This window comes from Folsomia candida, unplaced genomic scaffold (assembly GCF_002217175.1).
Source record: "Folsomia candida strain VU population unplaced genomic scaffold, ASM221717v1 Fcan01_Sc020, whole genome shotgun sequence".
Taxonomy (NCBI): domain Eukaryota; kingdom Metazoa; phylum Arthropoda; class Collembola; order Entomobryomorpha; family Isotomidae; genus Folsomia; species Folsomia candida.
The window spans coordinates 3,087,910-3,191,611 of NW_019091212.1; the positions used below are offsets into that span (position 1 = coordinate 3,087,910).

The 103,702-nt window shown below is 41.5% G+C and overlaps 7 protein-coding genes across 10 annotated transcripts; 6 read left to right on the forward strand and 1 right to left on the reverse strand.

The window, feature by feature from the left end:
* Nucleotides 1–373: 373 nt before the first annotated feature.
* Nucleotides 374–6,746, forward strand: LOC110858119 (fibroblast growth factor receptor 4). 2 transcript variants are annotated; one of them, XM_022106789.2, is made up of 14 exons: nt 374–1,148; nt 1,557–1,725; nt 1,789–2,135; nt 2,215–2,403; nt 2,792–2,952; nt 3,992–4,136; nt 4,238–4,382; nt 4,470–4,563; nt 4,644–4,860; nt 4,942–5,291; nt 5,371–5,564; nt 5,646–5,786; nt 5,859–5,964; nt 6,029–6,170. In XM_022106789.2, exons 1-14 carry the CDS (start codon nt 1,031–1,033, stop codon nt 6,149–6,151), a joined length of 2,499 nt encoding a protein of 832 aa, XP_021962481.1. In that variant the 5' UTR covers nt 374–1,030; the 3' UTR covers nt 6,152–6,170. The 2 variants fall into 2 exon arrangements, with proteins under 2 accessions (XP_021962481.1, XP_021962480.1); XM_022106788.2 differs by lacking the exon at nt 2,792–2,952 and adding an exon at nt 3,357–3,520 and having other exon boundaries at nt 375–1,148; nt 6,029–6,746.
* Nucleotides 6,747–6,991: 245 nt separating this feature from the next.
* Nucleotides 6,992–10,679, forward strand: LOC110858146 (cellular tumor antigen p53). Of its 2 annotated transcripts, none has more exons than XM_022106821.2 (9): nt 6,992–7,289; nt 7,372–7,990; nt 8,060–8,288; nt 8,404–8,537; nt 8,625–8,746; nt 8,845–8,901; nt 9,020–9,320; nt 9,405–9,505; nt 9,594–10,679. In XM_022106821.2, the coding sequence occupies exons 1-9, from the start codon at nt 7,270–7,272 to the stop codon at nt 9,679–9,681; spliced, it is 1,671 nt and encodes a 556-aa protein (XP_021962513.1). In that variant the 5' UTR covers nt 6,992–7,269; the 3' UTR covers nt 9,682–10,679. The 2 variants fall into 2 exon arrangements, with proteins under 2 accessions (XP_021962513.1, XP_035714253.1); XM_035858360.1 differs by having other exon boundaries at nt 6,993–7,279.
* Nucleotides 10,680–10,856: 177 nt separating this feature from the next.
* LOC110858236 (protein arginine N-methyltransferase 5) lies at nt 10,857–14,042 on the forward strand. Its single transcript, XM_022106917.2, has 10 exons — nt 10,857–11,127; nt 11,223–11,347; nt 11,431–11,648; nt 11,737–11,804; nt 11,887–12,023; nt 12,108–12,295; nt 12,372–12,559; nt 12,650–13,176; nt 13,254–13,435; nt 13,589–14,042. The coding sequence occupies exons 1-10, from the start codon at nt 11,024–11,026 to the stop codon at nt 13,742–13,744; spliced, it is 1,893 nt and encodes a 630-aa protein (XP_021962609.1). The 5' UTR covers nt 10,857–11,023; the 3' UTR covers nt 13,745–14,042.
* Nucleotides 14,043–22,807: 8,765 nt separating this feature from the next.
* LOC110858237 (flocculation protein FLO11) lies at nt 22,808–29,943 on the forward strand. The gene is made up of 2 exons (XM_022106918.2): nt 22,808–23,889; nt 24,828–29,943. Exons 1-2 carry the CDS (start codon nt 23,875–23,877, stop codon nt 29,241–29,243), a joined length of 4,431 nt encoding a protein of 1,476 aa, XP_021962610.1. The 5' UTR covers nt 22,808–23,874; the 3' UTR covers nt 29,244–29,943.
* Nucleotides 29,944–41,667: 11,724 nt separating this feature from the next.
* On the forward strand, nt 41,668–95,358 carry LOC110858008 (nucleolysin TIA-1). 2 transcript variants are annotated; one of them, XM_022106634.2, is made up of 11 exons: nt 41,668–41,876; nt 67,138–67,198; nt 74,439–74,526; nt 85,108–85,120; nt 85,212–85,242; nt 86,488–86,519; nt 86,832–86,934; nt 92,269–92,452; nt 92,630–92,762; nt 92,837–93,021; nt 93,096–95,358. In XM_022106634.2, exons 1-11 carry the CDS (start codon nt 41,787–41,789, stop codon nt 93,280–93,282), a joined length of 1,107 nt encoding a protein of 368 aa, XP_021962326.1. In that variant the 5' UTR covers nt 41,668–41,786; the 3' UTR covers nt 93,283–95,358. The 2 variants fall into 2 exon arrangements, with proteins under 2 accessions (XP_021962326.1, XP_021962325.1); XM_022106633.2 differs by lacking the exons at nt 41,668–41,876; nt 67,138–67,198 and adding an exon at nt 70,817–71,591.
* Nucleotides 95,359–96,011: 653 nt separating this feature from the next.
* On the forward strand, nt 96,012–97,813 carry LOC110858096 (pyridoxal phosphate homeostasis protein). The gene is made up of 6 exons (XM_022106760.2): nt 96,012–96,417; nt 96,671–96,820; nt 96,912–97,125; nt 97,238–97,374; nt 97,447–97,545; nt 97,623–97,813. The coding sequence occupies exons 1-6, from the start codon at nt 96,301–96,303 to the stop codon at nt 97,698–97,700; spliced, it is 795 nt and encodes a 264-aa protein (XP_021962452.1). The 5' UTR covers nt 96,012–96,300; the 3' UTR covers nt 97,701–97,813.
* LOC110858095 (transmembrane 6 superfamily member 1) lies at nt 97,799–100,403 on the reverse strand. The gene is made up of 7 exons (XM_022106759.2): nt 100,176–100,403; nt 99,930–100,029; nt 99,581–99,782; nt 99,351–99,506; nt 99,010–99,265; nt 98,477–98,695; nt 97,799–98,252 (listed from the first exon to the last, which is right to left on the reverse strand). The coding sequence occupies exons 1-7, from the start codon at nt 100,293–100,295 to the stop codon at nt 98,070–98,072; spliced, it is 1,236 nt and encodes a 411-aa protein (XP_021962451.1). The 5' UTR covers nt 100,296–100,403; the 3' UTR covers nt 97,799–98,069.
* Nucleotides 100,404–103,702: the final 3,299 nt, after the last annotated feature.

The window sequence follows — 103,702 nt, forward strand, 5'->3', positions numbered from 1 at the left end:
CCGAACAGATCTTCTTCTTCGTCGTACAGATTATTATTATGCAGTTTGTAGTAGTAGCACGACTCTCATCCACATCTGGATCCCCAAGCTAGAAAGAAAGACGGGTATTGAGATGAGATTAAGAAACGGAAGGGAGGTCGGAAGGAAATGGATACCCCGCATTCACATACAACAGGGCAAAACAACTCTGTAATAATTAAACCATTTCTTGTCGCAGTCTATCAACTTGCTTATAGTCGCGTACATTAGTATTAACAAGTGTATTTTTAGAGGCCTTCTCTCTCTCTCTCTAACTTGTCTGCATATACATACAAATACAATCCCCACTCATTTATGGGGCGCATATAGCAAGTAATAGGAATATCCTCCAAAATCACAAACTTCCTTCAAGTATCAAGCTTGATATCCAATCCACCACGCAAAAGACCAAACCCAATCAATGGCAATTTGTTGGAAAGAAGTAAAAAGAGCAGGTTCTTCTGCTCATATGGTAAACTAAGAATATAATCAAGTGCTTATCCTCTTCATTCATTCATTCTAAGAAAAATCTCCGTTTTCTTGGGGCGGACAAAATAAAGAGCGTCAGATCATCCACCGCTATCGAAGAGTGAACATGCCATATCTCCAGTGAAATAAAATCTCAGCCTCTCTCTTCCACGAGACCCAAGGAATAGAAAATGTGACGAAGGAAAGGCACCAACCAAGCTGCTGGTGGTGGATGCTCTTCTTCTTCTTGTCGGTGCGTGGGTTAGTTGACTCCTTGGACTCTAAAAAGTAGCTGCTTGACTTTATTTAGTTGCTTGCTGCCAGCAGGCGATTCAGAGTTCTTCACTTTTGTCCGTTTCAATTCGCCTCGACTAAATATTTTAAACTGACTATTTCGAATCGTGTTTACAAGTTTTTTTGTTTCGAACAACTTTATTTTGTGATTTTCGGTTAGTTTCCAGTTAGTTTCAAAAAGTTGGTCAAAAAGTTTACTACTTGCGTGAGAAAAATTTATTTTAGTGTTCGTGGAGGGAAACCAAGAACCATGGCGAAAGTGTTGTTAAACTTGCTGATATTCTTGTTGGCGGCGAGCGGCCTTGTCGCATCAGCGAAGGATAAAGGCGATAAAAAGGATAAAGCTCTGAAGCCGATAATCCCTATCCGTAAGTTTAACTAATTATTTATTGAATACAATTTTTACTTTGGTTTTTGTGGGAAATTAAGTAAGAGTGAAAACATGGATGAAATTTGAGAGAAAAAGATGTCAAATTAATAAAGTACAATTGAGTAGTATGTGAGATTTTTGACGATAGTTCAGTCATGAGATGATTTGAAATAAGAATTATTAAAGTAGTAATTTTCAAAATACTGTGATGCCCGGTCACACATTTTTTGTATTTTCCATACTTTAGGATTTGTAAAAAGTCTCAAAATTATGGAAAATGAGAAAAGAATGAGACGTAAATCATTCACATGAGTGCTACAAGCTCACCTGAGTAGTGAGAAAGGTGATTGAGTGAAGCACCTTTACTAGTTTTATCTCACCTTTCCTCTCGCTTCCACTTTTGTAGATCTTTCTGAAGGGCAGAATGCGACCACGGTGCTTAAGGGGAGTACAATTCAAATCGTTTGCATCGGTCCCCATGAACCATTTGAGACGACGAGAACAGAATGGTGGAAGGATGACAAAGAAATAGAAGATGCTCACCAATGGTCAGGCTTCGAAATTTCTAGACTCGGGTAAGTCCATTAATTGACCACCTTTTGTGTACCAGTAGTAATACGGTAATAATTTCTGTCTAGGTTGACCATTAACAAAATCCAACCAAGCAGTTCCGGGGTATATAAATGTATTCTGAAGGATGAACACTCGCCTGATGTCAATAATATCCACCGCAATATCAACATAACCGTGGTGAGAAAGAAGGACGGAGAGAAGAAGAAACAATTAGTCTCAGAACATGACAGGGAGTACGACGACGATGCAGAATATTCTGAAGAAATGCTTATTGATTGCGACCGTATCAGAGCTAAACCTGGATTTTCTGAGGATGCTCCTTATCTTTGTTTCGAACGTCATGGGGACCGGCTCAATCAATTCCATATACTTCCAGCCGGAAGTGGATTAACACTTAAGTGTGACCCGAAAGGTGGTGATAAGTTCATTATTAGTTTTTAATTCCTTTTTAATACTGATTTTAATTGTCCCGTTCTTATCTTTTTTAAAAGGAAACCCCCCACCGAAACTTCGTTGGTATAAAGACGACGAGCCATTCTCAGCGGCTGGCTACCACTACAAGATAAGCAACAATACGTTAACAATGAAGGAGGCTACAGAGTCCGATTCGGCCGTGTATTCTTGTGAAGCTTATAATTCGCATTCAAGAATCAGAATCAACAAAGAAGTCAAAGTTCAACGTAAGAGTATTTAAAATTGAATGCATGTATTGCTTCGCATGGAATGTAGTGTGTCTTGGAGTTCTTTTCACTCAATTTCGCATTAGATTAATAGTTTTTTGAGCACTTTTACGCATGACTTTTGCTTTTGTGATACCGGATCTAATCACTCTTAATTTAAATCAGATAATTCATTCTGTTTTCAAATATCATTATCGTATCTACAACTTTTAAGTCTCTGGTGATTTGTATTAGTTAATTGTCAAAGTACCTGGTCATTGGTCAAGGTTATGTCTATGTTGGTGATGGGAAGTATTATTTTGTAGAGAATTTTAAACGATCTTCTACCCTCTCTCGTGTTAGTTAAACTATTAAATTATAGAAGCTTCTTATGATTTTCCCCATGCAGACAGGCCATCCACAAAAATTTTAATAAATCGACTGGCAAATATCACCGTGCTAGCAGGGCAACCTGTCGAGATCGAATGTGACATTTTAAACTACGACGAATTAATTGGTGTCAATATACAATTCAAAAGAAAATTCGGAGACCAAATGACGCCCATAAAGGTTTGTTCAACATTCTATTTATTTTTATGATTTGTTAACTTTGATGGAAGATGACAGAAATATAAGTTGAAATAACATCGCGCATTGAGTACAACTGAAAGGTGATAATTAACGTGATAACTACAAGACTATTTAAGCAAGTATATAATTATAAATATTAAGTAAGGTTAATGGGCTAGTGATACATATGTGAAAACATACAAAACTTGAATACTTTTTAGCATCCGTTTTTTTATGAACTTTATAAATTGTATGATTTTTTCTTTCCCTTTGCTTGCTAAACACAATCTGGCATGGTGTGTGGTGTGATATCAAATATTAACTCTTTTTATCATTTAATTTGTTTGATTATAAATTTTTAAGAAATGAATATTTAATTGAATTTGACAATGATCTATATATAGAGGTTAACCATGCCAAACCGATATTTACTGAAGCACCTAAAAATCTAACTGTGATGCAAATGGGTAATGCGTTCCTAAAAGTGGAAATATTGAGTGACGCTGAATATTTCGTAATGTGGATGAAGCATTCTCCCGAAAATCCCGAAATATTTGAAACCGTCGAGGTACATTTTCATTTTACGCTGCTGGTCTAGCTTAATTTGATGCATTTTCAAATTATAATTCAAGGAGCTATGCTGTATAAAATTTAAAACTTACTACGATTTGCGTGTGTGACTTGCTTTCACTAATTTTCTAGACCACAATAAACTTTTATAAAGGTATCGACTAGCGTTTCTGATACTGATTTTATAAAATTCTACTTTGACCCAAATTTGAGCTGAATCAGTAGTACTATAAAAATAATATAACATGGAACAATTTGTTCAATACTTTAATATTACTTTAATACATCTATTATTAACGAACCAATCTATAAACTATACATGCTAAATATATTTATAACGAGCGTCCCACAAAACTAATAACATCTTCAATCCATAATATTATTATTAACATTGTGTGTTTGGAGTGTTGCTGTAATATTTTTCACTAAATTGATCCTAATTTGACTAAATATCTTGAAATTATTACAGTCAAGAACCGACGATGACTATTACCAAGATTCGCATATTCTTTATTTGGAGAATGTGACTCTAGCTGACGCTGGTTGGTATACCTGCTTAGCTACTAATAGCATCGGTCGGGCAAACATGTCTGTCTATCTTGACGTAGTGACAGGTAAAACGTTGTTTATATTTGATAAGTAAATAACTGCATAGTTCCAAATGATGAGATGACAATTATTCTTAATATATTCTTTTAATGTCGATTTTATATAGAAGTGAAAACCGACGCTGCTGTTTCCAGCAATGAGATTGCCCAAATGTCTGAAATTGTAGCGATTGGAATTCCATTGGCCGCTGGTATTTTACTTCTCTCGATATTCGCAGTTTGGTTCTTCACTAATAGATATCAGTTAAAAAAGTAAGTCGCTGTACGACATGATTTAATTTAAAAAAATCAATTATGATAATTCCTAATAATATTATGTTAAACCTTCCCTCTGCCCAGACTAAGAATGAAGATTAAGGAAGGTAATAAAGGTTGGACTAAGGTAGTCGTCGTGGATAGAGTTCCGGCTCGTGATAGTGAAGACGGTGCAATAGTAAGTGCAATTGATATTTAAAAAATTAAAGGAGTAAGTAATGCAAAATGTAATAATTCTACGAATACTGTACATTTCAGCTAATTCCAGAAGTAAACATAAAAAGTGTTCCGACAAACCGAGCCAACGCTCAAGAATATGAACTTCCAAAAGATGAAAGGTGGGAATTTCTTAGAAGTCGCTTAATAATTGGAAAGTATTTGGGTGAAGGTGCCTTCGGAGAAGTTTGTCAGGCAACTGCCCATGGGATAATTGACCGAGGAGTAACTACCACCGTTGCCATTAAAACACTTAAAAGTACAGTTTGTTTATTTAAATAGTCGCATTATAAATATATCTATTAGTTTTTACAGCAGTTGAGAATTATGTATTGTTTAGATACACACTCTGATGCTGATATGATTGACTTGATATCGGAAATGGAGACCATGAAGGAGCTCGGAAAACACCCAAATATAATCAACCTACTCGGATGTTGTACTGAAGGAGGACAACTACTCGTCATTATGGAGTTTGCTGAACATGGCAGTCTGTTAGAATTCCTTCGGACTAATCGGAACAATTACACTTTTAATAAAATGAATAACAATCCCGACACGGTACTTCAAGTTTATGAAAATGACCAAACAGCAGCCATACCGTCCGGACAAACCGCCTTATCATTTAAAGACCTGATGTCGTATGCGTATCAAGTAGCACGAGGAATGGATTATTTGTCTCAAAGAAAAGTAATGCATACATATTTTTGAATATTTGTGATTACAAATTCGTTACTACTTACTGAATTGTAATGTGTTGTTGCTCTAGTACGTGCACAGGGATTTGGCTGCAAGAAACGTTCTTATTGCTGCTAACCACGTGGCTAAAATATGCGATTTTGGAATGACCAGAAGTACATTTGCAAATGATTATTACCGAAAGAAATCGGATGGACGTGTCCCCATCAAGTGGATGGCGCCGGAAACACTAATCCACCGTGTTTATACTTCCCAGTCTGACGTGTAAGTATTTAAATTTAAGATATTGACTGAGCTTAATAACTTTACTATGCCACACCAACCAATTGATTGATAAATTTTTAGATGGTCTTACGGAATCCTTCTTTGGGAAATTGTCACTCTTGGGGGTTCACCATACCCAACTATTCCTAAGATGAACTACTTGTTAGAATTTATACAAAGTGGTCAACGGATGTCGCAACCGCCTAATTGTCCCACAGAATTGTTAGTAATTATCATTCTACAATTGTTAGTAATAGTGACGTGTACAAGAAATTTAAATAATTCTGCCTATAGATACATCTTGATGAGAGACTGCTGGATGGACAACCCAACTGGTCGCCCTATCTTTAGTCATTTAGTCGAAGACATTGGACGCATTCTGTACATTGCTTGTGAAACGGTGAGTATACATTAATATAATTATTTAATAGAAGTATTGTAAATAACGCTAATTTGCATTTCAGGAATATCTTGAACTAGAGGTTCCAGGACCTCCTGAAGAAATCGTGACGCCTCCCAGCAGCCCAGAAAACTCTCGACCTGAGATCATGTTTGATCCTGAATTTATAAAGTCATTTACGGCCTAAATGAGTCTCCGTTTCTGTCTTGAAACTTGTGCTTTTTCTGCTATACTAGAAAAAGAGATAAGTTAACATGCCCACCTTGTTCTTGTTTTTATTTCGTATAGTATTACTAGATACCATTAAGTGTTTTCTATTATATTATGATTATTATATTATTGTTATACAATAAATTACTACTATGCTCCTGAAAATTAGTCAAGCAAGGTGGCAGCTATAGTTGTATTACAGTATATAAGAAATCAGACATCACGTTTTTGTTATTATTGTCATTATTGTCATTTGTTATAAGTAGAAATAGTTTTCAGATTCAAATTGTTTATTAGTCAGAGAAAGGCAGCTAGCTACTTAACTTTTATTTACACAGAGGTATTTTTTTTTGCTTTCCGTTCAGATCTATTATTACTAAAAATGCAACTATATCATGATTTACACACGTGGTTAGACTTATATAATAATTTTATTGTGAAAAACTTGCAGAAACTATTTACTTGTATTGATTAATACCAGATGTATGTACGCATTTAGTTAGATCGGTCAAATATTCACTTGTTCATTGTTGACAAATAGTATTAATAAAGGTCACGTCGGTTAATCATTATTGGGCAATAAGACAACATTTTTTAAACACAGTAATCAAAATATGTGGGAGCATTTCAGATTTCAGAAATTCTCAAATCCGAAAATTTCATAAAACTAACAAGTTTCATGGTAAAAATGTCGGTTAAAAAACGTTTGCTCACAGCAAACTCAACCAACACCGCCACAGGGAAACAAAGAGATTGTAGTGAGCACTCGTATAGTTCGTGTGGTGGTGGTGGTGGTAAACCCGGCTGAAAAGCAATCAGTAATGTGGAGTGCAGTGCAGCAGTGGAGTGATTGATAGCAGCAACCTCCAACCAAACCACCTGAGTTTAATATTAATATTTTAGTTTTTGCCAATTTTTTGCAACAATTAATGGCCATATCGTGTCTACCATTTTAAATGACTTGTGTCCGTTGTTCTCTATTTGGCTGACTGAGAGAGTGAAGGTGACGAGTGTGATTGTTAAGTTAGTTGGCGACGCTGCACATTGGACGTGGAGAGAGGAGTCGAAAATTACTTCCTTAAATTGTAGGCAACAATGCGTCGAAGTAAGACGGTGTAAGTTTTGTCTGATTTACGTATGAGCTTTCGCGACACGATATTAACGATATTAACAATGTTTGTATTATTGTTTTATTAGTGTAGATACGGGGAATCAGGCCTATCAACATCATATTTTTCACCATAATCACCACGCTGTCGGAGGGGACAGTCAGGTGAAAGAAGAGTTGGTTCTGGGATTCGACTACAGCCAAAATAACATGGCATTTGACGATTTCACATTAAGTCAGCCAAAAGGAGCCGAGATGAACGGAAATATGGAGTTTGAAGGAAGCCAAAGTTTACGAATCAATACGGCTGATCTTTTCGATGGTGGGTTTCGTTCATTAATACAGGAGGAGGGAGTGGAAATTGCTCGGAATCCAAATTCAACTTCATTGGTGGAACTAGATCCAAACAAGTTGAATTTGTCGGAAGCGGATGGCGATCCTACCTTACCGGTTGCTACTGCTTCGGTTAGCCAAGATAACATCTTGCAACAACTCTTACACGGCGAGGGAGGAGAATATCCTGCATCGTATCGGCTCTCACAACAAGATAGTTTCGGACTTTCATCAGCGATTGAAGGAATGGCAGGAGCAATTCCCGATCATGAAATTGCGTCTACTGCTGCAGCAACAACTGAAACAGGGCCTGAAGGTCCAATGGGAAATGAAAACATTTGCTTTGAACAGTATGGGGGTCCATTCGGATTTGGGGTACGCAATTCTGGAGATTAGAACCATTAGCTTTGGAGATTTTAAATTTGTTTAATTGATTCCGTGCAGATCGTTCCTAATCACGCTGGCAAAAAGGTTAAATGCATCTATAGTGACACTTACAACAAGTTCTATTGTGACCTTGGTACTTTCGAGTTCGTCATTAAGCTGGACTTTAATTCAATTACGAACCTTGAGAAGTACTGTATTCGTTTCTCATTGATCTACACGGATCCTGAATATCAAAACAAACCCGTATTGAAATGTATCAATTGCGCTGAGACGCAAAAGAAACTTAGTAAGTCAAAGTCTGATAAATGAATTTTCTGCTTACTTCTCCACAACTAAAAATATTATTATGCCTATGTTAAATCAAAAGAGGTTGTTAGAAAATTAATTAATTGGTTTATTAGTCAGTGAACAAGATCAACTCAACAAATCGCTGCATCACATTGTTCGTGGTAACTCTGATGACAAAAATGTTACGTATTTCACGAGTGAGCGGACTGGATTCTGTTACGGCATGATTGGCTTGCGCCATCCTGAGGTATATTATTTATTCATCGAGCTGTTCTCTTATCTTTTGGCTAACGAACTTAAACGAACGAAATTAAAATTTGTATTAACTTGATAGCCCGGTGTCACCTCAATTATACAAAAGTTGGCATTCACATGTCGATCTTCATGCCGATCCAGCGAAGATTTTGGCATTAATCGTCGACCCACCGCGTTGGTTTTTACACTCTTTGACCACCGGTAACTTTTCTCATGAGTTTAATAAAACAAACTAAAACTTAAAACTATGAATGAAAATAAAGTGGAATTGGTTAACTAATCTAAACATGTCTTAATAGTCGAGTAGTTCGTGGAAGATCGATGATTAATCTGAGAATTTGTTCAGCTCCTTTTCGGTGAGTTTATAGTTTTTATGAATTTATAGTATTCGTCCTCAAAAGGTAGAGAAATATTAATCACGTAAATATAATGCGTAATTTGTGTTATTAAATTAGTTTATTAATTTGTAATTAGGGATTACAAAAATGAGTGTTGTGGTCCATCGGCTACAATTCCGCACACGAAAAAACGCAAACATGTTCCAGAAAATGCAACTCTCCAACCAAAGATGAAAATGAGCGCACCCAGCACATCAACCCGACAAGATAAATGCGCTCCCTCCACTTCTTCTAATCGACATGTAGGAGGGCAACTACCAGGTTTCAGCATGGAAAAAGTGGTCAAGTCGACGGGGATGAATAATACACATGACTCATCATCCCAGGAATCACTGTACGAGTTGGACGATGAAGATTTGAGTGGGTCTCAGCGAAGGGTAAGTCGAAATATTTAATAATTCTTAACAATAATTTGACATTGCATTGACATTATTATTATTTCCTTGTGCCTTGTTTGACAGACAATTAAGATGCGAAAGCTGGCTCGAGATTGTAGGAATGTTCTTTCCTGGCTGCATTGCGATGACCCAATTCAGCGAGCTGCGGCTGTTCAGGTTTTCGAGTACGCAGAATTATGTTTTATTTACTTTACTACGACACTATGTTGCTTGTTGACACTTCTATTTAATTATGAATCTATCTTTCCCCAGATCCTTAAAGTTTACTGAGAGAATCGTCAACACCAGCCACAAAACAATCAAGAAGGTCATGGAAAAGAAAATGGAGAAAGGCGAGTAGATATATACGAATATATGTATTTTTCTGGTTCTATTTCTCGTGGACAATCTGCCAATTTAAATATATTGCATTGCATGACAAAGATAAACTACTTAAGTATAAAAGTATTGATGACGATACAGGGACCTGTTAAATTTATTTTTAGTGGCTGATGACTACTGCATTATAACCATTCCCACATTATTTTTGAATCTGTAGAATTAGAAACTTTTTACGAATTTTGACAGATTATGTAATAGACTTGGTTATTATATTATTGTTATAAACCACTATGACTGGTATTATCCTTAATCCTTGAATGATTGAATACATAACTTGTAAATCAAATAGAGTACAAGTAACAAGTAATAAGAGAGAGAGACGAAACATACGCTTTTAAGCTCAATTCAATATTGTTGCATAGTACAACCACACTAATTAACTGCATTTAGTAGTTTTAATACTTTATATTATTGTAATGTCTGGTAACCAAAATAGACTAGATATGTTATACGGGTTGGTATTATTAATGAAGATTTCCTTTGAGAAAAATAACCTACTGAAGAATTCGAAACTGATATCCCATATGTATGGAAACCAATAACTCAATAATCCTTCCTCAAGCTCGTCACTAGTGTGTATTTAGCAATTAGTTTTAGTAAAGTAGAATGACAAAAGAAATAGTTTTTCATAATAATTAACTTCTTAAAAAAGCGAATATTGTAGCTTGAAATGGCATAATTAAATGATGTATTGTATCTACTTATTGTTTTCCTTTCTTTACATGTTCATGAACTAGTTATAATTTTATTGATTAACATTACTTGATGTAAGCTGCTATTAGTCGTATGCGAGACGTGGTGGTGTAAATTTAGATAGATGAACCGCTGATGTATTATCTAAACATTAAATTTGAAAAGTGTGGTAATTTTTCCGCACTAACAAAACTAAAACTAGTATGTTATCATTCGGTGAAATTTACAATATATATTATAATAAACAACGTGCTACAAAAAATACATTTTCAAGTTTATTTTCATTTTATTTATTAAATTCGAATCAAACATTGAAGCTACGACGACATGAAAAAATTTGGTATAATAAAATGAAGTTGAGGAACTTGAGATTTTTTTAAAAGAAAGCTGACATGCCGGTAGCAAGCACACTTCAGCATTTGATAGAGCGGCCAGGAGAGGTCATCATTCACCGTACAAGTGAGCATTCAAGAAGCCGCTCTCCCTCCACTCCAGTCCACCTCACTCTGCACTCTGCCACAAAGTTTCTCTATTTTTTGGAAACTTTTTATTGTTTGTTAAATTTCCACTCTTTTCCAATTAACACTTTTTACTCAAATATTTTAAGTATGGCTGAAGGTGGACAAGGTAAAGATACCGTGCCTGGCGTTGGCCTGATGATCGAACGATCAAATGATGTTGAACAGTCATTCAAATCTGCCGTAGCTGAAGGGTACAGAGTCCATTTTTAATTCTACTTTAATCGGCGAATGCAATATTTTGTCTTATCGGGCTAATTATAAACAATTTAAAATGGTTAACTTTCAGATATAGCCTGATATGCATCGAGTCAATCCTTAAGCCAGAATATTGTCGAATAACGTTAGAGACTTGGGATCAGGAAGACACGGTCGCGCCTATCTCGTGGTTTGATGCATGTCTTCCTACCAAAGGTATTCATCCATTTTTTCGATATCAGAAAAGAATCGAAGGACCTTGACTTATGTCTAACTTGTGTAATCTCCTCCTAATCTAGTCTGGGTGTCCAACGTTTATGCGTTGTTGTCCCTTGTTAATGGCATGTTAGAAGGTGATAACGAAGTGATGGCGTCAAGGGCAAGAAAGCTTCTCCGACGGGAATTGGACTTCGCTCGATATGCGTCAATAGGCTGTGTATTCATAGAGTTGGATGGAAGTCAAGGTTTTACACATATGGCTAGTCTCGTCCAAGGATATCTCACCTCACCAGCAAAGGCAAGTGAAGATGCATGATAAACTAATAACTATAAATGATCGAAAATATTCGTATGTCTTTATTGTCTTTTGTCGTTGTAATCTGCAGGTGGCAATAAAAGTGCCTCTGTTATTTGAAAGCCAGCCTCTCCTACCTGATGACCACGCTTGGAGCATGTATGAAAATTATCAAAAATGTTCCTTTTGGATATACCTTCGCGATCCTGTTTTTCTAAGTTGTCCTTTATGATATTATTAGGTGGAATCAATTCAGGAACATGTGCGGGCATAATCACCGACTGTCTGTTGGTCTTGAACTGACCGAAACCTTACCTTGTCGAGAAAAAATGCTGCGCTGGATCGGGGAGAATGTAAAGTACATTTTTGTTCCCACAGGTATATTTGTACTAATTTACTCATTGAAAGAACTTTACTTTTTACTGTTTTGCTCATAAGGTACTTACATCGTTTTTTTTACAGCGCTTTGCATAAAGAATTCAGATGGAGTTGTAGATTTGGTATCAAAAGAACATTGCAGTTGGGTGCAATCATTTCTTCAACTGGGTGCAAAGGTTTTCTTTTGCGAAAACGACCAACCAGGCGGCAATCGACCTGCCATTGCCATCCACGAGTATCCAAAGCTCGTCGAATCATTGAAGAAATCTGCGGTAAGTGTTTGTTTATGAGGAAACCTACTATGTTTGCATTTATTCTTATTTATTGCGTATCATTATTGAAATTTAGGTCCCAGTATACGATGCTTATTTTGGATGTCAAAGGTCATTATTCCCGATGTTGCCTCCCAAATCCGAAGGGTTTCTATTGCCAAGGAGTAGACAAACTACCTCCGAAAAGTACAAGCTTTATACTGCAGCAATCCGTGAAGCTCTAATGACTTTAGTTTCGGAGGAGGAAAAAGACACGAAAGTGGTGTATGTATAAAATTCATTATATTATTATTTTCGTTGTAGTCTTGAGTTGGACCTGTGGTTTATTATTAGTTTTTGTAATTTCTTTCACAGAACTCTGGTTATCACAAGGGTCTGTCACGTCCCAATGACGGTGTGTTGTTTAGAGGCGGCAAAGCAAGCTCAACGGCGGATTAAGATTTTTGCTGTCGAAGAAGACGCAAACGTTACTGCTGCGCTTATCCACTACAACAACCAGTACTGGAATAAACTACTCAACGTATTGAACATAAACATGCGAGACTGGAATAGTGAAAATAAGGTTGATATTATTATTTGCGAAGTGCTCATTTCACCGTCGGGTAACGAACGGCTCCCAGAATTCTTCGACGAAATTCAACAATTTCTGAAGCCCGGGGGAGTAATGATTCCCCAAAAATTCCATACTTTCATTGTCCCAGTTTCATCCTCAACCATGCATAAAGAAGTTGGAAAACTAAGGGACCGACATATCGGAGAAAACCATTTGCAAAATGATCACGTTCGCTACTACTTTGAACACCCTTATAGTGTTTTCACTAAAAAGAAATATGATATTTGCAAACCAAAGTTGGCGTTTTCCTTCGACTATCCCAAATCAGGTTTATCTTGACAAACTAGCATTTATTATTAATTTGTAGAAATATATATATAATGATTAGTTTTTGTTGATTTCTAGAAGCTCGAATTCCAAATGAGCGTTACAGCGCAATAACCTTTGCGCCTGAAGAAAACTGCATGATAAATGGCTGTCTTTTTTACTCAGCCTTCAGTCTCTATGAAAACGTTTTCTTAACCTCTCTTCCTGAATTAAACACCAAGCGAAAATTAACATGGCTACCCATGTTTTTTCCGTTCGCGGTAAGCACTTATTGTACTAGTTGAACTGCTTAAGACATGCATATAATTTTGGCTACGCGACAATCATTTCTAACTGTGTCGTTCATTTTTGGGCATATTAATAAGTTGATCGACCACGCCACAAAATTCATGTATACTTATTAATTATTCCAGGAACCAATTACTTTGTCAAAAGGTCAAAGCGCAACGGTGAACTTTTGGCGATACAGAGACAAAGATAGTGTATGGCACGAATGGGGAATGTCTTCTCCATCGTCTCTTCCTGTCAGCAACCCAATGGGACGATCTTACAAAATCAAATTGACTTAACGTATGTAGTATATTTATTGTGTAACTAATTATATAACATATTATTTCAATACTGTACAAAATTATTTTAAATATTGTAAGTTAGATAAATTAGCAAGTTGTAAATTATTATGCAATTGTCTACATATAAAATCCATACTTCTCGATTTTAAAATAACTAAGGCACTTTTACCGTAGAGATGTATCCATTGTTAAATTTTTAAATTATTAAGTTTATTAATTGTGTCAGACAAGAGTCGGTACTGACAGATGCTTGTTTAATAAATTTAACGCTGGCTAAACAGCTATGGAAAATATACATGACTAGCATTTTTAAACTAATTCTTGGCTTAGAAACATTTGGAAAAGGTTTCATTGGAGAAAATTTTCCTTTGTGAATTTTTTTATTCATCAGTAAAGTAATGTGAGTGAATGACAAAGATTTTTTTGTAAATTAATTAAACTGATGAAATGCAGTCGAGATAGTTTTCCATCATCCAATTATCATAAATCTGCGAGCTGGGCGAGTAATTGTCTGTCAATTTTTCTAAACAATCGTATCATGCACTGTTGTATATTTTCCCTTTCCTTACTCAAGTTATAAGTATTACAATAATGGTGTGAGATGACAAACCACGAAAATTGTGTCCATAATTTACCATTATTGACACTTGCTCGATAAGCTTTCCCTCGTATTTCATGTCTTTCTTATTGCAATTCCTCCTACACCATAACAACACACTTCCGTTTCATCCTGCCTTCAAGTTAGTTAACGCATTGAGAATAAGGAGATTTCATTCCATTCATGAGCATAAATCAAAGGTTTGTCTGATTAAGTAAATAAATTAAGTCGTTGTTGTGCTGCATGGGAGAATGGTTTCAAAAGTGAAATGTAGACCATTTGCATACCAGGTAATGACCAAATTACAAACCAATGTCCGAATGAGAAAGGAGAACGAAGAATGGCAAAACTGACCAGATCGTCGTCGTCTCACAAGTGTCTCAGTCTCACCCCACCTCAAATACCATGCAGATATTTCACGTGTCTCAGTTAGTTGAGACGCTGCTGCTGCTGCAGGCTAAAAATCCTATTCTTCTATTTCACTCTTAATTCTAACAAGCAAAGCAAGCATTCTTTTGCTCAAGTGAATAGAAAATCCTTTGTAATTGTAAATTCATCTGCATGCTCCACAATCAGCAACAGCAAACGCCACGCTAAGGATACGTCTCTTAATCCAATCCAAAATCCAACACTCACTTAATATGCATGCCCTGTTCCCTTATGCTCGCTTTTATTTTATTTTATTATTTTCTTCCCAACTATATCTCGGTGGATTGGTGGATGTAGCACAATGTCAGTAGTGGAGGAGATTACTTTCAGTTTTATAATAACATCAAAACACCCAGAGTTTTTTGCACTCCTTTTTTATTTAATTTCTTATCTTATCTTGAGATTACTTATACTCCGTTCTGTATCTCTGCCTCGAGAGATTCATTCGCCCAATCCAATCCACCACGACTCCCAACAACCAATTATAAAACTTTATAATCTGAAAATGAAATCCCGTGTCCAAAAAGAGCGAGCACATGAATGCACATGAGAGATGCACATAATGAAAAGGAATGAATGCAAGCAAAGAGCCAACCGTTTTGTCTTTGCAGTTCTTTCCGCATCGCTATTTGCTCCACTTTTATTCTAGTTTGCATTTTATTTGCTACTTTATTCTGTATCGGGCTTCGATTCAATGGAAACGTCTGATAATTTCTCATCCTACTGCGCCAACCAATAATCATATCGAGAAATCAATCAAGTCTCATGTATATTTTTTTACATCTTGTGGGTGCGCAGGTTGTTTGCACTTTTCTTTTCACGATAAGGCGAGCAAGATAACCGTGATTGTGGGATCAATCTAATCGTAAATGGTCTGATTGAGCACGGGTGGTCGGCCAGTTTAGAAAAAATGGCGAGACACAATCGCAAGGTTTATGAAGTGGTAGTAGTAAAAATTCTTGAAAGAGAGATCATCAGCGACTATAACCCAACTAAACTATTGGGTCGGCAGTTGTCGGACCCTTTGGTCTGTTTTGTTAATGCACGTCAATTGTTGTTGTGACCAGGGCAGTTATGCGCCCCAGGACTTTGAGATCTAATGTAGTACATACAAAGTAGATTGATAAACTAAAACTCTTTCATAGAATAAAATGTAGTAATTACATCGAAGGTGAAAGTCCACTCCGAATAATGAAAAGAATAGACTCGTCAGAATTACAGAATTCATCAAAGTCGGAGCAACACAATGCTGCAAAATGTGGACGCTAACTTTTCACGCCTTATTCGACAAGGGTCTTCAGCATGCATGCAAAATCAGTTGCTTCTTGTTCTGCTCTTTTTAATAAAACTATTTCAAATCCGAGATAAATAATTTTTCAGAGTCACTCTGTACACCTGTCCCGGATGGAATGGAACAAATGCAAGGATGGTTATAATTAATCGATTAGTTGAGGCTGACGCATTGTTACTCGTTTCTTTCTTCCCGTTATTATTTAGGTAACAAAAATTATTTCATCTCCAAATGGACGCAACTGTGTAAAGGCGACTCGAGGAAAAAGACATTTGTAAAATTAACAAAACCACGAACAATTAAATGTAGCTTAGTCAGCTCATAATTGAGAGATGCCAACTGTGATTAAGAGTGAGAGAGAGAGAGAGGACAAAAAATGCATGGCATTGTTGGTCCATTTCCTTTCCTTAATCAGCTTTGAGGATCATCCCCTATTGTACGCGATACGAGATGATGATTATTGTGTGTGATGTTCATTTACAACTTATTCTCACAGAGAGAAACATTGATCCTGTCAAGATAACTATTGGTCACTTAGTTTTTTTTTCTTTTAAATAATTTTCCTCAAGCTCTGCTGAACCATCCATATCATATTTATTTACGTGTAACAATGGATTAGATTCGAGGTTGGGTCGGCTGAATGAAAATGAAACCAAGAGTTGCCTCCGAATGAATTTCATCATCATGGTAAAGTGATCTTGGTCATTTTATAATTGTGATAAAATCCTCCTTCCGGATGGATTGCTTAACGATTTAGAAAGTATGAAACCAACCTTTTCAGGAGATAATCGAAACGCATTATTATCAACTGTGCGAAACAAGACATTGGATATTATTGAGTCACTGCTTAGGATTAGATATGTACGAACAAGGCGAGATTTGGCAAACATTTTCAGCAGATTTGTTCTGGTCGTCGCTACATGAGCTGTGTCCGTCGGTGCGTGCCACACCCAAAGGATACACACGGTTCAGTCAGAGAGAGAGAGATTTCTCATTATTGCTACTTGTTACTCATGCACTTTTCTTTTTACATGTTTGGGTTAAGGTAGAATAATTTTGTGCTAAAAGCCCGGCTATGATTTACATGTCACGTTTTTCTCTCTACAAACGGAATAATCGACCTCATTCAGTCATTTATTTTTGCAAATGGTGAAGACGACGATGATGCAGGTCCACTTGAGAAAACGGAACTGACACAGTGAGACCAACAATAACGTGTGGTGTGTTTGTGTATGTGTGTGTTGTATGTGTGCGACTATTCGGAAAACACTTTATTCATCATCATCATCCTTCATTATCATGCTAACACACGAGATTGCCATGCACGGAGGAAATTACTACAACATTTATCATCCCGAGAATCTCACTCTCCTCAGTTTTAAAGCGACTACCTCTAATTTCATGATTATTAATAAACCAATTTACAATTCCACGCTGCGAGACATTTGTTGCAGAATTATTTAAGATAGGCATCAATCATGCGTCTATTTTGGGTTGATGAGAGATTGCTTGACCAAGAGGTGTGGTGGTGGTCAGCTATTCTTTCTTCGTATGTATGGTCACCACAACTGCACTTTTCAATGAGGCAGGATGACTACCAAGTTCATCCCATCGTCCTTTTATTCTCTGTGTGAACATTACTTATTTACTATTGGAACGACAAACAGTTCTTCTTTTGAACATGGTCAACCTTACTCGGTCGTTACTGCTGCCATTGATCCTAATAATTCAACAGCTAAACTCTCACTCCACTTTTGCACACCGATATTCAATCACTTCACGTCGGACAAGTACCACCACTTGAAAAGAGATGACCCATTCATTGTTGCCTAAATATACGGGCAGAGGTATTTCATCATGTTACGAGTCACGATAAATATTTGGAGGGTGCACACCATCGCCATCATCGCCATACATTTGATGCTCTTTATTGTCAGGCAGAGCAACCCTTCGTCCTCCTCTGAAACGTTCCAACGACTCGAGACGAGATAAACGATACATCGCCGACTACCATAAAAAATCAAACTCATCAATCTCACTGTATCTTTTTGGGAGATTTTTAGAGGATATGGAGTAGTTGGTAGCATTATCAAATCAGGAGACGAGGAAAGCGAACAAGAAGAACAAGGATTCATTTTCATGAGCTATGAACATTATACGACTTTAGTGAAGAATTTGGAGTGAGCGAGGAGTGAAGATGACGATGACGGGTCGGCTGCTCAAGATAATTTGAAATGCTTGATGGCTCAGCAGGCACAAAAGTAAAATTTCTTTTGGACGGACCTTCGCGTTTCATATCGTGAAGAAAAGTCGTCTCCTCCTGCTGGCTGGCTGGCACACCTTCACCGCAAAAACTTTGCTGACATTTTTGGCGAGAAAATTCACCAAATTAATGAAAACTAGTGACCGGAAAACTTGCAAAATCCTCTCAAGTCAACCCAATGTAATTAATTAACATAAAAATGCCACAATAATTGCACGTCTATGTCTATTCATTCTCTAGGCTTAAATGTGTAATTAAAATTTCATTCCGTCATTATTTAGACTCGTTTTAAATAATAAAGTGATCATTATTCCCCACATACTTTCAAAACAATACAATAATATAAGAGATCAAATTAAGAAGATGACGAGTCACTTAGTTAACGGGCAAGCACGTAGTGCTTTATCCGACAAATTGAATGCATCCTCTTAATAAAACGTCCTTATTCCTAAGAACCCTGAAGCACCTCCACCATCATCACAGTTGACAAATTACGACGCCAATAAATAAATGTTGTCGTCATATTTGCTTTCAATAACGACCATCTTTAAAGCTAGTTACTGCGTTTAAATGCCATGTGATTGCTGAGCATTATGAGTTGATGGCCAATTTTACGCCAGATTCCGGACAGTTTCTCTTTGTCTCTGTAATTTAATTGGCCAAAGAGGCGAGGAATAGAAGAGGTATGTCATATCATCGTCCCCATCATGACCATCGTCAAAAACCACCAAGGAAGGAATACGTAAACTAAATATATGCATTACTTCCACCAAATTTTCAAGTGCCACGACCACCAGCACATACAAACTAGCTGCACACCACACGGTCTAGTCTGGGGATAAAAAGCTCAAGAATTTTGCATGAAATTTAGTGACCTTAATAAGAAATGAAGCACGCGAGAATGAAAATAACAGAACACAATAACACCACTTTATGTGCATAGTGACCATAATCGTAAAACAAAATAATACCTTTGTGGTCGCAGTGCTCGCAAAAATTAGTGAAAATTGTTTATTTGTATTACACTAAACACTTTTTAGTGGTGGTTGGTCCTCGTGGTGCATGGTGGTAGAGAGGACCACTCTTTTCAGGTAAAATTCGAGACTGGAAGAGTTTTAGGCAGTGTCAGAGACGTGATAATTTACTAGCCAATAAAGTCTTATTATGGAAATATGTTCCCAAGTCGAGTGTCTCTTTAGTATGGCATTTCGCCATTCATTCTCTTTTAAGCCGGTTGTGGAATTAAGTCCTAAAATAAAATACGCACCAACAATTTTCCACGCTAAATTTGTAATGATGATGATGATGGAGGATGATTTTAACCCCTTTTCTCCAAACTTGTATAGATGTAGGATAGCCGACATATTCAAGCGGTATATATGCCCACATTGCGTAATGTACACGTACACGCATAATTGAAAATCGTTCATATAACACCACCCATCACCGCCGAGCACTTATTTAAAGTTTCAACACCCCGAATACGTATAATGCGGCTAGATAGTCGACTCGCCAGTTTAATAAAAATCAGTCCACCAAAACTAAAGGTACCTAAAAAGGATTACCGCAGTACTTACAAGCGTCCTCATGCAGATATTCATATGCATAAAATCGTAGGTAGTAAATCTCACGGGACGAAGACGACAATGAATTATTGCAGTTCCTTCAACTGCTGCATGCCTTCCTTGTAATATAATAAAGGCGGATTATGATTGTAAGTGTCAATCATGAATCAAGTTTATAATTTGGAAAATAATGTGTACCCCGAGATTATAGGAGAATAGGCTGGCATCAAACATAGAGCGGTCACATACAAGTCGCAGGAGCAGGATTCAATAAAAGATTCGATAAAAGATTCAATTACCGAGAAGGCATTTTATCAGGGTGTTCAAACTCATTTAAAATACGCATCAACATTTTTATTGCTACCTCGTTCGATGCACTGACGATAAGAAAGGGACGACATGCACGAGCATAAATGAGTAACAATGCCAGTTGGAGGAGGCCGGAGGACTTGATTTTGCAAATTGGTATAAATTACATTGTCGACGAGTAGTAGAGCTAAAATATTCTTAGTATTTTTTTGCGATTAGGAATTAAAATTTTGTGTCGACTGCTTAACACATTTTCGACATATTGTGTTTACTTACTGAAATAGAAATCTTTAAAAAAAATTAGATCCCCTTACATGCCGTTTTGGCTGTAATTTTGCAAATGTTGTGCAAAATTTTCTACTCGTAATCTCCGTTTATTTATATTTACATATAACGCTTACCACTGTGTCCTGCAAAATAATAATTAATGACAATGTACATCCTTTCTCTTCACCTGATACAAACTTCTAACTGTTTATGCAAATACGTTATTTGTCTTCGACGAGATTGATTAGCCCCACATTTTCAGTCACACAGCGATCCATGTCCGGTTTCTACGCCACAAAATAAAAACATCCGTCTCTAAAGTGTATGATCTACAATAAAGTGACAAACTTTATTCATTAAGATGGATGATTAGATCAGTCATCAGAACACAAAGTTTTTTGCATCAACTTTCACGGTCGATGGAGACAGTGGGAAATTGCAGGCTGCAGGGAATAAATTGGTTTACAAAAAGGTGACCAAGCGAAAGGGAAGAGTCATGTAAACCACTTATATCACATGATCCAGAAGATCTTCCCAGCCTACGGATGCATAAAAGTAGCTTCCCACTTTGCAAATGCATACACTGCGAAACTCTAAATACCTGCAGTAAACACCAATCAATTCAGAATCTCGAAAGATGAAATATGACCGCAATCTGTACTCAAGAAGAGAAGAGAAGAAGGGATGAATAAGTTCTGTGCATGTGCATCCCACGCTTGAGTACGCGTTGAGGAGTTGGTCTCTGTGTAACAAAGTTGTTGCATCGCATTGTATCCAATCTTTCGGTATTATGACTGCCCTGAAATTCGATGTACTTATACTTTTACCTACGTTCATGTGCATGTTTGTATGTATGTACAACACCAACCACAAGGACTGTGTATTGGGTTGGAAAAATTAAATTGTGCTGTGCGCTCTGCTCTCGTATGTAGAAAGAAAAATGAATGAAGAACAACAATGCTCAGACACCGAATTACTTATTTATGCTTTTTTCCTTGCGTCGTGGTAAAGTAAGTTTTAAGCTCGGCTCACATTTTATGAGATCATTTCTTGATTTTGTTAACTTATCCTCGAGATTTTCCTTTTTTTCCTGTGCCAACATGGTCGGTTTTTTCAGTCTCATTCTCACTCTCTCAGCCGACATAATAATAATCATCATCTGATGTGATAAAGGCACGATATTGATTCTGCATTTGCAGACGTACATAAATATTTACTCGTCCTTTTATTTGTTTTTCTACTATTGTTGCAAGGTGATGATGTTGCACGGTTTTTGACTTTCATTGTAAGCCGCAGAACAAAAATGGAAAGTTACATCGATACATAGGCAACGCCTCGAATGTGTAATTTATGATGCATCAATTTTTGCAATGGACACATTATTATGGACATTTTGATTCTTTCTGTCTCTTTTTAATGAAATAGATTCAATTAGCAAATCTCAGTTTTTTCTTTCGCTTGGCATAATTAACAAGTTCACATTCAACAGAAGTCATCCATGGCCTCAGACAATCGAGAGTGGAAAAATCACTTGTGAATGTGTACCTGCTCCTTACCACCAATTAAGCACTGCTGCTCAAGTGTATCGCCCAACAATGTACGCCCCCACTTCCCAGAAGAACATGGTGACGGTACTCCACATACCTGAACATAGAATCCGAAACGATTATAAAAATCCGCACTATATTGTTTGGCCAATCAAGGTTAATTAGTTTGCCGTGGTGCAGTTGTACATATAGTTTTACGGCAGAAATGGTTGTGCCACGCTCTGATGAAGGTTAGAGTTTTATTTGGCTTTCCTTTTAACGCAGTGCGAGTAAATCATTGCACATTAGAGGCGCGTGCTAATTCCATCACTGCGTCTTCACATGTATTTCTTCCTTCGTGGTTCTTCATTTCGTCTTGATCTCCACTTTGACTCACTTGTACTTTTGCCAAATTTCAATTTTTACTGTTCTAAATTTCAACTGATAAGGACACAACCTACAATTTCCCTTGATATTAATGCCCTGTGTCGATGATGCGCTGACATGAATTGTTTATTTACCCTGCACATCAAGTGGTAAGTAAACAACAACAAATACAAACCCAAGTGGTAAAGTGGATGTAAGTACAATTAAAAACTTATTTATATACTCACATGTGCAAACAGGCAGGTACATTCATTACATTATTTCGCTAATTGACCACAAGTCTTAAGCCTAGTAATAAATAAGTATTGATGAGAAACAGATTAAAATCATGCCCCACATATCTCTCTGCAAGGACCATTTACTACAAATTTCTGAAATGAGAAATGGAATCAGAGACAGCGAGGAGAGCATCTTCATCATCATCATCAACACAAAGGGATGACGAGAAAATTCATACATTTTGCTGCACTATGCACTATACCTACACGTCTCTTATTCTCATTTCTTTCCGCAGTGGAATTTAGCAACAATGAGTCGCCCAACAACAACAACTAACTACTTATGCGAACGACGACGGGGTTGACATTATAAATGCTGGTTACGACTGCGGGGGGAATAATGTGTTAATAGCGACGGAATGTAGACGAGGACGGAAGAAGGATTTAATAAAAATTCTGGCTTTTCGTCACCACCACTGGCACGACCATCACTGCACCTGTGTTGTTGCCTGGCGTTGGGGGCGGTGGTGGCTAAGCACTGAATTCGAGAGGACAATTTTAAACGTTGAGTGCTAAGCGATTCGAATCTCGGTTGCTTCTTGATATGGGATGATGCTCTGCTTTACGAAGACTCCTAACACACGGACGTACGGCGTCGGTGGTGATGATGATGATGATCCATTCATTTTTTTCGTAACGTGCTCCACTTTCTGCCAAACATGACGCTTACGTAGGATGAAAAATAAAGGCATCTGCATTTTCATATCGAGAGGGAATAAGGATGGAAATTACTCTGTTTCAACCTCCCAACGTATTGTGATCACGGTCTAGAGGACAATTTAATGTTTGATGTACAAAACTGCATCATTCACATTGAAATTAGTGTGAATCGAGTGGTTGGCTTGAGTAGTGCGGTGGTTGAGAATTTTAAACACATTTCGCTTTTACTTTATTCCTTCGAAAAACCATCGCCACCATAATAATTGGCATCATTCCTTAGTCAGTAGTGGAGTGGGTGTGTGCGTGCGAGATCATTTTTCCGACGCCTCAAAATTGTTTTCTTCGTTGTTATCAATTGTTACTGATGGTATTTTAAACTGTGACCTTGTGTGACAATCAGTGGTGCAAGTGCAATTAGAAAAAAACCGATACCGATAAAGGAGTGAACTAATCAGGAAGGCATAAAAGTACAAAAAAGTGACAGATGAAGCTAAATAGTGGCCAGTAATTCACTAAAATAAGCACATTTCTAAGAAGTGAGGAACACCACAACAATGAAGTTGTCACTGGTAAGTTGCAAAAGTGGGATCAGTTTCTAGCATTTTTTGTTGCCCCGGATATTCGACATCTGAGACGATCAGATGACGCCTTAAGTAGAGCAATATTCCGTAAATATTCGCAAATTCGAGTGACTTGACTATTTAAAAGGCCTCGTTTTACATAGCTAGTTGACTTTTAGTCTACATAATAAGTAATTCTAGCCCAATTTGAGAAATACAAACCTCATGTCAAATGTTGGTGGGTGGGATGCCTCAATCGTCAATTTTTCAATTTATAAAGCCGTGTAAATTCATAAATGCTTACATGCCGACTCCACGTTCTCAATAATACAATTTCCATACGCAACAAAAGCTAGGAACCAGCAGGCATTTTTATTATCCGAGTTAAACTAAATATGCAAACGAAGTTCGGTTTGACAAAATAATAACTTACTTTTTTCAATTGAGAACCACTTTTGTCACCATCATCACCGTTGAATAAATACCCAGCTGCGAGTAATTCCTTGTTATTCTTTTTTGCATTTTTTTCCAATGTTTAATCGAATACTTAAGTATTTAGTAGAAAAAAATCAGGTTCGTCATAACATGCACTTTGTGGTGAACGAACCACAAGCTTCACTTCAAATTGGGCTGAAATGAAACCGGATTAAAAAAATATTGAGATCAAGTTTCGATTTCGTATGAAAATAGATGCATGAAAACAAAGAAATTCATGTACCTAAAAATATCTCAAAATTTATAAACTGAAAATCACTGAAAATCTAAGCTAAAAAGATTAGCATTTCTTTAAGCATTTCTCAACGTATTTATTTATGCATTTATTTAAAGCATGGATTATCTTTTAGGAATTTTTTGACATTTTGAATTTAGAGGATTTATTTAACAAATTGGAATTGCGAACAACTTAATATTCATCAAATAAAGCTGGGCCTATTTCGAATTTCTAGGTGATAGTGACCTTAGTCCTCGTTTACTTGGAGAGCTGTTTCGGCGCATACTGGAACAATAACCCCAACAATAATAATGGTCCTCGACGTCCCTCCCAACACATGGGGCGCGACAGACCCCGACCTGGCCCAGGAGGTCAGAGGCATCACCGGCACATTCAACCCCACCACCACGGATACCCCAGACTCCCAAATCGAATGCATAACAGACCTCCCCCACCCGGTCATCGCCGAGTATCGCGACCTCCTCCACCCCAATTTCGACACAATTTCCCACACAATGAGCAGTCGCCCCATCATAATCAGAACAACAACCAGGGGGCCATGCTCATCCAGCCGATGATGCATAATAACCCGATTCCTCACCAACATCACCACCACCACCACCCGCAAAGACAAGACTTGGGCGTGCCGCCACCGTTTTTCCAACAAGACGAAATAATTCAAGAGCAGTCGAAACACTTTCCCGTGACAGCGATGGCAAACCCGAACAATTTGCATGCTCCGAATTTCCAGTCAGTCAAAGACTCCCAGCCCCACGGTTACTTGTCCTCCACGTATAAAGGATGGAAGCCAATCGTGAAGCCGTACCAGAATTCGTACATCATGACGCCTGGCAGTACAAATCTTGTGACCCAGCAGAGTTCCACGTATGGGATGTTGCCTCAAAACAACGGGAAAAATATTATGTATTCTAGTCATCCCACTCAGACCTTAAACTTAGACACACTTTTCCGAGAACAAACTGAGCACATGAAGCCACACTATCACAGTTTGAAGCAGGCGTTCTCAGAAAATCAGGGCGTGAGGGTCCCTCCTCCTACTGTCCCGATGATTAAAGCTGTCGAGATTCCGATCTGGAATAAGCGATTGCCACCCCCACCATCACAGTCGCCAGTTGGAGCAAATCGCCAACAACCTCCTCAACAAGACGAGGGGATAAAGAAACCCTTCAACAGACCTAAAATTCCTCAAAAGGTGCAACAACAGAGTGACAATGGTAACAATGGACCTTCTTCATCTGAGGATGCTCCGAAATTTCCCAAGTTCAAGCTGAGACAAAGACCTCAACGCCCCTCGGCTGGAGGACAGGTGAACAAGGATGCAACTCAAGAGTCACAAAACGACCAAGGCATCTCCGTCCTGCCTCCATTCCCCGGAAAGCATGCTACGTCATCACCTTCCGGTGACAGCACACAGCAAGATCAACCCTTAAATCTCAAGACAAAACTGATCAATCGAGGTCGTGTGCGAGTTCGTCCAAAACCGAAGCCGGAATCTACTACCCAATCTGACGAGGAGTCGTCTTCGCCACCATCGAAACTTGGGGGACAGAGATTTGGAAATCATAACCACAACCATCAGAATTCTATAAGTAATTCAGAACCGTCAACCACTGAGAATTCACCGCCTCGACGAAACCCTCAATTTTTTGGGCGACCCCAACAACAACAGCCGACAAGTCAGACTGAGAGTAGCGGAGAAGAGGATGGTGGATCGCCCGTGCACAATTTTAATCGGCCCCAACGTCCAACTTCAGAGAGATCACCACCGTCATCATCACCGCCACCAAACCGTGGTCATCACCGGAATCATCAACATCACACAGAAGAGCAGAGGATTCGACGACCCATTGAACGCACTCCAGTGTCAAACAGCTTTTCGGACGGTCCATCTGAATCAGGAGAGACGGAACCTGAAGGCCAGCAGCAGCAGCAGCTTTTACGTGGTCGGAGAAAGCAGCGACCCGACACCAAAAATAAGATTGACGATCACACCACGGACCAACCAGGAGTAGCAGGATTGCCACCTTCTTCTTATCCCTCGGAGAACCCGCCTCAGAGATTTTCCGGAGACGACGACTCGTATTTCCCACCGGGATTCCATACCGACCCTTCCAAAAATACTGGACAGCATCCGGTGTCTTTTATGACCATGCCTGGTGGGAAACCACAAGTTATACATCATACTTACCCTCCAAGTCACCATTCCTCACACCCACAATACCCAATTAACGTCATGAGGTCTCCTGCCCCACCCGACTTTCACCGCGGTGGAGAAAGTCACCCAGGGTCGGGCAGCAGCCCACATGGAAATTATGTCTCAAATAATCGTCCTCACTTTGGAGCAATAAATGTCCAAAACGGACCTGGACACCAGCAGCCACCCAACAATAATGGGCCGAATAAACCACTCAGATTCCCACCACCGCACCATCAACACAATTCGGGACCAGTTTTCACTTCCTCCAACTCGAATCATGAGCCATCCTACTTTCCTGCTTTCGGACCCAACAGCCAGCATTCTCCCCAACATAATAATTTCGAGGGTCGCTTCCCACCGTCCTCACCCCCACCACACGTCCACCGACATGGACCACCACCACCCTCAATGTCACACCCACCTCCACTCTCCCAAGCTGCCCAACACTCTCCTCCACCCATGAGACTCCCGCCGCCCACGTCGACATCGACCATGAGATACCCACGTTACCACTCGAGCAGTAGTGCACCACCTTCCTCCGTCGGCTTCCCTCCGTCATCCCCATCGTCACCATCTTCCGGTTCATCGTCCTACACCAGTGTCGAAATGAGAGACTCGAGCGAAGACCCACTCTCCTCCACGACACCCGGAGCACCATTCCGACACAACAACCCAGAGCGGTCAAATGCCAATCCCTTCGCATTCCCAGAGTATGCCCCCGCCTATGCTGGGAGCTCTGTCGAATATGACAAAATCCCGATGCAGTTCATGGACCAATTGCGCCCCATTTTGAGAGACGACCATCCTTCTTCTCACACCAACCAACAGACGATTCAGAGTCACAAGTCGCCCGATATCCATCCGCCGGAATCATTCTTTGACGAATTCTTCCAACCGTTCGACCAATCCTTTAATCCAAACCCGGAACAAGAGTTGGACTCCAAACCGACCGTGCAGATCGAGACGCATGTCGTGCAACCGCAATTCATCAACAATTTCAATGCCTACGAAGGATACAATGCGGAGCAGTCGAGTCCTCAACCACACTTTGCCCGTCCAATCTCAAGCAATAATAAGCACAACTCTGCCATCTCGTCCTACCTGCCGCCCTTCATCCCCACGTCAGAGTCCTCCCTTGTGTCAAATGATAACGACTTTATCCAGCCATTGGACTCATCTCCCGTGTGGAGCAAGCTTCACAACAACGACAACAATGACTTGGTCTCCTCTTCCACTGAACAGCAACAAATCGTGGTAACCCCGGCTGCTCCCACGCTCAAAAAGCACCACCACGAATCCAAGCCGACTCACAAACAGCAATATCAACAGTACCATGTCAGCACTACGGCAAAAACGAGTAATGCCAAGATCAGCAAGGATGCCTACAATGCGGAGACAATTCCACCCGTTACCACGTACAAACCCTCCCGATTTGAAAAGCATGACGACGACGATGACGAAGAGGATAGTGGATTTGGCCTCAAAAAGTACCTTACGGCCATCACCACCACCACCACTGCTCGAGACCAAGGGGACCACGTGGACTCAAACACACCGAAAAGTGTACGCTTTCCGATCAGAGATGCCCAACCATCTCCGTCAACGACGGAATCCTCTCCAGAAACTTCAACGGCATATAAATCCAGACGACACTTTCGCCGGCGACGACCCGATGCTGCCGTCCGACGAAGATTTTTCTCCTCTCGTGTCAAATCTGCCGGGGATGAGCAAGACCAACAAGAACAAGACCATCAGCAGAGCAGCAGTCCAAAGTCAATCTCCTCTCTTTTCGGGGGACGATCAACCACCAAGGCCACCTCGACCACCCCGACCACCACCACCGTGGACCAGAAACATATCAACGGTCCACCATCAGATCAACATCACGACGATAACGCAGGGTACGAACCTACTCGCGGTTCCCCCCTGAAACAGAGACGGATCTTACAACGGAGAAAAAGCTTGGCAAGCTCGACACCCACGGCGGAAAAGGGTTCTTCTCATGACACGACGACACCTTCCAAAACACCAGCAGCAGCACGACCCACCTCCTCCTCGGCAGAATCTGAAACGGTGACTTATGGAGAAAGCCAGTGGTTCCGTATTAAACCAACGGATTCCTCTGAACTGGAAGCCGCCGCTGCTGCTGCATTCAACTCGAATAAAGCGGATGGAGGATCGAAATCATCGTCTAGCACTCGTGGTCTAAAGACTGGAAATAAGGAAGTTGTTGGCGGAGGTGGTCGTGGCACCTCTGGCATCGCGATCCCACAATTCCTCCCATTGGAACAACCCTCGTCCGAGATAAGTAGCAGCACGGAGACGGCAGCATCAGGTGTGAAGACTTCGTACAGCTCGAAACACTCGGTCTCATACGTGGAGGGGGCTAAATACCCAGTGCACAAAAAGGCCACGTCGTCCTCATCCTCATGAGTTATTGCACGTTGCTAATTGAGACAAAAAACGAGTACAGCCCAACAAGTACCAACCAGCTTTCGAGGGTTTATAATTTGTTGTTGTGATTACGGAATGCAATTACTTACTTTCACCGCTTTCACCTCTCTTTTCTAAGTAGTTAGACTTGTAAGAGTATTTATTTTTGTTGTTTTGTTGTTGCTGCTACACAATCTGTGTTGTTGTTGGAATGTCGTAATTTATTTATTTTTATACACCAGCCAAGAAGCCGTCCCTGTTTATTCACGCTGTTTGCTATAATTAATTAGGAAGTTAATTAAGAAGACCACGACCAACTACTGCTACGCCACGAGATACACTTACTTAATAAATATGTACGTACCAATGTTGACGCTGACAAGTAGAGGGGTCCACCAACTAATCACTGGTAATGATGATGATGAGGGGTACATACTTAGCTTAAGTCTGATAAGTACTACAAAGAAACTGGGGCTGCGTTATCAGTATCATTACCAAAAAAGTGATGATGGGTATGATGACGCCTTAAAAATGGACCTTAACTGATCATGATGAGGGGTGTTGTTTACTGGATCCTTTTGAGATAAGGATACACACATAAGTAATTGGTATATACATGTAATTGCTTACACAGATACTGACATATGTATATGACGTAAAATTAATAAAAAGGGTCGTTGTTACTGCTATAAAATTTCGACGTATAAATGTGATTGTTCATTTAATTTTGTTGGAAACTTGCCAGAAGTTTTACGAGCGGTAAAAATGTGGTGTCAAATGCATTCAGTTTTGTGGTCATGTTGGCCTGACCACATCATTATCTTCTCCACTCCAATAAGAAGTCGAGACTTGAAATGTGGTCCTGGCTCTACGTACGTCACGCAGTGGGCAATCCTGCCTGCTGACGAGCTGACAGACCCAGCCAGAGCAATTCAAAAGTATGGGACCCTGGCGAGTAAGAGATGCTGGCGACATGGACATGGCTGCAGTGGAGGTGTTGAAGGTAAAATTATGCAAGCGACTGTACCGGGAAACGAAGGAGGGAAGATGCAATATCCGGCAATGACAGTTTTGTGGCCTCTGTGTGATAAAGCTGGCTGGGAGAGGAAGGGATGCAGCCGAGGAGATAAAACCAGGCGGCACAACTTTTCTTATTAAACACCAATATTGAAAATGACTGAGGAGCCGGAGTGAAAGCACTTTTCCTCGTAATGGCCCCATGTATATGTATTTCTCGCCAGACGCTTACCCACCACGGTGCCAATGCTGCTTGCTTACTTTATCGCGTGGAGAAAGAGCTCGTGGTGGTGAAATGAAGTTCCGTCGTCCCCAGATCCCTATATCTGGCCCTCTCGCTGAATGTAGGTGCAGCTGGCAATGCATCCCTTTCTTCTTCCCACTTTCTCAGAGCCAAGAAGTAAGTACAACTACAGAATTGGTGGGTGCATATGAGTGGCTCTTGTGAAATATGACTTTATGCATCCCAATGTTTTTCCAAGAAGAGAGGAAGACGGGTGGAAGAAGAAGAAGACACTCTCATTCCCATCCTGCCTGATCGTCGTCGTCGTGGTGGTGGTGGTGGGAGGAGGATGGGAGCACATTTCGTTTGCATGATGATGTATATCCCACCATTTCCGCACTCCCAGCTTTAGCTTTTTGTATATTGCCTCTCTCTCTCTCCCTTCCAGTTACTTACTTCCGCACTCACTCAGCAGCAGCCCTTTGTTCCCTCTGCGCCCAGAAACCAGCTTAACCGTGGCCGTCGTCCTGGTGGCTCAATGACCATGCATCCAGCCAGCTTTATTATAAGAGCTGCATACGGCTTCTTCTCCTTCTGGGGCCGGATTTGTGGTGTTGAAGCCAAGAAAAAATGTTTGATTCGGCTCACCAGCCAGGGGGGTTGTTGCATACGACGTACGAGTGGAGGAGTGAGTGGCCGTCTAAACGTTTAACTGTGGAGAGAGAGAGAGAGAGGTTGATGCATGGCTTTGGCTCAAAGAGGGAGAAAAGAGACATGTAATAATAATACGCATACATTTAGTGCGGAGAAAGTGAGTTGGTGGTGGATTGAGTGAAAAGAGATATGCAGAGCGCGAGAGGGAAGACGAAGGCAGAGGCCGAGGAAGGAGTTATGTTCTGATGCAGCTGAATCAAGATGCGTGGTGGTGGTGGAAGAGGAGGAGGAGAGGGTGCCCTTTAAGTAGATTGAGTAATGTGTAATGTGTGCTTTTGTATTCAAGAGGAATACAAAAGAAAGTTACATTCTCGGAAATGGAGAAACTCAGCTTGATCGGGGGACGAGGAGGGCAAGACGAGAAAAGAAGGAAGAAAAGAGACCAAGGGGAAAGAAGAACATGGTGTTAGCAAATGGGCAAATTTATTCACAGGTCTCGCATTTGTAGTTTGCAAACTCAGTTGTCAAGATCTCGTCTCCTATGCACTTTCAGGATTTTTGTCTTTTTATTGCTCCAAATGGATATCTTTACTGCTCTATACCCTCGACGTGTCAGCATATGAGAGTCGACTGGTTCAACATATTTCACAGATTTGAGACAACCTTGCTCTCTCTCTCTCTCTGCCCCCTCTCAGTCATCCAACCATCTCTCCCACATGCATACGAGCTCTGGAGAGAACTGGTTGGAGTTTGCAGGCTGCACTGATTGTGAAATATTTATAGTTCTCCATCACGATAAAAGAGACATTGCTGGACAGCTCGCTCCCTTCCCGTCCTAATGCCCGCTACGAGCCATGCCGTCTTCCTGCTCCTGTCGTAAAAAAACTCTGCCTCCCATTGACTTCGACACGTCCAACAATGGTTAGATGCCTACCTCACCAGCTTCTCGTCTCACTCCTTCCTTTCCCTCCTCCTCCTCCTTGGATCACCCAATTCAAATCAAATTTATCCCGAGTGTGACGTTGGAAATACAAAACTTTGGCAGTCTCAAAAACTGGGAATCATTTCCGAGAAAGGAATTGAGAGCGGATGGCCAATAATGGCGCTAGAATTCTGTCCTGTGGTCCCATATTTTTCTTAGAGAGAGAGAACGAGTGTGAATTCGCCAATCTGAGATGGCATTTAGTTAATCAAGTTGTTGATCTTTGAGACAGATGTGGTCGGAATATTGTAACGCAGGAGGTGGAGGAGGAGGAGGAGGAAGAAGACAAACCTTGGTCCTTGATAGTGCGGTCACTTACGACTCCCATTATGCCCAAATGTCATCCTTCTCCTGCCCCATGTTGCAGTTGTTCCGAGCCTCATCAAAACTTTATGACCACGGCTCACCACCATATGCTGTCCACTTTCACCAACATTACTATCCTACTTGCTACATGTGTGCATGTGGTGGTAAAACTTGTGTTGTCCACCAAACCAGAAAAGCAATGATATTATGTGCCATATCAGAAGAGGAAGAAGAAGAAAGCCCTCTGTTTTATGGACTTGGTTTTATAAGCGAGACCCTCGAACTCTATCCCACACATTATTCTCTCTCCGCCTCCTCCTGCTGACTTTACAAGTTTATCACGTTATTCCAATTTATCTTTCTCTTCGGAAGGCTGCGTACTACAAAATGCGACCACTTTGTGAATATTATTATTATTATCCGGCTTATGAGGGTGCATGTTCACCAACATGCACTATCAAATATTGATGATGACAGTGATACGGGTTCAAAAAGTGGCAATCTTTTCGCGTGGGAGCAGCGTCCCAATGTTTGTTTGTATCTACATGTTCCCGTACATATGGATGAACTTCTCCGGAAGTAATGATATGAATTTGGGTTAAATTCTCACTGAGCCGTTGTTCTTCCACTCTACTAATTAATAGAGATTGGTGGTGGCAGCCTTTTATTCGGGCACATTTTCCGGGTTGTTTTTAACTTGACGGATCGTGTGCTTTATAAGGCAAGCAAGGTGGTGGGTGAGCCGTGTACATACAAAATGGTGAAGAAAAGGATAAATTGTTTCGTTTTATTATTATTGTATGAAAGGCGATGAAAGTTGTTCCGTCGCTTTTACTTTTACTCCTCGAACAGCTTTGCATTCCATTAAGTTGAATAAAACAGCTTTGAACTTTGTTTTTAAACTGTTGGGCATTGATTAATTCGCCGGGTGAGCTGACAGGGAGCAAGAGGGTCCGTTGTTGAGTAGCTCAGAGAAATTGTTGTCATTCTTCCGGAGAAAGCTTTATTGATTTCTCCGCCACGAAAAGTTTTTTGAGGTGGGATTTGGCATATTAGCTTAGCAAAATACGTTCATGCCCCGTTTAGCAAACAACACGTAGGTCATTTGTTAAAACTTGGGGTATTGTTAAGTTGACGTGCTATAAATCACAGTTCTCCTCTCTCACACATTGCCATGCTGATGATAAGGAGAGAACAAGAGCCATCACATTGGTCGTGGAAGAAGTGGTGCAATCCCTGCTGCTGCTATTGTATTACTGTCTCCCAACCACCAACTCCACGCCAGTCACTCGGTTTTTATTTCAATTTAGCACTCCTGCCCCCAAACAATGCCGCTTTGTCTCTCTCTCTCTCTCTTTCTCTGCTGCCTCCAAATTTGTACGCCTAATTTACACCAACTTGTTTCTCGGCTCTTCTCCCCACAGATGATGAGGAGAAAGCATGCCATGCAGATTTATTTATCCATTTTTTTTCACCCGACTGTCTCAAAACTTTGGGAATATGGAGTGAAATGCCTGCGATGAAGAAGAAGAAATCGCCTTGTTTCCTCTTCATGGCTTTGTGGTTTTTATGCACCCAAAAACAAGAGCTCATTTCCAGCAGTTTTGGTTGGTTGTCTGATATCTCCAGATTAATTGCTGCATTAGTGAAAGCTTCGAGTACGACTCCCGCCCCCACTTATTTGTCGTGTGCAGGGGAGAACTCTGGCCTATGCCGATCCTAAAATCTGTTTTCCTATCGTCTTCATCCCATTGTTTTAGTCGCTCTCTCGCTCTCGTTGAGGATGGTAATTGATTTATCGGCTGTATTAAGTTGGACCCGGAATGAGGAAATGCGTCTACTGCGAGTACACAAGATTGTTGTAGTCGTGGTGGTGGTGGTGGTGGTGTAGGGATGATTCGGTGATTCTGGTTTTTCTAGGTGAAAGCTGCTGCTGTGTGGCAATGCCGGTTGAATAAAATAAAATAAAATGTGGCTAATGGGGGTGTAAAGGAAGGAAAATGTGTTTGGGCTTCCAACCTGCCTCTGCCATTTGTTGGTCTTTAAAGAAGAGTCAGAGATTAGGTGGTGGATGAGGCTCTTTTCATTCGACCCACACCACCAAAAGGCTACCATGCCGTACATGATGATCGAAAACAAACGATGGTCGGAAATAGGCGAATGGCTCAGTGTAATGGCTCTTTGTCGGGCTTGCTCTCCCTGTTCGATGGATTTATGAAGACATCTTGAAGAATGGGGAATAAAAAGCAAGGCGCCCCTGCCCCTTCTCCTCTCGTGGTTCGGTTTGTGTCTCTGGACCTCCAAATTACCTGACTCCTTCTTCTTCTTCTTATGTGGTCATCCAACTCGCTGGTCTGGGGACTGAAGTTGCGAGATAGCGGAAACCTCATTGTTTTCATTCTTCGGAACAGCAATACATAAAAGTGGTCGTGGTCGTGGTTGTGGTGGTGGGAGCTGCAGTATCAGTTCTTCAAAGACTTGATCGGACCACGTCACTCCTCCTGGGCAGCAAGCAGGTATAGACCGCAATGGTTGAACGTCTGTCTCCTAAAGTGCTCCATTTTCCATAAATTATGCCGACATGCTGCTCTCCCAGAACTGGCAGAGTTTACAGTGTGACTGCAACTATGTGTGTGCAGTAGTGGACTTTCCCTTCCTCCTTTTTCTACGGCCAGCATGGTTAGTACTTGCAGTCGTAGTGCTGCTGCTGGTGGTGGTAGTAGCGGTTGATCAGAAAGATTTGTAAGCTCACGGGATTGATGGCATTAGAGGGAAATTGGGAGCCACGAACCACGAAACTTTCAGTGATGTACGGCGGGTGATACACAGTAATTGCCAATAATTTTATTCTGTCAGTGTTTTCCTTGCCAGCGGTAATCCACCGTGGTTTTAGTCATTAGTGCTCCCATCCAAAGAGAGAGTTGGATGATGATGATAATTCAACAGTGCAACTGTCACTTTCATGTCCATCTCACATGAATAATTTTTGCTTACCCAAATCTAACATAACGCTGACTGACATGACAGACAACGCCCTGCCTCCCAGTTTTGGGAATGAACTCGTAACCTGCTCCTCCACCACCAGTCATCTTCATAACTGTTTGCCACGCACACATACTTTCACTCTGTCCCCGCCGCAAAAACCTGTCCTGTCCTTGTATACAAATACATTTAGTAGTTTTTCGGATATTATTATTATTATGACGATGATGTGGCTGTCTCTCTGGGCTGCGCTGCAGTATGCAAAGAGAGTTTACCTCCCTCTGACATTATCCCATCCGGCCGAGAGACGGGTAGCAGGAGATGTCTGTGCGGGCATTATTTAATCGTCGTGGTGGGATATCGTTCTGGGCGGCGGGGAAATGAGGCTATGCAACCGGTTTCTATAGTCGTCGTAGTGCGCCTCGAAATAAGCAAGATGACAGCGGAGAAAACGGAGAAAAGTCGAGCTTTCCCTCATCCACGTTCCTTTCCCTTAACTTCCCACCACTCGCAGTTTGAAATGCACACCCCGAAAAAATATTGACTTATTCCAAACCGTGCAAACAGTCATCGTCGTCGTTGTCGTCTAACTAAAACCAACCTGATTTCGTTTGCTTTTGAGCCTCTGTTACGGAAAGCGTATCAACTTTTATTCAACAAGCATTTGTTGCTACTTGCCCGTAGTACAAGACGACGCACTGCATACATCTCTGGTTCAGGGTGAAATTGCTCATCGAAGCGAACCAAGATTTGTTGCAGTCTAACACGCGACACAAATCTTTCTTGTTGAAGATGAATAGAACCAACATCCCATTTTACTCCCACTGCTCATCTCCCCACCACCAACACACTCGAAATCTCCAACCAAGAAAACCCAGCACTAGATATCTCTCTCTTTCTCTTCAAGATTCATTGTTTCTAAAAATTGTCACCTTTCCGGTCCCACTCAGACGGCATGATTTATCGACTCCTCTCCATCTTCTGGCCGTGCTCGTGCTGCTCCAGGTTGATTGTTGGTGGCGGTGGGGCAGGGAAAGCGACGGCGGAAAGAGAGCAGTTCTGACTTCCTTCTTAATAGATTTCATAGGCCCCTAGGGACACCCTCTCATTATCTGGACAAACTTGCACGTAATCTATCCTTCGACCCTACCACCACTTATTGTCCTCCTCTTCCCAGCACTAAAGTCAGGCCTTCGCCTTTCTCCGATATCATGGCAAACAAACAATGAAATGCGGGCGGTGGAGAGAGAGAGAGAGTGAGATTACCATCAGGCGCCGGGTCTACTACTCTTGTACTTCCACCCACTGGTTGACAATAGGGAACAAGTAGTTGGTTTCGTCGTCGTCGTCCGACTTTACTCCTTGCTGAGAGTGGAGCACTGTACACATTTACGATTTGCCATCATGCCTCACTAAATTTCCTAGTTTCACTCAGGAACGAGTGTGTACCTTCTTATGGATGTGTGTATGTGCCTTCTTACGTATGTGCATGCATGTGCACGTACGTAGGAATATAGCGGGATCAGGATCACGCAGTCAAGAATAACGAGAAAGAAGGAGCTTTTAATTTGATTTCGTACACACACGCGCAACTTGAGAGTGCTCCGTGTTGTATCCATCTTAATTAAAAAGTGTCCGCAACAATTTTATCCTTTTGGGGACGTTGCTGCCTCAATTTGTCACGCTTTTCTTTCAAGGAGGACGATCTGTGTGTGCGGGGGAGGGGATCATGTTAGAATGTTAGCTCACGGATCTTCTCTCTCTCTCTCCCATCTTCTTCATCTCGTTGCCTGGAGAGTAAATTTTTTTTATTTGAGGAGAGCAAAGAATCGGTCGGGGAATGAAGATCATGTCGCGGAATACAAAGCAAGCACTTGGCGTATTTCAGGTTAATGCCGACTTGAGGGAGACGAGAGAGATACATTTTGTTGGTTTGGTTTACTTGTTAGTTAAGCAGCATAGGATTGTATTTGGCACCCATCTCACTCACCTTCCACTGCTACTTGTACATACTTTCTTTGTCTTCGTCTCCTCCAGTCCGCCCAAGGCCCTCTTAACTTAAAGTATATGACGATGGTGGTGGTGGTTGGTTGGGGAACTGCTTTCTCCCATTTCTCGTGACACAAGAGGCAAGGGAAAAAATGAAGTTTTAAATCTTTTCTCATCCCTCCTCACATGAGAAGAAGGAGGAAAAAGTCTTGTTTCATTTTTCACCAAACAGCCAGAAGGAAGAAGCAAGCACTTCCTCCTCCTCGAGAAACAAGAAACGTGGTGGTCTGGAAGAAGAGGGAGAGGCGGCCGTATCAGTGTTACATTCTCATAAAAATAATGATGATTTTATAAGTCGTGCAAGTGAATTGTCTTGTTCGTTCTGGGCCAAGCTCGTATTTCATTCCGTTTCGTGTATCGTGCGTATCATGCATGGTCGTGTTGTCGTTGCACAGATTTCATTGAATTTCCGGAACAGTTGCGTTTCCTTGGGCTCCATGCTTCTCTTTGGACACACAACTATTATCTACCTGTGTTGATGAAGGAAGGCTGCGAAGGCGTAAATTACTTTGGACATGAGACCACAAAATGAGAGAAAATGTCTTGAATAAATGCTAATCTACTTATTTTTCCTTCATGTAATCAACTAACTAATTAATTATCCGGTGCAGAGCGTGGTCGTAGGTTGTCTTTGTCATTCAAAGGTAGAAGTGAAAATATGTGCAACATTTTCTGGCCATATTATGCACCTATCTTTTTGTACATAAATAATTAGCTGGTACGTAAATTAAATAGTGACAGACTTCCGTGTTTAGTAATCTTTTACTCAAATTATTAGGCTACTTGGGCGACTGAGCAGCTAAGTAAATTTGATTTTTTATGCATCAGAAAAGCTCCGTCATCTTTTAATATTCAATCATGTACGCTGAGAAGCAGACGATAATCTTGATCATCATGCTCAATTAGACTGCCAGTCACACTTTTATTAATAAATGGTGTAAAGTTATGGAGAAAAGTCAGGGTTCAGAAATTTAAGGGGATTACAGAAACTTCTTTACTCGTAGGAAATGATGGTTAACAATTCCCCCCCAATTTTTTGAGGCGTGATTGACTCGCTCTCTGAATGAAGAGAAGTCGTGAAAGCGACGGGTGCCGAATTACTAAGTTGATTAATTAAGATCTAAACCAACAAATCTATTTATACATTTCTATAGTTCCATCCAGCACGTCAACATCCATTGAGCATTCCTATGCAAAAAGTAAAGGTCAGAGTTCAAATCTCGAGATGATATCAAGGTCTTCTGAATACACACATACGGGTTTCGAAACAGCACCACCAACAGAGTCAAGCAGAGAAAGTTCTAGGCAACTAAATTCCTCCGAATGCATGTACAACCCGAAATGTTTAAAGACATGAGTGTCGCAAAGTTGTGGAAAGAAATAAAGAGAGAAAATGAAATGAGAAACGGGAGGATTTTCAGCTCCTGCCTTGCAGTTGATTTTGTATCAATCCCACCTCGTCCTGAGGCGGTGGTGGTGCTCTGCTTCTCAGGTCTCACTTAGAAAATGGAGACCAACCAACCAACTTATGTATTTATCACTTAAAAGACGACCATGGTGTGGTCACTGGTCTCCAAAAAGTTGAGCCATTTCTCTCCACCACCACTTTCTCCCCTTTCTCCGTCTCTTTTCTACCACCTCCACCACCACCACTGCCAAACTGTCTCTAAGCCACACCACGCCAACGTGCACGATCTCTCTCACCACCTTAAGCAGCACCTCCTATCAGCCCCACTCACGAGGGATGAGCAAATAACCAATTGTCGTCGACTTGACCAGAGAGGTTGGTTGGTTAGACGCTAGCTTTTTTGGAATTGGACAAGTGTCATAAATCAAGTGGATGGACTTTCCGGCTCAATATAGCTCTTGCTTTTGTTGTATGAATAGAATGAGCAACCTCCTCCCTTGAGGTGATGGCAGTGGTGGTGGTGGTAGCGAATTTTGGAGATTTTCTCACATGAATAACCCATTTCTTCCGACTAACTCTCTCAGACAAAACAGGTTTAGCTGGCTGGCTGGATGGATGGATGGACGGAGGGCAGGGCAGTTCCTGTGAAAATGGATACATTAGCAGCAGTTTTCATCCAAGTGTGAAAAACCAGCTCATCCTGCGCCCGTACTTTCTCTTCCTCCTCTGACCATCATCATCTACTTCTTGCCCTTTATTTATTCCCAACAATGCCGCCATTCCCTGCCGCACCACCACCAAAAGCACGAAATGACGATCGGACTGGATGCTGCCAAAAAGTTAGGCTAGCGAAAAATCATTTCCATTTTAAACCAACTTTTTTCCAGAATAATTTCAAACTACTCTTTTCACAACTTGATGAGTTCATCAGGACAGAAATATGCACGGACTGCAGCAGTTCGACCTCCTTGTCCAGGGAAATTACAAGGAAATGAAACAATGGATCGATTCAAGCTCATTACCAAGTTTGCATTTATGAAATTGAGGAGAGAGCCGGAGCAGCAGGCAGTGGAGAGGTGGAAGACGGGAGAGTGCAGGCTCGCACCCCCATAATCTCTTGTAATGATGTCGTCAAAAGGGCATAAAAGTTTTAAGAACGTCGCTTTATGATTGACCTCGCATCTCGTTGTCTATCATTTCATTGTCATAAAAACATTTTATTTCCCTGTACCCATCACGATCCGCTCTGTGTCTCACTTCCATTTAGCGAGTGAGGGGACGAGGTTTACGCTTATTAATTAAGAAGCCGTATCTATCCCTCCTGCTCGTCAAGGAAGGAGCCATTTGTCGGGATTGCTTTGTTTGAAGTGAAATTGGTGGCGGTGGTGGCGGAGTGTGTGCGAGGGAAGAAAAGTTAATTTGCCTCCTGCCCTCATAATGAGGTGAACTGTTGAGGGGAATGAGTTTATTTGGTGGGCAGGCCAAGAGAGAGAGAGAGAGAAAGCACCGGCCATGCACATATGCCTCGTACATGTGTACACATTATGCGAATATGTGGCCAGCCGGGATCGGAATGAAGTCAAGGAAATGAATTTCATTTCCATTAACTAATAAAATACCGGCGGATTGGTGGGCACATGTTGGGGAGCGAAGGAGCAGGACTCAACGGGAGCTAATTTATACCCAGATGTTGTTATATTTGAATTTGCGATTGAGAGGAAGAAAGGCGAGAGTGGAGCTGGTGGATGGAAAGTCGACGCCTCACACAGCAGGACTTGGATAACTCGGTTTGGTGAAGTTGGGATTGGGAGAAGACGTGTCTCTGCTACTTTTACTCGTGCTTCTGCCTCTATTGCTGCTGCTGCTTCGTTTTGCTTCCCATGAATACAGGCTCACTCGGCAGTTAACTCAGCGGAGAAATGGGCTGGGGAGCATGTGCTGTTTATATTATAGCTGAGCGGTCTCTGTCTCCAGTTCTGCTGTCCTGCTAACGTGATCTCCTCTCTTCTCACTCTGGAGAAAGTTACTCTCAAGGTGAAAGTTGATGTGATTTTCCCGTAGCTAATTATTTTTCTAAAACGCTCTCTCTCTTTCTCTCTCTCTCTCTCTCTTCCAAACTCATACATATTTTATACTTCACAAAGTATTTTTACACCACTTTGTGCATTACGAAAAAATTAAGAACAAGAATAACTGTTAGCGAGGTAAAACTATTTCTACAAAATCAGAACCTACATATGTAATAGATTTATAACCGAGGACTAGTGCACCCCATATTGGACACCGATTCAGTATTATTACCCAATTTTGTGATCATCCAACCCACAACCGCCGCCATCAGTGAGTGAGTGAACAAGAGATAAATTTATTATGAGAATTTAGCAAAATTCAAACATTTTGAGACTATCAAACCCTCAATTAATTGGCAGTGACGATCGGAATCCAAGCTGTGAATCATACTCTGAAAACGCACAACAAACATTGCCATTCCTTTGATCTTGCCTAATTTGCAATCACAACAAGTCTTGATCGCCCAATTATTTACGACTCCCACTCTTTGTCCCAGTCTTTAATTTGAACGGAATTCCAGTCAGTCATTGAAGAACAAGTCGTGAAATTCTACACGTCAGTCGTCACCAACAGTTCACAATAATAATATCAACCAAGAAGAAAGGACGAGTGAGTGAGTGAGTGAAAATCATCGGGGGACAAGATTTTATCGCGTTTGTTGTTGCTCCTTTTTAAATTGGTGTCCTTCTCGTGGCCGTTGTCGTGCGACATGAGAAATACTAATAATTCTTTCCCTCAGTGAGGAGACAACTGGTTGTGATGTGTTATTAGAGAACAACAACGGCAAGAAAACGACTAACAACTACCTGCTGAAAAATAAGGAGGAGAAGGAGAAGAAGAAGAAAAAGCAAAATGCTTTTCATCCCATTCACTGTGCCTAGTCTCATGCCATCACTTCCTAATTTAGCCACGAACCATACCAACGGCATGGTGTGCTTTAAGGTGAGCGAGATTTCTGAATCCACTCTTTTCCTACCTGTCTACATACTGAACCCTCTCACCGACAAAATAGCAACAACTGGGAAACAAAAATGACACGTGCATGTTGAAAAGCAGGAAAACACGTTAATTTTTAATTGATGTTGTCGTCCTCGTTGGCCTACATGCTAGATTCTTTCGCAAAAGAAAACAGCAACTCGCAGGTGTGAACACGTGTGAATTAATCAGGGAACAAGTTTTCCACGTGTGATCCATATTTTCATATTAGTCTGAGCAGGATACTGAATTTGCTAATCGATGCATCATGCATACTTTCACCCCGGACTTTCACTCCTGTTCTACGCTAACAACTCTCATGTGTGTGAGCTTTGTTTACGGTTCCCATTCCCGGTTCGGCACGGTGTAAACATTGGCGGTGGTGGTGTATGTGTGTGTGTGTACGTATATGCATGGCATGGCATCATCAACCATCCAGTGAGATCGGACGAGTTTGAGTCTAGCTGAATAAGTGATGAGGAGCAGATTGGGTTGCATTTCGAGAAGAGGAGAAAGCTCCCAAATAAATGTGCGTGTAAATGAGATGACGATACTGCTGCTGTTGATCTAATATAAAGTGGGGCATGGACGAGAGGCTGCATGAGCGTCATTTATGATGAGAAATATATCGAGCGAGCGAAAGTCCAGGTGGAAATATTAATGCATTTTGTGGGGTAGCTCTGCTCCTGCGAATCATTTGGTGGTTGGGCGTCAGCGAATTTCATATTTACTTTGTTTCCTCTCATTTACTAATGAAAATCCAAGAACAATAATTCAGCGGGTCCATTAGCGGGGAAATGTTTTTTTTATGGAGCACGAAACATGGCCTGTGGCAAGTGGTTGCTTACTTTCTGGTGGTGAAAGGATTCTCGGCAGGCTCGCTGCTGGTTTTTCATCTGAAAATGTTAGAGGCTATTATTTCATCTCTCTCTCTCTCTCCCCTTCACCACTTTACGGCTGCACCAGGGTTAAAATGACTCAAAGTGTGGTGGTGTACGAGCCCAATGCTGTGTGCATGTATGTCCTACTCCTTTTTGGCATGCCGAGATCAGCAGCTGCAGGAGGAGGAGGAGGAGGGGACTGATGGAAAGCAAAAGCATCATCTCATATGTGTTGTCTCGAGCCCTGTAATTTTATCAACGCGTCCTACCGAGAGGAAAATCCATTGCCTTTGTCGTTACAGTCGTTAAATAAACGACTTGGTTGAGAAAACATAAAAATCACACTTGATATTTATCATGCCTCTGGCCCCGATGCAGCTGCTTCTCTCGCCCACCCAGCAACAACATCGCACTCACTCACTCACTTTCCCTTCTCCGTTATGATATGAATCCATGGATGTGTGAATGCAGTTGGGCTGGCTGGGTGGCATGTAGTCGTGGCAGTTTACGACATTCGTGGCTTGGTGGATGGAATGCAGTCAAAAATTGAACAAAGACCAAGATTATGAATTAAGAAAGATCAAGTGGATGTGGGGCCATCCTCCTTGAAATAAATAATGGCGAGGTAATGGCAATAAGTAGGAGCGATTATGTCATAATTCTTGTGGAAGTGTATCAAAAGGGAAAGTGGCTCCTCCGCCCGCCGTTTGATAGTTATTAATGATGTGCCGAGAAGAGATCCATCATCAGCGCTTTCTCCACTTCTGGCTTTCTTCTTTCCTCACCTATTTATTCATTCCAGCTGCTTTGTGGCTCCTCCGGTGCGAGTGAGGAAATTAGGGAGATGTTGATCTCTCTCTCTCTCTCTCTGCACGTCTCCCTTGGATGAGGCAGTCATGATCCCAGATATCTGTTCCTCTTCCCAAGAGGAAGGCCGGAAGCAGGGTCCAGATTGCATTATGTTGTCCGTATCGTCAGCCAAACTGATGGCAGAAGACGAGGAAGGAAAAGTGGTTAAAGGGCGCCGACGGAAGTGGAGGAGACTTGTGAAAGGTCAGCAGGCGAAGACCAAGAAGCAGATGGAGAGAGGAAACCGCGAGAAATGGATCAGAGTAGGAAGGAATTCTTCTTGTATATTTTTGGCTTAGAAAGGAGGGAATGATTGGCTGCGAAGTGGTGGTGCCACGGACTGGATGGGAGAGAGAGAAAGGGACGGCAGAATTTCATTTCATTTCGTTTTTCGTTCACTTCATCCATTCATTTGTTCCTCGTCGTCCCCGTCGTCTTTGTGCGGCCATCCATCCATCCGTTGCTGGATCTCTTCTTCTTTTTCTGACTCGAAGCACCGCACCCTCCACGCTGAAACAACATCTCGGAGCGAGATAGATCCAAGACATTCTCTCACAAAACAATGAAACAGATGCAATTTTACGCCTCAGTCAGATCCCGAATAAGCGAGAATTGATTAGATGGATTACTCAAAGGGCTTTCTTCTTCTCCCAAACGGGTGGTTCGTTTCTCTCACGCCGACATCCAGCAGCTATAGGCCTAGCACCCTCGAAAAAGTGCATGCGATGGTATGCAAAGCGAACAGGTTGGGACCATAACTCTCTCATTCCACCTGTCTCTTGAAAATTGAAACATTGCGTCGTCTGTAAGAGAAACCTTGATTGGACTGCACTTTCTCCTCCAGAGCTGCATTTTCCAGCTTCACTTTCACTTTTACTCCCTTTCGGAGATAAGTCTGTGACAGGAAAGAAGTTTTTCGTGGTGGTGATGTAATGCATCCCTGTCTGTCTCGCAGTGTTTGAGGTGAGGTGATGGAGCAGGGGAAATAAAGAATAAGAAGTCGGAAAAAATGTACGTAGGACTGGATTCCACCGCCACAGGTTGGGGAGTTCAATCAAACGAGGCAAATTTTCCCTCCTCCTGCCTGGCTGCCGTGTATGTATCTGTTTCCGCGTGTATGGCTGAGAGAAAGTCGTTAATAGAGAGACAGCTCTAGCACTTCCTTCCTCTGTGATCTTGAAACTTGAGCCACATGCATTTCTTTTCGACAAAGCAAAAAAAATGTTTCATTTTCCCAGCGTCTCGACATTGGTTGGTTCGTTGGTTTCTTTTCCTTCATGCGGCTGCTGATGAGTTGAAGACCATGGAGAAGAAGAATAAGACGACGTCGCCGTCTATATTGAGCTGGTTAGAGTCGCATCACGTCTCCTCTTCTGTCATCGTAACTTCAGCCTCACAGTTTTTACTCTACGCTTAACTGCTTCCAATCAACTATGCAAATAAGATCCTTATCTTAGTCATCCGCACATATTGGAGAGAGAGAGAATGGAATCATCGGTATTCATTCACCAGCCGACGAGGACAAACCAACCGGTTGCACTGCCACTGCTCATTGATTCCTTTCTCTATGCAGTCGGAGGGCTGGATGGATGTAGTCAGCACTTGCACGGTTTCTCCAATTCCAATCAAGTCATAATGGGAGGAGTGTGTTGGGTGAAAATGAAATTTGTGGAGGCAGAAAACAGAGTTTATCCTGATGTGCATCAAGCAAGTCGAAATTATCAAATCTCAACTCTTATTATTCTCTCGTCCCCTCGTTCGTTCGCTCTCGTTCTCTGGGAGACAGAAGACCTGCACTGCCAGTCAGGCTTGATTATTGTCTTGATAATAATAGGACAGGAATATGAATAATTTAGAGGTTCGATCCTTCTACTGACTCGCTCTCTCTTTCTCTCTAGGATTTAACTTAACGGGATTGAAATCTCTGTGAAACCACTTGATAGTAAAATGTGCATTAGTAATATTTAGCACTAGTCCGCCCTCCACCACTGATCAAACACTTATTACACTCGGACTGGCTCAACATCTCTTCTCTGCTTCCCCAGAAGCCCCAAGTCGTCGTACAATTCGTTAATTGTTACGCGTGACTGATTTCTTATTCATCAACCAACAAGGTGCCTAAACAAACCGAAACGTCATCAATTGAGAACCAACTTGTGCAGCAATCAGGTTCAAGGAGAATAATGGCAAGGCAACAATTTACTCCGACAGTAGAATTACTCTCACTCGCCTCGGAGCAAGTTCAGGAGTTCCTACATTAAAGACCGAACGGTTCACATCACCTCATTGTCCCGGGATTAATGGGACTGCATGCATTCGTAGGAGGGCTTATTTATGCTGGTGAGGAATTATTGCTTCCTTATTGTGACGGGTGAAATAAAACCTTACTTTCACTCTCGTCAATGGTGTCGCATGGTTGTAGGCTCTCTCCCTCTCTTGACACCTATCATCATATTGATCAATTTCGCATAAGCCTGTAAAGAGAAAGGAGGGGAGGCTTTTGAAGGATTGGAGCCAGCAGCACCACCACCACGACTACTACTTGAACCCAATCGCCCTTCTCAGTGTCGGATTACAAGTGACAATAATGGTTCTGTGCTTGATAAAGGGGTTTGAAGTGTGGAGAAGAAAACACACCTGTGGCTATATCGCCTCTCTCCTCTCTCAAACTCTCTTTGGTTGATGGTGGTGAGCAGAAACTACTCACATAAAGTATCCACCGCCAAAGTCAGAGAGAAAGGAAGGCTGCTGACGACGACGACGACGATGCTTCAAGTGGCACTCGTGAATCTGAATGAGCTTTGATCACAGCTTCTGCCTGAGCATATAATGGGCCGTGGTTGGTTAGTGTGACAAATAAGGACGGGAAAATGACGTTTCAAATTTATATCTGGGCCTGCTAGATAGCCGGAACGAAAGCCATTCACCAGCACCACCAGGCTGTGTTTACAAGGTGCGGGAACACGTATTCTCGCCACTTCATTATAAATCTTGTGTGGAAATCCACAAGCTCGACGAGGGAGCAAAGATAATTTATCGGTGTGTCTCCTCGAACGGGAAACCATGTACGTACAGATCTCTCTCTCTCTCTCTCTGGTGGAGCATAGATGAGCAATGGTGAGGTTGTGCTGGTGGCGGTGTGCATGCATTGGAATGGAGAGACTGAGTGAGTGAGAGGATCGAATGAGATGGGTAAATATTTATTTTTGCGAGTTGAGAGGGAAAAAAGTGGAGAAAGTCGGCGGATGGTGATGTGATGATACTCGTCTGCTGCGGATGGATGGAGGGATTGGGTCGGTCGGTGGCAGTCAATACTTGATATTGCTCACTGTTGACGTTGCGTTTCTCTTCTCTTCTCCCGTAGTATTGGCTAAGAGGGAGTTAAGTTCACAAAAAGCATCTCACGACGTTGTTGGCCATTAAGCTCCCTTCTCTGGTGTGGTGTTGGATGATGGTTTAGTCCGCTGCCGGCTCACACACTTTCTCCTCTGTCTTCCTACATTATTGTGGGTGGTGGTGTATCTCCATCATCATCATGGCATCCTCATAAATTCAGGAGGCCAACCACATGTGAAGAAGGATGGTGATAAACAAGCCAAAAACCAAACATCATATTTTCCCGACTTGCTTACTCATCATCATCATCATCAAAGGCATGTCACCTGCTGCTGCTGCTTATGCTGTTATGGCTGACAATGTGAAAGTGCAAGCTTCAAAATGGAGCTCCCCTCTCGAATATAACACGAAAAATAATCACATGGAGGAAGTGAACCCGGACCAGGTTTTTGATTCCGCTTTTCCCAACCCACCCGACGTACAAAAGGAGAAAGATGAGAGTTTAACGGAGCAAGAAATCTTGATTTTATTTAGCCAAGGAGCATTTTCATCTTTGTAAGAGTCCAGTTGAGATTCCATCCCCGTGTTGCATGTCCATCCGACAGAATTGTTGTTTCCTAAAAGCCCGACCTGACTATCAAAGTGGAGAGAGAGAGCTAGAGAAAGAATGAGATGATGGGATTACTCGAGGTTCCTTCAACCACAGGCAGGCAGAAGCAGCAGCAAAGTACACACGTGTCTCGGGAGAAGAAATATACTGTTGTTATGTATGTTCTCTCTCGTATGACTGGAATTCTGAGGTGGTGGGCTTTCAGCGAACAGGATGACGGATGATGTTCATTTAATAATTTTGTATGTGGTGGTGGTGGGGAAAGGGATGTTGTTTGCTAGAGACTGAGGAGGAAAATGAAGGAAGCAGAGTGTCAGGAATAAAAATTTGATGCTTCTGTCATGAGTTTTAAAGAGAGATGTGTGTCAAAAGGGGTTTGTGAAATCTCGATCGTGCTCCTGGCACATATATGTACACATAGCAGCGCTTCTGTAAAGTGCTTCTCGCTTAGTTAGGTTAGCTCAGAGAATAAGAAGAGAGGGAGACGACGTAAGAAGGAAAGAGTTCCTTCGGCAAAAGCAGCCTCAAAATCAGATCAGAGCTCGCACAGAGAGAGAGAGAACCACTCAAAACTACAGACGTCCAAACCAACAAAGCCTTCTTAGAAAAATGGAGAAAGCTGCTGCTGCATTTAATGAAATGGGCCGTTTTTGACGGGCACTTCCTGATCTGCCCTCCCTTGTTCGGCTTTTTTTCACTACACTGAGCCCCAACAATGTTTCCAGACTAATTCGCCATTGGATTTGTACGTGGCTCCGAAACCAAGTACGAAATAGGAGGAGGATGACTCTTTCTCTGCTTGGTGGTGGTGGTAGTGGTCCTGCCGCTGCTGGTGGTGGTGGTGGTAGTGGTCCTGCCGCTGCTGGTGGTGGTGGTGGGTGTAGGGAATTATCAACAAATCCGAAATGGGTGTATCGTTGCCAAGAGATTGCTTCGGCCAAGAAGACGAAGACGACGAAGGCTGCTTGTTTATGACGGGGAATCATGTTTGGCAATTGCAACAGCTCCAAACTTCAAGCAGTTAGCGCCAGTCGAACCCATTCTTTTTGATCGATACAATTTTTTGTGGCCCTTGTTGGCTCTCCCTTCACTTCACTTGTCTCCTTCTCTCTCTCTCTCCTCTATCAGACCGGGACCCGTCATCTATTTATGTACTGCAACCTTTGGAACGCTGATGCAAATGTGACATCAGCATTTCAAAGGTCAAGGGATTCAAAATACATAGATGTAGTTTTCATAAGTATCTCGCCTCTCATGTGTGTCCAAACCATATTGTGTGCAGGAGGAGATCATGAAGGGGAAGAGAGGATAGGAATGAGGAGCACAGAATGATGCCTACGTCATCATGATCATCATGATCATGAGGGCGTAGTTTGTGCATATGTAGCGTAAGTAAAGGTAGTGATCAAGTAGGCGTGGCTTATGTGATCACGTATATATAGAGTAAGCAGAGAGAAGAAGAAAAAAGTGTAGTTTTAGATTCAGGATCAGCAGGTTAGTTTTAGTGATCATCAAGATCAAGTTCAAGGTTTTAGATTTTCGAAAACTTAATAATAAGTTCCCGTATAGATAATTAGTTAAAATATAAATTATAGCATTAGCTCTCCCACGTATTTATAATACGAGCATTTCTGTAAAATCAATATTTTTCAGTCGGTATTGATGTAAATAAATTTATTAATAATTGTTATAAAAAGTTATTTTCTACTACAAATTTATTGCACAACGTCACAAAGAAAAGGGGCATCCGCGAAAGTGGATGTGAATCAGGACACGCAATCCCACAATAGAATAGGGAGCGTTACAGTACTTTCTCCTCTCAGAAGAAGTAGCACTAGATGTATTTAACTCGTAACATAGTCTCGACACGGGAGGGATTCTTGAGTTTCGACTCTGGTGACGGAAAGATTCGAATGACTCACAAGGAGAAGATTAACGTTTCCAAGAATTTTGACAAATAGATTAAAACTCTACTGTTGTCGACGACGACGACGGCGACGGCGAAGACGACGACGATGACGACTTTGATTCGGTTTTTGTAGCGTAGCGATATTTTGACACATTTTACTTTTAGCACTTTTCTTCTTCACCGGGAGACACGAGGACGGCAATCTTTTCAATTTCTCGTCCTATCCCTTCTCCCTTTCTCTCTATCATCATCAACTACAATGTCTCCCCTTCGGCCTGGATTTGAGAAGAAATTAACAGACCCACCAGCAAAATCAATGCTGCTTCCTACCGAAATCTCTGTTCGTTTCGCTTCACTACGTCCTCCTCACAGCTCAGTGGACAAGACAAATGCGTTGCTACTGTTGACTTTGACTTTCTCGTATTGGGGACGACAGGAGCAGTAGTATTTAGCTTCTTGGTTGTTGTCGTCGTCGATGCAGTTCTTGCAACAGCAGGGGGCCTACAACAAATTATGGTTGCCGTTGTCCCCCGCAAATTCACGAGGTTGCTGCCAAACTCGGGACCATTTTCGGATTCAGATATTTTAAATGGTTTCTTAGAAATTGACTTGGCCAAAGCGTTTGTGAGTGAATGAGACGTGTGCGGTGATTGGTTAGTTGGTGGGGTGGCTGGCTGGCTGGGTGGGTGGATCGGGATTGGAATGCATTTGGTCCGTGAGATTGAGACGGATTTGCCACAAGACTGTTGATGAATGATGAAAAGCAACATGATTCACCACCGGCGAGACCAACTAGGAGTGCGGAACAGTAGTGGAACAAGCGGCTTGCCTGCCTTAACTCCAACCTTGTTTTAATCTCGTTTACTTTGCATGATCAAACAGTTGTTGGTTGGTTGAGGGGACGACGTCGACGATGACGTTGGGTTTACATTCGTAGAGTTGCCACTTTGACAGCCAAGCCGTAGTGGGAAGTCTAACGGCTCAGTTCTTGAACTTTTATCTCACTCGGTGTGTTTATTCAGCTGGTGCTTTCACCAACCAAACTGCATAACTTTCTTTAGATTAATTTGATTAATTCTCTTCATCAGTGGAATGCTCGCCCCAAATCAAACCGCTTCCGGCGGCCTTAAGGAGGTTCAAGACTGCAATCGCAGTGGTGCATTGTGGTGCCCACACAATAGAACTGCATAGAGCGACATTGACACTTGACTGTATTTCATTTAAGGCACAATGCACACCAAATTATGCAATTTCGTCGCTATAACTATGTCTCCCTCCGGGCATGGCAAACATGTTTCTCAATCTCAATCGTCACGGCGTAGCGTGGCGTGAGCCGACGAGACCCATTAAATTTTATTAATTAACTGACAAGAACAACAACAAAAGCAGACGGCGAGAATGAGATTGTGTCACCAATTTCGCCTTCTTCTTGTCCCCTCCCATGTTGATCATGAATTTTAGTTCCAACTTCTGTACATACTTCATCAACTCGATTTCGCCAGATGTATAATATCCAATATTTTGTGCAACAGCATGCATACACGTGCTATCATGTTGTTCAAAGATTTTTTCTGCGGACGGAGGCAGGCTGCGTGTTTCGATAATAGAAAAGAGTGAAAGTCGTGGTGCACATCTCGTGCTCAAATGTGGAGCAGTAGTTGGAACCACCACAAAAACTGGTCCAACTCCTCGTACCACTTTTAGTTCTGGACTTGGTGGTGGTACCCTTGAGGAAGGAAAGAAAAGAAGCAAGTGAGCGGCGCGTAGAAGGTCCGCGGAGAAAGCAAAGCCGTCTAGTGTTATGTTTCAGAATTTTCACAGAGTTTTGGCCGTTTTAGTGCTGAGCTTTCCTACGACTCGCACGCTCCGTTCGTCTCAGGTATTGTTTCACCCACGGTTTCTGTCCTCTCGTCTCGTTCAGAAATTTCCTGGTGGAATGTAAAAGACTCACTGCTGCTGAGTTGGCTTACTTCTTTTACCCCGTGCGGCGGAGGAGTTGACGTGGCCATCTAATAACATTAGTCTCTCTCTCGTACCCCTCTCTTTCTCTCACCAATTCCTACATTTTATTTGCATTCCATTACAACAACTCTGGCAAACGCAGCGTCGGAGAGAGAGTCACTCTCCGTGAACAGACCAGCACCATATCATGAGACTATTAGTGGAGAGAGGAAGAGGGGAAAGCGAGTGGCTTTCTCTCCACCTCCGCCTACTTACTTATTGCATCTACTTTCACAAATAAACCTGGTCCACCAACCAAACGACTGTCTCTTCATTCGAAATTATGTCTCTCTCTGTGTCGTCCCCAGCAGGAAAAAAAACAATGCTGCCATCACTCCACATAAAAATAAAAGGCAGCCTCCCTCTCTCTCTCTCTCTTCGTCCACCAGGCTAAGTGAAATTTGCTATTTTATGTATGTATGCGGAATAATTCAATCCCGAGGCCCATTTTCCCTTTAAACGGCTTCATTCCTCCAGACATAATTGGCATTGTCATATCACGTGACCTACGACAGAGTCAATTACGTTGGCAATTCCTCGCTGTGGTTGTCAACCAGTGAATTGCTTGCATTCAGAGCATTGTGCCCTGAATACGTAATGGGGCAAAGCGGAAGCATTATGTAGTAGTCGAGCCGTGTGTGTGTGGGGTGGACAACCACCACCATTTGTTGTTGGTTGGGTAGAATGTGCACCCATCCGTCCCTTTGCTGACCTCTCGTCCATTTTCTCTTGTCAAGCGATTGACGCTTATTTTCCCCATTGTCAACATTGATTCATCTTTTTCTCCTCCTTTTTTGCTCTGTGGAGAAGATGAATATCAATTGTGTCGTGTCCGACTAGACTTTTTTTCCATCGAATTGAAAAAAAGGAGAGTCTTACGCAACTTGACAAGAAGACGGACCCGTCATTTCATGTTTTGTTCTCTCTTCTTTTTTGTATAATAAAAAGGGAATAAAATAAATCCCATTTTTTCATCCCATGTCAAATTCTGGGTACAAATTATCCTCATATTTATTGGAGGATGACAATTCCACTGTAATTCCATTGTTGGATGGGGAAAGGTCGGTTAGTTATTCTATTATGGATGGACGTTTAAAAAGAAGGGTTCATTCATCGCCCCACAGCCGCATATCAGCATATCCATCCTGCCTGATCTACATGCATAGTTCGCAGACAGTTCAAATTTTTTAGTTGAAATTAACATAATGGGAAAACTTTCTCAATGTTTGTCTTCTACTTTTCCGGAGGAGGGAACGCTATTTAATGCTCCAGGGAAGGTGCGGCCTGTCTCCGTGTCTCTCTGACGGCATTTTTTTCCAACCCTCCCTGATTTCCCAGAATCCAATCCACCGTTCAGTGTGCCATCCACTTGTTAGTTGATAATTAAAGGAATATTCTTTCTCACCCACCAACTGTTTTGCATATCAAGCACAACCACTAAACTTTAGCCGGGTTTGGGAGCTATACGCAATAATGAATGAGTACGGGGCGGCTGGCATGGGTGCAAGTCATGAATATCTTGAATTTGCATCTTCCAACAATCGTTTACCAAGAGATGCGTGGGCCAGCATAACCATTCACTTTGATTGCGACGGCTATTAAGTTCCTGTTCTTCAACCTCATCTCACTTATCTTGAGTTTTGGTTGGAGCAAGAAAATCACAATGTCGCGTCCATTTCGTGTTGCAAATGAAAAAGCAAACTTTTCACGACTCTCCTGGTTAAATTTTCTGTGATGATTCTTTATGTAAAATACATGTACATACGTATGTACGTAGTGGGGGATGCATGTTATGGGTATCATGCATGCAGATAATGCTATTAGCTGCCGATGTTTGTGCGCAGTTAGACAGACGGCATCACAAGTATGGCGTAGACGCATATGTAATACTGCTGCTGCTGTGGATAATATGTATCTTTCTCCGCAATGTTGAATGGGACGCGATACGTGTAATGTAAAAGTCGTCAAAAATCCATGACTGCAACAATGTGGGGTTTCTGCAGTGGTTGGGCTTGCCTTATCGGGTCGTGTCGTTCTTGCAGTGGCCATTCATGGCTTTATTATACACCGTCTAACACTGCCTTCGACGGCCTACCAAGTTATTGCCCGGATACATACGTACATGCTCCTCTTATCATCACAGTTTCATTCCTCTGCACCCTGACGATTTTCCATATAAGCTTTTAAATTTGAATTTTAGTAGACAAAACAGCCTGTAGCTATCATTCTTAAATATCATCTTCTCTCTCTCTCTCTGGCTGAATAGGGTGATTTAACGACTCATCTCCTCCTCGGCACATGTGAACGTTCGAAGAGATGAATTTTTCAAAGGGTTTGATGTACCAAGTGGGCTGGAAATAAAACAACATTAGAGCGAAGAAGAAGTAGCAGGAGAAGAAGAAGGAGACGAAGAGTTGAACAAAAATAATAATGCGAGATAGATAGCCAAGGAGGACACGGAAGTTGGAAGATATTCCGTATATTTTTTAAGAGCGGCTACAGTATTTTTTCCTTCTTCCCTTCGTCTGCTTCTTCTCTTTTGGGTTTAATATTTTCATGTGCACCAAGAAGTACCACCGATTGTACTGCTTTCAATTCAACTATTTTACATCTCTGTGAGAATAAGAAATGTTGTTTTTGTTCGAGAAATATCATGCTGATGATCCACTCGGGTGGCTGGTTGAGCTTTGATAATAATAGAGATGAGATCTCCCCGAGTGACGCAAACTGTTTCAACACGAGAGAACATGGTGACCTCGGGGCAACTGCTCAATTTCAAAGAATAAATTTAAGGGCTTGGTCCTCTAGTTTCCTTCTTTGTGGGGATCGGGTCATCCCAGTGTCCACTTTCGACTACCACGAATTGACATCATCATTGCTTCATTGCCTCCGTACCTGCTGCCTGGTTGGATGGGTGGCTTATTGAAAAAATATTTCTTTTTTTCTCCTATCCGTAGACTTGGTTTTCACGGGTGAGTGGATATCAAAGATCTTCTCGCTCCCCTCAAAAAAATTCTCAACAAAGTCGAAAGGACCGACGAGGAGTAGTAGGAGCGTCTCATGGATAAACCAATATCTTGCTCCAAATCAATTTATGACCCCCAGCCAGCTTCCCGACTCACCCGATCTGCTTGCTTTTTTTACCGTTTTAAAGTAATTTCCCCATCGCATAGGGGCAGGTGATTAAATCACAAATTGCAAACTGGATCTAGTTCGTCGCTCTCTTCCTGTTCTTACAACTAGTGGCTTTCATCTCTGGAGAGAAAGAAGAATACATGGCAGCAGAGCCTTCTGTTGCTTCCTCGTCGGGTTATGGCGCTCCAGTTGGTTTGAATTTCCAATTTACAAAAGAGGAGAGAGAGAGAGAAATGGAGAAAGTGGATGGAGAAAGTTGAGCCGAGTTGGAAATGTGTTTCTTTGTATGCTCCACTCCAGCTTTATATTCTTCCTCTCTTCTTCTTCTCCTTCTCTAAGATGAGGCCGAGGCCGTTAGTAGTTTCAACTCGAGTTATTTAGTGCGCCTTGTCATCCTGCTCTTTGACTTGATATTGTTTAATAACATTTCTCCAACATTGTCTCACTCACACTCGGAGAATAAAATTATTTCATGGCCTCGTCCCGTCACATGTCTCAAAAAGAATTCCCTCCCTCTGCGACCCTTTCCTTCTTCGATCCTCCACTTCGTTTACTGCTCTCCGACTCCAACTTCCTCATCATCATCGGGATCGTCATCCCCACTTGGAGAACAACAAACAGGACAACTTTGCATTACAGAGGACGCCCACCACCACATCGACTAGATTTTCATCTCTCCACACCCTTATCTGTGCATGTCGGAGTGTGTAGGAGGCCAAAGTTTCACACCCGAAAACAAACAACAAAGTTACAACAGTCTCATGAATTGTGTGTATGTGTAGCAACAAAATGACGCTAAAGTTGCAGGGGAGAAAACAATCCGACTTATTATTGCGTCACCGTCGTCACCACCACCTGCACTCTCACTCGAGGTTAGTTTATTAGGTGTAGATCATTGAACACTGCTTATTCTCGGAAATGAGGAGAAAACATGTATGTGTAGTAGTTAGTTTGTAAGTTAGTTTGGTGGCGGTGGTGGTGGTGGTGGAGGTCGAAACAACGGGAAGAAGAACAAAACAGAGAGAAAGTTTACTTTATTCGCTGGTAATGCAACATTATGCTGGTGGGAATGGCTGAGTGACTGAGTGGTGGATGGAGACGGACGAAGTTGGAAATTTGTGTTAACAAGAACTTAATTAAGTCAAGTGTCGGGTTTCGGTGGGCTCTGGTTCTCTCTCTCTCTCTCTCAGTCCCATTCACTTGATTGCAACTACAAATATACAGCACCAGCAGCAGCAGGTCGTTGCAGTTAAATTAGGCTACGACTTTTTTTGAGAAAAGGAAATAGACGTTAAATGCAAATGGTCTCGTCATTTCTCTAAATAGGGCTCAGCTCGAGAGAAAAATTGGCCCATTCGGCGAGGAAAGAATGCGACTGATTATTACAAAATTAAGCAAATGAACACAAACAGCCTAGACCAAAATTGAGCCGGACGTTTCCATTCTCAGAGTCTCATCACTTGAGTGGGATTGCTAAATGAAGTAAACTACCAGCAGCTCTGGGCATCCTTTTAGCTCAGACTTTCACCCGCATCATCAAGGAAAGTTTCCTCCGTTGTCGTCGTTGAGGGAGATAATCCGCCGAGATTTTACTCAGGGAACGAGTTATACAACAGCAACATCATCAATACATAAACACAATCCAGGAATTATTTCAAGTTTGTCAATCTCCTGCATGGTGGCGGTGCAGGAGAGGAGGAAAGGTTGCCCACTTTTCGGCCGACAATGTACATATGAAGGCATTTTACTCCTTGAGCGCAAAACTGAGCCAACATTTCCTCATTTTCTGGCATTGTCTAACCTTAATCTGGAAAGTCTGAATGTCACGTCGGCGAGTGAGTCGTAATGAGAGAGGCGGCGGAGGAGGCGCGTAGGGGAGAGGACGCGTTTCTAATTTTGTACATCTCGTGTGATCTTTTTCACGAGTAATTAGAGGCGGCCGTGTCGTTGGGATTCTTTGTTTATCAAAATATCATCACGCCGGCTGACTGAGTGTGGCCCCACAACGCCGTTATTTCCTTTGAAAATGAGATGATGATTTTATCAGAGAACTGCCATCTTTTCTTCACAAGTTGTAAGGAGCAGAATTCATTTTCTTCTAACCGTCTCATTACAGTTCTAATCTGCTCGGGATTCCGGTTGCCAATGAAATGAAGTCATCTTTCCTTTTATATGGAAGTACACGCCTTTGCTGCTGCTGCTTCTGCTACTGCTGCTTTTGCTCAAAGGATAAGCCCTTCATTAGCAAGTTTCTTGCCCGTTAATGCACTCCATCCGGGCTTTAAACTCTATCAAAGGAGAGAACGGAGAGATGAGTGCATTTAGTCCAAGCCAAAACTCCTCGGAAATAATGTGACTGTTCTTTTATCGGAATAATATACATTTCCCGCATCACAAACCGGTTGCCAACTAGGCATAACTTAACTCATTATTGTGCTTCTCAGTGGTCCGATCCATTTCTTCATTCATTCTTGTTGCTGCTCCCCAATTTCAATCTCATCTTGTGCAATTTGCACCAAACTATCGTCATATCTCACCCTCACAACTTGGCAGTTTTCTAATTTGTTTCGGGACGCTTAATTGGGTTCTGCCCCTCCGCATTTGGATATCCAAATATGTGGCCTTCCGAGACGGCACGAGATAACGAGAGTGGAAACTGTTTCGTAATTATATTTGTTCTCACCTGCTTTTTCCAATCAGAAAAATGAAATTTTATTCTCGCACTCCACGAAATGTAATGACATCGTTAATTCTGATTACTCGTGGTCGTCGTCGTGTGTGTGCACATACATGTTTCTCTTGTATAACCATACATTTTATATGCGCCAGACGGTTATCTAACCTCGCGTGGCCTGGTCACGTAACAATGCATACGTACATAAATGAACAAGCAAATATGTATGCATGATCCAGATTCTGGTTTCAGCCTTCCAGCAGAGTGCGCTCTTTGACCAAACATTTGGGAAAGCAAAATCAGAGCCATTTTCAACAAGTTGGTCCTCCTATTTATTTGGTGAATTTTTGCATCTCTTCTATTTTAAAATGTAACGAGGCAAAGTTAAAAGCTTTGCTCTTTTGATCTATGCAGCAGAAGCGGGAGCAGCAGTGGACTTTTGAATGTCATCACGAGAGAAGCATTTTAAGCTTTCCCTTTGCATTCCCTTGAGACTTTTGGGACAGGGAACCGTTTGAAATCTCCTTAAGATCCAAAAGTAGGCGAAAAAAGAAGTATTCATGAGTCAATTTGCTATTACTTCTATTTGTTCTCTGATACATGATGAGAGCCAAAAAGTAAATAATCTATGCACGCGGAGAGAAAAAGTTCCCCCTGGACGAAAAGTATGTGAAGTGCCCCCAATTTGATCTACTCGTCGTCGTCATCGTCCTTGTCGAATACAACTTTGACTTCTGGTTCGTCTCTCTCTCTGCATTTACGAGCCTAACTGATGTACGAGTAGGGCGGGTGAACAAGCGGTCATTAAAAATTTACATCCTCTGGTCTTCCCATCCTTCTCCCTTGCTGAGAGAGAGAAAGTTTGTATCATCGTCAAAGTTGTTCTTCGACTTGAACGTTGAAAATGGGTCCATCCACGGGCACAGAGCCAAACTTTCTCTCCCCCACATCCGCCATCCTCTTCATCTGCTATTTAAAGTGGTGATACGACTGACTCTCCGTTGCTCAGATGCGATGAAATTGGGAGAAGACGGAGAAGGTGAGCCAGTAAGTGAACGAACGAGCCATTCATTTTCTCTCCAAACCATCCATACGGGCATCATCCACTCTCAATTACTATTCATACCTTACTCATCCATCCATCTATCCATTCAACCAGACCTTCGCAATTCCGCCGCACCACTTTCTGTTTATTCAATCCTCCGTCTCTCTTCCGTCTGCAGGAAGTAGCGTATGCAATCTGACCTTGAAGACGAAGGGGTAATATCGCTTCTCATATTTTTTTTTGCGTAACATTCTCTCCGCATGTATCGTCTCTTCTTTGGAGTCGTGAGCGGCTTGACAATAATTCCAAGAATATATTTCTTGTCAGAGATTGTGCTGCGAGGATGTGTGAGTGTAGTTCTTTGATTACTGTGGGGCCGAGGGGGCCTGGTGGGACTGGTCGCGAGGAAGCTGTCGCATCTATATCACTCCGTCTGACAAGAACGACAACAACGGGAGAAGAAGGAGAGGAGCCAAACAAAGCTTTTTCATCCCAGGTTTACTATCTCTCTCGCCTTATGAACTCGTCTCATCCTTCCGAAACACCTGATGATCATGAGCTGCGTACGTATATCCCTTCCTTCGAGGTAAAGGTGACAATCTCTGCCTTCAAAATTTATCTCTTTAAACCATTTCGCTCCACTCAACTTTCTCTCCCACACAAAAATCTCGCCCACTGGGCCACCCTCAAAACAAGAACGCCAAGATTTCTTTACACGTGTTGGTTCGGGTGACGATCATCGCTGCACTTATTTTTAGAGAATCTCAGAACATGATCTTCCACTTTTTTTTACAAGAGTGAACAACGTATCCGATGTCTCATTAATAAATCGTGTCTCTCTCGGCAGAACAAAGGGTACAAAAATGGGTAAAAGAGCATGTCAGTTCATGTATGCTCCTCCTCCCAGCCTTCGCTTGGTGTTTGTCCTATCACTGCATAAAAATTAATGGGGTCTTGTTCCGGAATGAAGAAGTCGTTTATTTTAACGATTGAATGCTTCATATAATCTGTCTTCAATCGTTGCAAATGTAAATAAATTATCTATTCTGTGTCGAGATTATGTTAAATTTATTCCTACATTACTTCTGCTCCTACACACTGACAGCAGAAGCAGCAGCAGAGAAAGCAGATCGAGTAACGCTGCAGGAAGAAGATGACAGTAAAAATTTCTCAGAGTTTGGTTTCCAAACTAAATCTCGGCTCGTTCTCCCTCCGTTGCCTTATTTTTCGCTTTGTTTCAGTTAACGACGTGAGGGAAATCTTAAGTGGGGTTTCAAATCATCAGTCAACTGTTTTATTTTATATTGGGCAATTAAATAGGAATGAGTCTCATTTTTTGTGATTTACGTACGTGATCTGTTTAAATACTGTGATTTGGCTGGAATTAAAGACACTATAGTGACTGGCTGACCATCTATTTAGCATACGCAATATGTAGCTACATTGATACTGGGTAAACAATAAGATTCAAATTTCTTCAATTACGGCGACCACGTTGAGGCCCAAGTTTCATAAACCTTCCACACAATTAAATGTTTACAATGCGTTTCAGGAAGTTTTCAAGCAAAGAAAGTATTTTGACAGGTGCGTTGGTTGCGAAACTAAGCAAATAGCAAAAACCAAAGAAAGCAGGTGCGTGAGTGAGTTAGCGAGTGTGAATGTGGGAGAGAAAGAGAGAGGAAAGAAATAAATAAGCGGGCTTAAGAACATCCATTCGAGAAGAAAGCAAGCGAGCACTTATGTACAAAGCTGAGAATAGCCTCGAGTGTATGAAAATGTGCTTCCTTCCATACATACGAGTAGTTAAGGTAATAAATACCACCCATTATTATGATGGTGGTTTCGTCCAACCAAATAGAAAGAAAGGAGGAGGTTCGTGGAAATGTTGTCACAATTCCAGTCAAGCATGTCGCTCTCTTTTCCAACTACTTTTCCCTCTCTCTCTTTCTCTCCAGTAAAAAGTGTACCGTTTTCTAGTTAAATTTGATGAAACGTATAGGAGACAACGAGAACGAACGGGAGCTTTCGAATTTGAAAAAGAAGGTTTTTTTACCACCGCGAAACGACTTTTCCATCCACCTGCATTGCCTCAGGTTGTAAATTCCCACCGCATTATGTTCTTTTTTATTTTTTAGTAATATTATTAGCATTTCTTTGTCCCATGGAAGCATAAAATGATGAAACGGAATAAAAATAAGGTACTCATACACCACACCACGCTCCCTAATGTGCATGCATACGAGACATGTCGATGAGAAAGTGAGACGAGATGGGTTTTATATTTCTTATGTCAATTTGCATCCCGAGTGTTGAAAAGTCATGGATCGGGTGACATTTTCCTTCCTCGATTCATGTTTATATTGGGGATAGAGTTTCATATCAAGCCCCATGAATATCTGATGCGAAAGTGGTGGTGGTGGTGGTGACGATGGTGTTAAGGATACAATGCATATCTCTGCACAAAAAGGTAGTCAGGTTGAATGGAGAGATAATAATTTATCACCAGATGCCTGTGATTGGAGCATGAATCGTACGTACCACTTATTTCTGCCATTGTTCATAATTATTTGTGCAGATTAGTGCAGATTTGATAGACACAGCAGGAGAAGAAAGGGAAAGTTGTGAGGAGTGAAAGTTGGTTGGTTGGTTGGTGCGAGTAATCGGGCAAAGAGTAGCCCGAGTAGTCGAAGAAAGAGAAAGTATGGCACGGTTGACAAGGAGGCGCAATAGGGCAAAGGATTTGTTGACGGGTGGAGAGAAAGAGAGAGAGAGAACTGGCGAAGAAAGTGAGTGAATTGGATCGTATTTCAAAACAGATCAGAATTTATTGTTTTATCAAGTAGATTTGAGAGTATTCGAGGGACGGTAAAAAGACCAAGTGTGTTCTCTCCCCAAAATCAGGCAGAGCCAAATCAGTCGGAACTGTATTGATGGAAATCACTCTGGCTGATTTCTGACTGGAGAAAGTGACACGACTCCTCTTGTCGGACTGACTCTCTTCTCTCGATATCCAACTTTTACTCTCTCGCAATGCGAAACTAAGCGCCTTGATTGAATGATGGCCCAGCACAAAGGGAAAGGCGTGTGCCGTGGTGGTGGTGGATAGTCGTGGGTGAGTTTTTTTCTACTGCTTCGCCATGATGCAGTTGTGTGTGTGTGTGTGGGCCCACAAGTTGGAGTTATACGTATACATTTAGTGAAAAACGGATGGATAAAGTGGAGAAGAGTTCGACAGAGAAGAAAATATTCGCATCAAATTCTATTACTTGCTTGGCTGCTTCGGTACACAACTCGAGAGAGAGACTCATTTTCTGTCATATATCTATTTAACTGTCAACCCTCCCTATTCCCATCCGTACCGTACTCGTCTATTCAAATAAGTGCGCCCACCTCCTTATTTTTCCCCATTTATTATCACAACCTGGGCGCTGCTTCTTCACAGAAAAGTAGACACGTACGTATCCGAGGTCAAAGAGGGGCGACATTACCCAGAAGCCTTACAAACTGCTCATTCAATAATAATAACAATAGGGATGATGAAATTCTTGCTCGCAACCAGTTATTTTCGTGTTGTAATCCATCCATCCATCCATCCATCCATCCACCGGTGGAGTTGTTGTAGTCGCTGGTCGTGTACGTAGGCCGCGACTGCTCGAGGGGGTGAGGGTACAAGGCAGCTGGAGAAATTGCGCTTGTTTCTGAAATACTAAATTCCAGACGGGGGAATCATGGGATGGCCGCAGGTGAAATTTCCGAGAAGAATGTCAGACATTTAATTACTGACATCAAAAACAACATTCCACTGCTAAATAATATCCACTGGACCTGCAATCACTCCAAAACTAAAAAGTTGTACAAAACATAAGTAGCACATCGCTACTAGTGGCATATGCTACAGCTCTGATTTCCCCAACCTGTTCATAGCTAATACACACACACACACACGAGTAATAATAACGTACTAAGTCGAGACTCGTAATAATAACTTTCTCCCCTGTACTCGAGAATAGTGAGCAACATTCAAAGCTACGTATGAAGAGAAAAGCTACGGGGAGGAGGAGATCCATAAATGGCTCTGAATGGAAAGTAACTTGAAAATAGGAGAAAGCGTCGGATGCGTTGTTTTACGTCCAGCACACCACAGCCTCCTCACTCACCAAAGAGAGAGAGAGAGAGAGAGTGGCCTTTTGCTTTCTTAATGAAGGGTGAGAGAGAGAGAGGGAAAGAGAGAGAGAGATGATGTGAGCACTAAGGCTCAGATTTCTTTGACGCTGGCGAGATGAGTCTCATTTCTTGTTGCACACAAAGAAACATATTCGAATCTCCAACCATTTCATTTCTCTCACATTCCAAGTTTTCATTCCATTCAAGGAATTTAGTTCAAGCCCTCAGTTTATTTTTTACAAGTATTTTCCTTTGTTGAGCAGAGAGAGAGAGAGAGAAGGCTCGTTTGAGAAACCTTACATTATTATCCCAAAAGTTATATGTTAAAACACGTTTGTAGTTGAGCGTGTGGATGTATACATATGTATCAAAGGAGGAAAAGTTAATGGTATCTCCATGTCTGTGTGTCTGACTAGGGCTGCCTCTTTTTCAAACTAATATTTAATTTCTTTGGGAGGAAATTGAGAAAACTCGAAGCTTTTCTAACAACTTTCACCTTGGGGAAAAGTGTACAAAAGTCCAATTTGTGAATTGCCCGTTTCTAAGCCACCTCCAATTTTAAGAATTATATAACAACCAGAAGCCAAGTTCTTCCTTCCAGCACAATGAGAATAGAATCAAGTACAATATACTCGACATCAACATACACGCAATTTGCATAACAAGGTTTGCTTGGATTTGATCTCAAAATAAAATTCGTTTTATCTACCCTGATTTCGTTCGCTGCGAGTGCCATTTGTTCATAAAACTATATTACAGTTTCCTTATCTCGAGATCACATTGCAAGCGCCAATGCACAATAAATCTCTGACATTGTAACCAAAAACAAGCAGGAAGTACACGTGTAAATGCAAAATACAGACTGACAAATTTTGAAGATAGGCATAATAAAAAATTTTATTCTAAGGCATTTCTTGTATCATGAAGGTGCGTTACAAAAATGGTTTTAATTTCGAATCAGCCACGAAATTTGTGGGAAATGGAAGCAACAAGCTGCCTAACAGCAAGATTCCATGTTTAGTAAGGGAATAAATTAAATTTGAAAGTTTAAAGTTTTGAAATTTGGTTAAAAATTCAAAATGTTTTGTAATTTCGTTGCTCAGAGTAAAAAATTTGTTCAGTTTGAAATGAAAATATTTCCTAGAACGTTTTTCCGTACGTAACCAGGAAATAAAAAATCCATATGATACCTTAACTTAAGTGCGGTTGTAAATATGTACTTGGTCAGCTGGGGTCGAAGAGCTGTCTGACCATACGCCCTTGCAAGAATGTGCTAGATTGTCCTTCACAAATTCATAGAACTTTCTGAAATGAGATACACGAATAAAAGTGACCTCGACGACTGAGTCGACGAGGGTAATCCCGAGACTGTTGAATATTTAGCATAAAATGCGATTATTTTTCAAAATTAAATAATTTGGTAAACCGGTCTCCAGATGCACACAAATTAGGCAATTTTTGAGGTAAGTATCATACATCAAAATTGTTGGAAGCCGAAAAAAGCAATATATCATTTCATTCAAATGTAGGAACAGATGCTACTCTACAATTTTTTTGTTCTACGTAATTTAAGTAAATTTAATTGATTTTCGACAGGTTGTTTACAATGAAAGAATCCAAATCATAAACTTATCACCACAAAAAAAAACATGTTTCGTTCATTCATATTGTATTCTTCGCCGTTTCGTCTTCGGCTTGTGATTTTAGACCTGGATTCACGGCCCGAATATCCACGGTGCACCACCATCATCCCGTCCATGGATGTCATTGGGACTCTTATTTAAGATTATTTTGATCCCTTGATGCTCACCGTGGTGGGTTAGTGGTGATGATGTGGTTTCACTCAGGAGTGTTTGTTTTATGGCCTGTTTTTTTATATAACTGGTCGTAACAACAAGTCCTACTTTTTCTCTGAGAAAAGACAGTATTTTTTTTCTGGGGTACTGTTATTTGCAAATGTTTTCTGGTTTTTGGTCTAGAAAAGGAAATTGTTTAGAAAATGAGTGGACTTGTTAATCGGAAGTAGCGACGGGAAGGTAGCCGTAGTGGCCATGTCTTGAGGGAATAGTCTGACTTGGAAAGAACATGCAAGTGGAGTTTGTACATAGTTGGTTGGTTTTGGTGCTAAAAGGAGCAGAGGGGAGACCTCATTTGATATTGATAGTCTGTTTAAAAGAGGAAATGAGATCGGTTTTCAGCAAGTATTCCTCCCAGCCGTGGAGAGCACGAGAGAGAGAGGAGAGACTTGTCTCAGGAGAGATGCGAATTTTGATGGCTGCTCAACTTTCTTTTAATGTTGCAAGCCTTCAAACCTTCAAGCCTTCCACTCGTTAAATACAACTTTGTTTGAAATTGAAAGCCACGTTATGGGCACGTAATGCTGTGGAATGGTCTCTGTATGTCTCTCTCTCGGAAAGCCGTGTTGTTCTTGTCGGTCCTCCTGCTGCCGAAATTCAATTTTTTGGTTACGGGAATTATTTCCTCCACTGGTCTCGAAAGGGTTGGGCTCGAGAGACTTTTAATTTTACATTAGGCTATCATGTCATGGGCTTGTTTAGCCTGATGATCATGCGGGTTGTAGGATTGTAGTCCGTCGTAATTTCATCGAGATGATGGGCACGAGGAGGAGAAAGCCAAGTACAACCCAGTAAACGAGTTGGTTGGCTGCTAAGCTCGGGGAGCATGAGATGAACATGCATTGTTGGTGAACGACCAGACCATCCACTTGTTTGGTCTCTCTCACGCAAAGTCATGCCAAAAAGCGAGATTCCTCTCCTCTCTTAATGCCAACTTATGTTGTTGTTTGTGTCCCCTATTCTTGTCGCCTCCTGTGTGGCGGAAAAATTCGTTGGACACTGTCTCGTGTGTTTTTTCGTGTCGTTTCTTTCCTCAAAGAAGCAGCAGCCGTGGCTACATGGGAATAAGAGGAGAGCGCATATAGGCCCAGTCTCGATGAGTCTCTTTGATGGATCCTCTGTCATCTTACTGAGATGTTGATAGCTCAAGAAGAAGTTGGGACTGCGTGCTTTCTTCTTCTTCTTCTTCTCTCCCTCAAAAATTCTTTCGAGTTGCCACAACTAACTACTGTCCATGGTGGAAATAAAACTGCTCTGCTGCGGGTCTGCCGTCCAGCAGCAGCAGCAGCCCGGATGACCCACTCAATATAGCTTGTTTTATTTCTGGGAATTAATGGAATGCTTTTCCGCCGAGCCACTTTCACTCTTTGTTTGGTGTGTAGGCGAGATCAAAAGTATTTGTTACTTGTCATGAGCCAACATGTTTATATTTTGGGCTTCTTGTTCACTATAGGCTGTGGTTTGGTCAGAAGTTGAGAACTCGTGCATGTATGTATGCATTATTTCCATCTCTCCACCATCTATTTACGACTCGTGGATAAGGATATGGAGGAACTATGCCGTCTTAATAAATGATCATTGTGGGTTGGCCAAGATGGAGAGGATGGGTCGTCTTGGTCGTCGGAACTTGTTGTGTGTACGTTGGTTGAGTGAAATCTGAGGGATGTTGTTGTGTAGCAATGTAGTTTTCGTCCTCTCTGTCTTGTTTTAAAAGCCTCCTTCACTTGTTCTTGTTTTTGTTGGGAGTATGAGAGGAATTTGGGCTCCCTATTCTTCCCACCCGCAGTTTCCGGAAGGACATTTACATCCACAGAGAGGAGTTTGTTGGGTGGGGTGAAAGTCTTCTGATGGGGAAATGGGTTTCTTATCATTCTTGCCGGATTTCACGCATATCTTACACATTGTTCCAATGCCCATTAGAGACCGACAAAATTTATTTTTTACAGCGACTACTTCAACTTCACCCACATGTCTTCCCCCCATATTGTGAGTGTATATGTGTGTAATGTGGACTGGCGTGGATGGGCTGGTCGCCATTAGAGTTGCAAAGACTTAACTTATTTGCCATGCATTTCTTCTTCCTCTTCCCCAAGAACCAAGAGCAAGAGCCCATACGTACATACGTACGGACCACGCTACTGGTGCTCCCCTCCAAGGAGAAACAAGAAGCAAAACTGGTTTTTATTCCCTTTTTCTTCTCTGCTCTGCTCTCTCCCAGATTGTCCCAGAGATTTAAGAAATTTATTTTACTCCATCCACTTCTCTCCTCCTTTGTTATTTATTTTTATTTGTATTTTTGTCGCCAGTCCAAAAAAAACTCTCTTATTCATACAAAGAATCTCCCCCGACCAGCAGCAGACTTTCGCTTCAAATGTGGATCTTTTTCTTATAATTACTCTCCATTGTGGGTGGCACTGCACTTGGCATACAACTGGACGCAACATTTCTATTCTACAGCCACTTTTCTCTACTTTATTGCTACACATGCTACCAGGAGAAAATAAGTATGAGGAGCAGAAAAGTTGCATTATTTTGTAATCCTGCTGGTATACGGGGACAACAAGGAGCGACCTTTTTCGGTGCGGGGGAGAGTCGAGTACATTCCTAAGTTGACACTCTTTTTAGGCTGTTTTCACACATTCGCATAATTTATTCTGGGGTACTACTCATATTCTTGTGCAAAAATGTGCAACTACTTTCATGCGAAGAGTCGCATGTTGGTGGAGGACGAATAATAATGAAGGTTTTGTTTTCTGGTATTTTTTCAGGATATGAAGGTGAATTGGGCGGCTTCATCACCAATCACGCAGTCCAAGCCTGACACGAGCAGTAAGTTCCTTCCTCTGGAGATATATCTTTATCTGCTTCTTTCATCACATAGCTATTACAAAAATGGTTACGTTACGCATTCCGATTTGGTTTCTCTCTTTCTGCTGGTGTGCATCCTAGTGTACGTACGTACGTACTTGGAGTAATACCCGTTAGTACGTAGCTCTGTGAGGGTTGTGTGTGTGTGTGTAGAAGGAATGTAAACGTTAAACAAATTGAACAAGGGAGCAGTTGCAAAGCGGGGCCGAATCACTCAAAAAGTAGAGTTTTCATCTCCGATAAAAGCCATTTGTCGGATCGAGCCCCATATGCGCAACCCTGGTTGTGTAATAAAATTGGAAAGTATCCGCATTTGGATAACTGCATGATTACTGCATCATCTTCATCGCTCAAGTGTCACTTGTAATCGGACCCTATGAAGTGCAGATGTTGTCCGTCCATCCCTCCGCCACCCCTCCGCCCGCCCGAGACCACCGATTTCCACACCCACCCAATCACTTTCCTTCATTGAAATATATTATATTTTTCCCCTCTTTACGAAATGGATTACATGCAAAGTACTGACCATCAGCTTCTCCTTGCACCACGTTCTCGCCAAGCAGTTTGATTTTTTCCGGACACTAGTTTCATGACCTAACGGGGACATAAAGTTGAAATCGTCCAACTTGTTATCCTCTCCTCCGTGGTGGTGGTGGTTGCTGTGTGGGATGATGGTTTTGTGTAGCAATTGGGGGGATGGGGGGAGAAAGAGACGACACGAGGAGGAGAGAGAGGAACGCCATGAATAGGTAAAGTCAATTTCAGATTAAACTGCAGTCATAAAGCTTCTTGTTGTAGTCTAACGAGCACGAGTGCTACGTACACCGGACTTTTGATGATACTTGAAACAGAATGGCTAAATACCACCATCACATCAGCCAGTCGTTCCTGGCTGTTTGTGCAGGGGCGTGGTGCTGGTGTGTTGCGTTATGTGGGAAGAAGAACGCGTCAGTAATTCCGACCGAGTAGATAGTGTCCACAGCTCAGAGTTTGGATGCATGTGTCTTGTTGTAGTACTGCCGCTTTAAATTATTAATCGAGATCCCTCATGATTCACTTTTCTCGTGGCTTTGCTTGGGCCTCATTTCCTTTGTGCCTTACACGACGGCATGTACATACGTGCGGGCGGGCCGTAACAATGAGGAACAATGGATTATTCCGCTTTACCCACCACGGTCCACTGCGACCAGACCATGTTATTATCTCTGGGTTTACTTTTGTGCTCTGAAACATACTCACCGACCGCAATTCTCTCCACTGCCCAGCTTTTCTTTGTTGATCCGTATTGTTGCTACCAGAGGAGGAGTAGTTGGTTGGACATTGTGCATGGATGGAGAGGATAAATATGATGTATGGGAGAGGAAGCTGGGGATTGTATTAGTGAGACCATCATAACCCTCAGTGGCAGGCAGGCTGGTGGGTAACAGCAGTCGTCCTCCTCCACTAATCCCGTTTGTTTATGAATTAATAAACTCAAAGAATCAAGCCGAGTTCATGAAATGAAAACTTGTGGCAAGGTATTCATGCCGTTGGCTTCACAGCGTCGTCCTCCTCCTTTCTCTCTCCTCCCTGTGGTCCCCAGAAACGCCAACGCCACAAGAAAATGTGGTGAATACGGCATATTACCAAGATTTTGCAACAATTCGTCCAATCCGGCTCGTAATCTTTTTCACCCTCCCTCCGCTCTGCTCCAAAGTCAGGAATGAATGGAGATAAACGCTCCGGGATAAAGTTGGTTAAGCCCAAGTCGAGGTTCGAAATGAAGTTTCCTCCACCAACAGTCAGGTCGTTTTCTAGCACAAAGTATGATATCCTTCGTACGTACCCAGCGCAGACACAGGTTTCGCATAAGCTTGCGATTCAACTCATTAAGGCTTCACCTCCGCCGTGGATGCAATTTACTTATTTTTACGACATTTTCTTCACTTTATATCGTGTGTGTGTGCTCACTTCCCTGATTTAATTTAGTTCTGGTGAAAGATTTCATATTCTTTTTTTTACTAGGGTGGCTTACCCTGCGTTATCTACACACAGCACAAAAGCGCTAGTCGTGTTGTATGGTGGTGAATTGTATTGTGAACCGTATCGCGATTTCCCATCAAATAGTACATGCATTCTCATCCCTCCAATTAGTAATTGAACTTATGGTCATGTTATTGCCAGTAAAACAAAGACTGGGATGATGGCGGTGTCCTGGTGGGTGACACATTCTGCTTGTGGCATCATTTCATAAAGTGAGCAGACCATTCTTATCATCACCTCATCACCTGATGCTGATGGTCGTGGTGGTGGTGGTGGTGGTGATTGTGATGATGCAACAAAGTAATCGGGCGGCGGGTCGTGGATATGGGTATTGGAAAGTGAAAGGCCTTTCTTTCTTCCCCATTCAGCCATCCGACACCACATCAAGCAAACCTCGATCATCATGAAGGCGCGATACACCGTTTAATTAATTAGCCAAATGCATGCCTGTCCATTAATTAGGGGGGAAACAAAAGGAGCTGATGGAGAGTGTATGAGGGTGGGAATGAAAAAGGTGGTGGTGTTGGGTCTAAAGTGGGGCGTCCATTGTTGCTCTGATGGAATTTGGCTTGGTGTGACACTAAGTGTACGTATGAACGTACGTCTGAGCGTATATGTAGCAGGAGAGAGGAGGAAGAATGTTCCGTCTGACGCGTCTCCCTAGTTGTCGTACGTATGTAAGCTGGCAGCGGATGAGAGCATGTCACAAGAAGAATAATGGGATTGACGATAGTGGTGATGTGATCGATAAAGTAAGAAGAATTTGGTTGGGTTGGCCCATCACATCATGTCCTTATTCCGAAAAGTACTTGTTGTGTTGCATCAGAGAGGAGAGGAGGCAAAGAACACAAAATATGAAGCGTGTAATGGTGACGAGTGGTGTTGTAGCAATTTAAAATCGCCAATTCTAGTCACGTCAAATGCCTTCAATTGGCTGTCGGTCGAGATCGCAGTTTTGTCGAGTTGGCATTTCACGTCGTCCAAAACTATGTATTCTTGGACTTGCTGCTGCATCCACTTTTTCCGGTCAAGAACAGAGTGGTACGTACGTACGTACGAGGAGGAGTATTACCGGGGCACATTTCTCTACTGACCAAGCAGCAGTCTGTGGGGTCGCTATCTACCTAGGCATTCAGGTCCTGGGCGATGCGGTGTGGTGCGCTTTAGGTCTGAGTGACCAATTGTCTGGACACAATGGAGGAATTTGTTAGCTATCTCCTGTCCATTTATTTATTCTTGGATGGAGTGAGTGCGGGTCGTATCAGTGGCCGTGTTGTGAAAGGATGTTGTTCTTGGTTCCTTCATGCGGGCCAATGTTGTTTAAAATGTCATGGAGTTGCTTTTGACGAGGGATTACAACAACGGAAGAGAGAGAAAGCCAGAGAAAGATGCAGTATCCATCCATCCATCTATCCGACTTGTTGTGTGAGATCGGCCTTTTTCGGCCTGGGTTTCGGGTTCGCGGAGAAAGTGGTGGTTGTCGTATGTCGCTGCTGAGAGAGAGCAGAGAGCTGGCTAGCCGTGCTTTCATATGCCCCTACTCAGAGCTCCCAGCGACGTTCAGCCATCCACTTGTTGTTCAGTGCTCGATAGTTCTCCACTCTTTCTACCAAGCCAATCAGCCCCACTCGGAGGAAACAACACCTTCTTCTGTCCAAGGCAGGCTCCTTTCCCACACACTGCTCAAGTTGGTCGAGGCGAGTGCAGAGCTCTGTTCCTCTCTTTCTCTCTCCCAGTTTCACTACACACACTTTCTCTCCGTCACTTTGTTGTCCCCAACCTCTGAACCTGTTGACACCGTGGTGAGCGTCGAAGGAACCAGGAAGAATCTCACTTTCACCCTTTGAAGCATCTCTCGTGTGACGACTTGCTCGCTTCAGTGACTCATCAAAGGCGAAGGGAAAATCTCAGTTAGTTGTCTGTTTGGGGTGAATGAGACGAATCTCTCCTCGATCCTTGTCAACTCGATTGTACTGAAAAGGTCCTCATTTTTTGGACTTGGTTGGGCACACAGCGTGTCTCAAGATCGCCAAGACGGACTCCGACCTCTTATTCCCCTCTTCTGCCTTGAGTCCGCCCCAATTCCATGCCAAAGTGTATCTCCCCGCAAATTGTTGCTGTCCGTCCGGGCCCGCCGCTGGTCTGTTGACGTCTCCGCTTCTTCGACACCCCAGCGGCATGTTGGCCACCATGTCAGCACTCATGCTCCCCACGACCGCGTCCGTCGCACACATGGGCGCCACAGCCCCCTCTCATATGCCCCTGCTCGCCGTGGGTCCAAACACCAAACACGGCTTGGACGGCCTCAAGTCACCCTCCGGATCTAAGTCAGGTACGTACGTAGGCAGGCAAGAAAAGCCAAAAACAACCGACGGCAGTTCATCATCATAATGCAATGTTGAGAAATGTGGTGGTGGTGATGGTGGGAAAGCACAGTAGCCTTTTTCCCGACCGACTTTGGGGGAGAGTGAAGAAAAGTAGTGAAGCTGACAGATTGGAGAAAGTACAGGAGGAGCAGAGTTTCGGTGGGTTGTGGGAAACGGTGTGTGCTCAAATGATTATTTATCAAACAAAAAATGTTGGGAAAGTTGAGCAGCGAGGAGAAAGAAGAAGAAGGGAAAGTTAGTAGATGAGCTCCGTTTTTCCACCGCCACGACTGCTACCTTTTTACCTGTTGAATCTTTTTCTTCTTAACTTTTCCACTCATGACGGTGATGTCGTGCTCAACTGCTGTCTCCGCTGCTCACATTCCCCTCTCTCTCTTTCGCTCTCTCTCTCTCTCTCCTCCGTCGCAATGAAGAATGATAAACTCTGACTAAATTGCCTTCTCTATCTCTTCTCCGCCTCCTTTCACTTACTCCCCAACCTGCGAAAGCAATAAAATTTAATTAGACCTCTCTTCATTTTAATCACCGATAAATCATCATTTGAAATTTCTTGCACGCAGACAACAAGTCCTCCTCGCACTAATATGTCTTCTTCTTCTTCTGTCTCTCCTTTATCATTATCGTCCTCCGCTCGTCGTGGTGGTGGTGATCTATTATCATCATCCCCGTGTGATATACTCACTGATACTGCCACCACCAGCCACCCGCTGATTGCATGCTGCTCCTCCTGCTTACCTGTTGCAACAGGAGGTACACACACACACACACCGGAGAACTAACAGCCTTGAGGCTTTCTCTGTCCTAGAAGTTTAGTTTGGCTTCGCTCAGTCCCCGTTTCCGGTTGGAGGGATGATTAAGCTAGGAAATTGATGATTGATCGCCTGCGGAAGAAGTTGGCCATTTTTCATGACTCAATTCATTATGAGGCTTATTCATTATGAGGGGTCGATGAATCATCTGTTTTTGAAATTCGTCCTTCTCCATGTCTTTCGGTCGTGGGTAGGGGTTCAGTGTGAATCAGTCATTTGTGATGCCTCAGAAAATTGTGGGAAAGAGCGGGCGGATTTCACCTTTACAACCAGACAGCTTGACTTGCTTGTGCTGCAGGCTATTTGCTGCTTCCACCCCATTGTGCTCTTCCTCCTGTGCGGGGAGACAGTAGCTTTTTGTTGCATCGTCACGACATGCAGGTAATGAAAAATATGAGCCACATTCAGTCATGTAGCAGCAGCATTGTGTTGGCTGCCACTTTCTCCAGTCTGCCCTCTCTCATGACTCGATTTGGCTATTATATTGGCTGGCTGGTTGGTACAGATTGGAGAAAGTGAATTTAAACGAGTGGAAAAGAAAGTGGAAAATTTTATGGGTTTTGGAGAGAGAGAGAGAGGCTAATAAATTGGCGTGTAGCGGAAGGAGGCAAGATGAAAAGAGTTGTATATAAGGAGAGAGAGAGAGAGAGAGAGAAGTGAATGAGGTGGATTTATTTCTGATGGTGAGCCTCTGAATGAATGAGTCTCAACATCTGATTTATGAAGTCGAGATCGAGATCTGGAGGAGAGGGTGAGCGGAAGGAGCATTTTCGGGACAGAGGTGAACCGTCCTGAACTGGTTGACTCTCTCTCTCTCGATTTTGGAGTGAGAAGTATATTTCAAATTTAAATGTGCAGCAGAATTGATGGTGCTATGAGAAGGAGAGGAGGATGAGGATTGCAGTATTTGTCGGCCCAGATCCAAAATTTCCCCTATTGATCTCTCTCCTTCTGTTGTGCTGTGAAGAAGTCAATAGGCAAGTCAATGGACCAACAAGACCGAGGGGTTGCCAAACTGTTAGTTTCTTCTTCTTCGAGTCGCTTGGTGGGGTTCGGATTGGATGGAGAATGACACTATATGTCGTCCCCACCACCACCACTTCTTCTGTGCCTCTTGCCAAAAATGCTAATCAATTGCTGGAAAGCTGTGTATACAAGGCTTGGCTCCCCGCTGGCTCCATGCATACGAGCTTAACTAGGTGGACCCCTCCACATATAAATGGTGGTCTTCTTCCTTTTTATGATTTTCTTCATTATCTGTCTCTATTTTGTTATGCTTAAGATTTATAAACTAAACCACCCTCGACTCCATCCAGCCGGCAGAGAAGATGGCTTACTATAATCTCCCCGGTTTTGTATCTGGATTTTGGCCATAATAAATTCTTGTGTCATTCTCTCGCTCCGCTTTTATAAGCCTTTTACCAGGTTTCCCTCATACACAACCCTTCGCAGCAAAACGCATTTGCCCAATTGGTGAGACTCCAAAATGTGCCCTGCTACGTACATGTGTACCTCCCGATACGTACGTACGACTTGCACTTACTCCTCCATGTACATACACACACGGAGTAAGTGCAAAAAGTGAACGACGACACAATATAGCTTTGTGTATTCATGAAAATGCATTTGTAACAATGCACGAGGGAGTCCAAAATGCCAAAATCCATCCACTTCTTCGTCTCCTTGCAAGTTTTTGTTGTCTCCTCCTCGTATGCAGCAGCTCCACCAGACTTTTATTGTGTTGGTTATACTGCTGGGTCGAATAGCACGACACTTTTTCTTCTCTCTAAAGAAGAAAGTCAACTACTTGTTTTCCACCATTATGCATTATCCATCATAATAAACACGGCTATATCCTGTGCATGTATCGCCTCTCCGACGTATAGACACGTATTACAGCAACAATTGTGTGCTGGGGAAAAAATGTGAAAATTAATGTTCTTGGCGACACTCTAAAAATTTTCGTCTTCTTTTTCTTTACAGAACATTACCATATTTTTGTTGGGGACCTCAGCCCAGAGATAGAAACCCAGGCGCTGCGTGACGCGTTCGCAAATTTTGGAGAGATATCGTGAGTGCCAAAGAACAATTCTTTATCCACTTTTTTACATTATGAATGTTTCTCCTCGCTTGGAATGTTTTGACTTTCGCTTTGTGCGTCTTGTCCGAACGAGGAATGAGTAATGAACGTATAAGCAAAATCTTTATTACGTATTATTGCTGATGGTGACTATCGGGAGAGACGGGCGAAGGGGGAGGCTTGGCTGTGGTGCAGAGATAATATTGATTAATGAAGAATTAAACGGTGTCTCAAAATGTGTGTTTGTGTGGAGATAAAATCTCATGTAAAAAGCTTCGTGTTCTCACAATAGACAGCATCATCGTCACTCTGGCTTTGCAAAGTAAGTAGTTTGACTCTTGTGATTAAAATATGTGTGAAGATTGTGGTAGAATTTCACACAAGTGTCACCAACCGTGCGAGAGGGTGAAAGTTGATCTCGTCCTGAATTTCGTCACGCTGAATCCACCTACGAGCAGTTTTTGGGTATCGTACTTCATCCATCACTGCTTGCTGCTGCTATCTCATTGTTTGCATAATAATCGATACTAAATCATTCCAACGTACTTGAAAATGCGACCATCCTCGCACACTCACCTATCAACCTTGGACGGACCGAGAAAGACAGAGTCAAGAGGAGGAGTAAAAATTTGAGGTAATTTTGGCCTGAGGTTGGCAGGATTACGACACTGAGAATGTGGAGGATATGTAAAACTGAGGCCAGGAAGAATATTATTGGAGGGACTTTCTCTCCAACCAAGGATTGAAACTAGCCCTGAGCAATCGCTCTCTCTCTCTCTCGTATATGAGACGACTGGATGAGGAGCAGGCAGAGTAGGAGAGGAGAAGAAGGGTCGGAAAAAGGAGATCTGATTGTATGCTTCCTCGATGTTTTATTGAGGAAAAGGAGGGAGAGAAACAGCTTCAGCTTTACATCACATTACGTCTTCGGAGGGTATGTGCAGCCGCCGTATTGTTTTTTCTTCCGTCTCGCTATCCGCTATATATTGTGAAATTCGGGAGTCCGCAGCAGCACAACTTTTTTTCCGTCTTCTTCTTCTCAAATCTCGGATGTCCAATAAAATTTCCTTTTCGAGGCATCAAACCAGCGACTTGACTATATTTTTGATGTACTTCTCATGTACACACAGGAGCAGCCTTTCTCTTTTTACCTCGTTTCTCTCTCTCTCTCTCTCTCGTTCCTTGTTCTTGTATTTCCTTAATTTATCCTTAACCTCTGATGAGAGAGGAGGAAGAAGAAAGCGGCTGCTGCTCGTGCTTCTGGTTACTTCTTCGTCTTCCCTCTTTCTCTCCATCTACATAAACCCTTTCTCGCTCCTTTATTGATTTTAACAAAGATTTTGTCCACATTTTACTCCCGTCATTATAATCCCGTCCGTACAAGTGAGGTGGAAAGTCAGGCGATTCTTAGATTAACTCCTTCATTCTGCCTCAATTTCATGTCGTATTAATCGAATTTGCTCATGAGAGCGAAATGTATATGTAAACACGCCTGCGCGAGGGGGTTAGGGTCATCTGTACTTTTTTAAATGTGGTGGTGACGACTGGGGTGATGAATGGATGAGAAAGAGACGAAAAAATCCGTTTAATTGGCGACCAGACGAATGCACTCCATTTATTTTTCTGTTCACTCACTTATCGTTGATAAATCTGGGAAATATTGTGCAATTGTGCAACGTATTGATTCCCGTGAGGCTAATCCAAGGAGGAAACCAAATTTGCAAATGTTGGCAAAGTTGTTGCAATCTACTTGTGGAGGTTGATGAAAAGGAAAGTTAGGGGATTGGCTCTCTCAAGTCTGCTGTTTAAACTGCTCATGGAAATCACACTACTATTGTCGGGAAATCGAGGGAGAGAACTATAATGGTGGAACATTTCGCATTTCTCTTTTCTTGGTCTTACATTCCATGCCATGCCACCACCACCTTAAAAACCTTTCTCTCTTGCCTAAATTACTTTGCAAACTCGAGGCAGGCAGGTAGCCATAGCGGGTCGCGTCGGACGTATGTGTGTTGGGTTTGGTCTGTCGGTCGGTCGGTCGTACTTTCTCAATCTGACGTCAGGAATTTAATCCCGATCCGGAAAAGAACTGCATTTTAACAGGAAAAATGCTTTGGGTAATAATTTCCTGGGCAAGCATACTTGGCGGAACTGTTGTACTTTTCTTTCAAGTTATAGTCACCGTCATCATCATCATCATTACTTTGGTCCTGAATCGATTAATTGTTGGAATGGCCAATAAGAGCACTTACATTTACACTGCTCTCTCTCCTTCCTCCTCTCCCAGAATTTGTTTGTGCAGAGAGAGAGAGAGACTAATGTTTTTGTTTGGCAGCCCAATGGCGGACAACATTTAATTAAAGTTAGTGTTTCCCAAGGTTCATATACATGCATAGTTTCGCTTGATGCTTAAAAGTGTAATAATTAAAGGAGACGGGAGAGATTTTTGCTACCTTTTTTCCCTCCTCGCTTACGAGTACAAGTAGGAGTGAAACAGTGGCAGGACGACGAGTGCACAGTTCTTCTTCTGTGTTTGAAAGGAGCAGACTATTTGCCTCTAATTAATAATGAGATGTGTGTGCGAGCGAGGAGTGGATGGAAAGTGGAAAGAAATGCTGCTGTCGTTCGTTGCTGCTGCGCCGAGAATTTGTACGTCTTTGAAGTCGAGAAAGATTTAAGATTTGAATTTTCTATGCTGCTCTAATTTCACCCACCTTCCTCATTTGCTCTCCTCTCGGAAACCCGGCTACCTAATAACTTCTGCTTTCTCGAAGCCCCACCATGCTACACATTGTTCCGAGGAAACAACCCAGCGTATTGTTCACCTTCCAAGTACGTAACATATTTATGTATGTGCAGCGGCCGTGTGGAGGTGGTGGGTTAGTTTGTGTCGAGATTGGTCCCCTCCTTCCCCCCGTGCTGGAAAGTTGTAAAGGAACAACACAAAGTCGACGAGATGAAAGGAGTCGAGGACGTTTTCGTGGTGGTGGCAGTAGTCGAGTGGCAAATAGTTTCGGTCGAAGATGGGTTCACAATAAATGAGGAGTAATAAGAGACTCTTAATTAAGAGGAGTTTTAATGCAGTACTTGTTTAATCTCGGATCCGGCTCATGCGACCCTTTATAAATATCCTGCTCGTCGCATAGGGGACGACCGTGTCATGGCAAATTGTGCAAAATATTTAATTCCGGCTGTAAATCTTTTCACATCCATTTCTCTCTCTCTCTCTGGTCCTCTTAATATCCGCATGCTTCCTCTGCTAAAATAAATCACCGGCCCGCCCGGTCATTTAGTTTATGCACTTGAGTATTAAAATTTGTCGTCCCCTCCTCATTTTCATCTTCCTGCAGTTTGACGAGTTGTGGGTGCTGTTGCGACGAATGAGGACACCTCGTGTTAGGTAACCTCGTCATGAGTTAATTGCGTGCGAGAACTGTTCGGGCGTGAAAGTGAGTGAGCATTACGTAATAGGAATAACTGGGAAAATAATGCATAACAATAGGTAATGACTGAGTGGCACTGTTTGGCCAGTCTGTTTAGTCTCTTATCGCACAGAGACAAAGAGTCGATAGGGGTGCATTTGCTTTTCGACGAAATGTCTGGTCCCGTTACGTCATGGAGGTTGATGAATTGATTGGCGTTAATTAGCGAGAAAGTTGGAAACGTGTTGATTGATGCATGCAAAATTAAGTACTTGGAAATTTCCTAGCAGAAAGAAATTACGAGAGGAATTTTGCAATAAGAGTATTTTCTTTTTTGTGCATACGACGCAGATTCATGTATTTGGTACTTTATGTAAATCTAGTCAAATCCATCTCAACTCTTAATTATTTCTCCATTTGCACCCTAAAGCATAATATTTGATCGACGTGGTACAGTAATTACGTGCATAGGTCATTTCGTGGTCTCTTTTCTTACATAAAGTCACCCCGAATTGCAAAATTTTCACTTTATTATATTCTGCACTTTCCGCAAAACCTCCGTCCCTTGAATGTCGCAGATATACAGGTGAAGTTTGCAATCTTTTCTTTCCTCTCTCCTCTCACCACCAACCACGACCACGTATTTCGTAACTCCAACCAAACAGCTTTTACTTAGCCACACACATAAACAGGAGCAATTTAATGGTCGTTCGTACAGGGCGTCACCCATTTCCATTAAATGGGCTGTCATTTCATCAGCTTATTAATTTCTGAGGGAATTGATATCATGCAACAACATTAATCAATTTATTATCTGCCTGGTCCGCACTTTCTCCTTTAGACATCGCTCTCCCGTAAAACAACAATGCCTCCGCGGGATGTGGAGTTCAGCTCAGTTCATGCAACAGTCTATTACAATAGTGGCAGAGTAATTTTGATGAGAATTAATTCCTAGGTTTCGTTCCAGTGACGATAAACGTACAGATCTTTATTCGCTTTAGTAGCCTTATGTCATTATGTAATTCATTTTATTTCGAATTTGCATATCTATCTAACCAACTTTGTCTCAGTTTATGGCGATCCTACTTGTGCTCAATCCTCACGGGTCCATTACTCCGTAGTAATAATAATAAATCAATTATTCATCTCAACGTTACACGAGGAACATGCCAACCAAGTAAATATTAACGAAAATGTTGCATTTCCTGAAAATATCTACCTTACTTTGACAAAGAAATTATTTGTGTGTCCCATCGTCCACTAAAACTAAAGGTCTCGCCCATCAAAAAACAAAGGATCGCGACTAATAAAAATGCCTTCATAAATGTCTCGTATGACGATTCGTGCAAAATGTATGGGAGCAGGAATGCCGAACATGTAGTAGCAAAACTATATATATAAAAGTGTTGTTTTTTTCTGGAGAAATAATTATGGGTGGATAAAGTTCAACTGCTTACTCGGTATCTGGATGGATAAGTCGATGCCAACCAACCAACTGGAACTACCAGGAAGTCGGTAACATAATAGTTTGCGGAGAAGGATGCACGATACAGTTTGGCTCCTCGGCTAATCATGTTTAAATCATGAACGATCCGCATTATTCGAAAGCTGCGGATAATTTTCTTCTCTCTCGCATGTCACTAACAAGTTCTGTCTGTCAGCGTCCTTTGAGGATTGCTTGCATGAATTTTGCAGTAATACACAACAACAGAGCTCCTTCATTCTCCATACACACACACGCATCCTTCCTTCCTTCCTTCCTCCTGTGGATGCAATAATAATGAATAATACGAGGACAGGGTTTTATTCGGTGGTCTTCTACGCCCCATATGCTAATTCCGTCCCATCATCAGATCTCTCTCTCTCTCCTCTGCTGGGGGATTCGGCATTGTGCTCTCCAATAATTGGGGAAAAGTTTGCCGAGGCAATTAGTCTTAATCACTCCTTTAACCGGGCAGAGTTCAACTCAATGCTGCGACCGACTCTTGTTGTTGACGACGGGTTGATAATAGAGTCACCTCATCCTCATCTGCACCACCATCCCCACAATGCCGTTTACGTGCATGCATATGTACCACCCTTGCTGGAAGAAGGAGGAAAAGAGAAGAAAGTATTTCACATTTGGGAGTCTGCAGAGGAGCAAGTTTGGCAGAAATATAGGGGGAGAGAGGGAGTGAGAGCTTTGATGGTGCTGCTGGCTGGTGTGTTCTTATTATTCTACGTCGGCTGGCAGAGTGAAAGCAGACGTTTAAGAGGAGATGGATGCCTTTGAATAATTCTACAGCTTCTCCAACTCCAATTAGTCGTAACAGTGAAAGTGAATCCTCTCCGGACCGTATTTGTGCACGTATTGGCTTTAAAGAGAATATTACACTGGCGTTTAAACCTGCATTGGAGCGGACCGGAATTCTTCCTCATGTTCTCTCTCTCTCATCTCATCTCTGGTGTTTTGATCTACTGGGAAGGAAATGGAACAAGTAGCAGGGAAAATCGTGCTCTTGCAGCAGCATCGACTTTTTCACCATGCCTGGTTTTTGTGTGTTTGGTGTTGGGGCATCATCCACCCTTGTGCTTATCCTTAACTTGCGCCACGTGAAGGTCGAGGGTGCATGGTGGACAAGCCTTCAGTCAAGCGTGGCTGAGAGAGAGTCGGCCACCACAAGCCGGCGATGTCGGCGGTGGTGGTGGTGACAGGACGTGAATTGTTTTGGTCCTTGCTTCTTGTGTGACTACTTGGTTGTTGGTCGTCGGACTCACAGAGAAATCCATTAGGCGGAGAGTGGAGGAAATTCTCCAAGGCAATAAATGGAGTCAAAGGAACAGGAGGAGGGGTGACTACAACTCGTGGTGGTCATGTGTGGAGCGTGGATGTCTTTGGAGTCATATGCCATTTTCTTTACGTTGACGGGTCTCTTGCATTGCTTGGAAAGGCAAAAAGAAGCAAAAGAGCTGTCCGAGAGGGAATTGTGGGTACTCTGGGGACACGAAAACTCCTTGCCCTGCTTTTTACGAAAAGATCCAACAGAATAAAGTGGTATGGTGTGATGGTGGGTGGGTAACAGCAGCAGCAGCAGACGTACTTATATGTATACTTGTTGTGAGCACAGGCTGCTGAGCACATTGGGATAATCTCAAGAGATTCGGCAACTTGATATGCAATGCTGTGAGAACATAATGAAACGCGATATTATCTATAATTCATATATCAATCTCGAACCCCAAGAAGCCTGCAGCCGTGTTCTCTCTTCTTCTTCTTCCTCCTCCTCCTTTTTTATTAGCTACCTTCTGTACTTGCTTATTCTCGTTCCTTTGTTGCTCCTCCACTGCTGGAATTATTGTGCACATGCCCCTTCTCACAATTTCGCGTATGTATCCATTTCACTCATCTGCCCTCTGATCTCATCAGCATCGCAAACACTCCAACCAACCACCACCACCACCACCATCCACCCCCTCCAACCAACTTCTTCCGACTACTTTCTACTTCCTTATCTCCAAACACTTTCTCTCTCCAACTACTTAATCGCTCGTGTAATCAAAACTTGTCTTAATTAAATTCAGGGCCACTTTTTAAGGTTCAGATTTATCCTTTACATACAAATTCAAACCAGCAGAACAAGTCTCGAGTAAAACGGCATGCACACACATAAAACTACTTTTGTAGTACTTTGCGAGATTTCGCTTGATTTCGCATCGCATTGAGATTTCGCATCTCGAGCCAAGAAGATTAGGTTGATCGAAAAGAAAATGAGCCTACAATTAAACGTGGCTCATTCATGTAGTAATAAGATGTCCACTCGTCTCTCGTCTAATTCCGAGCAGTCAGTTTGCATGGGAAAGGAAACTGTCGATTAAGCGGGGAATGGGATTAAAAGGAAAAATGGGATGTGGAATTTTAGGTCTAAAATTGTCTCCTTGATTGTATTGCACGATATGTGGTGTAGTGGTCGCGAGGGGAATTACTCTCTCAGCCTTTATGATGTATTATGGCGAGTGGGATGTGGAGGAATATGTGTGTTATCGTGAATATATGTGCGGTTTGGTTGGTTGGCATATTGTATTGGCGAGGAGATTTGTGTCGTTGGAGGAGAGGATGCAATGCCTCTTGCGGAAAGTTGAATGAAATTTAGAAGCAATTTTTAGATTGAATTGTAGACCATCTATTCTCTCTCTCTTTGTTTTATCAGTTTACCCAACTACTAAGGACGAACATTCCATTCATGTCGCCTCGAATTAGTCTGGAATGAAAAATGTCAATTCCGTCGACTCTCTGGTAGAAGTTGTAGTGTCGTCTCTTTCCCGTTGCCCGTTCTTTCCCTCAGTCTTCTTGACTTGATTCCCTTACTCGCTCTTCTTCTGTCTCTTTTATGATAATAAGAAATCGGATACATGATGCCATTATCCATCTCTTGCGCGTTGCTCATCCAATTCTTCTTCCTCATTACTTATACTACACTTTCTTTTATTCTCTCTCCAGTCCATTTCCTGTTTTCTCCCAGCCAGCCTAACCTCACTCACTTTGCCATCATCCATACGGACACAGATAGCCGTCCTCCTCCTCCTCCTCCTTCGCAGATGGATAGATAAAACCAGAGCAGAGGAGAAGCTCATCATCCATCCATTCTTTACGTTCCGTTGGTGGTGATGCTTCTATACGGAGGCACTAACAAGTTAATTTTTATAGCTTGTCTGCAGTTGAACATATTTTGGGGAGGATGTAGTCTCAAAATTTAGTACGGTTTCCTAAAAAAAATATGAGAAAATTAATTCCCAAGTGAAGTCGGGGTATGTTGAGACAAGCATAATTTCAGCATATGCATAGATTACATACACACTGCGCTGTGAGGTGTATGCATAAATATGCAGGAATCCATGCTTTACATTTTGCTATGCTGCTAATAATAATGTAATTCATCTCTGAGGCAGCACAGCAGCATTCATATTTGCCTCGTATGAGATGAAAATGGAGGAAAAGTTATCTGCAATCGGAGATGGCAAGATATGCGAAGAACAACTTTTGTTTCTTGGCTCACTTATGAATGAATGAGACTGAGACTACAATCTCCCCGAGCTATCCTCCGCTTATCAAATCAAGTATACGTCTCTCTCTCTCTGCTACTCTCCATGCAAAGCAATCTGAAATTATCTTGTTGCATGCAGATACACTTTACGTACCTACCGTGAAATGAACAACTGAGTGGCTTAATCTCCTCGCCTGTGTGTATCCCACCCTAAGTCGTCAAGTAGGGAGAGAGAGACAGGCAGAGACGACATCAATTATGAAAATGTTTCCTTTTGTGCATCCTTGATGTTACTTATTACCGGGGAAGAAGAAGAAGGTTTTCGACTTTTGGTGTGGATATTACATGTCCCCAAGAACAAGTAGAATTGCTTCAGCTTTACGGTTCAGATTGATGGTGCAGGGTCAGGAGGAGGCTTTATTTTAGGGTTTTATGGGAGACTGATAGTCCGCGTGGTGGTGGAAGCAGGAGAAGATATTAACAAGGTCTCTCTGCTGTTTGGCTGGCTGGGACAGGAATCAAAGAGAGAAAGTTAGAGGTCATTTTCGCTATAGGCATGATACATGTGTAAATACATAGCAGCAGCACCTGAACGCTTTACCTGTGTCCTGCTTTGCTTCGTGTAATACTGAACTGAGAGAGGAGGACATTTGTCTGGTTGCATTAGTTGCACCGTGACAGTAGTCCTATTACTATTAACTAACCAGAGTGGCAGCAGGGAGGGAGGGGGTTGCTTGGTGGGTGGGACGGAATTGAATTGGTCCGACGGATGCTGCTTTGCTCTGCTCTTGTTGTGTGAGAGGCCTTAGTAGCAAAAGTGACGTGATTTTGTTGAACAGCTTCATTAATTTTACCTTCTTTGAGTGAATTTTGCAGAGACTGTAGGGTTGCAAGGTACATATTTTTTTCTTAGTTTTTTGTCATTGATTTTGGTCACCTCACATGATTAGAAATATTCCCAGTGAGAAGTTTGACGAGGTCTCCTTTGTCAAATCTGTAGGTATTAATTCTCTACACTGTAATTATTAATTCGCATATATTAACCAAGAAATTAAAGTTAAGTTGTACCACAAATAGAAACATTTATTTCTATCAGAGAATTTTTTGCGTTTCCCAGACGTGGTTATAACGTTATTAGTTTAAATCGCAGTATAAAGTTGGCAGGAATTTTAAAGAAAATATTGTAATTATAATTCTGACTATTGACTATTCCATAATAAATATCTGCAAGCTTTGTCATTCTTTTCAATACATTGCGACCAGTGTAAAAAAACAAAACAGCTCAAACTAGACAATAAAGCAACTAGTTACAGATTGACAAGAGCTTAAAAAAATATAGTATTATCAGCGCTGAAATTTGTTTCAAAGTAAACGACTCACCTTCATGTGCGCAGTTGCTTTTTATGCAAAACTGGTTTTAGCTTAAAACAACAAAAATTTCATTGAGATTCGGTGTATTAAAATGCTATAACATTCTTACATGATATTTCTGTGCATAACCTTTTCGACCTTAAATGAGGTTCAACATCCCTTTCACCATCGTTGGGGATGTCGCTAAAAGTTCTGTATGCATTTTTTCTCCCGTAATTTCTGTGTGATTCCTTCAAACAAAAGTTTCCGTGTGGGTGGTTTGGTTGCATCACTTTGTCAAAAAAATGTCTGAAAACAAAAAAGATAGGATAAACCCCAATATTTTTATCAATGCTTTCACCGTGATCTATTAGAATATGTCGGAAACCTATCCATTGCATTCTTGCGCCCTGCACGCGAAGCCAACCACTTTTGGATTATTTAATGGAAAATGTCGGTTCTGTTCTGTCCTTACCCCAGCGGTGACACTGTAAATATTCTGTTCCAAAAATCTTGCAAGAAACTTTGACCCTGCTTTCACCTTAGCTCTTGTGTGTGTAATGGCAGGTCACGTTGACAAATTTCTCCTGGAAGAATCTCAGTTATTAGTTATCAGTTTTAAATGTTGTGGAGAAGTGCTTTCCGCATTAAAATCCATGTTATTTAATTCGACTAACTGAAGTGAAAAACGAGATGATATGAAAACTGTGTGTAAATCTTTTTCTTTCTTTTTTTACATGACGGGGTCAATGCTTTTCTTTTTACTTGATGGGATATAGCGACTGTAGGGTGGTAAGTAGGGTGGCTATCACTCGCACCCTCTCTTTATTTTCCTCCCTTGCATATAACATTTATATATAATACCTGCTCTCAATACTACCAGGTAAGGGATCCGCAAACTCTGAAAAGTAAAGGTAATTACGTATTCTTAACTTGTTTTAAAAAATACTTTTTATTTTAACGAGATAAAGTTAAACAACTCTCACTCTTATTCCTCGCAGAAAAAAGTTAGCATTAAGTAAAATGTAATTGAATATGAAAGGCAGGGTGCACTAAGCTCGATTAAAATACATATGTCTACTCGTTTCTATGTAATTAGAGGGTGGCCAAGTTGCGAAAATGTTTTGCCCAGCTCAGCGACTGTAAAATTGGAGTTATCAATCATCCCGGAAGAGTTTTCTGCTAGAAACAACTCATGACGATTCGCTATGGAGAATGGCGTCCACCTGTCGATTTAACTACTTAACATGCATGCCCCTGACAATTTATTCTTGTTGATTATTGCTTCCGGTTGGGGGAAATTGTGACTCCGGAAGTTGAAAATGTTGTGGTTTTGCTTTACGGACGTGTAATCTTCCTCTGATTGTGCCAAAGTTTGACTGTAAATCCTTCATCTCAATGAATTTAGAGTCCCTTTGTTTCAAATTGTTCTTTGAAATCGTCAAGATGACTCAAGTCCTTCGTGACACTTCAGCCAGACATATTATCACTCCACAATACTGCATAAGAGTTCTTCGTTAACCTGCGATAAAATTATTACGTCTACGCCCATCGGATTTGTGAAGAAACTAACTCAGCTCCATGCTTCTAGCAATTGGCTTCTCAAATCAAAATAAAATTTGTAATCTAATCTCATTCAAAGTTTTAAACATTTTCCCACCTCAAGTTCTTCCCTTCAAAATTTTTTGTACAGTTTTTATGCAACTTATGCATTTCATTCAATAGCTTGGAAGGATGCACGTGTTTATATCTTCTCGATTTCAGAGTAGGAAGTAATGCCGATATTTGTTAGAGAGACTTGTTTTAGAGAATTTCTAAGCTTTCATGTTAAATGTTTATGCAGTAACAAAAAACAAAAAAGTCGCAATTTCCTCCTCCCCTATTGACGGGGGCGGGTGGATACACTCACAACTAGTTAATTAACAAAGCTTTACAACAAATCCGTGTTGTTTTCCATTCGATCTGGAGTGAGTCGATGGAGGAGAGGCGACCATGTAAAGTGAGGAAAAGAGTGAGAGCTGCATCAAAAAAAGAACTATTGCGTAAAAAAATAGGGCAACGGTAGGTTTGCGAATACCGACAGAGCACTGACTAACCGACACCTTGGTCACTGCTCTGTTTAAAATTGTATTATAATAGTTTTTTACTTTTTCCTAAAGGATACGGCTTCGTGTCGTTCGTCAAGAAGACGGTAAGTGTCGGAGCGCTTCTTCTTTTTGTCTTTATTATTATCTCTACTTTCTAAATACTTACTACTACCGCATTCTACTTCTTCTACTACCATATTGTCACCAGTACAGTTTTCCATCTCTTTGCCATTTCAACTATTTTCTACTCTTATACTACCATCTCTATTATACTCTTTAGAGCCATTTGCACTACTTTTCTCTTTTTACAAGTTTTGAAAGTGTGGTCCTTATATACAGTCTGTCTTTTCTATTTGTGTGTGTCTGCCTACCACGCCGGGTTCTCATTCACCTCCTCATTTTTAACTACCATACAGGAGGCTGAATCCGCCATCACCGCCATGAACGGACAGTGGCTTGGGAACCGGAGCATCCGAACCAACTGGGCGACGAGAAAGCCACCTCCACCAAAAGCTGAAGGTAAGCTTGACACTTTTTTTCCTCTCTCTCTCTCCTTGCCCATTGTTGGCATCAACTAGTGTGTCGTGTTGTCAAGTAGTAAGTAGTAATATCTGCTGGGTAATAAATGGAAGAGGAAGTGAGTGTGGTGGTGGCCATGTCGTAATGATACGCCACATCACCTTTTGAATAGACAGGAGGAGGAGGAAGGAGAGAAAGGTCCACCAAGGTCCACCAGGAGGAGAAGAAGTGGGTGCAGAGGAATGGGAAGAGAGTGGAACAAGTTAAATCAATGGACGCATTGTCTGCCTTCTCTTTGTTGAGCTGTTATAAATCAGGAGCACAACGACAGGCATTTCATGGCCCGGCATATCCTTTAAGTGCGATATTCTGTTCGCCAGACTACATCCTCCTCCACCTCGTCGTCCTTTGGAGAAAGTTTGCCTCCACAGAGTCCACCATCGCCCATTCGCTGTTTATGTGTGCAACAGCAAAATCATGCATGTCTGAGATAATACGTACGTACGAAGGAAGCAGGGCGCTGAGAGAGAACGCTCCTTGCAACACAATTCATTTTTAGAAACACGCAAACACGTCCAATCAATGAGAACAGTAAAAGAGTCGAGTCCGAGAAAAGCATGAAAAACCAAGGCTGTTGCTGGCACAAGACCCAAATTGGTCGGTTGGTGGGCCTGATTTATCCCGACTCCTGAGTATGCACCAACTACACACTTTCCATATTAATAAGCCCCGTCAGCTCAATTAAATGCAATCTTGCCCCTTGGACTCTAATCACTCGGATCTCACTCCAACATTAACACGACTTGTGTATTAAGACTTTTCTCTCAGACCGGTCTTGCATTTCAATTCCGTACTCCATGCCGATTTTACATAATATTCCCTCTCTCTCTCTCCTACTTTCCCCCTCACAACACTCACTTGCATAACAGCCAGACTTGCTCTACGACTCTACGACTCTACGTACGTATCTGCTAACTTCCGCCCCTTGCAAATGTCAATTTCACTCCAACAACATGCCCTCACTCGACAAATTCTTTTTGTCCTCCTCCACATTAAAATGTCGGGAATGCTCCCTCCTCATTATCAAGTTTGCGTTTGAAATATTCAGTATCGAAGAGTCGTGGGGCATCTTAATTTAAATTTGGCAATCTTCGAAAAGCATCAACTCTTCCAATTGTTCACGATGGGCTGCCGTGTCGTGTGGAATAATATTTACTTGTTTCTCCTGCATCCGGTCGGTCAGTCGTGTTGATGATGTGAATTGGTTGTGTCGTTGTGTGCATACTTACCACCACGACCACTTTTCCTCTGACTACTGAGGAGACGGGCGGATGTAGGGAAATGTTGCCGCATAGCCGTCCATGATTACTTCTTGACACTTTCTCTCTCTTTCTCCGTACGAGGAGTTGACTTTGCCAAGGATGAATTATTCATTTGTTTCACATGGTTCCACTTTTGGATTCTCTACATGTCCCAGCCAACTGCTTTTTATTCTCTCTCACTTCTTCCCTTGTTTGAATCTTTTAACACCAGGCATACATAGTTACACATACACATCAGTCCTCATCTCACACAACAAGCATGTGCAATTCCTCCTCATTCATGTTAACATGATGGACAGGGAGGAATCTGTCCTAATAATAGTGTCCTACCCTTCAATTTACACTGCCCCACTTTCTCCCCATCCATTTGTCCGTCACCAATTTCAATTTCGCTGACAATTTCAGGGTGGGTGTGTCTATCCGACTGAGGTCTGACTCGGATTGGGAGATTTGTGAGGAGTCGAGAAGTAAGATGTTGTAGTGGTGTTGGTGGGATCAGCAGTGCCCATTGTACCAGCACCACCGCTAGTACAATAAATATATCTTCAAGAGTAGGAGTGGATGCCACCACTTTCACCCACTTCCAATGAAGAATGAGCTGATTCAACCAAATTTGTATTGAGTGCGTGTTTATGTGGAATGCATATAGTATGAAACTGGAAATTGTGAAACTTGTCTCTCCCTCTTTTCCTCGCTCTTTCTCTCTCTCTCTTCAGACGATGATAAATGACTCGACAGTTTTTCAGTATAAAATATGCACCAAAAACTTGTAGAGACTGTATTACCAACAAACTAACACAAGTATAAGTCGTCTCGCAGCAAGTGTATTTTTTTAGTTTAGCTGCTGATGGCAGAAGGAGAATGCAGAAGCAAGAATTGATGTTAAATTTTCCTCGTGGATTTTTTGCGCATATTTCGTGGTCTTTTTTTTACTGCAAAGTATTCATCCGTTTGATGAAAGCAGTCAGAGTTTGTTATGCAATAACGAGATGAAGGCTGCGGCATGGGCGATTTTTGACGCAATTTCTCCAATGCAGTCGAAAACATTGGGTTAGAATTATCCTAAAATGGATCGGAAAATTGAGCAACGAAATCCGAGTAGTAAATAAATTTCTGTAAATTTCGCCCCAACGCACACTGGGCACAAACAGTGAAAATGTGGCCACGAGCAATCTTAAATTATCCAGCCGAATCCAGTCCAGTGAGATATCATAAAAAATCTAGATTAAAGCGAGAAAGAATTAGCTGCTATATGCAATCTGCTCCAGACATAGAAATTAAAGGTCAAAGTTTTAGCGTGTTTTTATTTAGGTAAATAACACGTTATTTTTACTTATCAAATTTTTGAAAATTTAATTTTTGATGCACCTTAGAAAATAGCTAAACCTTTTTTAGGTTAAATTTCTCGGCCTGGAGCAGGTTATAGCAGTTAATCCTTTCTTTGTTAGAGACTGGAATTTTTACTTGATTTTTTAAGAAATCTCACTAGACTGGATTTGGCGGAATGTAAGGATTGGCCACATTTTGATCGCTTGGACCCAGCGTGCAACATTAAATTAGGCGAGTTGGCATTCATTCCCGAAATGGTCATCGGTTTATTTTGGTGGGAGGTGTGGTGTACGTAAATATGTATGTATTCCACAGATTGGTATCCCCTGCATGCTGTCACAATTGCGTAATAAATATATTTATTTACATGCCCGGATGCATCCCGGTCCAACAACTGTCATGTTGCTGTCAGTGAGCTTGATTTAGATTGTTCGTAGCGATTTTCTAGAACGCCCCATGAAAATCCTGCCACGAAGCCAATATCGAAGACAGATTTGAGTGAAATTGAAGTTGACATCTGATTGGAGAAAGCCTTCTGCACGGAGGTGATAGCTAAGCTGGGAAGTATTATTGGGAGTAGTGTCACTACTACTCCCGGCAAAGAGAGGAATAAGTGGATAGATGGATAGACGAGAGGGAAGGAGGCGGAGGGGATGAGAAATCTAGGTGAAAATGAAGAACTGGTCATGAGGAGGAAGAAACGATGACTGCTTTCCCCAGAAATTTGGTCCCACACACTTCTTCGCTTGTCGACTCGACGTGAAATATACATTGCTTATTATTGTGGCTGAATTTGAGACGGAGAAAGTGTGAATGATACAGACACCACCAACCCAGCCATTCAGGCCTCATCTCTTTCCCTCTCGCCCTCCCCGTATTGCTGGGTTTTGGTCTGGAGCAGGAAGTAAAACGTCATGGAACAGAAGAGGAAGAAGTTGGTGGAGGAAAAGCCGCGTTTCCATTTACATTCCAAGAAGATTCGTAATCGGATTGTGGGCCTAAGTCGGTGGAAGAAGAAGGGTGACATTTTCCAAGTCGCTTAAAATACTCAAAATTTATTTATAAGCTTAGTCAGGCAATATACACTCGTCTCTCTCACACGACACACACTGCTCTGCACAGGATGCAGCACTGATTAGTTTGTGCGTGGATAGAATCAACCCATTCAACGGGATAGAATTAATTCTCCGCCATTTTGCTGATTGCTACTCCTGTAAAATGCTAATTGCTTCTGATTATGTCCCATTGCCAAGGGAGAAAGGGTGATGAGGTGGCTGTGATTTACAACTCAACGCTCGATCCTATTGCTTCCGAAAGATCCAAAGCTCAAGGTTTGCTACGATTCGATGATGATGCTGATGTAACAACGTAGCAGTTTGTCTACATGTTGAAATTTCATTGAAATTCATATCGTTGTGTAATGACTCGTCGCCGCCGCCGTCGTCGTCCTTTTGCTATAATTTACTACCTGGTAATAGTAGTGTGGTGGTAGTACTGATAATATTAAATCGTGATGTTGAGGGCTTATTATCTATTAGTCACCCATATACCCCATCCCATTTCGTTAGATGACATCCCATAATCTGCCGAACCCCAACAAATCCCGTCTTTACCTTTGTGCACGCTTATTAGATTTTTCAATACAGATTACATTCGTGTCGGGGATGTTGCAACCTTTCTCAATTGTCTTGGTCTCTCGTTTCACTAGGAGACGGGAAGGTGTGGTAGTTGTCGTTGGATGTGGGGAAAGGACAGGTGTGGACAAATTGGGATGCAGGCGAGAAAGTTATCAATCTTTATGTAGGTGCATTGTGGGGGCATTAAAAGTTTGGTTGGGTTAAAGTTGGTGGGGTATTTTTATAGCTGACGGGAGAGAGGAGTTGGGAAGTGGTAATTGGAAAGAAAAGGCCCAGTGGAGTGTCGCCGTGAGTAGCTCTTGTAAAGGGATGATTTTGTTGGAGGTGATGATGGTACTCTAAGGAACAGCGTTACTCTCGTAGTCTTGCTACTTCTTCGTAGCCCACCAACCTAAACCATGAAGTGGAACAATATTTCAACAATAAATTGCACATGACATTGTGTTTGCGTGGATCTGGCCATTTGCTATACTTTCAAGTAACGAATTTCCGCTCGCACCAAAATCGATACAACTCGGCTTGACTTTTTGGCTATTCAAATGCAGATTTGTCTTCCCATTTCCCTCCTCCTCCCCCTCCTCACGGACCCCACTAGACTACTTTCCTCCTCTTTTTTAGCCATGTTTGTGTCTTGTCGTCTGAGAAGATGGGGTGGGTTGTTATCGCAGTGGCGTTATTTACCCTCGGGGAGTCAGAGTTCAAGGATAAATTAGCATAGTAGGTACAGTTATCAACTCACCTTCCCTGCTTCGGATCGATGTCTTCGTTTACGTACTTTGCTTGTTGTTTGGAGGTAATGGCGTAACAGGGAAAAAGTGCACGTGCGGTGGGTCACATTAGACTCCAATTATCCGTAATGATAGCTTTGTTTCCGCCAGGCAGACAGGTCAACAGGGACTCAACTAAGCAGAAAGAAAGAACGTACGCCGTGTGTTGTGGTATACCCAAGGCAGACGGGTAATAAGATGTTGTGTTGTTGCATTAGGATGAGTATTATGATTATTATTATTATTATTCAGTCCTGCAATCCTTGGTTTATGTTTCAGGAGGAAATTCAAAGCAATTAACGTTTGACGAGGTCTACAACCAGTCCAGCCCTACCAACTGCACCGTCTACTGTGGAGGAATCACCAACGGCTTATCTGAAGAGTTGATGCAAAAAACATTCGCTCCATTCGGTCAGATTCAAGAGATCAGAGTGTTCAAGGATAAAGGCTATGCCTTCATCAGGTATGCAGACCACTCACACATCAGCCCTTACATCACACATAGTATATCAGTTACATACTCCTCACCAATTATTGTGTTGCCCAACAACCCAACCATCGTATCATTCATCCTTCTCATCTGATCTGAATCCTTAAATATCTCACACTTTCTCATGTCTGGTGTATGTACTTTCTCCAGATTTGGTACCAAGGAGTCCGCCACTCACGCTATTGTTGCCGTACACAACACCGAGATAAACGGACAAACTGTGAAATGTTCATGGGGAAAGGAAGCTGGAGATCCGGCCAATGTATCCAACCAAGTTTCAAACGTAATTTGTCTCAAAATATCCTCATGTTCTTCACTTGTTAGAAATGTGTTCAGTCAAGGCATCTATCTTTCCAGTTTGGGTACGGATCCATTGCTGCGGCTGGAGCGTCGCAATATCCATACGCGTACGGCCAGCAGATGGGGTACTGGTATCCGCAGGGATATCCGGCTGCTGCACAAATGCAAAATCAGTTTCTGCAGGGAATGCAAGGCTACTCCACGTATGGAAACTTTGGCTACCAGCAAGGGGCTTACATGGGGTGAGTTTAAATTAAAAGATAACTTTTAATTTTCTGTCACCACTGAACTAATTCTCGTCTTTTCACTTGTCCAGAAACGTTGGCGGCATGCAAGGCGTCACCTCTTGGGGCCAAGGCTTGGGCTGTGGGTCGGCCGCCACACCACAAATGACAGGAGCTCAGAATGCTGCAGCCACGGCAGCAGTCTTACAACAGCCGAACGCCGGTGGTCCATTGATGGCAGCTGCTGCGGCCTACCCCATGCAGCAATTTCAAGTATGAATAAATTTCAAGATGAAGACGTCACCACATACAAATCTCCTTTGTTCTCCTCACGACAATCCTTATGTCCTCGATGATGATCGTGTACGTTCGCTGAGACAGCGAGTTGCTTCGCAGTCGTTTTCTATTTGTTTTCCACACCAAAATTTGTTGTGTGTAAAAAGAAAAAAAACTTTTCACCGTGAGAGACGATGATGATGTCCTCGTCGCGTCTCTAGTTTTATATTTATATTTATAAAAAACCAACAAAGGGTTGCTCATTTCGAAATTTGTGATGAGTCAGTTTTCTATGTATTAAAAAATGTCTACTAAAAAAATACTTATGTGTTTTAATAACAATAGAATTTAGTTTTAATTTAGTTAATTGTCACCAGGAGTCATTTTAATGTGTTAGAAAAATTTCAGTGGACGAAATGTAAAAAATCTGAAAAATCCTATGAACTATTAAATCTTTTCGTTTACAATTTCCAATTATTTTTTAACACCTTCTTATCCTGATATAGAAAATGTTACACTCATCTTCAGTTGTGCAGTTTCCGTTGAACGGCGAAGCTGACAAACACAAAAACGATATGGACTATAGACTATAGCATGTGAATGATGGTTATGTGTGAATAAAATGAGTCGTCGTCGTGAAATGTAACCCTGTGTTGTCTGTAAATTACCAGAAATAGAAATGGTGCCGGACGACAAGCGATAAACTTTAGTAAACATTAATTAGATTAAATTACACGACTTATTGGTTTACAACAATTTCTGACTTTATTGTCCAAATTGATTATTATTAGGTGTCATCTTTTCGTATTATTGCACATCAAGTTAGTTATCAATAAGTCATGTTTGTCCCATGCATCCCCATAGTAAGCAATATATACATATTCTGATATAGTTTGCAAATTTGAATTTAAATCGAAATGAGCGAATTGGCAAAATGTAGTATGTAGTACACATATTTGATGATAGTACCTGTAAAAAAACTTAGCATCTTACTTAAAACTGTCTAAAATTAATTTATGATTTCATTTTATTTATGGATTTGACAACTTTTTTCCTGTTTCGACGCCAAAAACATGTGAAAGACAGTCCACCACACAATTAATTTGATTGAGGTTAAGACAAAAGAGTTAAAATGAGGTGAATCAAGTAATTAAGATAAATCTAATTGGTCCCTCCCGCAGATTATATTAGAATGTATGTATCCCCGTGATTGTTTATCGTCTAAAGATATAGAAATGTATGTAAACTGTTGCCTCTTGTGACCATGATAACGATATATGAACCTGTTGTGCGGAAGAATAAATGGAGAAATAAGTTGTTACATATAATACAAAATTGTGGAACAAGAACAGGAAAACTTGTGTCAGCAAAAACATAAATATACAGCAGTCCTATTATTATAATAGGAGTACTAAATATGTCGAGATGAAAAAAACCCGTAGGTTATAATCTAAGCATCTTTTAATCCAGAGTATGTATTATTAAAAAATAGAGAGAAATTGCTACTTTAAGATGGAAAGTTGTCGACAAATTGGTCACAATTCAATACTGCAATCATACATAAGATCAGCCAGAATGAAATTATTATGTACTGGGGTGGGTGGATGGTTCGAAGCAAATCGGTTGTTCCCTGGTATGCAATCAAAAATCAAATAGGATAAGTGCATGTATTTATATTAGTTAGAGGATAAAATGAGAAATAAATAATTATACTAAACTAAACGAATAAGTGCTTAACATTACACATGTCCACAAAAATAGTGGTGAATGATGATAAGATGTCTATTTAAGTACTAATCATAAGTGGGTAAGACGCCTTCTTGAGCTATAACTCATAGCTGGAGAGAGCACCTAACATTATTGTAATAAATTATTAAAAACTTGCTACCAAACATGGGTGTAAACATGTAAAATCAATTGTAAGGTATGTACAGATACGGTTACAGATAATTTAAACAAGTGCAGCTGAGAATGGTTTTTATGAATATATTGATGGCTGTAAGTGTGCATTGATAAAACGACTCGTTTAAGTCAAATATGAAATATGAAACGAGAAATAAATTTGTTGGAAATAAATGATGGGCAAAAATGTGTTGTTTTCGTGAATTTATCATAACAATAATGTTGATTGATTGAGGCTTTTATTAACGGATCGTAGAGCATCAGCGCACGAACCGATTTTCAGCCATGGAGACCAGACGACATAATGGAATATAATTTTGAAACTACATAAATAAACTGGTCAATAATAATCACAGAATTGTATATTGTTGATAATATTTTTGTTTTTGACTTTCACCCTGGCAGAAGTAGGTACACAATGTACATTATTGTACATGTAATACGCATTACAGCGACCTTGTAACTATAAGGAATGTGTAATATAATTCTATACATCATCTTTTCATAAAATTTAAAGTTTTCCAAAAATTCTAATTTCGTTTTAATAGATAGAACAGACCCGCTGTAAAGGTGCCACTTAACCAATAAGTCAGACAGATTAAATTCAAATGTATGAAAAACGCATGAAATGCATGGAAATTTATCATGAAATAACATAACTGGTATATATGGCATTTATGTAGAAGCGAGTATAAGGAAATGCAGAACGCAACCAATGCAATTTATTTATTCAGATAGATTCTATAACTCATTCTTTCGCTGGTAAATAACGATACAATGCAAAATTGCTCGACCGTCTCATTTCTATGAAACGTAAACATTCGGATACAAAATCCAAATGAGGCAAAAATCAGCCGGGTTGGGTATGTGCTGGTGTTCTCAACGATGGAAATTTAAGGTTTCCTACTTACTAAACTCAAGTTTTAAGCTGAAGTTTTTCAAGTAACTTAAGTTAGTCGTCACAATTATAAAAAGTACAAATTAAAAGGAACATGCATGTGGCTGATTCCTTTTTCAAGTGAGAACATTAGGAAGGATTACGCATAAAGTTAACCAATTACTCGACCAGTAATTAATTATGCCGGTTGTTATGAGTGAATTGTGATTGTGTCATCTTTAATGTTATGGACATTGTGGAGACATACTGTAGTCAAAATGTCTGACCTTGCTGCAATCACGTACAATTTAAATCGTGTTCGAGAACTGGTCAGAGCGGCTGCAGATTGTCGATCTCAGGTGAGTTAACCTTGATCTTGCAATTTATAAATGGCAAATTATAAATATAATAATGGGAGTATTCATTACGAGTTCGTATGTTCGCATTTTTTAAATTGCCAACTAAATACTAGCCTTAGAGATGCGCAAGTTCGCAAATGAATTTTTAAACCATAATATTTTGCAAACTTGCGAACTTTGTTTTTTTGCTAACGATGCGAACTCGTAATACATACCCTGAATGTATACTTAACTGGTGTATAATTTGTTATAGGAGTTACAACAAGCATTCCCGATTCCAAGACTTGTCGCCGTGAGTAAGACCAAACCTAAGGAATGTATTATACAAGCTTACAAGGATGGACAACAACATTTTGGGGAGAACTATGTTCAAGAATTAGTCGACAAGGCGTCAGACCCTCAGGTAATGCTAGAAGATTGCCATTGCATGCACACTTTTTTAGTATAAGTTTGTTCATCCATGTTTTTGTAATGAAATACAATACTGATTATAGCTGCAACAAGAATGCTCAGATGTCAAGTTTCACTTTATCGGCCATCTTCAAAAGAATAAGATTTCTAAGTTACTTTCAGTCGTGGAAAAGCTCTTTGTCGTCGAAACTATCGATTCGGAAGGATTAGCCCAAAATTTAAATGATGCTTGTGAACGACGAGGAATTACAGAGCGATTAAACATTATGGTTCAAGTTAACACAAGTGGAGAAAGCAGTAAGTAATTAATTATCATCTTTAGGTATATTCATTTCTAAAATGTAATTATTTGGATGAGTAAATGAATATGAATCATATATGAATGAACATGTTTGTGCGAATCCTATAGCCAAGTCCGGAGTGCCACCAGAAAGTTGTGGAAAACTGGTCCAGTATATCGGCGAACGATGTCCGAAACTTAATTTCTTGGGGTTGATGACAATTGGAGCCTATGAGCATGATCATGAACCAAACAAAGATTTTATTGTGAGTACAAGGAGTACAATTTAGAATTTTGTGATTTTCTTAATTGTAGATTATCTTGCTTTGTCGTTGCAGATGTTGTCCGATATTCGTACCAAAATTTGCAACGAACTCAACATGAAAATTTCTGCAGTGGAGCTATCAATGGGAATGTCAGCGGATTATGAGGAAGCGGTACAATTATTAAACATCTCCTATTGATCAATATTTCTTGTAATTTGGTGCTTACAATATGTATTTTTCGCTTACAGATTCAACTCGGAAGTAGTAACGTTCGTGTTGGGTCCATTATTTTTGGGCCCCGTTTACCCCCTCCTACTTCTAGCTAAAGTAGTTTCCTGTGCAGGACTAAATTACTATGTTAGTTAAATTAAGGTCCTGTAAACCTGATTAAATTGTATCAAAAGATTTATTTCTTGAATTATACAGAATTTAAAACGAAGTCCATGGATAGCATGAACTAAAGAATTATTTGTAACTCATGGAGTCTTCCATCATAAAAGTTTAAATTAAAAGATTATTATAGAAAAATTCAAATTTTTGACATACAGAATTCTAGTCAAAATTATCAGAATTTACTTGAATATTTTAAAACCTTTGTAGGCACACAATGCAAATTAGTATTAATAACGAATGAATAATAAATTAGCATACGCATGACAAACCATGACCTTACATTATCCTCTAGATTCAAAATATCAGTTCTGTTTAGATTTGTCTGGGGCCTGGAGACGGTGTCTTTCATACAACAACACAAGGAACATATGTGGAACAGTTAGAAGCGTCATGTTGAGTATCCAAAAATATGGGTCGGTAAGGTCAGCTTGGTACCCTGCGGGCGCTTTACTGTCCAGGGCTGTCACGATAGACGTAAATATAGCCTGTGAATTTAACAAAATATGCATTAACCAAAAATTCATGTTACTTGTATGCAAAATTGTTCACTAATTTCACTTCACTTCTTCCTCCTTGAAAACAACCTCAAATTAAACAACTGCATTGAGTTGCACAATTCTTAAGACATTCAATCCAGAAATTTAACGAACGTGTCATTTAAGATAATTTTCTCTACGACGAGATATGCAAAGAAAGTCGTGAAACTTACCTGGTGAAAAATTCCAGCATTTACTACCGCCAAATCCCACAAGTACTGCGGTCTAGTTGCCCGACACGCGTACAAAAGGCACAGAACTTGGATGGGAAGGGAATAGAAGAAAAGTACGACACTCTGAATCTTGGCGAATGGTGCGGGATTATTATTCATGAGAGACGGGTCGTGGGCAGTGTACCATCTGAACATGTAGAACGTTGATCCGAGACTTAACTGCGAAAAAGACAAAATGTCATTAGTTAATTAGTTCGACCTATTGTCACAAATTGGGTAATCATTTTTTAACTACAATTATTTGGTTATTTTACTTATGATCATTAATGAGTGAGTGGGTGGTAGGAATTTGTGTCTCACTTTGACAAGATACGTAGTAATGGATTAGTAGGAATGAATGGGACAGTTTAGGAGTGAGGCAGAGTGAGACGCGTATTGTGCTTGCATACATTGCACGGGGTTTTGGTTCAGGAAATTAAATAACAAAAATGCATAAAAACTACGGATAGTATTATAAAAGTATATTAACTTACAAATGCTTTCGTAATTGTGAGCAAAATGGTGCAAATAAATCCAATAACGATGCCCCACTCGAAAAATTTAGCTAACCATTTACGACCGAAAAGCAGATAGGCTTCCTCTCCTTTCTCTCCTTCCTCTCCTTTCTCTACTTTCTCTACTTTCTTTCCTTTCTTTGGTTTCTCTACTTTCTCTACTTTCTCTTCTTCCTCTCCAGGCGTCGTAGCAGCAGATTCATTCCAGTTCGGCTGACAATCCTTTTTAAGTAAGCTAAATATATTGCAAAAAAAATCTGTATACCAAGAAATATAAATATGGCTTGAAAACGGTGTACAAAATATTAGAAATTTCTTACTAATACAGGACGTAACATGGGAACACGACATATGGAACGTTGAGGAAGGTGCAAAAAGTGGGGGAATGTTTTCCAGTGGCGACTCCCATGAGGAGAACAATCATCGAGTTGATTATCGCACTCACCCAGTAAATTCCGATCGTGTGCCAATTTTTTCTAAGGACACGATTCGCAAATTGGATTAATTAGGTCTGCACCTCACTATCAGTAACAAGTAAAGTTTGGTCTACCTGTTCGATATGCGATGAATTATAGCGAGGTACATGACATATAAACCAATCCCGTCGAACAAAGTGATCGCCGAGCCCCATGGAGAATTCAAGTATGGCTCCCCAAGTTCCAGATACCGCCACATGAAGCCCGTGATGTGACCGTAGTATTCCAGCGCGATGATGAGGTCGATCATACATGTGAAGATGAACAGCATGAAGACTATGAGAACGAGGAAGGGAGAGCAATGCGAGATTGATGAGAATATAAAGAATTAGTCCGGAAATGGGCAAGTGTTTTTGGCACGAGATTTAGCTTTTGGGTTTGGGATTTACTCGAGAAAAGTTTAATGTTTGGATTTGCACATACCAACTCCTATCCTGCTTGTCGTCTTGCTAAGTTTTGCACAGAGCCAGCCTATCGCGGCCATCATACCAAAGCCGGCCGTCATCATGACGAAGGGGCGATGCTGTAAGAAAAAGGTAACACATTATTACTTGATTGTAGCAATTTTTTTAAGATTCAATGCCGCATTAATTATTGGCAGATTTTATTCCAACGCTGCCAAACATACCCGTTATTACTTATTTTTCAATAAAAAAGGAGGATTCTTACCGCAGCATCGACCTTCCCAAACCCATTGTTGAAAACGTAGACAACCGGCCAGGCCAAAAAGCTCATCCAGAAGGATAACCACAAGTCGAAATAGCTGTCTCTTGGGGGTGGTGGGGCCATGTCGAAATTTTCTATGAATGTGCCCTTATTTAATTTCAGACGCTAAATTCTGTAGCTGGAGAACAAATTTGTGTTGCTGTCTCGATGATCAAAGTAGTAGTGCGATGCTTGTCAAGTATTCGCTTGGCTAAGTAAATGTCGGAATATATTCATAAATATGCATACGTCAAGTTGGGGATAGATAACTAAATGATAGTATTTACTTGGTAAGTGCACAGGTGGATGGATTTGGATAAGGATAAGTTCAATGGTCATGCAGATGTCTTCGAGTGTCTTTGTATGCATGTTGTGTGGTGGTGGTTAGGTTAGTCGCTAATGGTTCATGGTAGTCGATGGCCATTGTACATATGCACAGTTTTGATAAGAATAGTGACTGGTTTCACGTATTTACGATGTGTGTATGACTGAAAGTCCGATGGTTGAATTAGGCACTAAAAATATGAGCAGTTTAATAGATTTGTTCGTAGGTACATACAGAAGAGATGTAAATAAGAGATATTATACATAAGCTGCTGTTATCGTCGGTACAGATTTGCATAACCAAAAGAGACAGATTGGGATTTACTTATTTGACTCGTGTCGGATTTTGTGGTGCTAAATAAATATAACGTCACCCAAAATTCAAGCATCAAAATTCCTATTTGTTCTGGAAAGTTTCAAATGTTTCTTTAATAAGATTTCATTATTGACATAATTTGGTTACTAATTTTATTATGCTTGGCCTAATGAACTGATTAGCCATAAAATTAGATGCAAGTTAAGCAGTTGATACTGCGCTTTCATACTCGTGCTGCCCCAGTCTGGACATGTTTCGTCATTATCAAATAACTGTATTGTATTTACTATTTAATATCAAGTTATATCTCGCATTTTAAGAATGCAATGCAATTTCGTCAACGCTCCATTGCAAACTTTCACCATTACTGAATTTCTTTCCATTGCATTCACCTGACCCAACTTGGTCTCACCAAATGCAACGTGATATGATGTAGGTCAATGTTTCTTTATTGCAGCTTGACACAAAAGTTTCATTACGTCGTCGGTCCTGACACGAGTCTGGGCATTTATTTATAATGCGTGTCACCAGGTCCAAATTATGTAGGGATCTTCTACGAACACTGCACCAGAATTAATCTCCCCACCTTATCAGCTTAATTACCCTTATTGGTTTAGTACATAGATTTGTACCTGCCGAGCCGTGAGGCATTTCAACAACATCACCTCTCCGTTTCTTTAATTTCTTTCTTTCTTTTAGCCAGGCAGGCAAATGTTGGTTGGTATTTGGGTTCGTACACCCTCCTGCCGAGTCGGGATTCGATTTATGAGGAACAATTCTCCACGTTGCATGCACAGTTGTAGAACATGGTGGGGTGCATCACATCCCATATAAATTAACAATTAACCTTATCCTCCAGCCTGCCTGGTGTATTATTTCTAGCGTAAAATATACATGTATAGCAGACCTCTATACTTTTGCCAGTCTCACATTGTTTTGTTTACTACTGGACGTGCATATTTCATCAATTTTCCATTAGGTCACGGCCTAATCTTATCGCACTGTTATTCTACCCTCCTCAGAACAACGTTGATCACAATCAGTTTTATATTTTTGCAGTAAAAACGAGGCCAATATGCTGCTGAGACTGCAGCATTTTAATGGATATTTTTACGAGTGTCGTTCAATTGTCATTCCTCTCGTTTGTTGTTGCTTATTTCTTGCGTGGCAAGTTTACATTGATCTAATCACTGGAGAAATCTGAGAATTAAGAAGTCGGTAAGGTCTTTTAGGACGGGATAATGAGTTTGACACAGTATTCGTATACGTACGAACGTGTGTGCGTCTTAATTCGAGGAAGTAATTCACATTAGTAGTTCATGCATGACTTCTAATTGTCCTTGTCGTCGTGAAACGGCGGACGAATAAAGTGCGAGCAGAGAATAGGCTCCTTTTTTCTTGAGGCAAATGCACACAATTGAATCAATAATAGCTCGAAAACGAAAGGAGTCGTCATAACTGTTTGTACAAAGTAATGCTTGTACCATTATTGGGCGAGGGTGCGAATTGAGTCAATCAATGTGACTTTCCACAGTGAGTTAGACCCTGCTTGTGTGTGGTACTTGGCGAATTGATTCTCTAACCGAGTGGTCGTTGGTGCGAGTGAGTATCCAATAGAGCGGAAATGATGTGGAAATAATGCAGCGTTTGAGAAAATGGGGAGTAAATCAGGCTGGATGGACGGAAGAGCAATTCTCAAACTGGTTCATTTTCCATTCCGCCAACCAAACCGAAAGACCAAACCAAACCCTTCAGCTCAGTCAGATCAATTCATACACCGTGATTCCGGATCGGATCAGATCAATATTATATAAAATATAGCACTAGCCCAATTCATTCCATGTCCTTGGTTGGTGAGATAAGTTGGGACAGGTACATGATCCTTGCTCCACTTTTGGCCGGAATAAGAAGTGAGTTCCAGGAAATAAATAAGTGGGAGCAATATAAATAATGTCTCATGATTGGTTTGGGAATCTTGGTGGTGTGGTCGGTGGGGATCCACTTGCCAGTCCACTTGCGACACTATTTTTGTCCCTGCATTGTGCGAGAGAGAAGAGAATAATAACACGGCATGGCGATGATGGTGCAGTAATGTGCAGTTATGTCAAGGAAGTGGTGACAAAAGGTCTTCATCATCAATCGTCTAATAATACGAAGATTGCGGAGGAGAACGTGCCAATTATGTTGTAATCTCCCCGTGTGATCTTATTATTAGGATATGAGTGCAATTTCAATGAGAAAATTGTCGTCGTACATCAAAATTCATGAGACTTACTTTGTGCACAAGATTTATCCGAGCAGTTACGTAATTTTGCGAAGGGAATGTTGATATATACCACGTTTTGCCAATTTTTGACCACCATGTGCGAATTCACATCGAATCTACGTAGTCTAGTATTTTCCATTTCAATTTTGCAATAATTTTTTTTTTTTTTTATTAACATAACGCACGAATTTATTCCAATTAATTAAGTTAAATCAGCAATTACATATTTCATGTCATGGATGAAAACCGTTTATTCGTGTGTAGAAAAATGTTAATTGGATATTTCTTCGACCTCCAAACCTTCGCACTAATTCATCTTTTCTCGTGTATTCAGAAACATGATTGGATACGCTTTGGTCCCCGAGAAAGTTACTACACCTATTAAAATGTGTGTTTATGCCTTCACCACCTTGCCAAACGAGCTGCCAATTTTTTCAGCAATGGTGGTGAATGGTTCGCAAAAGTGTCACATCAGCTCGACAATAACATCATTCCGAATTAAGAAATTTCGAATTTGCCAAGCCATCATGCAAACCTTGAATAAATTATAGAATACCAAAGTAAGCACGCATATCTCTACGTTAA

What these genes read in the sequence shown, in the direction of transcription:
- LOC110858146 (XM_022106821.2), top strand. Translation starts at nt 7,270, where the DNA reads ATGCGTCGAAGTAAGACGGT. An exon ending in GGGGTCCATTCGGATTTGGG is followed by an intron (nt 7,991 to 8,059) that starts GTACGCAATTCT and finishes GATTCCGTGCAG; the next exon opens with ATCGTTCCTAATCACGCTGG. An exon ending in TTTACACTCTTTGACCACCG is followed by an intron (nt 8,747 to 8,844) that starts GTAACTTTTCTC and finishes ATGTCTTAATAG; the next exon opens with TCGAGTAGTTCGTGGAAGAT.
- LOC110858236 (XM_022106917.2), top strand. Translation starts at nt 11,024, where the DNA reads ATGGCTGAAGGTGGACAAGGTAAAGATACCGTGCCTGGCGTTGGCCTG. An exon ending in GATGACCACGCTTGGAGCAT is followed by an intron (nt 11,805 to 11,886) that starts GTATGAAAATTA and finishes TGATATTATTAG; the next exon opens with GTGGAATCAATTCAGGAACA. An exon ending in CTTCGACTATCCCAAATCAG is followed by an intron (nt 13,177 to 13,253) that starts GTTTATCTTGAC and finishes GTTGATTTCTAG; the next exon opens with AAGCTCGAATTCCAAATGAG.
- LOC110858008 (XM_022106633.2), top strand. Translation starts at nt 71,438, where the DNA reads ATGTTGGCCACCATGTCAGCACTCATGCTCCCCACGACCGCGTCCGTC. An exon ending in GCAAACTCTGAAAAGTAAAG is followed by an intron (nt 85,243 to 86,487) that starts GTAATTACGTAT and finishes TTTTTCCTAAAG; the next exon opens with GATACGGCTTCGTGTCGTTC. An exon ending in ACCTCCACCAAAAGCTGAAG is followed by an intron (nt 86,935 to 92,268) that starts GTAAGCTTGACA and finishes TTTATGTTTCAG; the next exon opens with GAGGAAATTCAAAGCAATTA.
- LOC110858095 (XM_022106759.2), bottom strand. Translation starts at nt 100,295, where the DNA reads ATGGCCCCACCACCCCCAAGAGACAGCTATTTCGACTTGTGGTTATCC. An exon ending in TTGGGAAGGTCGATGCTGCG is followed by an intron (nt 100,030 to 100,175) that starts GTAAGAATCCTC and finishes TTTTTCTTACAG; the next exon opens with CATCGCCCCTTCGTCATGAT. An exon ending in ATGCTGGAATTTTTCACCAG is followed by an intron (nt 98,253 to 98,476) that starts GTAAGTTTCACG and finishes TTAAATTCACAG; the next exon opens with GCTATATTTACGTCTATCGT.
- LOC110858119 (XM_022106788.2), top strand. Translation starts at nt 1,031, where the DNA reads ATGGCGAAAGTGTTGTTAAACTTGCTGATATTCTTGTTGGCGGCGAGC. An exon ending in ATTATTTGTCTCAAAGAAAA is followed by an intron (nt 5,292 to 5,370) that starts GTAATGCATACA and finishes TTGTTGCTCTAG; the next exon opens with TACGTGCACAGGGATTTGGC. An exon ending in TATACTTCCCAGTCTGACGT is followed by an intron (nt 5,565 to 5,645) that starts GTAAGTATTTAA and finishes ATAAATTTTTAG; the next exon opens with ATGGTCTTACGGAATCCTTC.
- LOC110858096 (XM_022106760.2), top strand. Translation starts at nt 96,301, where the DNA reads ATGTTATGGACATTGTGGAGACATACTGTAGTCAAAATGTCTGACCTT. An exon ending in CTGCAGATTGTCGATCTCAG is followed by an intron (nt 96,418 to 96,670) that starts GTGAGTTAACCT and finishes AATTTGTTATAG; the next exon opens with GAGTTACAACAAGCATTCCC. An exon ending in ACAAGGCGTCAGACCCTCAG is followed by an intron (nt 96,821 to 96,911) that starts GTAATGCTAGAA and finishes TACTGATTATAG; the next exon opens with CTGCAACAAGAATGCTCAGA.